Below are 135,000 nucleotides of genomic sequence, written 5' to 3' on the forward strand. Positions count from 1 at the left end.
GTGAATCACTGCAAATCATGGACGCATCATTTGAAACACTGCATTAATAATAGAGGATTTCTCAGTATTTGTGGCACCACTTAAGAAAAGCATTTTTGTTTTTAAAATTACTAATGCATTTTTTTTCAAAGGAATGTGGGGAAACATTAGTTTTATCTTGCCATATTAATTCATTTAGAAATACAAATGGAGCAATAGGTTTTCATCTAAACAGCAGTTATCTGTTGCTATAATTTAAAAACTAAAATGTTCTATAAAAATCTACATTGATTTTAGCACATGACACATTAATCCTGTACATAGCACGTACAATTTTCCAAAACCATGCCCCTTAACAAAGCAGCCCAATATGTTTAGTCGAAGCAGATTTTTATAAACTCTTTTTTCCACCCTACGCCTGGAGTTGCACTTTATGGTCCAGGCATGACTTTGGCTCTGTTTTAAAGACAGTGTTAAACGAGCAGAAGTGGGAGGCAGGCCGGCGCTCATTCAGGGCATCGGCAGGCACAGCATACGGCACGGCATACGGCATCACAACTCACCCGCAAGGCACCGCGGCACAAATGCCAACGAGAGCTCACGCGCCAGGTGATTCGCAACAAGCAATGCATTACAACGACTGGAATGGGTTTGGCACATCTGTACAGTGAGAGAAGGGAATATCGCTGATGCAGACTTAGCACACACACAGCTCTTCATATATGGCCTAGTAAATGGTAAGAGAGGCTATTCCTCAAGCTATCGGAGAGAGCAAAAATATCTACTGTTGACATCCATGACTGACACTTATTGACTCAAATTTTCAATATGCCATCTGAAAGTTGCAATAAAATCCAGACATATTTTTCATGTCGTCCATTGCCCAAAACCCTTTCTGCCACAACCACCTCTCAACTGTTAGAAGACCTGACTGGCATTCTGTTTCGATTTAAAGCAAACTCATGTGGCATCTGGGAATAGGGAACTATTCACGGAGACCAAAGCCATTCCTAAACCTTTCAGAGCTTTATGAGGACATTTCTTTTCCTCTAATATGTTTAAGATGAGGCCTGACTTCTGATAAGATTTGATTGTCAAATCCGTTACAGCAAAAGCAAAGTTAGTCCTAAAACCGAAGGTCACATGTATTCACAAAGGCCCCCTCCATACATAAAGATACCATATTTATTTGTAAAAATACAGTATTGTCATAGTTCTGAGGTATATTTTACAGGTGTCTGAATGTTACTTTAGGTGCTGTTATGTCTTAGTAGTGACCATCTCCACTTCGGAAGGGCTCTTTCACACGCATTCCTCTGCCCGCGCCTCTGTGTGTGTGTGTGATGCCTTGCTCAGAGGTGAGCTCAGATTGCCCCTTTCACACGTGGAAATGCCAGACTGTCCCATCGCCGCTGCTACTGAGCCATCCTTCTCCCTGATGGAGCACCAGAGACGTGGAAGAGGACTCAGGGCCACGCTTGGGCGGCTGTGAAAGGGTCGTGTCGGTGTGTCTTCCCGATGACTCGGCCTGGGTGGAGAAACGGAGACGTCCTCTCAAGCGCCGCAGATCAGGTGAGGTCACCTACTCTTTGATGGGACTAGACTTCAAAAGACATTTGAGAGGAAAGGTTGTGTTTCAGTTGTTGTGCATAACCCTTAAACTAGCTAAATTAAATGTTTTTTGTGTTCATAACATTACACACATTATTATTACACAAGAAGTGCAATGCAATTCTGCCTCAAAACTTTTATATATTTCTCAAATGCTTTTTTAATTACAATTATTAATATATATATATTATATCAGTAATATTGTTCTAAAAGGAATTATGAAATGTATTACTGATTATTTTAGTTGATTACATTATTATGCAAAATCAGTTATTAAAATTGTTCAGATTAACGTAGTACTCTAGTAATGTTAAATTGAGTTTGTCTGGTGTAAGTCTGTCAGGGGTGCCATCGGTACGCCTGCTGTGCGGAATCCGTGTCGGGGTTCTGTGGAGGGTTGGAAGCAACAGCATGTGGTCTGAACACGCCAGGCTTTTGTTTGGCCCGGTGCGTCAATTCTTTTTTCCATTTTTCATGTGGAATTCAAAGGCAGTCGAGCATGTCGCATCTCACTCCATACGAGCGAGATCAGGGCCCTCCCCTCAGCCCCCACCCCCACCCACTGGCCCGCCCGACCACAGCACCCAGCCAACACGGCACACCACGAGGCTCCACCATGTTACAAATGAGGAAACGTGCCACGCATCCAACGGGATTGTATCCCCCTTCAGAGCAAGCTAATGAGCTACAGGCCTTTTCACTGCTCTTAGCGTCCAGTGCTGGGCTTTTTAACACCCTCATACTCAATGACTGTTAAACGAATTCAAGTCCCTTGCGCCCCTAGCAAAAGCACCACAGGCAGGAGGATGAAGACGCATGAGCTCCTTATAGTCGTTTTAAAGGCGTAAGCCATTGGCCACTTCAATGCCTCGTGTTTACCATTTCTGTTTGTATTTCACCGACCTGTGGTAGAAGTAGCGGGACATACTATGAGGCCTACTTGAAACCTGGGCTGTGAAAGCATAAAATATGGGACTGTTATGATTCTTTTTTTTTTCATTTCATTTCTTCATGGAATGTACAATAAACAGCTCTAGGCCATTTCCAGCACAAAATAGGCCTGTTGAACTCTTGGGGTTTTTTTCGCACCACACATAAATCCCTCACAGGACGACGGGGTAAGGTGAGAGAGGATGGCCAGTGTCAACACGGAGCTCCTCTCCTGCTCCGCACAGACACACACAGACAGGCCTGAGCCCCAGGTGCCCATCTCAGCCCATGTGCCCGTGTGTCCTGGGTACACCCACTGCACGCACTCACCTCCAAACACTACAAACAGACCCATGGCCCCATGTGCCCACGCCAAGCACCAAGCACTATCTGCTTACTTTAACAAAGATTTGTCTGTTTGCTTATTAATGTGTGTGTGTGTGTGTATGTGTGTGTGTGTGTGTGTGTGTGTGTGTGTGTGTGTGTGTGTGTGTGTGTGTGTGTGTGTGTGTGTGTGTGTCTGTGTGTCTGTGTGTCTGTCTGTCTGTGTGTCTGTGTGTCTGTCTGTCTGTGTGTCTGTGTGTCTGTGTGTCTGTGTGTCTGTGTCTCTGCATGTGTGTGTGTGTGTGTGTGTGTGTGTGTGTGTGTGTGTGTGTGTGTGTGTGTGTGTGTATCTGTCTTTGACCCAGTCTGACTGCCTGAAAAAACAAAGGTCTTTCTGTTCGCCTGGATCCAAGGTGTTAGGTGTTTATAACCACTGTCTGTCTGTCTTGGCCGTCTGTCTGTTAATCTGTCTCAGTGTATCTCTCTGATTTGTCTATCTGCCTGTATGACCAACGGCCTGTCTGTCTGTATGTCTGCCTGTCTGCCTCTATGTCTGTCTGCACATATGTCAGATGTTTTTCCTGTCTTTCTGCCCAAGAAACCCTTGCTGTCAACTTGTCTACTTTAGCCAAGACTCATCTGTTAGCATTTACGCCTGTCAGTCTGTCTGCAAGTGGCATAATTTCTAAACCTATCAGTGAAACCATACCTACCTACCACTGTGGTGGAAGCACTTTAATGTAAAAATGTTATTGCTGTGTGTTGAGTGTGGTGTTTGCACGGCATAGAAGTGTTTTCACAGCAGCACTGCCACCTACTGACAGAAGCAGGGCAGTGACCTCCCGCTGCGCCTGCCATGTCCATGCCGTTGTGATCACTTGTGTGTGTGTGTTTTCCCTGGCCATGAGATTAATTAGCTGTTATAAGAGGTACAGGTCAGATGAGTAGCATTATTCTCCTTCAGATCATACATCACACATTGTTTTTCATGAACTTCCACCGGCAGGAGCAGGGCTGGAGTGGAGTGGAGGCTAAACGCAAGTGAACACAGTTTATCCACCTCTGACATTTCAGAAATAGAGTTTATCCACCTCTCAAAAAGGTTTATTCACCAATTGCAAAGTTTAACATTCAAAAATCACACTGTATTATCCAAATTCACAATATGTACACTCATCAACACTCTAGGAACCATTTAACACCACTAGTATTATTATAAACATTGGACGATAACCTCCACCATCATCAAACATGGTCTGAATACCTTTTTTAAAAATCTGATACCACATGGCAGTCCACTTTACTGTGATCACAGAATTCTACCCACCTCTTATTTTACCACTACATCCCTGAGCAGGAGGGAGAATGAGGCACATGCCAGATGTCCAGGGTATAGTATGTAATGAATAATGGATCATTTGTGTTTTGTGATGGCATAGCAAAGACCCAGGAGATACTGTTTATCTTCCACAGAAACAGGAAGAAGTCTTTTTAGACGTTATATCAGTGCCCTGATTGTGATCAACCAGTAATGTTAAAAATAGGACTGTTTATCTCTGCAAGTGTTCCAACAAGTCCCTGGGTGGGGACACGCAGTGGACACTGAGTCATTTCTGGTCCAGGCAGGCGCAAAGATGACGACCTCCAATGATGACAGCAGAAGTAGTCTGATGGAACAGCCATCATGAGTGGATGAGGTGTCCCTTGGGTCTGAGGCTATGGCTGCTGTGTGACTCACTCAGAAAAGGGAGGGAAAAAGCCAACCCAGGTAAGCCTCTGGAAAATCACTTAGGCCTTTTTTCCTCCAGAATACTGGCTTGTATGCAAACTGGCTGAACACACACACACACACACACATTCACACAGGCATGCACACACAAACACACACACACACATTCACACAGGTGCAAACACACACACACTCATACACACACACATTCAGAGATGTACACACACACACACATACACATTTACAGATGTATACACACACACACACACACACATGCACAGATGTACACACACACACATACACATACACAAATGTATACACACACACTTAAAAATGATTGATGAGGTGAAGTGCAAAGTGATAAAAACACAGAGTAATTCATTCTCAGATAGGAGCAACAAAGGCCTCAAAAATACAGTGTCCTGTGTGAAATATTAGAAGGTCAGACGCAGGGTGAATGTTTACAGTAACTGTGCCGCTCCTCCTCCTGGGACAGACAGCAACACGACTCTCCATGTTAGATAGCGTTTATGTATCCCATTACACACACGCTACATCCTCATTACCAGCTCTGCTGTGACGGCACCTGCAGGCCAGAACACACACACACACACACAGTCACACACACACAGTCACACACACACACACACACACACACACACACACACACACACACACTCCTCCTCGCTTGTGCTCTTTTTTCCAGGGATCATCTTGTGAGGGCTGGGGTAGCCTTTCTTCACATGCAGGCCAAACGATGGGAGAGGGAGTTGCATGGAAGTTGTAAAAATAGATGGAAAAAAAAGTCCTGTTTGGCTGCTGGCGAGGTTTTCTCTTGTCCCGGGTGTGTAGTCTGCAGCTGAAATCACTGAAGATGTTTGTGTTTAGAGGGAAAATTTCACATCTATCATTCATTTGGGGAGTTAGGGAGGCCGTGCTGTTTCCACATTGGACTGGCCAGGGTGGCCAAGATGGAGGACATCATCAATGCCGTTTGAAGTTACGGGTGTTATATTTTTTTTCCCCCTGACCTGTCCAATTGCATTTCATAACCATTTTCATTTGCCAGTTTATTCACCCCTCTAGGGGAGAGTGTTGTGTATGGTCTTAACACATGACACTTTTGTCCCAGTTTCATTCCTGTTCCAATAATGACATTATGTAATTGCCTGGTGCGTGTGCATGGTGGATGATGAATTAGACAGAACTCAAACTATTTTGGGAATTTCAGGAGCAGCTCTCTCTCTCTCTCTCTCTTTTTCTCTCTCTCGCTCTCTCGCCTTGCCCACTGTAGTGAACCATTAAAGTCATATTCCCAGTGAGTTACGTCCAGGTCTGTAGTGGAGGCTAAAGGCAGTGTATCCACCTCTGACATTTCAGAAACAGAGCTTATCCTTATTATTCACCAATTGCAACTTTTAACATTCAAAAATCACACTGTATTATCCACATTCACAACACTCATCAACACTCAGGAACAATTTAATACCACTGGTATTATTATAAACATTGGACAATCATCAAACATGTTCTGAATGCATTTTTTAAAAATCCAATACCACATGGCGCAGTCCACCTTACCGTGATCACAGAATTCAGTTGAGCCACCTCTTATTTCCCCACGACACCCCTGGTTACATCTGTTTTCTTCCTTTTAAAGTTGGGTTAAAAAATAACTCTGTGATGAATGGCCTCTCACACGTCAAACATCAATATAGCTCCCCCGTTGCCGAGCTGTTGTTGGCATGGCCAGCCAAGAACAGGTCCCCAGTGTACGGATGGTATTTTATTCAACGACAGAAAATGCTTTTACATTTCAGAGGGCAACTGTGGAGTCATTTACGTAAGCCTCCCGGTCGAGACTGAGGCGACTCCCACTGTATATTTTCCTTGGCGGCCCATCGGTGCCTGGAGCCTAATACATTGTGTCTCCTTTAGTACTATTTAATGTACAAACTCCAAAACTCACAAATGCAGTATAACCAAATGGAATGTTCCGCGTACCATACCAACACACGCCAAACATGCAATATATAACCCCAGCCCCACCATGAGACAGTGGACAGACCTTGGCTGGATTGATGGGTATATCCAGGCCTTCGCTGGAGCTCACCAGAGCTCCTACTGTTTTTCTGTCTGTTGGTGGCCCAGGCCTCTAATCACCCAGTGTGCTCCCAGGGAGCCCATAAATTGCTCAGATGAGATGAAGTCCTTGTGTTCCTCCCTGCAACCCTTCACCCAAAAAAAAAAAACGCCAGGCAAAATCTGTCGGACGGTGTTTTGACAGGCCATGACTCTAAATCATTGTTTTATGACGGCAGGGGAAAACGCGGTTCATGTTCCTGCCGCTGATTTATGCTCATTGGGGTCTGGAGAATATGATAATTTGGCCTCCGAGCAGATGGATCGACGGATGCCACAAGGGGCTCTTCTGTCCCACGCGTTCTCACCACCGCGGCACAAATGGAATCCACATGCGCCGCGCTGCTCGGCTTTTCCGAGCCTTTGTGTCCGAGGCGGCTCTGTCCGCTTCGCCCTCATCTAATGGCACGGCACTAAAGGGATTATGACATCAGTGCCTTTTTTTTTCGCATTTGTGGTCATAAATAGTGAGTAAATGACTTTGTGCTACAGGTGCAAACGTGACGATTTTAAACTCTCTTCTCAATGGAGCACGAATGAGCCTGTGGGTTCCTGCTGGGATGGGAGGGAGGGAGAGAAAATGTGTGTGTGTATGTGTGTGTGTGGGTGGGGGGTGGACCTCCAAGCAAGAATTAATGGTTTGAGAAGACAAACAGAGCCAACCACTGCCTATCAGGTTTTTATTAGTGATTGATTTTGCATGAACTAAGGTAGCGTAGGGAAGGTTTTTCCCTGCGAGAAATTAGCGGGTTTGGCCTCAATACCTGAACAGGCTGTGTGTTCCAGTATCTCATGTTGGTCGGCTCACCTCTGCATTGCTGTGCCCCACCGACACATTCACCTGCATCCTCAGCTGCTGTGCATGATGCAAGCTGCAGCTGCGACAACAACGGGGCCACTGGGGTGACATGATGGTCTGATCCGCAGAGTGCTGCAGTGCAGTGTGCCTGCCTAATGATTTATTGGGGCTCTGCGGGATGATCTCAACCCGAGTGTGGTGTGCCGTTGGCGGCCATTTTCTCCCGTCCCTTTCCATCTCTTGCTAAGCGGGTTGAAGAATGTTATGGGGCCATTTTGATTGGACACCATGCAGACTGAAACGTCAGGGAAGAACACCCCCACCCCCACCCACCTACCCCCTCTCTTGCCCCCTGGATGCACTTCACTCCTTTTTTTCTTTTTCATTTCAGCGCCCAGTGGATATTTTCCATTAATGTTCCGACGAGAAAACACACTGAACAGCTTAACAAATTGAATTTTCAAAAAAAAAGCTGTAAATCCTGTTCACCGTCCGTCCGTCTCCATTGCATTTTCCATCTCCGTCCGTGTCTGTTTTCACAAGCAGAGGGGATGTTTCTGTTTTCGTAGCAGACAAGAGGTCGTGACCTGTTTCCCTCCGAGGTCACCAGTGGTCAGGCTCAGACCTCCACCACTCTCCAGCTCCGACTCGTAAACAGGCGAACACGAGAGGGCTTGTAGCAGAGAAGCTGGGCAGGAAGTGGAAGAAATACAGCATTGTTGTGTTTTTTTGACCCAGAGGTCAGGTGAAGACAGCTAAGTGACCTACTGTATCTCTAAATTATTTGTCTGATTGTTGTTTTTCATTTTCTCCAAAAATCCTCAAAACAAAGTTATCAGTGACCTCTGGTGGCGCTGAGTGTAAAAAACCAGACCGACTGATTCAGGACAAGACAAGTTGGCTTTTAACATGACATAATTACATTGACATCCATATGTATATTCAATCCATTTTTGTGTGTGTGTGTGTGTGTGTGTGTGTGTGTGTGTGTGTGTGTGTGTGTGTCTGTGTGTGTGCGCACATACATATGCACATGTTTGTGTGTGTAATTCTCTGTGTGGTTGTTCTTGGAGTTCTTAAATCTTATACGGCACCACAGAAACTGTATTTTAATCCAGCAGGAACAGGATTGGGTTATAGGGATATCCTACCGCATAATGCCTCAGCGCTTCCCACCCATTGCGCAGAACAGGGGAAACCACAAACACATATTTCACAGATCATTTGGCCATAGAGAGAACCACAATATATTGGGGACGTGGACGTCTCAACAAAGTTAATACTTCAATACAAGGAAAGTTCAATGTTGCAGAGTTTATTATGCTTTAGAACATTATTATTTACAGTGGATTGTAAAATGACAAATATATCAGTAAATATCTCTCTGTGGCTACGTTAAACACATCACAATACATGCTTGCGCAGACAAAACAACATAGATGATAGGAGTTTCCAATTTGTTTTGATGGATGACTTGATGGCATATAGAGAAGATCTTGCATGCCACTGTTTTCCACTGTCTAAAATGGGACTATAAACCAGTATACTGGCAAGAGGTGATCCAGGTCTTCTTCTCCAATCTTCCTCTAGACATTTATTGTGTTACCAAACCCAACCTATTCATTACAGTGAGTTTAACCCACTGTCTGTTACCAAACCCAACCTATTCATTACAGTGAGTTTAACCCACTATCTGTTACCAAAACCAACCTATTCATTACAGTGAGTTTAACCCACTATCTGTTACCAAAACCAACCTATTCATTACAGTGAGTTTAACCCACTATCTGTTACCAAAACCAACCTATTCATTACAGTGAGTTTAACCCACTATCTGTTACCAAAACCAACCTATTCATTACAGTGAGTTTAACCCACTATCTGTTACCAAAACCAACCTATTCATTACAGTGAGTTTAACCCACTATCTGTTACCAAAACCAACCTATTCATTACAGTGAGTTTAACCCACTATCTGTTACCAAAACCAACCTATTCATTACAGTGAGTTTAACCCACTATCCGTGGCACAAGAAAAAGAAAACGACCCCAAAAAATGATTTCCAGGCTGGTGGTGATAATAAGCAGGGTTGTCAATGCGGACTCCCTGGTAGCCCATGCTCTTTATCCTGCCTGCAGGGCTCCTTTCAGCACGGCGTTCCCGGCGTTCCCACACTGTTCCCAGGCCAGGCAGCCCGCGGCCAGGCTGCACATCATGTAAAGCCATTTAGTGGCACGGCGGGCCCCGGTGCTGACGGCCACCCATGTGCAGAGCAGGCCCTCTGGCCCACACGCCCGCAGATGAGTTTTCCTCTCAGCCAGCTGGAGGACGGACCGGCACGGAGCACAGGGCAGCATAACAAACACACACACACACACACACATACACACACACACACACACATACACACACACACACACACACACACACACACACACACACACACACACACACACACACACACACACACACAAGAAGACTGTGCACACAGGCATGCACGTGCTCGGACACACACTCTCACAGCACACACACAGCGCACACACAGACATACATACATACACACATACACACACACACACACACACACACACACACACACACACACACACACACGAACACACACATACATATGCATACATACTGTCTTCTTTTCCATGTGAATGGTGCTCCCAATACTGTGTCACTTCACCTTCCATTTCCACACACACACATCTTTCTTTTCTGAGGCAACTACACGAACACACACACACACACACACACACACACACACACACACACAACATACAGAGGTTTACCTTCAACCCTGAGAGAGACACACATCTGTCAGGTGGGGTCAGCAGGGCAGGGAAATGGAGATCCCAGCTGAGGAAAGGGAGGATAATCTATTATCAGCCAGAGACAGCACCAATGAGACCTGGAGAGAGAGAGAGAGAGAGAGAGAGAGAGAATGATGGAGATATAGAGAAGGGGTGAGAAAGAGAGGCAGACATGTGTGTGTGTGTGTGTGTGTGTGTGTGTGTGTGTGTGTGTGTGAGAGAGAGAGAGAGAGAAAGAGATTTTCAGGAACATTAGCTTTCCCTCACATCCACAGGCACTGGTCCCTGTTGTTGTTTCTTAGTAAAGCATCTCAAATGGAGGGCGAGTCTGGGGTCGCAGGTGAGCGAGTTGGGGGGGGGCACGTGGGAGTTGGCTGCTGAATGATTTGTCAAGCCAGATCTCTCCAGTGTAAGGCTGGAGACAGAGAACGCCTTGACATAATGGTTTTCTTTTACAGCTTTATATGATAGCAGAAGAATCAAGCTCAATTTGTCACTGCTTTATTTGTTCAGTTTCTGTTGATCATTTAAACAGAGAAAAGAGAAAATTGAATATGTGTCCATGAAGACAACTCCAGCAGTTACCCAATAAGCAAAAACACGTCCAAACACTTGTGATACAGATGTGTACAGAATGCAGTTTTTAACAGTATAGGCTAATAGTAAATAATAAAACCAACAGTAGGTTTTTTTTGCGTGCGGACCATGTTTCAAATTCGAGTTCCCTGCTTAATATCTGAACTGCATTTCTTCATGCATGGTTCTAATGGTTTTTATGTTTATCTGTGTTTTTTTTGGTAACTGTATGGAAACTCTGGTTCATGACTATGGTTTAATCATGGTTTCACTATGGTTAAACCCTAATATGACCGTAGTCATAAACCTGACAAGAACCATGGTTATTTACCATAGTAAAACCATGGTTAATTTTTCAGGGCAAAAAAACATGTTTTTTTCTCAGGTTTATGATCAAGGTCATACTACTGTAGGGTTTAACGGTAGTGAGATGGTAGTGAGGTAGTAGTGAAGCATGGTGGTAGAGCACTGGGTTGTGGGATCAATTCCTGGCTTCCACTGTTGTGCCCTTGAGCAAGGCACTTAACCAAGAGTTGATGTAGCCTAATTTGCTTTGGATAAAAGTGTCTTCTATATGAATAAATGTAAATGTGAAACCATGATAAGTGATAACAAACTATGATTAACCATTAAAAACATGGTTATTTACCATGTTAATTTTCAGGTTTATGAGGTCATACTAGGGTTTAGGACTGATAGGGGAAGGGGAACCATGATAAAACCATGGTGAACCATGATAGTCATAGTTAGCCCAAAAAACATGGTTAACCATACTGAAAAAACATGCTTATTTGAAGAACCGAGATTACTTACAATAGTAAAACCATGGTTAATTGCTGCATGTGTCAGACCTACTTGGCCTTTTCTTTCATTCGAAAATGCAACCTGTAAACACCCCCCAATTATCACCACTTTTGTTCAGAAATTCTAAAACAACGATGTTTTTTAACACTTCAAAATTTTGCTAAATTAACTTTACAATTTTCAGTAGCCATATGTGTGTAGATTATAACAAAATCTGGTTTGGTTCTTAACGGGAGCATTTAGGCCTACAGCCTGAAATATCCGATTTTGTTTACCACGCTCGGAGTTACAGTGCTGGCCTGATGGGTCGCCTATTTACGCCGTTTCAACGGCACATGAACGGTTAGACCGAATGTCGTCATGAAATTAAAATTCCACTGGAGCTAAGCGGTTGTGTAGGCTACACGCAGCCTTACAACACTGTTTACAGCTCTTCGAGTCACGGTAAAATGTAATTTTTGGTAGGCCTACATAGCTAATTTAGATTCATCTATGGTGTGGGTGGTTGCGTTTCTTTAGGATTCCGCCGTCTTGGTTTGTATAGAATTGGATATTAAGTGACACATAGGCTATACACGCAAGACGGCGGAAATACGGGACCGACGGTAATAGGGGGAGTTCCGATATGTCAGGCGTGTTCGTCTTCATGCAGGTCAGATCTGCACAGATCTGCATGAAGACGAGCACGCCTGAGACTCTTGGCTGTCCCTGTCCAAAATACCTGCCGTTTACATCAGACCAAAAGTGATGCTACAGTGACGCTACATTGTTCCACTGTTCCCACGAAATATTTGTATAGGCCTAGTTGTAGCTTGTCTTTAGCCAATATGCAGCATGGTGATTTGATATGTTAGGCTATTCGTTCCTTTCAAAGTTATTTTGCTCTTCCGTCACCTACGACCAATCAAGGAACACATAGGCTATGGGGCGTGTGGCAACTGGCAGGCAACTGGCAAGCGAGTCAAGTGGAATTGAGAGCCGAGAAATCCAGACGGAGTACGGAGGTGAGCGTATAGAAAACTTGATAGTGGGCCTACGCTATACTCTAACACGTTAGGGACCACATAAATCTCCAAACTACATAAATCTCCGCAAAGCACTCAAATCACTTTACAATGTAATGCCTCACATTCACCAATTCACACACACACCGATGTGTGACGGAGGCTACCACGCAAGGCGCAAACCTGCACATTTTAACTATTACATAGCCTACAGTGCTGCAATACTGAGATCCATAGAGTTGTTGTCATCTTTAACACACACGAAGTATTTTGTTGAGTCGCACCTCTGACTTCCATCACGTGAGCATGATGAGGAAATGCTGCAATTTCACACAAATAATACAATTGGGAGGATTCTTCCACTTGGTGAAAAACTCAATATTTGATGGCTCTATCTTAATGATGAGACTACATTACCCATAATAGGTAGGCCTATGTTGCAGTCAAGTCATCAAGTCATTATATGCACTCATTATGCACACATCAAATTACTCAAAAGGAAAGCATATCACCACATGGATAAAACTATTTGACAAGCCAAGATCCTTCATAGGCCAAAGTAATATTAGTCCAAGAAGGTTCAAAGTAAGAGGAAATTAGAAATTAGACTAGTGAATTAGACTACTTCTCAAAAGTTGAAGACATAAGTGAGCCTGAGCACCCAGGCACTAAAAGTATTTTAACGTTACCATTTTTCCGGGTTGATGGGGTCAGGTGGGGCATGGAAAGTGGGGAATGACAGAAAAAGTTTGAGAACCACTGACTTAGACAGAGGAATCTGTGATCTCACACAAAGAGGACAGGGGGCGTGAAGGAGACAGGTCTTAAAAAACAGAGACAGGTGGGTCGTCAGGATCACATACCTGGCCAACTTTGAAGACCTACCCATATGATAACTAATGACCTACCCATAAAAATAACCAAAGCAACCAGTTGCTAAAATCCTTATGCTTATGTAGACGTAACATCCTCATTAAAGGTATACTTCAATGCGCATTTTGTGAAATTCAGTCATTTTCTCTCCACTCCATTAGATCAGAGGTTCTCAACCTTCAGAGGGTCAAACCAAAACGGCAAAACACACCAACACACCGGTTACTGATAATAAAGTATGTCATACACACTCTAGGCTGACCACAGTGATAGACATTATAGACATAATCTCACATGATTTTGACTGATCTGTGTAGTAAATCTGTAGCTTATTAGGCTACTGTATAACAACCACTTTATGATCACCTAAAACTGGATCAATTAAGAAGCGGTGTGATTGATGCACATTTAAAAATAGCTGTCTTGCCTATTTTATAAGCCTGTAGAAAAATTCATTAAGCTAGTCAAAATTCCATGGCACAGTGTTGAGAACCAAATGTCCGGTCTATTCAGATGTTACTGTCCAGGTGTAATCAATAGGAAATACAATGGCAGAGACATTTCAGTCAGTCAATAATGTTGCTTCAGTAGCACTGAAGGGACATGGTGAACATGTGATTTGCTTTTGAGTTCAAATGGTGACAAGATCAAGGATGTCACCAGGGTGAAATGTTAATTAATCAAGTAAATCCAACCCGAAAACATTCCACTTCAAAGCGTCCCTTTCCCCATCATGTTTGACCATCAGCTGTAGCTCTAGTATAGCGAATGTAGTACATTGTTATAATGTAAATAATCAAAACGATCACAATATTTGAATTTGCATGTTAACATCTTCACCTTACATTCTAGATATAGGCTACTTTTCTTTAAATTCCCATTAGGTTTTTTTCTGTATTGAATGTTCAAAGTCTATTTGGATATAAAACTGTAATAATATTAATAATGTTTACAGCAGGATGTCATTTACTTATTAAATAAATATGAACGAATGACTTCATATTATACTTTAACCTGTAGGCCAGGGGTGTCCAAATTCTTCCACGTCAAGGGCCAAAAATGAATCGGGGTGGAGGGCCGCGAGCCAAAACTAAATGTTCAAGTCGTGGACCATTAAATTAAAATGTATTGCATTATGTGTGCAATAATAATAACATTCTAGTTGGACTAATTTTTAAGAAATAAAACTTACTTAAATTTAAAACTTAAATTACTCTTTACTGCGCTTGTCTTTGGACAGTGTTTTACAGTACTTTTATTACAGTTTTTCTCAGTCGCTTTGGTACATTTCTCGAATCATCCTTGACATTTGCAAAACAGTAAGTGCATTTCTCAAAACAATTCGTACAAATAGCAAAACACCATGCAAAAAAATTACCTGCAAAAGCCACTTTCTTGCTCAAAATCCTTTGTTCAGTGCCATCAGAATGACAAGTCCTTGTGTCATTGGGTACAGATAAGACAGTCAAATTTCTCAGTCATGTTTTCAATATAACAGTGTACTCTGGAGGGATGTTCTGATGTAAAGTTTTGAGGACAATTACAGTTTTTCTCAGTCGCTTTGGTGCTTTTCTCACATCACCATTAAAATTTGCACAGCAGTTAGTGCATTCTTAAAACTATTAGTGCAAACTGCTAAACCTAGTGGATAACCTGCAAAAGCACGTCACTTGCTCAACATGGATAGTCCATTCCTCAAAGGCAAGTATTCATGTCAATGAAACTGCCAGTGTCATCAAAATGAGAAGTCTTGACACCATCGTTTATGAACAAGATAGTCAAATGGCTTTGTCATGTTTTCATTATGACAGTTTATTCTCTCAGTGTTTTCCAATGCAAAAAAAAAGGTCACAACTCGGTGACACTACCTGAACATGCTCAAGACAGCACTATACAGTACTTGTGCAGCCATTTGAAAACTACAGTAACGTTACACATTGCTGTAGTTAGGGGAGTAAGTGAGTACAAGACACTGAATACATACGTTTCACATTTTTACTCTATATGCTCTTTGCAATTCTACAGCATTGTGACAGAATTTGATAACTAGTTCAACAATTTTGTATGTAATGACTCAACCAATGAAATGAAGACTATTAGTTTAATTGGGAATGACTATTCAGCATCCATAAGTATAGTTAATTTTGACTGACATGACATAAGCAAATGATAATGTATAAAACAGCAGAGAATTGTACGAAAGCAACTGATACATGTCCAAAAGTATTTGCAATTCGTTCAGAGGAAGGAGAAATTGCTACTATGATGTGCACAAATGACTAAATGTTGTAGAGGTTGAACTTAGTTATTAGTTATGAGAATTTTCATTCTGATCTGAGAAAAGCACCAAAGCGACTGAGAAAAACTGTATTGTAAATTGTAGGTTACACCTCAGTGTATATGGGAGTTTGATTGCAAGAGAATGGACAAGATTCACATTTACGCTTTTACTGTTTACTGTCATTTGTTGACAGACCATGTCATTGTGATACAGAAAGGAAGACAGCACTGCATAGCTAAAAAAAACAGAAAACTAAAGTAGAAATGTGAACATAGGACAATCGTCAGGGAAAACTGTACATCCAGTGCTAGGAATTACAGTGCAGTGTTCCTACACCTCCTGTTGTTCCTGTCTGTTGGGCCACAAATTCTCATCCACATCACAACGAATATCATCTTTCTTGACATATTATGACAACTTGTTCAACCATTTTGCATGTAAAGACTTATGTTATGAACTAATGCCTAAAGGTTGTGGGGGATGAGACTATTCAACAGAGACCCATTATAATACATTTTGATCAACATGACATAAGCAATTGATAATGTAGGAAACCGCAGAGAATTGTACATAATCATTTGTACGGAGCCCCAAAGGGGACATGAGCAAAACAAAATCTAAAGTTTAGTTTCATGTGCTCACGTGAAACTTTCATGTGCTTACCTGAAACTTTCATGTGCGCACGTGAAACTTTCCGGTTCTCAAACTCCCGGCCCGCGGGCCAAAACCGGCCCGCGTCCGGCCCAATTCCGGCCCGCGACGTATGTCAAAATAATAATGTAATCCGGCCCTTGAGGGTATTTTTAATTGCGACAAATAACGATACTGATTAAAATAGACGATAGATCCAAGTACGGTGACAAATCCCATTTGTACTCTCCTCCACTATTTGCTAGACATCCAGAGCTTGATTCAAACCCAAAATCGCTGCACAAAGTTTTCAGGAAATACTTGTATTACACGCGAGAAACACGAAGATGTGCATTTGTAATGACGCGGAAGCGATGCAGGCCATAGTTTTGCACAAATTGAAGCATAAATAGGCCTACACCAAATGTTGAAAAACGTTCACGTGTGATGAAGTCTTAGGTAGCCTAGGCTATGTTATTCACCTATTCTGATTCTAAAGGAGAATATCCTTTTGGAGATTATGATCGATCGTCTATTGACAGTGATAGTCACGGTGCGTCTGTGAATGGAGGTGCGTCTTTACGGTATACGACAGTGTCCACTAAGCATACCTACCTGAAACTTTCATGTGCTTACCTGAAACTTTCATGTGCTTACCTGAAACTTTCATGTGCTTACCTGAAACTTTCATGTGCTTACCTGAAACTTTCATGTGCTTACCTGAAACTTTCATGTGCTTACCTGAAACTTTCATGTGCTTACCTGAAACTTTCATGTGCTTACCTGAAACTTTCATGTGCTTACCTGAAACTTTCATGTGCTTACCTGAAACTTTCATGTGCTTACCTGAAACTTTCATGTGCTTACCTGAAACTTTCATGTGCTTACCTGAAACTTTCATGTGCTTACCTGAAACTTTCATGTGCTTACCTGAAACTTTCATGTGCTCACGCGAAACTTTCATGTGCTTACCGGAAACTTTCATGTGCTTACCTGAAACTTTCATCCGTTCCGAAACTTCCCGCCCGCGGCCAAAAACCGGCCCGCGCCCCGGGCCAAAAATGGCCCGCTGACGTAAGGCCAAAATCCGCCCGTAACTCGCCCTTGAGGGTATTTTTAATGTAATAAATAACGATAAATAACGATTGATTAAAATAGACGATAGATCCAAGTACGGTGACAAATCCCATTTGTACTCCTCCACCATTTGCTAGACATCCAGAGCTTGATTCAAACCCAAAATCGCTGCACAAAGTTTTCAGGAAATACTTGTATTACACGCGAGAAAACACGAAGATGTGCATTTGTAATGATCGCGAAGCGATGCAGGCCATAGTTTTGCACCAAATTGAAGCATAAATAGGCCTACACCAAATGTTGAAAAACGTTCACGTGTGATGAAGTCTTAGGTAGCCTAGGCTATGTTATTCACCTATTCTGATTCTAAAGGAGAATATCCTTTTGGAGATTATGATCGATCGTCTATTGACAGTGATAGTCACGGTGCGTCTGTGAATGGAGGTGCGTCTTTACGGTATACGACAGTGTCCACTAAGCATACCGTGCTTATTTCGACCCTCTGCCCAACATAGCTTGGAGGTTGCAGTGGTAATCGTGATGATAGTGTCCGTAATGGAAGTGGTACAGACAGCAGAGCTAGTAGAAATAGGGCTCTGAAGAACTACAAAGTCACCCGCGATAGGAACTAATTTGACCAGGATACTTTATTGTAGGCCTTGTGGTTATAGGCTAGGCTAGTAATAATGTACTATTGTTGGTATACATCTTAGGTGTTTTCTTGTTAATGTGTTATGTGGGTAATATGACAAAAAAGAAAGTAAACATGCCCAAATATCTTCATCCAGTATTTACTGAAAGGTGCATAATCTGAGGTTCTTGCCATCCAGTGGCAAATTAGATGGGTAAATTTACCCCCTTCATAAACTTTTGTTTATACTCAAATATTTTTACATTTACAATAGGACTTTATCTCTGACCACTTTCAAGCCCTGGCCTTTTGAAATTTTGATATAACAATCCAATGGTATTGCTTTCTTAAACCTGACGCCTAGTTTGTCAGGTTTTATAATTTGTATTAATATTTACTTTATCATTATTTTATTTATAAGCTAAGGTTGCTAGCACAGGTGTCTAAAATAGATAAAAAGACTGGCACTTTCTGTTTGTAGTTTTGTGTTTGAAAAATACAGTATTTGAAAAAAACATTGCATTTTAGGAAATAGACGTTGTTCTTTTGTATTATTCTTTAACACTGACGTGGCCCTCCAATCAGATGACATTGGCAGAAGTGGCCCCCGCTCATTTGAGTTTGAGACCCCTGGGCTAAACACTGCTTTCATATATCCTGTCATGATTACACCATTTAACCTCTAGGTGGCAGCATCTGCTCACTGCCCCTCAAGTGGAGTAGCAGGAAAAACAGGAATTTTTAGTTATTGATCAATACGGGAAAAACACAACTAAATGTGCCTACTATTTCAACAAACAACTACAACGTTGGGTTGAGTAATGATGTCAAAGTAGGATCATATGTCCAAAAAGCTTAGAAACCAATTATATCTAATCCTACCTTTATGCCACTATGTCTACCTTGATGTCAGATATGGGAATGCATTGTTTTGTGTGTGTGTGTGTGTGTGTCTGTGGGGGGGGGGGGGTATTTTATGCATTGAATATTCTCATTTTTAATTAATGTTGGTCTATTGTATATATATACTCTTTTGATCCCGTGAGGGAAATTTGGTCTCTGCATTTATCCCAATCCGTGAATTAGTGAAACACACTCAGCACACAGTGAGTACACAGTGAGGTGAAGCACACACTAATCCCGGCACAGAGCTGCCTGCAACAACAGCGGTGCTCGGGGAGCAGTGAGGGATACTTTTAGCCTAGTTTCCAACCGGTGTGCTGCGGCGCACTGGAGTGCCATGAGACAAAGTGAGGTGTGCCATGGGGTTTGGTGTGCCATGGGTTTTTGAAGAATCCAGAGTGTATTTGTACCCGCTTGAAATGGCTGTAGGGGCATTTTTACATGCATCAATGACACAGCTTCATAATAAACATTTTAGTCAGGGATTTACCATTTTAGTAGGTTACCATTCTCAGCTTGATTTCATGATATAAAGCTGAGACCTGTCTCGTAACTCCATCTTGGCAAGCTCACCTCAATAATTCACCACTTAAGCATAGTCATAGGATATATAGCAATTGCTAGATTTAGCAACTTTTTCACTTGCTTGCTCTAGTAAGAAAAATAATCAGGTCTAGCAACCAATCTGAGGACTTTCACAACTTTGGCAGCACTGTTTTCCCTTTGCCAAGCAACAGAAAAATAATCACCTTTCTAAATAATGAATTATGAATAATGTCATAATTTGCCTTTTTTTATACTCAACTCATGAGCTCTGTATGTCGAAATAAATATGGGCATATGAGAAAACCTCTGTGGCAATAGCCTATAATAATGTGTGTGACATGCATCATAATCAGTAGGTTGTGTGCCTTGGCGTTTTCGTTTGATGTTTGGTGTGCCTTAGCTCCAAAAAGGTTGTGAACCTCCACCTCTGACACAAACTATATATTCAGGTTCAGTGACTCGACTGACTCCTCTCCTACAGCATCCAGCTACAGTATATACATGCTACCCAGTAGTAAGGTGCATTTGTGCCATAGTCTTCATGGCATCAACATATGGACAGAATTTTGTTCCTATGTGCACTTCTCGGTGTCAGCCTGTAGATGTGCCCACTCTGCTTTCCATCTCATGATGTGAGGTTTTCTGAAGACTCATTTACAGTAATTGCAGAGAATATCTAATAAGGGGAGAACTGCCACTCTCGGAAAACTTCCGGTTTCTGAACTGGTTGCAGTTCCTTCTGTGGTTCCACATGAGGGCGCTCATGTCCAATTTAGCTGTCTAGCTCCATTGACTCCCATTCATTCTGCACTCATGGCGACCGCCCCCAGTGGAACTCTGGTGGAACTGCATCCAAAATTCGGTACAATGGGACTTAATACGGAGTGGCAAGGCTATCCGTAGACGGGCTCTGGTAATTGCATGATTATGGGTCATATTCACTCTCATATTCATATATTTATTGAACATAATAATTTTACTTTACTAGTAATAATTTTACAGCAGGCTAAAGTAACGATGGCCCGATGATTCCACAAAAGATGTGATGTTATTTTTCCCTTCACGGGAACTACATGTTAATGCAAACACTAACTATTGAAATGCCATGATAGACTACTGAGCTCATGGCATTTCAATATTTAGTGTTTGCATTGCAAAAATATATGTTTTATCAATTTCTTGAATTTATAACACTTTGGGGTGCCCAATCAATTCCATAAGAATATTTCATTATTTGATGATAACATGTCACGAGAGCAAATATGCATTTTCTATTACCTATATTAGTGCATGGTCTTTTACGCATGCGAATTTCGGACGAACCACGGTTTTAGCTCCCATAATTTCACTTTAATAGCATACGAAAATAAATAACAGATTCTATAATGCTGGTCATATAACGATTTTTTTTTCCTTTAGGATACTTCACATTTTCCATGAGACTGGATTTGCATTTCATAGAATGTGTCTAACTGTCGTTTAATTTATAATCTTTAGCAATATATAATTTATATTGTGCATGACATATACACCATCAGTAATGGAACCTACAGATTAAATACGGCTTAGATGGCTTAGTGGCGATGTAAAGCTAAATAAATTCCCTGCTCGCGTCAAAACTTGCATGAATGACTTGGGCATCACATCACAGCCTATTTCCTTTAATGCAATAAATGTAGGCCCTATCGAATTTTATTTGCCGAATGACGAGATTTATTGTTGAATTCCTCTGATGCGCATTTAGTGTTACCATCGAAATATTTCTCTCAACTCCTTTTTTCTTCATCTTGGGTTCCGCTTCACATTTGACCGAAAATCATAGCGAGGCACTCAAGATTAACAGAATGTTTGCTCTAGACGTGTGAGCCGAGGCTGATATGGGAATGGTCCCTTATTCTTCAGGCGCATTTGCATTCAGTCAGTTAACCAAACACACCCGGGCCTCCAATTCAAACAACTTGAGTGATGGTCACCTCTTTATGACCGATTGCAGTAGAGAGAAAAAAGGAAGAGCAATTTAGTTTGGGGGTAAAGGGGATGAGCCGCTTGTCTTACAGTAAGAGATAATTGCATGGAGGATTTTTTGGTAATCGCACCGTGATGCGCGCCGATGGTTGGCGCTTAGTAGCAGGTTTTTCCTATATATGATGGTGCTTTTTATCTACCAAAGACAGACCTTGCAGTGTCTGCGTTTCCAGAATGGAAGCTTTGCTGATCAAACAATTAAATAAGACTGGACGTGTTGCCATCTCTGCCGTTTAAAAATATTTTGAAAGCTAAAAATAATTCTTTCAGGTTGACTTGATATTTGAATTATTTTCATTTGAAATACAATTAATTATTATATTGCAATTGTATTGAAATCGAACAGAAATGTTGTAAAATAGCAATAATAAAAAATAATAAAAATCTTATTGGTGCAATATTCTGTGTCCATGCGCATTAAACCATGCAATATGCAATATTTTGAAAACAATATAAATGAATATAATATAGGCTAAATACAATGTATTTTTTATTCATAATAGACATATGCTTAGTTAAATATTTCATCAAATCCTGATAAAATGTTATTGCAGAACTACACTATAAAATACAAATGTGTTAAATTACTTTTAGAGGTCCTGCAACATTTTATTATGTATAATTTGTATTTTATTATGCAGTGTTAATATTGGACTACGCCTGAGTAAGCCTGTTGAAGAACAGTTTAATATTTCTCACTTTGTAACAGGCTATAGCCTACCTATGGACTTGCTTCAATCTATAAGGTCGGAAAGGGTGAATCTAGACTTGATTTGTTTCTTAGAGTGTTTTTGGTTGTAAAAAGCATGTCTGTTTTCTTTTGTTTGCCAATTCTACAGATACATGACTGATGAGTAAAGTTGATGGTCTGATTTTAAAGCTATTCCCATTCTCTAATCCGTGTGCAAGGTAACAGATGGCAAGCAGAATTCAGTGCCGGAAAAAAACAAGTTCTCATCTCCCCCACTGCCTCATCCAGTCTGTTCTGCAGTCACTAAACACACACGACGCTGTAGTCAGACGAGATGAGTTCCAGCCTCATGAATTCTTAATTTCCTGAAAACATGGAAAAAGTCCACCTCACACAGCCCTGCCATCTCCAGGTTAAGCCCAATGGAAATGGACGCTGAATCCAGCCGCAAAGCAGGCATGGCCTTCAGCGCAAACGTAATTTCTTCCTTTCCTCATCTCGTTCTACTACCTCTTTTCCCCCTCTTCCTCCTCCTCCTCCTCCTGTTTCTGGTCTTCCGAAGGAGAGAGAGAGAGGGCTGCCATTCAGGGAGGCTGTGAGATGCCTCACACAGGGTGTTTGCTCTCCGTGAGCAAACAGATTGTAAACTGACTGATAATTTTTGCACTGACAATGTCATTTACGGCTGTCACCTCCTCCTCGCCTGGCCCTGTTTACTTTATTCAAATATGAAAACGCTTGTGGGGGGGATGCATAGGGGGAGACTGGACCGCGCTCTGCATTGAAATCACATCACTGTCCGCACTTCCACTCGGGGGAGCTTATCTCCAATTCACTCCGGGCAATCGCTGGGGATGGCTGCTTCGGAGGGTCGTCATGGAAACCACAAGCCTTGGCTGCAATCTTTGGTGTGGACTTTGGAAGCTCGGTCCTTCTCTGCGTCCACGACTTTTGCAAGGATTTTGTTGTGTTTTATTTGTGGGGGGCTGACACCATAGGGGTCTCTCAGTTATGTTTCAGGGAACCTGGTTGCTTAGGCTGCAGATAGTTTACAAACGTGGAACAGGAGTCTGAGGAAAACAGGGAACAGTTTGTTCATAGTTAAGACTCATCATATTCAGTGGGGCATGTACACACAAGCTGAGAGGAGAGTCGTACCCCATAGATCCCTTTCAGTCACCGAGCCACGGCTAAACCTCAATGAATGTAAAAATGCAGTGTTGTTTTTAGCTTCAGGTGGGCACGGCCTCGCGAACAAGCCTCTTCCATATTCAGCACATTGTGTCATCCCAACATCTCTTAACCTACCCTCCACACAAAGTTCCGTTCCAAATCCAAATGCATCACTGTCAGGACGAGCAGATCTCGTCTGTTTAGTTCATGTGCTGTTCACAGACTGGGCTCGCTTCATTTGGCTGGGATTAGCAGTAGGCAGGGATCCTGTCATAGCAGACTTAGTGCGCTAAATGAAGGCTTTATGCCTTGAAAGAGAGCATGCTTTAAAGAGGCATGACCACCCAAGCTCAAAGGATGCAGTCAAAAGTGGTTGAACTGCTGCTCATTTTAACCCTTGGGTTGCGCTCATTCCCAACTTCCATCTTTGGTGTTCCTGTCCCAAAATAGGAGAACATTTCATTTTAAAAAAATAATACAGTTTTTGTAAATATTATTGTTGAAATTGTCACCCGATCGATCCTTGTGATTATCACAAAATTAAAACAAAGAGTAGCCTAGGCCTATGCTAACAAACAGACATTTCAAATATTCATTTAAAAAGTCTAACATTTAAAAACGTCACAGGAAAAAACAAATATCTATCAACTGCATGTATTAATCGAGTAGATTAAATGCATTCAGTTAGAATAAAAAGTCTATTCAAATATCAACGTTATCAATATTTGAAAAAATCAATGTTAATTACTTCATTTTGGTCTTCCAATGATAATGGTGTTTGAAGAAAAACAAAAGAAATCAAGATGTTCAAGCATTAAGATCGTATCAACCAGAATTATGGATGTCAGCAGTATAGCCTACAACAAAAAGCAATATGAATGACTAGTTTGAGAAAATTGAATTGCCTGTCTGTATAGTTTCAGGTCTTACATATTTAATGGTGAATATAGAGCAAATAATATTTGGCAGTCTGATTTGTGGTACTTCGGAGTTCATATGTTGTTTTTCTTTATTATTCTTTTACTGACCACCTCTCACAGCCCATGGCCTACAGTGTTTTTTTCCCCCTTAATACTAAGTGTTCACATTCACAATATATACTGTACACTCATCAACACTCTAGGAACCATTTAATACAACTGGTATTGTTATAAACATTGTACAATAACCTCCGCCATCATCAAACATGTTCTGAATGCCTTTTTTAAAGATCCGATACCGCATGGCGCAGTCCACCTCACAGAATTCATAGTTTACCCACCTCTTATTTTACCACTACATCCCTTGTGGGAATGGTTTTATAACAACCATACCAAGATGATTTTTAAAAAAATGTATGCAACCATGCAGTTGGTATCATCTGGATTACTAATGTGAAACGTGTAGTCTGTTCATCTTAGATTATATATGCTCTCCCATGTATCAGTCTGTAACTGTCAGCTCATAAATGATCAAACCAAATCAAAGTGTCAGATATTAACAGCTGCTGGCATACAAGTGAGAATTTCCTTACTGTGACCGCTTATCCAGACCTCATACACTGTTCTTAAATGACTATTGTTCCATGAACTTTGAGTCATTTAAGTCACTGATAACTTCCATTCATTGTCTAAATGATGTTAAATGCACTCTTATCAATCTTTCTTATTGGGGCGGCATTCCTGCTGAGAGGGGCTCTTTGTGTTCCCATTGTGCTGGTGAAGAGTGGGAGGGGACTCTCACCGACCGGGACATTTGGAGAGATTTAGTGTGTGTGTGTGCATCTCTGTGTCTGTGTGTGTGTGTGTGTGTGTGTGTGTGTGTGTGTGTGTGTGTGTGTGTGTGTGTGTGTGTGTCTGTGTGTGTGTGTGTGTGTGTGTGTGTGTGTGTGTGTGTGCCAGTACCAGAGGACCTCTTTGTATGCATAGGGGGACTTTATCTCCAACAGTTATGCTGAGCGGCATGTTGGAGGATCAATCCACACACACACACACACACACACACACACACACACACACACACACACACACACACCCTCCAAAGTTTACCCAAGGAGCGTCTGGTGATTTATGAATAATAATACCGGTCTCTGACCACCACTAATGGCCTGGCTGTATGCCTTCCCACTGGCCAGGCGGCTCGGCCCAGCTCTCCTTTCCATTAATGACGCATTGTTTGGGTAAGACGGCAATATCTGTGATTGATCAAGGTTTCTATTACCACAACAAACATGGCAAGCCAGGCAAGAGAAAGAAGGATGGAGAAAATTATCTTTCAAATGTGTGTGATTTTGGTCATACATGTATCATAGAGCTCATTGAGAGGGTGTGAACCCAACATTGTGAACTAAGAACACATTTTATTCTGCAGAGAATTAAGGGAATATATTATATACGTATATATTTTATTATATTACCCTATGCATATGAAGAGCTCCTCTGGCACACGCACACACACACACACACACACACACACACACACACACACTAAATCTCTCCATATTTGTATTGCATTTGCATATTTGCATTTGTGGAAACTTATTTTATTCATGAAGGCAACACTTTTTATTATCACAAAAGAAAGTCTCTGATCCTCCTCTTCCTCAAACTGAGGTCACTGGCACTGTCACCCTCCACTCCACACCTCTCCTCCTCGTCTCAGTGCAATCGCTCCATCTCTGGATGGTGACACAGCCCAGCACGCTCCCCATGTTTTCAGTGCATATATACTCACGGCCGGACTGTGCAAACCTCGACATGTGGATGGCGATCTTCCTCATATTTGCGAAGGGCTTTATCAGCCCCCTGATTGGTTTCCAGGACAAACTTTAGGAAAGGAAAACATTGCGGACAGGGTGTAAGCCAACAGACACGACGCGCTTCCTGACCGAAGGCCTGTTTACATGGACCGCACTCTTGTTTTGCCAGGGCTCTCTTAAAGCAATGTGGGCAGCGAGAGAGTGAGTGAGTGATGAGCGGAATGGACAGACGCTGGAACGGATGGATCGGTGTGGCATCCGATCTTTAAACATCCGTCTCTGTCATCGCTGGAGCCACATTTTGAGGTTGCCACTACAAACTCTCAGCCCACTCCACTGGATGGTGATGGAGCACTTTGTCCTCAGTGCTTAGGAAGAGAAGCCCTTTGCAGGAAGAACCGAAGGAGAATGACAACATTTTATTGTGCTATATGTTCTTTTCTGTATTTTCTGATATGTTGCTGATTAAAATCATAAACGGCCACAGCAATGAAGAGGAATGACTGATAATGACTGACTCTTCTTTATTATTGTTACATGTTCCAAATGTAAAGCACTTTGAGCTGCATTCTGTGTATGAAAGGTGCTATACAAATAAAGCTTATTATTATTATTATTATTATTATTATTATTATTATATTATTAAAATGTCTCTCTCAAAATAGTGATGGTCTATTTTGAAGCAGAAATAGCTGTTTTAAATTTGACTTGTAGATCAGAGTACACTATTTTATTGTCATTAAAAAAATAAATAATCAACCAAAGCACAAACATTCACAGCCATGGGATACTGAGTGCAGACTCAGACTCTCATTTGAACCATAGAAAATGATGTTCAAGTCAAGTGATCATAGCCTATTATTTGCTGTTTGTAGTGGTCCTTGGGTAATCCAGTCTGATAAATTGAGTTGGTTTTACCGTGTTTGTTGATTTATGTATGAATAACAGTCCTAACACCATCCCTATTTGCGATAGACAAATGTTGTCATCAAATGTTTTCAAAGAATAGCGCATTCACCTGCAGTTGATCTGTGTATATGTCTATAGTTAAATACACATGCGCGCGCGCACACACACACAAGCAAACACACATACGCGCGCCCAAACACTTCCAAATACGCAACGCACCTGTTCATTTCCCTCGACCAGACTCCCACACGTATTGCCTAACAATCTCTGTGCCGTGCACAAAAGAGAGTGAAATGGGGCTCAATCTAGCAGCCAGTTACTAAAAGGTGCACACACACACAGTACACACAGGCACACACACACACACACACACATGTACACACAGAAACAAATGAATGTATTACACACTACTATATAAATGATTAATGGGGCTTAAGAACAACAATGAGGTTGGGTGTGTTTTCCATATAGAACATTGTGCTTTGCCATTACTTTCTTCATTGTCATATTAATTTATTCTTGTACAAATTCCATCCACCGCTGACACAGTGCAGAGACAGTATCGCTGCACACGGTGTGCATGGTGGCAGTAGGACCTTCTCCTTTGAGTTCCCTTCACACTGCAGCTCACCATCAGTATCGCTGCACACGGTGTGCATGGTGGCAGTAGGACCTTCTCCTTTGAGTTCCCTTCACACTGCAGCTCACCATCAGTCTTTACTGCCTCTCCCATTGTCCACCCTCTTCACAGAATTGCCCTCAAATGACAGCTGCGTTCAGAATGGAGAAAACATAAAAAAAAACTCTCACTCATCACTCTGCCCTGTTGTAACGGCCACTTCTGTTTTTTTTTTTTGTCCTGCATGCCTGACTTCATGCTCCTTTCTTATCTCTCTCCCATGGATAGCTCCGATCACAACATGGCTGTGTCTCTAACCGCCCACTTGCACACCTCAAACGCTTAGCTTAAGTATACAGTTCAGATATTGGGACGATACTAACCATTGAAAAGTGGGCCCAACGCAAGGAAGCGCTCAGTGCACGCTAGCAGTGTACTGACGGATGTATGCGGTTTGAGACACAGCCCATGATGCTATTCAGTTCTGACAGTGGGCCCTCTGAATCAAACATGCACTGTCTGCTCTGTCTGTCCCTCCCACCTTCTGAAAGACTTGCAGAATGGGAGATCAGGTATGTGTATGGAATATGACTCGTTTTGTATAAAAGCCAATACTAACCCTCAACCTAATTGAATTGTGTGTGTGTGTGTGTAACTGGTACTGAAACACGCGTCCTTGACAGGTGCATCAAAAACCTCTTCTAAAAGCCTGTGACACTTAAAGAGGCTTTCAAAGCTGTGATGAATTTAACAGACTTATTAAGTACTTATTAGTATTATATGATTACAATTTTAGCGCTCTTTCATCCACTACTTACTTACTGTCTGCCCTTAAGCAAGACACTTAACCCTAAGTTCCTCTGGGGACAATGGCCCTTGTAAAATAATTGAGATATTATAAGTCGCTTTGGGTAAAAGTGTCTGGCAAAAGAATACATGTACTTTGCCACTATCACCTGACTATCCTCACTGGACCTGCAAGGTAGGCAGCTGCATCATGTCCAACCTGTTTTATGTCCGCTGGCCTTACCATGCGTGTGTTTTTGTTTTTCTGTTCACTCTGTTGTTGCTTGTTGTTCCTCATTCATCCACCTCCTCAGCTGCTGCCCCAGCGTTCGCTCCGGCGTTTTCCAGGTGCTTGTCTTTCCCCCCCTCCCCTCCCCGACGTCACACATTCACCAGCGGGAGAAACTGGTGGCAGTGCGGCGGAGGGTGTTTTTGCCAAACATCATCAGGAGCTTTTGTGAGGACACAGACGGCCTTTCATGAGGCCGGGGGCAGACTGCCTGGGAGCACTTACCTTTTGTCCGCCGCTGATGCTGTCTGGACCAGTAGAGCACAGCAGCTGTCGGGGGGGGGGGTGTGGAGGAAGTGTGTTTACCTGGAAGACAGGTGAGCTCTGACAGCTGCATAACACATACACACACAATCATACACCTACATACTGTACATACAGACATGCACACATACACACACATACAGACAGACACACACACACACATTCAAACTCACATATTTGCCTACAACAGCTGTTGTAGCGCCTCTTATTCTCCATACATTTGTTTTGTGTGACATTGTCATTCATAAAAGAGGGGGTTCCCCACTATGACAATGCTATGCAAATCTTACTAATCCCCACGTGAGGAAACTGTTATTCAGCCGGGGCAGCCGTGGCCCACTGGTTAGCACTCTGGACTTGTAACCGGAGGGTTGCCGGTTCGAGCCCCGACCAGTGGGCTGCGGCTGAAGTGCCCTTGAGCAAGGCACCTAACCCCTCACTGCTCCCCGAGCGCCGCCATTGTAGCAGGCAGCTCACTGCGCCGGGATTAGTGTGTGCTTCACCTCACTGTGTGTTCACTGTGTGCTGTTTGTGTTTCACTAATTCACCGATTGGGTTAAATGCAGAGACCAAATTTCCCTCACGGGATCAAAAAAGTATATATACTTATACTTATACTTATGTGAATAATTCAGAGATGATGGGAATTATGACTCTTAATGGCCATTCACACCAGGGATTATAACTATAATGCCAACTGTAACTACACAATATGAACATTCACACTGACCAATGATAAGAAAAGTTTCTCCTAGCCGTTATGAATGTGATCCACAAAGATATTGTTCTTCATGTCGTTATTGTTATAGTGTATTTGTGGACGTTGTCATTCATATTAGCTAGAGTGATATTCTGGTAACACTTACTTGAATGTATCTACATAAGAGTGACATGACACTGTCATAACCCTAACCCTAACTTGTCATGACAAAAACCGAATGACACTTGACAGAAGCGTTATGTCATAAACATTTATGACTTGTTTAATGTTTATGACACGCTCATGACAGTGTCATGTCACTCTTATGTAGAAACCTTCAAGTAAAGTGTAACCGATATTCTTTTGCTGTTATGGTTATAGTTGGCATTATTGGTGTGAATGGCCCTTTACAAAAAACATTTCAGCCTAAAATCCTGTAAGATCAGTAGATTCATGAAGGTTGTCCAATTGCATTTGACCATATCAATTTGATATATGAAAAATGAATTCATTTTGAAATGGTGTATTAGTATCTCATTAAATTGATTTTCTGAATGACCTTCTCTTGTATACTTTCTTGCATTCTTTATGAAATGGGATTCTTTATAAAAATTAGTTGTTTTTTTTTAAGTCAGTATAGAGCTCCATGTCTTTTCCATAACATCAAACAGTCCTGTAAATTGATCTGTTGTGCTTTTTACCTGTTGTAACCTTCCTTTGATTCTGCCCTCCCATGGCAAGACAGGCGCCCTCTCCACAGGCGGCACACCGAGTTAATAACAAAGCTCTTATCTCAGAGCCCATTTCTGTTAAGGGAATTGATATAACATGGCCCCTTGTGTATGTTAGTTCCATTTCAAGTTTAGGGCACTCAGAAAAGTCATAGTTTTCTCTCATACGTACACGCACACACAAACATACACACACACACATCTCTCTCTCTCTCTCTCTCTCTCTCTCTCTCTCATTATCTCACTTTCTTCTCTCTCTCTGTCTCCTTCTCTTTTTTTCACTATTTTGAGGGTCCACAGACTGTCTGGTTAAAAGATGTTTTACTTCAATGTGACCCAAGTTTCCAGAAAGAGCTATAGCACCAACCTCAGTGCTTCCACAGAAGAGCTCCATGGTGTTTTGATGGGGGCCCATTCTGGCAGGGGGATGCCAAAGTCCTCTGGTCCAGTTTGGACTCATTTCCTCCCGGGTCTAATTTTACGATCTCACTCTCGGGCTCCTGTTGATTCTGTGTGTTTGCTGCCATCGTCACTGATTATTCTGTCATTCCCAGCCTCTCTGCTTACTGTGAAAGGCCAAACTGGAAGGATGAAGTAGAAACGTTTTTAATGTTTGATAGTGATAAGGAGCGTCCGCTGGACACAGGCACCAGGTGCGTCAGAGCCTACACTAGACCTAAGACAACAGATGTGAACCATAGATTATCCCTACCACATTTGAGTGAATGTAGTTTCAGTTGTGTTTAGTTTGATCATACACAAGTTTGTCTCTGTTGTATTCATTAAAGAGGTTAAGGATTAAAGTAACTTTACACTCTTTATTTATTTATATGCATGTGACGGGTATCTGTGTGCGTGTGTGTGTGTGTGTGTGTGTGTGTGTGTGTGTGTGTGTGTGTGTGTATGTGTGTGTGTGTGTGTGTGTGTGTGTGTGTGTGTGTGTGTGTGTGTGTGTGTTGGTACTCCATCTGACACAAGAGGTCATGAAAATAGTGCCTCTCAAGAAAATACATTTGTTTTGTTTTTGAGAGTGAGGGCTCAGACACCATTAATTAGTTTGCTCTTCCTCTTCAAACTTGGCCATCCGTTTGTTCCAGCTCTGAAAAGACTTAGCATGCCCACGCCTGTTCTGTGACACTCGTTTCCCTTTCTATTCATCCATCCATCCATCCCTCCCCTCTCTTCTTTTTTTCCCTCTCAAATACTCAGTGTGAATAGTTGCAGATAGAGAGGGGTGGGCAAAAACAAAAAAGGGGAAAAAAAGCAGTTGGACTTGAAATGTGGTCTTGCTTTGGTGGCGGAGGCAAACACTGTTGTGTTCCCCTGAGCCATGGCATAACTGGACTTGTTTGCGGTTGGCCCTGACATCGGCCCTGACTCCAAAACACCTGTGTTTGCACTCTGGATTTCCCCAATCTGCAAGGAAAAAGGCCCCGGCGTGTCACATGGTAGCCAGATAGTGGAGACTGGGAATACAAAGGGGCCGGAGGGCTTTTAGAACAGTTAATGATTAATGGTCACCTCCCCTCCGCTTTGTCCTAGGCAGCCGGGGAAACAGCAATATTACACCACTGCATGGCTTGGGGAGAAATATCAGGGTGAAATATTTTTGTTGAGCAGCAACATTAGGATGGCATTGCTTGTTGTCATCATTAAATATTCCTTTTGAAAAGCATAAAGAGCTGTGTTTTTGTTGTTACTTTTTGTGCTATCTCACTGGCTTCTGCTGTGTCTGTCATAGAGTCAATAAAATGGGTCACTGCACCATATTGGCAGAGAACAGTGAGCTGAATAGTGAGCCCCTATAGAAAAACGCTCTTGAGAAGACGGTCAATTCGGACCCCAGAGAATGAAGTTTAATTCCAACTTAAATGAGGGCTTTTCGCTCGATGGGTCCAGCCTCAGTTCCAAGCCCCATGAGGAATAGTCTCCCTCTAGGTCTCCACATAGTGATAGTTAATTAAAAGAGGCCCTCGTTCTCTCCTCTCATCCACGGCCTGAATGAACGCAAGGCTAAAGCTCTGGGAAACACTTTTGCACTTGTCAAGAGCTGCCTTGATAGCCAGGAGGGAATGGGTGTTCTGCACGAAAAGATGGTTTAAGGTCACTTGTTTTGTGCAGGGCTTTTTGTGTGTGTGTGTGTGTGTGTGTGTGTGTGTGTGTGTGTGTGTGTGTGTGTGTGTGTGTGTGTGTGTGTGTGAGTTTCAGTATAGATATAAAACTAAATGTTTTGTACATCAGGCATATCTATTTCCATAGCATGTCGATCCATAGCATTGGCTTTTGCAGCAAGAATTAGATTTTGCTTTGGCCAAAACAAAAAGAAAAGTAAAAAACAAAAACTCCTGTAAAACTTTGGAATACCAGTAAGCAAACAGAAACAGCCCATGCCTGGAGACCTCAAGACCGACGAGACAGTCGGTCAGTCAGTCATTAACCATGCCTACTCCCTGACTCGCAGACCATAGCTTTACATCGAAGGAGACCTCGGACGGCCTGATACTTAAAAGAAAGAGGAGAGGTTGAGCGTGATAAGACTGGGTGGGTCCCAGTGAGTCTACAAGCTTTTAACTGAAACCCTGTCGGACACAGAGGAGCCGAGAGTCTAGATCAATCGCATAGATTTCACAAAGGTCACACAGCCCTGCTTTTACACTGAAGCTGACGAGACTGGTGACATGATGAGATTTTATGCACTATGGACCCCCAAAAACGCCCATGCCTTGAAACGTTGCATAACTTGTGACATGTAAACACATTATATCACTATGGTTATGTGAATGGTTTCAGTCACTAGAAAGCAAGTCGATTTTTATGTACAAATTTAAGTAGTATTTGCACAGACGTGGAGCCACATGTCTGCCAGATTTTATGGCTTTAGGATCTTCTGATTTTTATTGAGCCACGCCCTTCACTATCAAGGACCACCGTTTGTTTTGTTTGTTTCACGTGAAACTGTGTTTCAGGGTTAGATAAACGACAGGGATTCCTCCCCAGTTCTGCTTTAGTGTGCCTTTTACACACCATGGTAACAGTGGTGGCCTACACTGCAGCTGTGGTATTGCTCCACTGATTTTACTACATGTTTTGGAAGACTTGATATGAGCCCTATGAAGAACCAAATTGTTTTTTGAAATGTTAGTTTACACCCATGGGGTAAAATATCTCCCATGGGGTTACCACAAATGACAAATATTTTCAGATATTTTGGGACTACAGTGTTTACTCCTTGAGGACAGAAATGATTGAATGTATAATATGTTTGATGCATTTGAATTCTGACTCTTTGATAGCTTCGATTATAACTCAAAGCAATTTCCTTCACCCCAAACAATAGGAGCCTTTGTGACCCTGCATCAGGTTATCCCAACCAATATTTGACAAAGTCACATCATTTCAACCAAAGGACAGATGCAAAGAAACCCAACTAATAGATCAAAATCTAAATCTTAAAAACAACAAAGTCAGTATCAAAACTGACATCTCAGGTGTGCCAAATGCTCAGAAATAGAACATGCGGCTCAATCAAAGGTTCGTAAAGAACAGGTAGCGATGGATGGCTTGTTAAACATTGGCCACATACCTCTGTGGAGCCATCAGTAGGTCAAACGTGTCTTTCTGTGAGGGCATTGTCTTAGGTGGCCCCCAACAGATAGGCCTTCCATTCTGTATTCAAAGGTTTCTTCCATCAGCTTCATCAGTCCTGTGTCATGTTCATGCAACCAGTTTTGCAGGTGCATTTGTTCAGAGTGAGTTATTGTGCAATATCAGAGTGAGTTATTGTGTAATATATAAAGTGAAGTGCTTAAGTTAAAGCATCTGCTGAACATTACGTGGCAATACTATTTCTTCCTCGAATCCCTTCTTGTGTGTGCATCCGTGTGAATTGTTATTACACATGTCCATGCTCTCCTTGCTCTCTGGGCACCCACAGTATTTATCAGCATGTACCATGTATGCATGCAGTAGAATAGACTGATATTCTACTCAGTCTTTCAGTGTGTGTGTGTGTGTGCTTGTGTGTATGTGTGTGTGTGTGTGTGTGTGTGTGTGTGTGTGTGTGTGTGTGTGTGTATATGAGTGTTACAATGTTATGTATTAATTTGGCCTTGTTCCATCTATCCTTGAATTACCATTTACCATATTATTGTAGCAATACATGTTGGAACTTCCTATTTGAACTTATGTTGCATTTATTGAATATATCTACCCAGCACAAAATCAGTCAATCTTACGTGCATCACACCTTCCCCCTGAAACACACAGGAATGTTTGAGTGAGTCATCGACCTCTCTCGTACACCCAATGCTTTGTGTTCCAGAAGGTGTTTGCTGAAACCTCAAGCTTACAACTCAAATAAAGGAAAATTCCAGTCCAAAGCCATCCAGCTGTGGTCCAGTTCTGGCGGAGTTTTTTCAAGGCCCGTGGCCAGCAGGTGAATAAGGGGACAAGTCCGTTTCACAGTAAGGGCATCATAACACACATAGACAGCATACAACACTCAGAATATCATTATCATATCATTTTATGTTGTGTTGTCTATAGCAACATATCTAAAACTGTGTTACTATTGAACAGCTGTTCATTATATATTATAAATGATATTCAGTTATTTGACATGAGTCTTACTGTTATGTAAAGTATTCATGTCAAGGTGAGCTATGCAAGTTTTAACAGGGAAGTAAAGTAATTTCCAGCCATGTTATTGGTGCGTTTCCAGGAGACAGAAAAAAGCACGCGGTATGCATTCAATAAATACCAGCGGCTCTGTCTTGAGCGTAAGCTGTGCTAAGACTCCCTGTGCGAGGCTGGGGTTGGTGCTGAGCTGTTGAGCTGCTCTCTCTGGCCCCCAGCGGCTCATTTCATGGCCCTGAGAGGAGTGAATAGGTGCTGAAATGGCAGCGGCTCAGCCACGTTTCAGTGGCAGTGGTGCATGGAGCAGGGTGGACTCCCAGAAGCCCACGGTGCACGGCCAGACTCTCTGTCTCTCTCTCTCTCTCTCTCTCTCCATCTCCTAGCTCATGTGCTGTCTGCCCCCCTCTCTGTCTCTCTCTGTCTGTTTGCTGTCCCACAGACTCTCTCTGTCTGTCTCTCTCTCTCTCTCTCTCTCTCTCTCTCTCTCTCTCTCTCTCTCTCTCTCTGTCTCTCTCTCTCTCCCTCTCTCTCTCTCTCTCTCTCATTATCTTGTGTTTCTTTCTGCTCTCCCTATTACCTGTCTCTTTATCATCCTCCTGATCTTTCTCTCTCTCTCTCTCTTTCTCTCACTCTCTCTCTCTTTCTCTGCAGACACTTAAAGAATCATTCTCACTATGCAGGGTTATGCCATGTCAAATGTCAGTCACACCAGTCATCGCTGCCAGATCACCATCCCAAGGTGAAGTGCTGGTTTCTGCCACACCCTACATCTTAAACCAGAGTAGGGAAACAAGAATCACACTTCTATGTCTTTATAAGGTATGTCTGTCATGATATTGTACTGTATATGATACTGTGGAGAAAATGTGTTTAACAAGTTTGATGCATTTGAATTCTGACTCTTTGATAGCTCCGATCATAACTCAAAGCAACTTCCATCACCCCAAACAAACAAGAGCCTTTGTGACCCTGCCTCAGGTTATCCCAACCAATATTTGACAAAGACACATCATTTCAACCAAAGGACAGATGCAAAGAAAATGTGGCAAAAATGTGTTGCCTGTTCATGTTTGATTTCTCAGTTTCAAGTAACATATTGAAATTAGCGCATAAACAGTATATATATATATATATATATATATATATATATATATTGGTTAGAGGTAGCTTATTGTAACATTTTTCCGTTGTTATATCATCCTACACTATATTATGTAGCTAAGATAAACTCTGCGTTAAAATCATATGACATATGCCTAACTGTGGATGTGAGAGATGTGGCTATGATATGGTAACATCCTCACTCCCTCTAGTCTCCATCTGTTCTGAATGTCCCTCTCTGTCCTCTCTGTGTCTGACTCCAGTTTATCAGTCACAAAGTTCTCCTCCAACTGATAAGACTGTCCAGAGCTCCTTTTATGGCACGTTAATCAGTCTGCAGTGTAGCCGCAAACTGGCCCTTATCGGAAAACCTCCCATCGAATTAATTCACATAGGTCAGTTAAGCCTAAGAGGGGGAGACCCTGTGGAGGGTATATGACTAAAGGTCCAATTGGAGGTCAGGTGGACAAGGGAACCTGTTCTAATCCTCTGCTCCTCTTAGAATGTATTTTGTTTTGTTTAAAGTCATATTGTGTTGTATTTTTTGTGTGGTCGTTGGATATTTTATAGTAGCCTACTATTGTATAAATGTAGTTGCTCTTCAAAATTAACTGAATCAAGTTTCAAGTCCTTTAGTGAGTCATATTAATAACAATACTTAATTTCCCAGTCAAATCCATGAAAGCATTTCTTCAAAAGCGTCCTTGTTTTGAAAGGATGTTGGTTGGTGTGACTCACTGTTGTACGACAATTGGCACATTATCAAGTTAGCTGATGATTCAGTTATTGTCAACCTTCTCAGTGCATATGAAAATGACCATGGTGATTGATGATTTTGTTGCCTGGTGTGAAAATGCCTTCCTTCATCTAAACATTACAAAGACTAAGGATATGTCCATTTATTTTGGACGTCTTCCCAATTCACCCTGTACTAATGTTATCAAGGGCCAGGACATAAACATGGTGCCATGTTACAAATATCTAGGCACCTTGATTGATAATCGGCTTAAATTTGACCTGAACACTGCTTCTGTGTGCAAGAGAGGCCAACAACGACTCTTTGCACTCAGGAAACTTGCGAAATTCCAGGTGGACAGAACATTAATGATGTTGTTCTATAAAACTCTGTCCTGACATTTTCTATCAGCTGCTGGTATGGCAACCTCGCTACCAAGGATAAAAATGTGCTTTCAAAAATTGTGAGTGTGACCAGCAAGATAGTGGGTAGGAAGTTCAGTAGCCTTTCTGACATTTTTAATAAACAGATTTTTTAAAAAGCCATGTCTATCTGCAAGGACACAGCTCACCTTCTGTGTGGAGAATGCATGGTATTACCATCTTGCTTATGTTTTAGCACCGCCATGACTCTTAAACAGAGACACAAAAAGTCTTTTATTCCTCTTTCCATACAGGCACTTAACTCAGCTAAGAGGAGGTGACCCCCCCCCCTTTTATCTATTTATTTCATCTTTATTAGTATTTATTGGTTTTTATTTCTTATCATTCTTTATTACTTGTATTTTCACTCCAGCACAACTCTGCAACTATGTATTATTTTACTCAGACTGAAGCTGTTGTTTTCTTAAGTGTTAATTGTGGTGTGGTTTGTGTTTGCCCTTTTTGGGACAAAGAATAAACTGAACGGAACGGAACTGAACTGAACTCAGAGGCGGAGTGCTGGGGATATGGCTGACTGCTGTTTCAGGGAACAATCCTGATTTTCCAGTACATGGAGCATGAGTTAAGCGTGTTAGTGCCAAGTTGGCTTAGATATGTCTCTTTCTCTGTCTCTCTTTTTCTCTGTCTCTCTCTATCTCTCTCTCTTTCTGTCTCTCTCTTTCTCTCTCTCTCTCTCTCTCTCTCTCTCTCTCTCTCTCTCTCTCTCTCTCTATCTCTCTCTCTCTCTCTCTCTTAAACGGCTTTATTGGCATGGCTGTATACAATATTGCCAAGCAATATGATGTGTATAACATCACCAAACTTTGCTTTCTTTCTTTCTTTCTTTCTTTCTTTCTTTCTTTCTTTCTCTCCCTCTCTCACTGTCTATGTGTGTGTGTGTCTGTGTGTGTCACTGTGTGTGCGTATTTCCATATGTGTGTGTTTTCATACGTATTCATGTACTATAGGGATGATTCTTCCTGAGAAGGTTCATCATGCATTTCCACGGTTGGCTGCGTATCATTTTGCAGGCCGGCGTGTGGCTGAAATACAAATGGCTTCCTGCATCGTGGTTTCTCCTGATCAGTACAGATCCCCTCACCTCTCCTCTCCACTCTCACTTGCAGTGGGGATTTGACATTGTCCCCCTCTCATCTACAAACACTCAACATTCAACAAGATCGCAGTCAATAGCCTTTTTCATATCCAAACCCCAGACTCCAGTGGGACTGAGCTCTACCACCAAAGAGGAGTCGCTTGTCCTCTATATCAATACCAGTCTCGGGGCTCTCAGGTGAGCGCAGATGGGACTCCAGAGCACATCTGCAGAAAGAAAGTATTAGAGGTAGAAGCCAGCTGTGCTCCTTATCTGGTATCCCACCCACACACACACACACACACACACACACACCCCAGACAAAAGGCTGCCGAAGACACACTGCACTAAGATTCATGGGAAAAGCCATTGGCCCGCCATTGTTGCTGCCCTTCTGCTGAGCAAATAGTGCAAACTGTTCATTCCCTTTCTCCTGCCTCTCCCATTCTCTCCGTGTCAGCACATTGTTTGTGCCCTTGCATTTCATTCAGACGTGGAGGGGGTGGGGTGAAGATTGCGATTCTCGGGGCCCAGTGAGCAAACAGTCCAGGGAAGAGGAGGCTGCTGCCGCTCGCCTCTTCCTGTTCCCAGGAGAACCAGCCTTTTAATTCGGCCCCCAAGCTGTCAGCGGATCCAGAAGTTGGTGTCAGGATGCTGAATTAATTGCTCTAAACTGATGGGGGCTGGCCATCTTTATCACCAAATGTTCGGCAGGATGTTTCCTCGAGATTAAAGAATGTGTTTCACAGCCCCCCCTCCATCTCCCCCACACAAAGTCAGACTTGGCACAGATCAGCTGTTTATTGACTGAATGCTGTCTGCCTCATACATCAAATCTATAGAAAGGCATGAGAAACTATATTAATGTTTTAAATCACCTGGTTACCTTATTTGAAATTGTATATTATCTCGACAGAACACAAAGAGCAAACTATAGATGTTTTTTTTTATTATTAGAGGATGACTTTATAGATGCCCTTACCATTTAAATTTGAAATGTAGATTGACATTCTTAAAGGAAAATATATAATATACTTAAGACCATCTACACATATGGGAATAGTCAGCATTCTTCCTTAACACTAAAAAAGGTAGTCTCCTCTGTCATGGCCTCCTCTGGGGGTCTTTCAGTTGCTAATAGAGAAACGAGGTCCCTGAAAGGCGTAGATGTGGATTGCGAGGCCACAGATGAGATGAGGGCATAGAGAGCCCCAGTGCTTAATACAGCAGATCATAACAAAGCACTCAACACCCTGCTCCCTGTCACCCCTGACTAAGTGATGGGCGCCAGGGGACTCTGCCTCTACAACCAACACACAGCCTCAGTTTGCACCAAAGTGGGACGTTTCAATAGATTTTTTCCTTCCACAAAAACATAGAGTAATAATATGTCATCCATTTAAATAGTTCTTAAATAAAAGCACTCATTTAACATCTTTATGGACAATTTCAACTGCATAAAGAATCAGGTGCGTTCCTAAGGCATTTCTGGTGGCACAGAAAACAACACTTAGCTAATGGCTAATGGTAACTTGGGTACAAAGAAAATGTAAAAGTTGAGTTGACATTTTGTCGAGCATTAGCCATAAAGACTGATTAATTTTCATTTCAAAGTGATTTTGGACATTTCAATCGGAAACCCTCTAGCAACAGATTTAAACGGTCTATAAATTGTGAGTAGCCTATCGGTTAGGGCCTGGATTGGAAGGTTTATTACCATTTTTGTTCTCTAAATATTGCCCTGTAAATATAATATAATTAAAAAATAGTCCATACCATGTATATTTTCATTCATAATCAGGGTTAATACAGTTGTGTTGTATCACACACAGGGATGTGATTTCATCAGCTTATTCATATAAGTAAACCAGTTTTGAGGGCAACTGGTCCAAAATAAGGGTGTACATTTAACAACAATCCATTGTCCACTGAGGTAGACTGCATGCCAGTTGCAGCCTGTTCTGTCCATTCACTGAGCTCATGGGTGCTGCTGCAGGTCACATTCTTTGCCCGTGCCTTACTGGTGGTTAAAGTGTGAAGCTCCACAGCCCGTTTGATTGCTGTATTGATTGATTTATTGACTGACAGGTTGATTGACTCTTTGCACAGGTCGGTGTCAGCTTGGGAGAGCGTTGCTGTCTCTCCTTCTCGCCCTCTCTCAGGTCAGGGCTGGTTCAGGAGGAACGCCCCCTCTCTCTCTCTCTCTCTCTCTCTCTCTCTCTCTCTCTCTCTCTCTCTCAGGAAACTCAATGGGCACTGTTGACACAGGCCCCATTGAGAGAGGAGTGCACCTCTTCAGTCATGCTTGGCTTGAACATGGTCAAACTGCCCATCTATGAAAGGCCAGTCAAGGGGCAGGAATGTCACACCAACCTGCCAGAGCGGCTGGCCAGACGCACTCTCACCCCTCAGCCACCCACCCCTCAGCCCCTTGCCCACCCCCCCACCACCACCACCACACACACACACACACACACACACACACACACACACACACACACACACACTGTCTCTCACTCACTCCCTCGCTCCAACACATCCCTCACATGGCGTGGCACCTTATTTTTTCTCTTCTCCCCCCTTTGACAAGAAAATATTTTATGGCCTCTCAGATTCTTGAAGAGGCCACTGCGCTTGTGCGTAAGAGCTGAATCAACACTGCAGTCATGGTTCCTGCAGGGCTGCTGATGTTCAAGATGGTGCGTTTGTTGTCACTGTAAGGATGGACATGTTGTGTATTTTGCTCCACCTACTTTCATGATGAATCCATGTAGCCTACATGAGAAAGCTGATTTTTTTGAAAATGCTAAATCATCTAAGCTCGATATATCCTCTATAGATAGAGCCTTGTAGATCTCAATCAAGGTCAAGGTATACAGTTTTTAGTATAATTTTCAGCACTATTTTTCTCAGATAGTTATATGCAAACAGACTTAGTTAATAGTTTTGATGACAACCCATTTATTTGGCCTATATAAAGTGTTTGTGATAAATGGATGTATTGTCAATACTGTGCTCCAACATTCAGGTCTAATATTCCTAATTGTTAAAGTAAAAAAAAATAAAAAAGCATGGTGGCTATTATTGTTGTTATTATGACATTATTATGTTTGTTATCGTATGTGTATTTCTATTTCTGAGAATAGACTATATTTTGTATGTTTCTGCATAGCAGTCAGTCAGACAATTTCCTTTATCAAATCCATCTATAATTTTTGTTAAATCCAGCATGACCTTCAGGATCTTACAACTGTTATTGCTGTGATGCCTCCATCTGACGTACAAATATGTGGTTATAATAGGATTAGATGATGTTTGAAGGCTGCCTGCAAAGAAATGAAGGCATCTGAAAAGGGAACTCAACCATCACCCCGGAGACCACTCCACTTGGGTGTTCCAGGCAAAATCTTCGTTCGTTTTTCAGTAGCTGGACAAGTAGGCCTAGCCTTTGTAGCGTGGCTATCACACTTCACGTTATTCCTAAAAGAACAACAGCCGAATGTTATAGTAATATATGCACCGTATGATAATATTCTCAGTGAGCGCATGAGGTCGACACGAACCGTGCTCTTCTTTTTGGAAACGAACAGCCTCTAGATCCAAGAGACGGGTCATGGGGCAATATGCAAACACTTTGGATCGCAGAAACTGTTGTGAGAGCGAGGTCAGCAAAGTAAAAAGATAAACACACTGACGGAACGAAGGTGGGGGTGTTACTAGTGGTGCACGCCATTATAAAGATTTGCTGCTTGCGTGAGGAAATTGATAAAATGCAATGTTTTGCGTAAGGAAAATTGCATATAGCCTAACAGGTAAACTTCAAGTTCATACAGTGCGGCCGCCAGCATTTAGCCCATGCATAGATAAGAATATTTACTGCATAGGTGGATTGATGTGACATATAGCCTAATGTCAGACTATTTTGGAGTATCTAAAATGACATGGTTTTATAGCCTTGAAAACACCTCAAAGTTGATCTTTGAGGGTCTGAAAATTGCATAATCTTCCCCGGACTGCATAGATAAATGAAACGCGTATACGTTGTTTCCAGTTAATCAGTAGGCCTACCTCTGTTGGACCATTATATCACGGCAAGTTCCAATTTTATGGCCACACACGAATTTCCCATTCTTAATCATAATTATTCAGAATTAATCATTATTATTATTATTAGTAGTAGTAGTAGTAGTAGTAGTAATCGTAGTAGTAGTAGCAATAGTAGCCTATTTGTTACCATTATTATTCATATTATTCATATTAATAGATGTCCAGAGATGTAACTACATAACAGGCTATTACGATTGTTTAACATAGCCTACATTTAAGGGTAGCCTACATTTCCCTTTTCTTCATGTCTGTTAAGGCCTATTTTATTTCTCACAGAGCTCATTAGAAGCATTTACGGTGTGCAATTGCATAATTGTCGCTAAAATACCTCAGGAGCGCATGAGCTTACACCATTTAGTAGTATGTCCGCTGTTGACATCGGCATGTTCCGAGGCAATAACGGGCCTCTCAGCCTATTTTGACACAGGTCAAAGATGTTTAATTCTGGTCCATAAGAAGGCCGCGGCATGAGTTTATCTTATCTTATCTGTTCGCCTCAGCTGGGGCAAGCGTTAAGTGGTTTAGAGCTAACCTCCAGACAATGTCTGTGAGATTCCTAACTTAACAAGTTGAAGCACCACACTTGTGGATCATTCTTGAAAGATATTGGTTCATTTACGTGACCCAGACACACCCTGCACTCCAGACCTGGTTTGCAGGGTGTGTGTGTGTGTGTCTGTGTGTGTGTGTGTGTGTGTGGAGAGAGAGAGAGAGAGGGGGGTTGTTAGAAAATCATTTATTTGATGTTTTTGTTAATCATAATTAGATTTTTGGAATTTGAAGCTAGGATGAACAATAGGCAATACAGTATTGCGTTTAGGAACATAAATGCGCATATTACTGTCTACTGAAGTCTAGTGAACATTGTATTAGCCTATATCTTTCGTGTATTGTTGCGACTTGGCCTAAGTGAACATGTTGCGAAGTCATGCTTTTGCTTTCGTGTTGTTTGGTCTTATCTCATGCCATAGTCACAGCCTTGAAATTATCTATGGGTAGGCAAAACAACAAATAACGACTTCAAGAATGATCTAATTTAATAAAGTCTACTTTCATACAAGTCATAAATAATACATAAAGATGACAGTGTTACCAAATTCATTACACCACTTGAGTTATAAAAACTGATCATATAAAAAGAAACAGCCCTACACATTGTAGGGTAATACACGAAATTACAATGATGTCAACAAAACATGGGGTGAACATCTTCAAATCATTTGGCACAGGGAAATGTCACCAATTTACAAATATACAAATTGTTGCCTAAAAACAGTTCATCATAGGCAGGCGATTTAAGATGAATTCATTATTGGCCTGGAATACACACCTTGGTAGTAGGCAGTGTCCGTGGGTATTGATGACTCTAAGCATGCTTTCGTTGACATTGACCCCATTGACAGCGCACCTGTCATAGGTGAACCATAGCCGGAGTAATGCATCATCTGCTCGTAGGTCTTGAGGTCCATTTTATGGTGCTGCTGTTCCGAAGACATTAGGTTGTTGATGGAAAAGGGGTGGTTGAAAGAGTAGTGGTGTTCCGGCTTCAGGTGGGACTCGTCCACCAGCACGGAGTGATGCTGTGACAGAAGGTGGTGCGTCTGCGGTAATGGGGAGGCCGATTGCTCTGGACTCACCGGCCCTCTTGATTTCAACTCAGCCGTGGCGCTCTTTAAGTCTTTAGTCGATGGGCTGGGAGAATCGTTACCGTTACAGCTTTCAGAACTGCTGTTTGATCCACCCTCCATGCTTTTCCGAGATGACTCTTTGCCACTGCCCCTTTTCTCACATTTGAATCGTTTTTGCCTCCTCAAATAACAACCGTTTTCAAACATATTTCCCGAGTCTGGGTGAAGGGTCCAAAAAGAACCCTTCCCCGGCTTATCCGGAGACCTGGGTACTTTGATAAAACAGTCGTTAAAAGACAATGAGTGACGAATGGAGTTTTGCCATCGTTGCTGGTTTTGTCGATAAAAGGGAAAAAGATCCATGATCCACTGGTAAATCTCGTTCAGGGTTAACATTTTACTAGTCGACTGCTGTATGGCCATTGTTATAAGCGAGATGTAAGAGTAAGGAGGCTTTGCGTGCGTATAACTGCGCCGGTATGTTTTTGGATCTCTGGATCTCACTGTTGACTGTCCATACATGGGGCTCATCACGTTCATGTTTGAGTATGAGGCCAATGCATTCATGGATGGAGGAGGTCCGTTTATGGGGCTCATACTGGGGTTGAGTGTCGCACCCATACCAGCTAACCCGGTTCCCATGGCGTTCATGCCCCCGGCGCCCGGTGACATCCCCGCTACTCCATGGTTCACGCCCGTATTCACGTAAGACATGTTCATTGACCCGGCTGTCATGTTAGCGGTGGAGCTCATGCCGGTCATCCCCATGTAGGTGCCCATGGAGTTCATTCCAAATCCGCTGTTCATGTTTCCCACTGATGTATAACACTGAAAAGGAACAAAATCACATTTAGGAACCAGTTTTAAATGGTATATTAAACCTAGGCTATGAATAATGAGACTCTTCGCCATTTCGGACCACATTTCAATCACAAAGTAGCCTAGTTTCAAAATGTTTGGCAAATAAGCTATATGGCAAAATGGAATAATCAGAATGGTTTGTTTCGTATTCTCTTAAGTAAATACCTTACTTGAGGACTTTGTGAATTTTACTCATAAGAAATTGATTCTGTGGGTATTTTAGATAATAAATATTTGTTGAGAAAATTGTCAGGCATCCGCCTTTCTTCAAGCGTAACATTTCAGAGTATAGTCTCTCGAAATGTTTGGAGAGGTTTTGATGGCCTCTCAAGTCAATATTTGATCGCAAAGTTAATATTATCTCTGGGCTAATACTGTGTAGCCTTCAGAGACACGGAAATATATATATAAACTCTACCAACCTCGGGTTCTGCGTAGTAGGTACTCCAGTCTGAATGGTCGTGTCCTTCCATTTTAACAGCACCGAGCATTGTGCAGGTTTCTAAAATAAATCCCCGACAATCTCTCCAGAGAAAGTTACTTTGTAAAACCGCTGGCAACCTTTGTTCCTTGCTGCGCTCTCTCTAGGGCAGGAATCCGTTCGTATTTTGCGCACAGACCCTTGCGTGGGCTACCACACCGCTGGTGACAGGGATGAGAGTGTGACGTTAGCACCCAGCCGTGTTGTGGTGAGGCACAGGACTTGTGCGCTGCTCTCCAATCCTCACTCCTTCTCAGCCCTATTTGAATAATCTCCTCACACCTAGGCACAAGACCCCTCGCAAAGACTGCCTATTGTGCACCTGCGCTGGCCAAAAAGAACAGCCACTTTGAAAAGATTCATTAGGTCAAATCTGATTGTTTTCTTTCAAGACAAAGGGTGTAAAAGAATTTAGACTAAAAGGACTTTGCATTGAACCATGTAGCCTGTCAGTCATTGTGCTTCTTTTAGTCGAGAGAATGTGGATTTTATTTGTCGATCAGTGTGGTCTTGAATGTTGTGTTTGTAGGCTACCCCTACATTTTTGTAGGCCTAGCCTAACACTTGCGATATGATAGAATAATTTCCATTCGTTGTGTATTAGGTGTACGCAATTATGTAATCACATTGCAGCAACGAATGGGAAATTATTAAAAGGCCTAATTCAAATAAATTAAGGGTCCAATGTTACATTTCGATGCTAAACTCTTTTTCCATTTTCATCGAGGTAGACCTGTTTTTAGCATGACGCATTTGATCTAACGAGTCCACCATTGAAATAAGCTTAAATGTTGATCAATAAACGCTGTTGGAGCAGACAAGCAGACATTTTAGGACACTGACTTCTGTTTCGAAACACAAACAAACTAACAAAAGGCACATTTATTATGATTATAATTAATGGATGCCATACCCATAGCCTAGAAATTGAATTGCTTTTAAATTTGAACGAGAAATAACATTAACATTCGGTAAACGTATTTGTAAAAGTCCTTGAAGTGCAGTGCCTACTACTGCTTGATGGCTTTAAAACCCAAGCAAAAATATTATTGTAGAGTAACAGAGAGCGTGTGAGCCTAAGGCAAATGTAGGGCAATGTCTGCACACATGCGCACCAAACCATTTTATTGACTTGTCTAACTGTTTGTTTGATATTTGGTTTTAAATGAGCAAAGGTTTATCTAATGTGTTTGATCACCCAAGATGAAATGGATATCAGTGGTCCTTGCTGATAACGACAGGCTCGAAAAACAAGCAGATTTTGCTGAGGTGAAAATAATGGTGCCGTTTCACTGCTAATGTATTTGCACGTTACACATTCGCGTGCGCAAACACATACAGTAGGCGATGTGACAGTTGGGCTCCAGACAAATCCCAAATAAAGCAGGGAAAGGTAACTGGCAATGTTGATGATTTAAACAATGTTTGCTTTAACCTTTGTTTATTTATTCTTGTCTAAATCATATATTGGTACTTTAGGCCTTGCGATTTGTGCCAGTGAATAAAGCCGCAAGTTACACTAGTCAGAGTCTATAGGACACTGTTTATATATTTATATTATTTTTCTTCATAGGCTTTTTCTTTTCACACAGTTTTCATCATTGGCACAATGCATTTTCTTCAAAGACACCATTCTCATGTAGAGCAAACAATGTTTAAATGGGTGTGTTACAGCCGAATTGTCAGTGTGCGTGTGTTTTTGGAACAGTTGCTGGCCTATAATAATAACAAACCATTGTTCGTTATTGTTGTAAGTTTTGAGCCATATGACCTGCAACAGTAAACAGACTTGTATTCTAAAAGTAAAGCAGTTTAACTCAAATTAATTGTTTTGCTAAACCCAGCGGTCCCAAAATCAGGTATGCTTCAAGGCTTCTCATTTTATCATAAGTGAATCACGATAATTTCACAGTGAGCTAACCATCTTAAAGGTTCCTCTCATGGCCATTCTAACATTATTATGGACAAAGCTAGTTATAATGGTTGGGAAAATCCCAACTGAATGTTAATGGTCATTCAGGTTATGATTACCAGATACATGTAGAGGAAAGAACCCATATTTGTGCCCCCTTTCCAAATGTTCTTTATACAGCTGCACTCTGTTTTATATCATAAACAATTGGACTATCTTAAGTCTAATGTTAATATTATGATATTGATTTGTTTTGGATGAATATTGCTGAAGATTAATAGCAAGCATCATAGTCCAAGTTGATACTAATATATACCTTAACAGTAAGCCTTATAGTCAAAGTTGTTATATGTTATATAATTGCCCCCTATAGAAGCGGGTTGTACTGTGCTTTTTGTGTAATGTTTAATGTTCCCGGCCTCTCCATATGAGAAATTTCCTGGGGAAATTTTCCATTACAGCAATAAAAGGTACTAACCAGCTTTAATTAGAGGACACGGCTGTCATAGTAACGCAAGAAAAGGCCAAAAGGTTAAGCTGCAATTCATCAAAGGAAAAATTAATCGCAAGCCTTTCTAGTCCGAAACTGAAGTGAAACTGTTTGTTTCCCCCCTACCAATAGTGACAGCAAACATGCCAGCACAGGGCTGGGGTACGGCCGTCACCATCCAACGCAGCTGTGACAACGCCTGTTTGGTCTCAGGTTTGCGGACAGTCCCACTGTGTTTACCTGGAGATGAATCTGAAAGACAGCGTGACTGGGAAGGCACACAAGCCGTATAGGTGAAAGGGATTGTGGGGTCTTGTGTTTTAGGTCTGGAGAGGGTGGAGGGCGGGTGGGGTGGGTTACTGCTTTCTGGACCACCTGTATCATTGTCGTGCCATATATAAGACTAGAAAGGGTTAAGGAACTGGACAAACATAGGCTGTGGCCATACATTCCAAAAGCTTTCTGCGGAATGCAAATCAATGATCAGTTGACAGTGTGTAACATTTGCTTTGTTTCCTGTGATGCTCAGGAAAGAATCTGGTGGCATTCTCTAACGAAACCTTCCAGTTATCATAATGTTTTATTTAAACAGACATAATTACTGTTTAGCCTATTTTATTATGTATATTTTATATTATTATATAATTTGTATACATATTTCCAAGAAAGGGGCCATTATATGCCTTTTAATTTGAACCCAATTTCGTTTCTACGTCAGTGTTTTAATGAACTGCTCTTGAATCCTTCCGAGTCAAGCTCAGACAGGTGGGATATCTAATTGCTTAGTGGTGCTGCTGGTGATCTGCCATGTTATCTGCATTCTGACTTTAATCAGCACACAGATTGAACGCACAGCGGAACAAACAACAGCCAATTACATGAACACTCAGAACAGCATAGCAATTAAAACTAGGCGTCTGCTGGATTCTTGCTCGGCGGTACTGTCAAAAGTAAAATAATGTGTGAGGCGATGTGGAGAATCATTTTAAATTGTGCACTGCCACATTTTTCTCCCCTGTTCAATTCTTCAGTGTCCCCTGTGAAACAGCAGGGCCTAAAGCATGTCAATAGCCCTCACCAAGTGCTCCATTTCACTCCCAGCTTTACAACAAAGCTCCCTGCCAGCAAACAGCATAAGTGTCCAATCTGTGTTTGTCGGGCCTGAGAGTCCCCCTGACCGAGGGCCCCTTATAAATCCTTCCTTTTACAGGCCCTGACAGCGAACAGGCTAACATGCTGTGGGCAGCGTCGGCATGGACAACCCCTTCCGATTAGCACCTCATCAGCCTCCTGCCGCTACAGGCAAACACTAGCCGCTCCCTCACAGGCCACAATAGAGCCCCTGGCCGGGAAACAGCGGTCTGGGGACGGAGCAAAACTTCCTGGGCTTTTCCCCCCGACGACCCCCTTCAGGGCCAGATGTTTGTGTGTATTTCAGGTGAGCAAATATTGTCACTTAGTTAAGAGTTCCGCGGCCCTCGCCTCCCTTCAGGGAGGCTGTATGTGTATTGGGGCAAGCCAGGAGGAAGTGAGAGTGCTCCAGCACTGTGAAATTCCAGGGAGCCTGTGAATGACATGCCCCCCCCCCACACACACACACAGCTGGGGCAATTACACATGTGGACTGGCCTCGCTCTCATGCAATGTCTTTTCAATTCTTAACAAGTCTGACCGCATCGGTTATGTCCCCAAATAGGTGTTTTCTAAATCACTCAATTTATAAAGAGTTTTGTGTTTTACAAATGACGCTCAAGATCCGCATCACTCTGCTGCACTGAAGTTGCAATCAAAGTTTGTCTTAGGTTTGTGTATTATGGAACAGTGGTGTAGTGTACGTGATACATAGGACTACACAGTATACCCACTTAAAAAGCATCACCATCTCAGTATATCCACTTAAAATAGGCAAGGGTACGTATTAACATTTGGGGTTGATCACAGTATACCCACTACAGCTAACTAGACTACATCACAGTACCACTACAGCTAGACTACACCACTTATGGATATGTAAATTATGTTTGGCATAAGCAGTTCCAAAGGGAAGGGTACGCACATCCAAAAAAGATTATACCAGGTGCCAGGTCTGAAGTGTCAGCAGTGAAAGGAGGATAGAGGCCTGCAGTCTGAAGAAGACCCTAACGTCGAAACATTGCTAAAATAAAGTTGCTTGGGAGCTTTTACAACAGTGTGCAGGCCTCTATCCTCCTTTGACAATTATGTTTGGCATGCCAGTGGTAGGACCAAAAGATGTTCAGCAAACAGTTATAGTGTGCACATCCCACCTTCTGGCAGGTGCAGGACAAAATAAAACTATACTCAATTGAAAAAATATAATGTCCGCAACACTGCTTTTGACTCCCAATTATTTAATGCAACGTTTCCACCATGCTGGTGGACCCAGCAGGGTCGAAACGTTGCATTAAATAATTGGGAGTCAAAAGCAGTGTTCGACATTATATTTTTTCAAAGGACCAAAAGATGGCCACAGCATTGTCAGATCATTCTATAGAATAATTAAATGAATGCATCAAAGTCATGCCATAGATGATCCTATCTATAATTGTGATTGTCAGTAGGCCTATAACTTCCAGCAGAGGTAAGTACTTGACTCATATCACTCACTCAATGATGAATGCAGGAATTAGGCATCTGCTATTGGATGATGATGATGATGGTGATGATGATCTATTTCAACTTCTGTAGTGTTGTAATGTAACGGAGTACAAATACTTTGTTACTGTACTTAAGTAGAACTTCGCTATTTGAATTTATGTCAACTTTCACTTTTACTCCACTACATTTCCTAGATAAAATGTATACTTTTACTCCGTTATATTTCCACTAAACATCTTCGTTACTCGTTACTAAAACATAAAATTAGAAGAAATGTGTGCGACTTTTTTGTGAGTGAGTTTTTCTTACTTCCAGTAGCTATATGCATGTGACAATAAACTTCCTTGTATCCTTGTATCCTTGACTGCAATAAGGGAGGTTTGGCGAATCTCCGCTCCTAGATTGCATTACGCACGCTCCGCACGCTGCGCGAGCGCTTGTTTGTTGCTAAAGGAGGAGGACGCACAACTGAAACCGCCATGGAAGCACTGCACGAGCACCTACTGGAGGACCTCCCGTTATCATAGACTACCACCCCGACGATAGTGGTGAACTCGGTGAACAGGGTAGTGGTGAAAATAACGTCATACACCCGTGGCCGTATTTGCAAGAAATGTTTCTGTACATTGGCAGCTTTCTGTGAAGCTGAACACTCCGCTACCTGCCTCAGCGCCGGCCTATGAAAAGCTATTTAGCATGGCAGGAGTAAGATTGAATCAGGCCCGGGGTGGGTAATCGGGACAATTCCGGTGGGCCATTTCATTTTTGGGCTGGTCGAGAAAAAAAATATTGACATTTTTCACGTTAGTCTATCGTTAGTCTTATCTTTTCTTAAAGTAGGACACGTTCAGCATTCTGTGCATGCAGGGACGGATCATAGGGGCATATCGATCCAAATATCGATAGTATCGATACCAACATTGGAATTGGTATCGGATCGATACCAGCGTGATGGGATCGATACTTTAATTTTAGTTCACTTTCAATATCTCTTAATTTCTTCAAAATGTTCCTGTTTCACCAAGGGCTAGCCTACAGTCATGCAAACACCATTCCTTTCACATTTTGCATGCCCGCTTTGCAATGTTATGTTGCTGAAATGTTTGTAAACTATTAACAGTGGAAATCATAAAATCATTAGTCATAGAAATTTATTCAAATTTAGTATATTGATGTTTTAGCACAGCAGACTGCCCACACACACACTACCCCTACATACACAGCACATTGTCTCATCAGGAAGCTTCTCCAACACACATATTGCACACTGCCCTCTCCCCACATACACAGCACACCATCCCATCTCCTCTGTCATCCCCCCAACACACACACCAAGACCCCTGGCAGTTGGGTTAGCCCCTTGAGCCGTGGATCTGCCCAAGGTTTCTTCCTTGGTAAGGGAGTTTTTCCTTGCCCCTGTTGCTCTTGGCTATGAGTAGGCTATGAGTGCTCATTCAATGTGTATGCGTGTTTGCGAAAGTGAAACTGACCCACTTGTGGGTAGGTGAATGAAGTGGATTCCTGCAATGTTCATGAAAACAGCATAGCGATTGGATAGCCTAATAAATCGCGACTTGTTGTAGGCCTAACAGTAGCTTATATCGTAGCAAATAGCCTATGGCGATACCGATGACAGATAGGCCTACACTTATTTCACTCGTCTCGCTGGAGTGAGCGCATAATGTGGACTGTTGCGCAAAGAAATTAATTAGGGAGATGATCTGCATCTCCATTTACCAAACGCTATAGTTTTGCTAACATCTCCACTGTTAACGTGAAATATGTATCCATGCAAGGTAGTGTCAAGCAGCAGTGAAGTGAAAACCTTATCATGCAGGTAGCCAATGTTCACGTCACCTGAGTCAGACAGAAAACGGGCCCTGCTTGTTCTGTTAAAGTTTGTATGCCCCTTCCAAACTGCGTTAAAAGGGTATATTTAACAGCCAGAATTTAGAAAATGTCCAGGGGGAGACACCCCCGAACCCCCCATAATATGATCAGCACCACCTCTCACAAAATACTATCAACGTCCCAGCTACCGGTCCGTCAGATATGACAACTGTGTCCGGTCCGTTTAGTGAAAAATGTTGCTGTAGACTGTTTGGACAGCAAAGGGAGATTACAGCCTAATAATAAAAACAGCTGCTGGAATTCATTTCTGTGTGGGCCTGAGTTATAATATATGACATAATGTACTACATTTTCATTGTGTGCAATTGTGCACCAGCCTGCACAGCGACAGCAAAGAGAGAAGCGCTGGCTGCACGCGCATGCGCAAACACGCCCGCGCGCGTCGCGGTCAGGGGGGGGGGGGCTTTGTTGATATTGTGCACAGGGGCCCATATTTGTTTAATCCGTCCCTGTGTGCATGACACCAATGCAATGCTTCTGCATGAATTGTAGCCTACGTGAGGGAGTTCTCCCCTCCCAAAAAGAGTTGGTAGTGTCCATATAGCCCGTCTTTTCCAAAAGTTTTCAGATACGGATAGCCGAGCCGGCCCTACAGTAGACACAAGCGTCAGGAAGGATGGATGGTAGAAAGAGGCCAGGAGAGACTGAGCAGCAGGTCAACCAGTCGACCACTGAAAATGATGAGCCCGAAATTAGTGATGAGGAGGCCATGACTACAGGGACAAGTAGAGAGGATACATTAAACTTATTTAATGTAAGAAAGATCAATTACCCTACATGATAGGTTAAACATATATGCCTTGTTTGCTCGGAAGAGGGTGTAGTAAAGGAGTAGGCTAAATCACCAAACAACAATACAGCCTACCCATGCAAAAAAACATGTAGCCTAAACATTAGTTCAATATGCCTCTTAGTGGAAGTGTGGGATAGGCTACATTTCAAAGGCTTTCTTTCTTTCTTTCTGTTTTTGTTAACTTGTGGAATAGTGAAATATTTTTTGTTAACTTCTCAGTTGAAGTAAATTATTATAGGCTATAACCTTTACACATTTGTTGAACCATGGTACTAATAAAAACTACCGGATAGTAAGAGCTGAAATGGTGCTTCATTTATCCAATTTCCACCACTATGGAAAACGTGGGCATTCTGGCAACTTTGAAAACCAGCTTCTTTTGAAGATGAACAGACACCTTTTTCAGTTTCAACTAATGACTGGCATATTAGTAGCTGCTGGACATAGGTGGCATATGCGTGTGTGTAAGAGTGAGATGGTGACCTGGGGAGTAAGCCCTAGAAATGCTCATACCACATGACCAAAATGTTCTCCCTACCAGCAGGTCATTTTTTTTTAAAGAAATAAGTTATTTATTTTTCATTTTTACCTGAAGTTCATACAAAAGTGACATTTCTGTTTTGACATATGACATTTTCTGTTTTTTTTCTTTGATGTCAGCTCTAAAAATATGCTGTTTGTTCTTTGAACTTAAGAGAATTGTGCCTGAAAAGTCCTAGAAAAGAATGTGATTTTGACTGAGTGAGATTAAGAAGATATGGGAACCCTGATGCTTTATGCTTTACTATAAGAAAGCCAAAATAAAGTTCACAATAAAAGTTCAAAATAAAACCGCTTGCTTTTTACTTTTTACTTTTACTTCAAATACTTAGGTACATTAAATATCAGAAAATTACTTTTGATACTTAAGTACAGTATATATCAGATACTTTAAGACTTTTACTTAAGTAATATTCTAAAAGGTAACTTTCGCTTCTACCAAAGTCTTTTTCTAGTACGATACTTGTACTTTTACTCAAGTATTGCTTTCTAGTACTTTATACAACTCTGAACTTCTGGAAATTCTATGAAACAAGGATTCGTTCAGAAATGCTGTATGACAGCTGCACGGTTGTGTCGGCATATTCCTTTGCCAGTTAATACAGAGAGCTGCTGATACAGGCAGACAGGCATGTCATGGGAAATCCCTATTACTGTTCCTTAGTATTAGTCATGCCTCTTGAAATCCCTGGGTGGCCCTCCATCACTTGTAGGCCTCCCTTATGATGAACTTAGAGAGACAAGACAGACAAACATCAGCGTTTCACGTGAGAGCTATCCTCTAACTTACTGCTTTACAACATCACTGCTGAGTGTACTTTTAGGAATCTGTGATATACCCCGTTTGCCTGTCCGGCTCCTGTGTTTTTCCAAGGATAAAGGGAGATAAAGTGAAGGCAAACTTGGCAGCATGTGAAGGTGTTTTGGGTGTGGTGAGATTATAGAAGTTCACCTCAAACCTACATGCTTTCAGAAAGTGAAGGGAAACTTTCTTTTAAATAGTGACACCTTGTGGTGAGTAGCCTACAGTGTGGTCTCGCATTATTTGACTGGGTTGCAGAGCAGTCAAAATAACATGTAAAAAACAAAACAAATAAAAGATATTTCCTTAATGCGATCAATTCCTCTACTGACTAAATGACACGTTTGGCATATTGATGAAAATAATAATCAGGAACACTAAGCCTTGGCAAAACAGGTGGTTTTCTTCTGACCTGCCAGGCAGTTAACAGCACAAGCAACTAGACAGCTTTAAAATGCTAATTTCACACATGAAGAAATTTGTGAGCTCTATATAAAACCTTTTTTATTAAGTCATTGCAAGTGAATTTGCAGTGAGTCAGCCAAGTAGTATTCTGGTTTAAGCTTACTGTCAAACTCCATTCCATAAGGTGGCACCATTTTTCCAGAGACCAACTTCACCTACACCAGATGTTTGACCTGCAGAACAAGGATTTTAGCAGGACAGGAATACTCTGCTTAGATAATTGTTAGAAAATGCTTGGATATGCTTAATTAATTCCTCAGTCAGAAACGCATTCTATCTTCTCCCCCTTATTCTATCATTCTATCTTCTCTTTATGGAGAAGAGATATGTGTCCCACCTCAGGTGCTCTTCTCTGGGAAAAACTTTGGGCCACGGTGAAAGGTATGTGATGATGTGGGGCTATTTTAATTCCAAAGGCCAAGGGAACTTAATCTGGGTGCATAGTATCCTGGATCCATGAAATAACTGGCCTTTAAAAAATAAAAATCTGCCTGCCTGATACATTATTCATTCACAAAGAAAATTGGTGTCCTTAAAGGTTGGATATTTCCTTTTTTTTTACTTAAGATCAATTTCCAAAAGATTATTTTATATTCCTCTTTTTAGTAAACTTTAGCATGGGTTCAAAAACTTATCAGCCTAACTGTATACCTCAGAAGCACTTTATCATTACGCCAGTCATGTTTTGCTGGCCATGTCTGATGCACAGGGGCCAGCCTAATACATAATCGGCCCCATACTAGCAGCGGATGAAATCATCCACTCCCCAGGCTTGGGAGAATTTGGGAGAAAAGTTTAACCAACCTGAGGGAAATGAAGATGGCCTGCCTACAAGAAACTCTCTCAAGATGTTCGCAGTTTCATAGCAGTCCAGATTAGGCTATGGCCTGATGCTGTTCATCAGGCCATTTAGCATCACGTCCGCATGATCAAAACTGAACATGGAACGTGGAACATGCCCACATCTGCTCAGCCTATCCAAAAGAGCATTTTCATTGATTTGGCAAATACAATTCAACATGAATGTCAGAAAACACTATTAGCATAGTTGTCAGCAAGTATGTAAATACATGCAATTGCTTACTTGACTCCCGTACTTTGTACATTTCCAGATTGCTCTGCTGGGATAATTAGTACTGGGGCTGAGAACAGATGTTAAGAGTTGTTAGTCAATGATTTTACAGCGCATTTTGTCTGAAAACTCCTTCCCACAGGGTGGCACTGTTGTACTAGTCACCAGCGTGACCTACTACAGATGTACTAGTATGACCTGCAGAAGAAAGATTTTCAACACAAGGACAAGAAGGTATGCATGCCAGTTATTAGTTTTGAATAATGATCGTGTGGATGGATTGACATGAAAAACCTGAACGTGTCAGGTCAGATGTTTGTAGCAGTAGGTTAGGTGATCAGAGCTGCGGGTGCTAATGATAAATAATGATAATGAATCTGGCTCGCCTCGTTAGCTTAGTTAGCAGCAGCTCAGTGGATACTTCGCGTACGTGAAGTGAACTGCTGCAGGTGACCCGCAAACGTGTTCATGCAGGTCATCATTTAAAAATCAGAGTTGATAAAAATCATTTAAATGTTCTTACAGATGGCACCCAAAACAAGAGAACCATTTGCTAGGAAAATCTTCAAGGGAGTTCTATTCCTTGAACTTGCTGCTGTATTTGGGGTGTATGGTTTATTTCATGCAATGAACTCAAGTCGAGGTAAGTATCTCATTTGAAATGGTCTTTAACAAGATCACGGACTCACGAATCAGTAAAATCACATGCAATAGCTCAGATGTCTGAAACATAGTCGCTAATGTAAAAGACTGGAGAATGCCACATCCCGACAAGTTTTGTGAATATTTGCATGCATACGTATGATGCATGATAACACTACAATTGTGAATTCCTTTTACAGATTTCAGGGGTACAATGAACAGAAGATTTCCATCCGTTTTGGACTGTAAGTAACTTCTCACTTTTTATAATATATTCTTCCTTTTATAATAACACATTTGTAACAATTCCTTCTTAATAGTTCAAGAATGTATAAATAATTCCACAAACCTCTTCATAAATAAGCAAAGCCCAGCACACTAAATCTCTAAATAGAAATATTAAAAGTTTATTTTTACAATCATAGAAAACATCAAAAACAGTCATTTTTTTTTCTGTAAAAGGGGAGGGAACACTAACATTAACACGTTTGTTAAATACAGGCTGTATTGAACATGATTTTCTCCGTCTTGCACTCCTTCCTTATCCAGTATATTACAAGTCCAACGAGTGGGCAGGAATCTATGGCCTTCGGGAAACTGATCAAGAGGCCTGGTCCGCCAAGAAGGAATAGACACAACACATGGTTGGCTGTAGAGCAAGAAACGTCCTCTGGAGTTTACAATGTTTTAGATGGACATGATGTGATCCTCACTTCTTCCCACCCATCTTCTTTTTTCCACCCATCTTCTTGCCCATCCAGGGTTTGCTGAATGCTTTCCTCTTCTTGAACATGGCGTTCTTTTTGCGAAGAGTTTTCGTGTCTCGGTCGTGAAGCCAGTCGTCTCGTTTGGCCTCCCATTTGATCTGTTTGACACCTAGTGGACACATAATGGAGAACATGATGAAGTGCAGTTCTAACGAGCTATACCAACAACTCTTAAGAGGCACCACTGAAGTACCATGAAACAACCCTCTTGATTTGCTTCAGGGAAAAGTACCAACATACAGTGAGATTTGGAGAGGGATGAACAAACTGCTATGGACCATGGCAGATATGTGTGGCTAGAATCTAGCCCAGTTAATAAATGAATTCACTCATCTCTGATTTGTGCTTGTGTATGTTTTTCAGGACTCATGAATACACTTAAGTCAGTGTAGGGTTTCCACTAATTTTTTTCAACATCAAATTCAAGGACTAGACAAAAGAGAACTGGAGGGCAGCTGGTGTCCCTTGTATCCCTTGGAAGGGTTAAGTGTTGAATGAATCTTTCTCCTGTTAATGATCAAATTCAAGGACATAGTAGGCAATGTGAATGAGGGACCTAAAATGCAATTACATATTCCCAGGACAATATAAATTACTTCCAGGGTATTTGATACAACCATAGATTCTCCATGGCTGAAAAGATCAGTCTCTAAAATTCCCAGTTTTCTAGGATGTGTGGGAGCCAAGTCAGTGGATGAATAAGAGGCTGAATAAGTGGGGCACTAAAATCCACCGGGAAAATAGACTAGTAGACTTCCAAAAACTCCAAAACGTAGATCACGGAGATTTTCCCGGAGTATTCACGATCAATTCATAATTTCGATGGCCGCGTCCGCCTCACGGCCGCGACTGAGACTGTATGGGCCGGCCCGCACCGCGCACATTCCTCAGCCGGCCCACCGGGAAAACTCCCCATCGTCCCGATTGCCACTCCACCCCTGTGTATGACAGACAGTTATCAGTTACTTACTTGCTTTGTCCTTATTGGCCATGGCATTAATGCCAGTAGTATCAAATCCAGAGTCCACATTTTCATCCAGAAGATCCCCAAACTGAAAAAAAAAATTGAAAGAGTTGAACAACAGAGCGTACTAAAAGTCAAAACACTCATCATAAATACTGCTACCTGGTTGAGAGATGTTCAGCACATTTCTACTCACCTCTTCAGCAGTGGCAAAGGCCACAGAGTCCTTCTTGCCCTTCTTTTTCCCTGGTTTGGAACCTAAAGCAATGAATTGGTACAAGAAGCACATGATCAATACAGAGAATACATACATTTTAACACATGTAGCTGCAAAGATTTTGCATGAGACCCTCCCCATAGTTTCATAAGTACAAAATCTTTTAGTAGGTTTATTTACAGTGTACCTGATGTATTTACCATTAAGAGATATCTGGACCTTTCTTTTCATAAGCAGAACTGCTGAATGAATCCCCTCAGTAAGACAATGCAGTGGTTCTGACATTCTGTTACAAAGACCTACCCAAAGTCTCAGAGAAATCCAAGTCCTCTGAGGATTTCCTCTTGCCTTTCTTGGTTGGTTTGGTGATCTCTAGAGGTTCGTCCTCATCGTCATCTAGGTTTTGGGGCAAAAAAAGATATGTTCGCCTCATTGAGCATTAAGCGGTGTTCACATTGCATGCGCAAACGTCAGCGCTACGCTATGAAACACATTATTTTCAATGGCTTGCGCGTTCAAGAACTGCTGAGCAAAGTGCAGTGCAAGCGACATTTTGCCGCGGTCAAGTCCAAGTTCAATCATGTTTAACTTTGACCGCGGTGCGCTGTAAATCATAGGTCTTTTGCGCCGAGCCCGGCAGCAAGCACAACAAAAATCTTTGGGACATTACCTCAACCAAGAGCAACCTAGCGGCGAGCGCAGCGCATGCCGCGTGCAATGTGATAGCCCCTATAGAACTACAGCAGATTGAACTCAAACAATACAGACCAGTTGAACTCAAACAATAACAACCTACCCTCGAAGTCATCAAAGTCACCCTCCTCCAGTTCTGGCACTGAAAAAGAAAAGTTCCATTATTACACAAATGAATCCTCTAATGATTGTTGCTCGTCTCATTTTGCGTAATAACAATGATCTTTCAAATAAGCTATGAAAAAAAAACCCCACTGTATATCTATTCAAAGTCACTATATAAAGCAATGTAAGGTAGTGAGGAGCAGCACCATCTACCTTCTCCGTCATCATCCTCTCCTTCTACATCCATGAATGCTCCTCCTTCTTCTAATTCTTCACCAAAGTCTTCCTCATCCATGCTACCCAGAGACACCTCCTCATCGTCCAGTTCATCCTCATCATCTGAGTCTATGTCCGATTCCTCCTCACCCTTCTTCTTCTTGGACTTCTTCTTTACGTTCCTGCAAAAATGTCAGTAGATGTAATGTTGAACATTTATTCCTTAACTGGTCTCATAATCACAGATACATGTGTGTAACACGAGTCACATTGAACAAATCTGCTAAACTCGAACTAACTAAACTCGAAGAAACTAGAAATTAACCTACCCAGCAAAGTCAAGGTCATCGTCCTTAAAATCTGCAAAGAAACTGTCCCCTTCATACGCATCTAAAAAGGAGAATGATAAAGTCAGCCCATCGGAACATCTTGAGTATTCATAATTTTCTGTCAGACCGTTAAAAAAATAAAATAAAATAAAAAATAAAACCCGGTGCTTACCAAGTGCCCTCTCGAACTCATCGTCGTCCACATCCTCCACACTGTCATTGTCTCCGATGACCCGCGGCCTCTTCAGCTGTTTCTCCTGTTCACGCTTCTTGAAGAATCTGGAATGAGATGAACAGACAGGCGGACATTCAACTTCACAATAACCTCAAGACAATACTCAGTCAACCTACAATATAGTCTGGGCATGGATGAAGAGGTCAACGATGAATATACATGACAAATGTCATGCTGTCATAATTTCCCATGCACGGCTGTTCAAGAGCAGCCCTTCAGACTGAATTTTTTCAAGCAGTTATGCCAAATTCCACATAGAATTTCCGCAAATAATGTTTTTTTTTTTAAAGGATTACGCTAATGCAGTCCTTACCGATGAAAGAATATCTCATCCACAGGAATTTGAGTCTCATCTTTGGCAAGGAACTCTTCACCATTCACTGAAGATCACAAAAAGAGAATGGTTAGCTCTGAACCCACAAGCTGGTGACGTGACAGCAGTACTGGCATGCCAACCCCTAACATGGGAGAACTCACCTGGGAGAGAGCGGACATTGTTCATGGATTGCCTGTGCTTAGGCTTCATCACTACGGCATCTGTGTTTTCTGTTGAACATTGGGAGACAGGTTGATGCAAGCCATTTTCAGAGCCAATTTTTGCAGTTAAGCATGAATGTGTACTTAACATTTATTCATTCATGTTACATTTATTCACTTGGCAGACAGTTTTATCCAAAGCGACTTACAGCAAGAGAATAGCATTCAAGCTACAGTGCAGAGACCTTATAGCTAGGAAATACTACATCTGTCAATACCATTAAACTTAACTTAACCTTTAAACTTAAATGTTAAAACCTGGAGTTCCAATTTGTGCTATGAAAGATCTGAGTCTAGCGCAGAACCAAATGATGCTGACACTTATGGACCAGTAATAGAGGTGGACACAGCTCAACACTTATGGACCAGTAATAATGATGGACACAGCTCAACACCTATGGACCAGTAATAGAGGTGGACACAGATCAACACCTATGGACCAGTAATAGAGGTGGACACAGATCAACACCTATGGACCAGTAATAGAGGTGGACACAGATCAAGTAATGGAGGTGGACACAACTCAACACTTACGCTTGCCCTTGAGCTGCTTGGGGTTCCTGAACACAAAGCGATCCAAAAACCGCATGAGGGTGAAGTCCTGTAGTGGATCACCTGTATACTGAATGAACTGCCCCTGGAAAAACAATCAAGAGCAAAAGCTTAAATACAGCCCAGTAAATTTCACAGGGGTCTGGGACCCTCTTTAGAACCTACAGCTCATTTTTAAATTGTGCTATATATCGGTAATATGTTTCCCCCAGTATGGGTAAATATATCAATCTCTATATCAAACAGATGCTCCAGCAGGGCTTGATATTTTTTTCCTCACATGTTGGTTGTACCTTAAGATTCCAGCTGTAGAATATAACAGTTATTTACCTGCAGAATGGTATTGGCAAACAGGGCCACTGAGGGGTGGTAGTGCAAAGACAGCTGAGAACAAAAAAACGAGCAATGAAGAAACAGAACGCTACAACAAAAGGCATGTCGATTATCACATTTAATATAAAGCCATCAATGTTCTTCAGGAAGATTTCCCTCTGACTGAGCTCACCAAGGGCCTAACCAGCTACAAATAAATGTGTAAAAAGTGTAAACATCTACTCTTAAATACTCAAGTACTAACTAAATCACTTAATACTAGCTCAATCACACACTTTAATTTCAATTTAAATTAACCGTGGCATGAACTTATTTAGACCAAAAGATAATTTAATCAACAGTGGTTTGGACCATTAAGCATTCAGATATTAGCACATTTCTTCACCTTTTGAAGCTCCCACAGTGTTGTTCGGTCTGCACCACAGTAAAGCGGGTTTCTGTGCATGGGGTCATACATTTCCCTGTTCTTTCCACCTGAACAGTAATAAACATTCACAGATGTAAGTTACTTTCCATCTTCAGACAGTTAATTCATTTTTTACAACAAAATAAATTACTATTCAGCATAGAACGAATAAAAAAAAAAAACTCACCTTCCAAGTTCTTATGGTGTACCCATGATGCAGTTGGCTTTTCTGGCACAGGTGCAATCACCTCTTCCTCCTTATCGCCATCCTTCTCGACAGCATCCACCTTATCAGCATCAACAAACTTTTCCTCTTCATCATCATCTTCCACCAGGTCCTCAAACCTCTCCTCCTCATCATCCTGTCCAAAAACACAAGTTGAAGGATTATCAAACCGGTATTGAAAAGTATTACACATAGTTTTGCCATTTCTGTTCATGTCCATTGTTCATTTAATACTGATTAACACACAATATCAAAAGCCACATTGCCAACACTCTTACACACAAACAAACAGAAAAAGGACTCACCCCTTCTTGCAGGAGTAATTTGAGGCCAGGTTTGGCTTTCATGACCTCTGACACCAGGTAGAGGGCACCACATGCAAATGTGGGGTTCTGGTTACAGCTGACCTGCAGCAGACGCTTCACAAAGGCCTTCACCCGACGCAGGACGATGTCAGCCTTCAGGGATTTGTAGAGAAGGTTAAGAAACATGCTCTGCCTAGAGCTTTTGGACAAATCTGGGTCCAGCAGTTTCCTGAGTAAAAACAAATATATACAGGTTAGCGTTCCGAAGCTGTCCAAGAAGGGTCTTAATTTCTACATGAGGTCACATGGCAAAATGAAAATAAAGATACAAATTATATATTAAAAAAGGTACACATTAAATACCTCAGCCAGCATTGTACCCATGACATACACAGATTATCCAGTGCATGTCAGATCAAAATCCTCTGCGCAAAGTAGCAAAATAATTTTACAGACTGTGATTGTTTTTCCTCAGGTATTTGCTTCTGCTAACCTGAGAGTAAGATTTTTAAAAAATCCCTGACAGATGACGAGGTTCATACCTGTACAACGCTACAAAGTACCGGTCAGAGACAGCCTGCTGCGAGTCCATGACCTGGAAGAGCAGCATGAGGGCCTGGACAGCCGTGTTGAACTTCACCAGGTGCACCACCTTGAAGAGCGTGTCTAACTGTTCCTTGATCTTCTCGTCTCCGGCCTTGGCGTAGGGGTAGGCCCTGTTCACCCCGGTCAGCAGGGCACTGAGCATTTTGGACTCCACGTCCTTCTTTCTGATGCAGGCGCGGAAGAAGGAGAAGTAGATGCTGATGAGCTTGCTGGCCAGCTCGCTCTCGTCGTGGCTGAGGATGACCTGGTTGAGGAAGCATGCGCTGTAGTACTGGGCCTTGGGGTTGATGTTGGGCCGGAACATGAGTCGCTCCACCTCCAGGCACACGATCCCCTTCATGTTGGGATGCTTGTGGAGCAGGGTCTCCAGCAGGTACGATGCCTTGGAGGCCACTTTGAACTCGGGGTCTCCCAGCTTGTTGACCACCTGGATGAGCAGGGCCCGCTCCTGTTCCGGCCGGTTGCACAGGAGCTCGTGGGCCGTGGTCAGCGCGCGGGTCTTGGTGGCCAGCACAGTGTCGTGGGCCACGCCATCCAGGGCCACCACAAACTCAGCCACCATGTTCTTCAGCTGATGCTCGAAGTACCAGAGGAGGAGTCGGCGGTCGCGGACATCCCTGTTGCCACTAGCCCTCTCCTCCAGCTGGTCGAAGGGACGCTGAGAGAATGACCGGAGCTTGCGGTTCTCCGGGAGTAGGTCTGAGATCAGGAGCTCCCGCAGCGTGTCCAGAGCCATCAGGCCCTGCCGGCGACTGCCCTTCTTCTTCACGAACGAGACCAAGCTCTCTATATGCTCAAGGCTGTGAATAGGAGTATCCTGGATGAGAACAGTCATGGCCGCCATCCTGTCGACGAGTGTTCCCGTGGAGACCACCGCTTTCATCCAGGCAGAGTTGGCCCCCTTCTGCATGCTCTTTTTGGTCTTGTAGACCCCAACTTCACCCTCATACAGATTCATAGCCAGGGCTTTGTACTGGGCAACCAGTGAGTCATCCTGTGGCACAGTTTCTGTCTCCGATGTGTACTCCTGGTCATACCACTTCCCACCTGGTTTGACAAGTAACAGAGTCCTGGGGGTAAATTCAAATACATTAACATTCTGTTTAACCTTCTTGCTAGACCCACTGGTGCTAGGGCCATCCTTGAATTTGTTTGTCTGTTTCTTGTTTTCATCTGGCTTTTTAGCTCCTGCCTTTGCATCTTTGGCTTCTGTCTTGGCATCACTCTTCTTTTCTTTGTCACCAGCCTCTGATGTTTCATCCTCGTTTGGTACAAGCTCATCCGGTATGATTTGTAGATCTGCATATTTTTGTAAGCCAAGCTTGTTGATTAATTTTTCCAGCTCTCCTTCTTCCAGATCATCAATTGCACCTTTCTTGCCACCGCCTACTAACTCTTTCGAGTCATCGATACCAGAGAGCATGATGAAGTCCGCCTGGTAAAAAAAAAGCAAGGGTTTACCTGTTTATGTTTAATAACTTGATAATTCAGCCTAAACGTGACGTAGAATGCTAACTAGGTTAGCATTTAATATTGACGTTCGCCCAGTCGGCTATTCAGTATTTTTTTTTCCTGTGACAGTATTACTCGAGATCAGCTGGTATTGCACACATAACACTATTAACATATCTTGATCTAAACGAAACATATTCATACTGTATCGACACAATTAGCTAGCATATCTAGCTAAGGGATAACACGTTTTCTTACTTTAGTGCCCCCCAAGCGTAAAACTTCATCCAAGGTGAACTCCTCCTCATCTTTTTCAACATCCTTATCGGCTTGTTCCTCAACTCCATTGTTGTCATCTTCACATTCCCCTTTCTCTACAAATTTAACTGTTTTAAGTTTCCGACTCTTGCCTTTGGGAGCCATGCTGGAAACAGCATGCGATTTTCTACTGCTTGCTACCAGCAGGAGTAATCATTCACGGTCCTTGAAGATAAACAGGCGATTGTTTTGTGTAAAAAAATAATTTGTCTCAACAAGACATTATAGGATTGTTAAATCTAATTTGTTGTTTTTAGTAGAGCATTTGACCATATTCTATCTTTTTCAGATGAACTAAGAGTAATATATTTCAATATTCTCTAATTTTATTGTTTTACATCGAACAGGAACGGCCTATCTATGATTGGTCCGAAAAGGAAGGGTCAAGGTTCGCAATGGTATCCACGTCCAATCCTATGGTCCAATCTTACAGAGACTTTACAGGAAGCCCAAGAAGTTTAGTCCAATCAGAGATCAGAATTCATTTCTGTCAAGGGCGATGTTGACATGTGCAAGTGTTGTAGAAGGTTTAGATCTTGGCGGATGGAGGTCTTTTTTCATTTACAAAATCAATAATTAATGCATTCAGATATATGCAACAACTGTGTTGTCAAATTTATTTTTTGTATAATCAGCTGTTGAGTCTAGGGCGAACGAAATCATGAGGGTATGCAGAAGAGTATGTGGTTTACATAGCGTTAGGATTTTGTTGTCGCCCTCAGTTGCACCGAGATTGTGTGGTAAGAAGAATTCAGAAGTTACCATATTAGATATAAATATGACTCTGCTTTTTCAGATATGAAGATACATTAACATGTATTGAAACCACTGTTTTCTTAGGTCGATGGATCTCTCAGCTGCACAGGATTTGTTCCTATTCAACGTCACAGGAACAGGCACCCAGGCATTCCATGCTACGGCACCTCACATCCAAAATCAAGGCTACTGGACCCATTTCAGTTGCAGAATACATGAGAGAAGTTCTAACCAACCCCGTTACGGTAGAGCTTGTTTTTTTTTCCTGCTGTGTATACCTGCTGTAGATCCACAGTTAACTGGGGCAAGCCTACTAGTCTACTCACTTTATACATTTTCTTCTAGGGGTATTACGTGAAGAATGACATGTTGGGTGCCGATGGAGACTTCATCACCTCTCCTGAAATCAGTCAGATCTTTGGAGAGGTAGAGCCTTCCTTAAAAATGAACTTCATTCAAACTACAACTAATGTTACTGTGGTTCATCAGCTCATGTGTCTGTCTTCCTCAGCTGTTTGGTATTTGGTGTATCAGTGAGTGGATGGCAGCTGGGAAACCTAAAGACCTCCAGCTGGTGGAGTTTGGACCCGGTAGAGGCTCCTTGGCTAGTGACATTCTCAGAGTGAGTTTTTCTGTGTGAAGCATCAGTTGTGATTTTCTTTGGGCACGTAAGACTGAGGTTAGGACTCATTTTATGTGAATATCATAAAATGTTGACTTTTTAAACCCTGTCAGTGGTGTATCCAATGAAAGCTCGTGCCCACTGTGAGGTTGAATGGTTCTATACACGGAGATCGAATTGTTGCTGTGCTCAGTGGAACACAACCTTTCACACTTAATGACTAAATGACTTTTCCTAATAATTTCATAAAGCATATTCACTAGTTGGTACCCTCATTTTGTTTCTTTCTGTTCACATTGATGCAATAGTTGAAGCAACAACTGTAGAAAACAAAACAGCCCTAAAAACTACAAAGAAAATAAACAATAACAGTAGTACTTCATTCATCCTATCCTAATGTGGATAAAGTGTCATGAATAGCAATAGTGTTTATTATCAATGTATTACTTGCAATTTATTATATGTCCAGAGGATGTCACTGTTTCACTTATTATCGTTTGAATTCAAAGGCGATGTTCTATAAGGCTGTGTGTAGCAAAATTGGAGAAGAAAAGCCCACACTGATATCCTCATGAACATCTGTGTCCTTAAGGTGTTCAGTCAGTTGAAAACAGTGTTGAGTGGGGCGGCAATATCTGTCCACCTGGTGGAGGTCAGCCCTAAACTGAGCCAGGTGCAGGCCCAGTGCCTGACAGGTGACCAGAGCCAGGTGTCCGCCAGTGAGAACGAGCCAGCACACCGCACAGGCACCACCAGCACTGGCCTGCCAATCTCCTGGTACCGCAGGGTCGACGATGTCCCTAAAGGTAAGGTAGTACCACGGGCGGTGGTAGCCTAGTGGCTAAGTAGCTGGGCTAGCATATAGTAGCCTGAAAAGTCGTAGGTTCAATACCTGGCTTCCACCACTGTGCCCTTGAGCAAGGTACTTAACCCTGAGTTGCTCCAGTGGCAATGGCCCTTGTAATATAATTAACAAAAGTCACGTCTGGCAAATGAATACATGTAAAATGTAAAGGTAGTGGACACTGACTGATTGACCCAACTCCATTTGTCTTTTATCGTTTATAAGTAGGAGGGATCTGTATGGAATGGAAGACAGATCTAAATAGAATCAGTTTGTCAGTAATTTCTCAGTAATGAGCTGCCGATGAGTGTTGAGTTTCTGAATTAGTGCTGTTCTATCTTTTAACCAGGTTTCAGCATATTCCTTGCTCATGAGTTTTTTGATGCCCTGCCTGTTCATAAATTCCAGGTAAGCTCCGGGCCGCAAGGCACGATGATGTAGATCTTGCCCAGAGCTGCTGTGCACATGCCCATTTGTGCTCTCTGTTGCCTGTACACACCAGTGCAATATTATGACGACTAATATTGCGTTTTAGACATACACTGTGTAATGACCAACAGAAAACAGAGAAGGGCTGGAGGGAGGTGATGGTGGACATTGACCCAGCTGCCCCGGATGGCGTAGACAAGTTACGCTTCGTCCTGCTGCCCTCCCCGTCTCTGGCATCTGCTGCCCTCACGCAGGTAAATAGCTCTGAACGAAGCTGTGTTTGGGAAGAACGTCAAGACAAAGTGCGCTGTTAATTAAGGTACAAAAATAAATACAATGGAATAGATATGGAGAAGAAAGATTTTCAGTATATTTCTAAAGTTATGGAATCGAGGGAGACTGTTTATTGCTCTCAAGTCAATAGTTTATTGTAGATGTCTGTCAAAAGAGTGTGTATCACTTTCATCTATTCTATGCCACTAATCAAAAGGGGAAGTATTCACACGTCCCATCAATGTGACCACTTTAGTTTACAGTTTCATCATCTCACGGGCATTTTACGTCATTACCAAAGAGGTACTTCCACAGAACTTGGCACACGAGCCGATGTGCTGTGATCCCTCCGTCGTCCCGGGGCGCACAGCTGCACTCAGAAGCGTTTACAACCCGAGGCCTCTTCAGAGCGCCTTCCCCTCTCAATCAGACTCCTTGCCACAGCTGGCTTTTATTAGCCGTGTTTATACGACATATACATTACAAACCTGTTTTATCTGGCCTCGCCGGAGAAGCCAGGGCACTTTGAGTGGGCTGCCAAAGTCTTACATCATGACTGGGGTGCAGTGGGGTGAAGGCCCTACTTTTTAAGGTCTTTTATTCCCCCAACGGCACTGGAGCCAACCCTTGAGTCTCACGTTACCCACATCACTCATATCCAGATCTTTTTTTCTGTCTTTTTTGAATGGAAGTTGTGTGTAATTGTGTCTAATGATGTGGATTTCCAAAGTGAATGGATAGAGATGGTTTATATGAAGGCATGGATGGGTGGATGAACAGATGGGGTTAGATTGATGGCTAGAGATGTAATATAGGCCTCGTTGAACTCTGAGGATGTGATGTTTTTGTTTTCAGATCCCCTTTTGAGAGCCCTTCCCTCCCAAACGCTCTTTCCCTGTTGTCGTCTGGGCTACTTTAGGACTGAAATGGCCTTTGATTGGGAGAGGGCACAGTCTGATGGTTGCTTTCTTGTGCTTGATGAGTTTGAGTTGGCACTCGTTCATCTCCTCTATCCATCTCTCATCTGCCGCCTCCGTAGGTTGATGAAAAGAGGCAGCATGTTGAGGTCTGTCCTGAAGGAGGGATTATGGTCCAGCAGTTGGCCAATCGGATTGTGGAGCAAGGAGGCGCAGCATTGATCGCTGACTATGGCCATGATGGAACAAAGACAGACACGTTTAGAGTAAGAGCCGCCAATGTTTAGCTTTGTTAGCAGGGCACATTTTGCAGATAATGGTATCTTGTGGAAGTCAAATGTAAACAAGTTTCTTCTGATATTAATATTTTATTAATGTAATTGTTTGTCAGACATAACTATCAGTCATTAAGTCTATTTGGTTCTTACACATTACTGATGGCCAAGCAAACAAGTCTCAATACAATATTAGCTGTTCTATATTAATCTCTAGAACTTCTACTCTAAAGTCTTCTAAAGTCAAATAACAGCCAAGATGGGCTCCACCGCAATACACACTACATGCTCTCTGCAGTTTATGGCCATTTGTACAGGCTGAATCTACATCCTCAAATTAACAAACTGCATTGAGATACATTGCTGGTCATTATCATGATCTATCATTTCTTGTATGTGAAATGTGATTGTTTGTCATATAAAGGGGTTTCGAGGGCACAAGCTTCATGATGTCCTAGCTGACCCTGGTGCAGCTGACCTCACGGCGGACGTGGACTTCAGCTACTTGAGACGGATGGCAGGAGACCTCGTGACCTGCATGGGGCCAGTGTCTCAAAGAGTCTTCCTGAAGAACATGGGCATCGACACACGCCTGCAGGTGAGACAGATTCTCATGTGTATACATCCTGCAGTTGTACCTGAAATACTGTGACTGGTCACACCTGCAGGCCTACTGGGCAGCCGTGGCCTACTGGTTAGCACTTCGGACTTGTAACCGGAGGGTTGCCGGTTCGAACCCCAACCAGTAGGCACGGCTGAAGTGCCCTTGAGCAAGTCACCTAGCCCCTCACTGCTCCCCGAGCGCCGCTGTTGCTGGCAAGCTCACTGCACCGGGATTAGTGTGTGCTTCACCTCACTGTGTGTTCACTGTGTACTGAGTGTGTTTCACTAATTCACGGAGTGGGATAAATGCAGAGACCAAATTTCCCTCACGGAATCAAAAGAGTACATATACTTCTATATATATACAGATCACCCAGGTACCAAAGGGATGAGAAGAGGGACCACCTCTTTTTACACTTTGTATATGAAGCAGGGTCGTACTAGCCAATTGGTACTTTAAAAAATAGAGACCATCACCGCACACTGGTCTAATATTAGGAATTGTTTATCAAGAGCAAACTACGCGTTTCACCATTGGCTTCCTCAGGTTGGCTCTCTGATTTGGGATGACACCCACAGGTGAAATAAACAATTGTAGTTCCAATTGGTACTTGTTTTGCAAACTCTCAAAGTGCCAGCAGTGACAAAAAAAAGTAGCCACAGGTATTTAGCCTCTTCAGTTAAGGGAAGATTGTGCCTTTCAGTACCTCAATAAATCTTCATCTCCTCTCCTGTTTAATGCATTCATGTTACCGGTAATTATTAAACATTAGAGGTGCTGCTGGACCTGAATGCTTTGGTTCTCTCTAGGTTCTGCTGAGGAGCTGTGCGGACCAGTCCACCCGGGCCCAGCTCATCCAGGGCTACGACATGCTGATGAATCCCCAAAAGATGGGGGAGAGGTTCCAGTTCTTTGCTCTGCTGAACCACAGACGTCTGGTCAGCCCCGAGGTGGGAGAGGGGATGAAGAAGAGGAGAGGCATGGCGCCTTTACCCGTGGCCGGCTTCAGCGAGCTCGGCCTCAAGTGAAGAGAAAAGAGGACATTAAGGACTTCCCTGCAATGGCTTACCTTTGTGGACGGTGCATATTGAAGTAGCACATGCTACATTGAAGTGCTTATTAAGGAAATCCAATGGATTTTGGTCACCATTACTTTTCGACGATTTCCACAGACACCTTAAACACGTGTATAGACGGGGTTGCCAGTCACCAAAAAGGTAATCAGAAATCTTGAAAAATATTATTGCTTCTAGGGATACAAAAACCTTAAACCATTCATATTCAGAACTGTTGCATCAGGTACGAAATGTCCAGTCAGTGTCGAGCTTTAATGGCAGAAACATGCCTTTGGCAGGGCAACAGCCATGGGAACAGTATAGCACAAAGTGAGACTACGAACTGATGAAGGAAGGGAAGTCTGTGGAGTGACAGTCATTTGTCACCTCAGGACACAACAGTGTCTTTCTTTCCCTCTCTGTTGCTCTCTCTTTCACCCCCCCTCCCCCTTTCTACAAGCAGCAGAAACCATTAATATGCCACGTGGTGTCTCCACATCTGGAAGTGATTTTGTGCGAGCAGGGCAGCAGACCACTTACTGTACTCACTGATGTTTTCTTACACGGGAAGTAGGCGCTTTCCCTACTGCTCCAGTAGCAATTAAAAGATATGATTACTGCCGGCCGATACCGATCGCCAAGGTAATCAGCCGGAGTGGACGGCCGAGGGTTCTGATTTTGGGGCCACAGGACGACTCTGCAGGTGTGCTGTTTAACTGGTTGTGTTGGTAACCCCCCACCAGCACCCATCCAGACAATAAACCAAAGCAAAGATTTCTGAAACATAAATATTTTGTCTGACTTTTGTGTTCTTGAAATACAGTTGTAAAACATTTAAGGCTACAGTAACTGTCATTCAGAATTATTTTTTTATATATATATATACACTGTATATGCTCAAGAGAACGGCTGATCATGTCAACTCTGGACAATGCCTTGCATTTACCGTACATGTGAGTGAGTTCTATGGACAATGCCTTGTATTTACATGTGAGTTATCTGGAGTCATTTTATTCAGTGAACTCTCCTGATGATGCACCCGAGACCCTGGCGTTGCTCTCCCCTGATCTGGAGCAGCGAGAGGAGCTGGAGGAGGCGCAGGCAGCGCTGCCGAGATGTGTCCTCTGGGCTTTTCAAACGGGGTTCAGCGAGTGTGCCATGCAGCAGCTGGAGCTTCAGGCTCCACATGTAGCCCATTAAGCTCACTATCCACCAAAGATTCTAGAACAGAGCTCTGTTCTAGAATCTTTGCTATCCACTCCTCTCTCCCACAAACCAGTGCTGTTCATTTAACATGAGGCCCAAGGCAACCCTGACAAGCTTTAATACAGCTCCACTCCTCCCCCAAATCTAACCGAGAAAAGGTTAAATGACCGGTACGGATCAACTCTAATGATTCATTCATTATTCTCTGAGGTTCTCTGCTAGCAGTCTCCCTCCACATCATATATGGCTAAACGTGTGCTTCTGTGTAATGATATATTGGGGTACAGTAGAATTCACAGTGTATGTGTTGTACCCCTCTGATTAAATCCAACAATAGAAAGAATACCGAGACTAGAATCAGATGTTAGAGGCTGTTTTTATTAAGATATGTGAGTAGTAAAACATACAAAACACTGACATCTGCCAATCCAGTGGCAGCATGAGCTTCATATGATTCTCAGAAAGTTTATCACCCATAGATGTGTGCTTTAGACATATAAATATGGCATCCTTCACAGGGTAGTGGTGGTTGGTCGCATTGACAGAATCCACCCAACTTATTATAATCACAGTTCAAGTTAAAAAGGAATGACTCCAGACGGGCGGCCCTCACAATCCCAAAGTAATCCAATAAACCTCCCCGCTCCCAAATTCAAACTGTCTGCATTTCACAGGAAAAAGTCATTTTTAGGGTCTTTCACTGGTAAACACGGTCTCAAAATTGTCAAAGAATCAAATTTCCACCACATTTATTGCTGATCTCTCCTGACAAAGAGGATGTTTAATTGTGGCTCTGCTGTGACTAAATGGAGTGGGGGCTTGTAAAAGTTAAGACATAACATCACTAGCGGTATTATGCCCACAGCCTCCCTATCAGCAGATGTACAGCCTTACTGTAATGTTTCCGTTCAATTTGGCCGCTTATTGAGGGATCAAATGTCAAATCTGGACAAGCCAGAGCAGATGGATCTGTTCCAAATGCATCAGTGAAGGTAGGCCAAACACACACACACACACACACACACACACATACATACAAAATACAGAAAAATACAGAAATAGACTTACGAAAGGATCTTCACATAGATGCTACACGATTAAAGAATACTACAAAAATAATAGTGAACACAAGCACTTTGGGGAGAAAATGCTTCATACCAACTCAAAATCGACCTGAATCTGTGTGCATTTACACACCAACACAAACGCGCTACTTAAGGCATACCGAGTTCCTGCACACATGCAACCAGCGTATTGCCAATCAACCAACACAAGCCAGAGTGAGTTTTTCTTAGAAGTGATTGCCCACTACAGGAAACTAAAACAAAACATACATATTGAGTACGGAACTAATGAAGACGCACTGTGGTCTTCATAACACAACCAGCATAGTAACGAGGCAAAGTACACATATTGGCGGTAGCATCTCGGCATTAATGGTTCATTCATGTCCACTGTCTAAGCCTGAGTGAAAGCCTATAGTGAACACACAGCAATATGAAGCCTTAGGAGTCTCTTTGTAGGTTCATACAAAAGCACTGTGTCCTTCAAATCAGACCTGGTCACCTCACAATGTGTGTAACCAGGACATTACATAAGACCAATGACAACACTCATAACGTATCCACAGAAACATTTCAACTGGTCACATCACCAAGAATTAAAAACACAACATTTGGTCATAAATGGTAGAAAAAATATATTTGAATTCAAAACCTTTTGTAGATGTAGACCTATAGTGAGAGAATGCATTCATTCAAACTTCCACTGAGTGACTTAAGCCTTCTGCATGTTAAGAAAAAAACAAAACAAAAAAACATTTTAAACCTCCAACGCCATGATGAATAGCCATTAACATGCACTAAAGGCATCTGGACCTGAAATATTTGACCTGTACCAACAACTCTTCAGCCATCTTCATGTGCTTTTTAACCCCTCAGCAGTGTTACACAATACACATTGTGAAATGCTTAAGTTCATCTTCAATTCTCAGGACTATAGGGAACAGGCATTCCTCTGTTCTAGCTCTGTTTCGTGTGCTTTGACTTTGGCGGCCCAGCGGGAGGAAGCTGGCTGATTGTCCATTTTACAGCGCCGACTGTTCCCAACTGTGTCTTTTCTCAGGATTTTGCTGGTAGTCATAGATATAACGAAACAGAGACGGGACTCAAAAAACAGCTCTTGTGCTGATGTTACACACTTGGACAGAGCATACTGTGTGTGTGTGTGTGTGTGTGTGTGTGTGTGTGTGTGTGTGTGTGTGTGTGTGTGTGTGTGTGTACGTGCCTGTGTGTGTGTGTGTGTTTATAATTATTCAAACAACTTCTTCATCTACGTTTGCCTGGGTGAGCTGAACAGCTACCTTCACGTTCCTTCATCCATCAAAGGCTTGAGGGGCTGCTTACAACAGGCGCTACCAGCAGCATGAACACGTTAAAGATGGTCATTAATATGAAATGCTAAACACTCTCAACTTCAGAAAGCAAAACACAAGTGACAGTGACAGTAATTTACCCAGAAGACTCTGAAAAACAGATTTCATTTCAAAGGCATCTGGGGCAAACATGTTCATTTACAACACAAAGATTTTAGGACCACTATGCTTCAGCGAAGAAGAAGGATGTAAAATATCTTTGCACAGTATATATTTCTTGTGTGTTCCAGTTTAAAAGCCTCACATAAAACCATTGCATATACATGTTTCTTTCCAAAATACTCTCAAGCAAGCTCAAATCACTTGTAGTTTTGGGGAACATCTTAAAAACACAAGGCGAGGAGTTTAGAAAAATACGCTGGGTAGAAGCTAAAAATCTCAAGCATCCATCTCTCTTGGATTTGGTCCAGACCATGAGCCCTTCGCTGGTTTTGAATGGCAGTGCAAATGTTTATTAACTAACTCTAATAGAAGGGTTCCCAAACACTCAAAGTTTATCTTTCAGGCTCAAGAGACTCGTGTTATGGCTAGCTGAAAAAGGCAGCAGAGACTAGAGACTGAAAGAGAGAGAGAGAGAGCCCCATCCAATCTCTGGAATGTTCTTTAAGGAAAAAAAAAAGAAACCTGAAAAAATTCCCACCATGCCCTGATTGTGTGTGTCAACAGTGGTAGGGCACTGTTGCATGCACCACAATAGGCACCAAAGCCATACACAGAACTCACTTTTCGTGCGACAGGGCATGGACACGGGTGCAGGACAAGACCCCATGTCTCTTTCCCCCGAAGTTTCTTGCGAAACCGTTTCTAAAGGCAGATGGTTCCATATGACCACAGGGCCTGCGCTGCCTAGAGTCTGAGGAAAATCAACTATCCTCCTCCAACCACTTTTGGAGAAGTTGTAGTTCATCCTCCCAGCAGCTAGGGGTCCTCCACCATGTCGTCCAGGTTTGGAGCCATGATGAAGTGCTTGGGGTACGGCAGGCTCCTCTCGTCTGCATACTCTTCCCAGCGAGCGTCGTCGCTCTCATGGGTGATGTATCGCTCTCCACGGCGCGTCTCAAACTCCCGAAGGTCCAACCAGGTCTGGTAATCCTGATTTAAGACAACAGAAAACATAGTGGTCAGAGATAACAAAATGTGAATTGAAACTTTTCAAAACCAAGAGTATAACATCACAATCAACTCCAATATCACTCAAGATGAGGAAACGAGTTAGTAGATGCACTCATTTCGAAAAGACTAACGATTACACTTAAGAGCAAAGATTCTAGAGCGGAGCTCTGTTCTAGAATCTTTGCTTAAGACTCTTACCTGCAGCCATGGGTGGCTAAGAGATTTATCCACACTGTAACGCTTCCTCATCTTCACTTGAAGTAGGTTGTTTATCAAGTCGATTGCTATGAGAGTAAATAAGATAATAATATAATTATAAATAATAAGAGTAATCAAATCAACAAATAAGTATACAAATGTAAAAGCTCTGTTTAGGATGTTTTCAGACTCAAGGCCAAGCTGTAGAGTGTATCTATATCTTGTGGTAACATCTGTCTCTAAAAAAGTTAAAGTTGAAAACCACACTCACAAGCGATTACTCTTAATAAGTCTTTATTGGACCATGTCTTCAACAAACGTACATATTTCGGCCCTAGGGCATCATCAGCATGTAGATGTACCCGGTCTAAGGCCGAAACGCGTACGTTTGTTGAAGACATGGTCCAATAAAGACTAAGATCAAGAGTAAACGCTTGTGAGTGTGGTTTTCAACTTTATTTTAATAGCCTTTTATAGTCTTCAAACTCACACCCAAAGAGGGATTTATTTTTGGATTTGAGCGTGCCTATTCCTGTGTTGGCATCTCCGTCTCCCCGACAACCATCAGCACCCTGCAGCTCCCCCTCACCTTCCCCAGAGATCTCCTTCCAGGGGTTGGGCGGGTACATGAAGGCAGCGTTCTGGATCTGGTCGTTGATGTCCTCGTCCTCGTTGAAGGGGAACGTTCCACTCAGGCTGACGTAGACGATGACCCCCACCGACCACATGTCCAGGGAGCGGTTGTAGCCTTTGCTGCGGAGGACCTCGGGGGCCAGGTAGGCAGGGGTGCCCACCACAGAGCGGCGGAAAGACTTCTCCCCAATGATGCGGGCAAAGCCAAAGTCACACAGCTTCACCTACATTTCCAAAGTAAATGGGAGTGCTTTTCAGTGCTATGCTTGAAGGGCATCCTAGATCACAGGGAGTCCTGGGTCTCAGGAAACAGTACACACATACACTACATGTCTACATTGTGCTGTTTGTTCACTTAGGTAAAACTCTGTTCTATTTGCTTAACTAAAAGTATATCATAAAGTATATCATGCTGTTGCTGTTCTCCACAGATATTAAATCCAAGATTAAAGGAGAATTCCGGTGTGATATTGACCTAAAGTGCATTGAAACATGATACCGAGTGTGAACGCATGTCTCATAGCCCATCTTGGCTTGTCCCCTGCACTCCAAAATCTGGCGCTAGTTAGCCGATGCTACCAACAGCTTTTTCAGTAGTGGTGCTTCGGCATAGGGCTAGCCATGCAAATAAATCACTGTTTTACACCCATTTACGAGGCTCAATGTATCTCCACACTTCATTGGTAGACTTCCGAGGGCCCTGACATTTAAAACGAGACATTGAGAACTTTGAAAAAGCACTGGTAGTTTACTTACAAGGCGATTTATACAGACAGTATCTTCCACGAAGTTTAGCGTTTGCAGCCATCTTGAATTTAGTCACGATAAATTCGAGCGAACAGTAAGAATGAACAAGTATGATAAGGGATCAGATTCCAAAAATAATTCAGTGGAAATGCATGGATTCCAGTTGCTGCTACTGGAAGAAACTGGAATCCATGCATTTCCACTGAATTATTTTTGGAATCTGATCCCTTATTCTCCCAGATTTTGGAGTGCTGGGGACAAGCTGAGATGGGCTATGAGACATACCTTCACACTCAATATCATGTTTCAATACACTTTAGGTCAATATCACACCGGAATTCTCCTTTAAACTAAATCCATCTCACACGACATGTCTATTCCTGCTCCACTATAACACATTTATTTGAAGCCTTATGTCCAGCCCACGTCCACTATCCTTTCTTGTTATGCTGGAGGCTACGGTCACCCACCTGTGGGAAGGGCTCTGCGGATGCTAACAGCACGTTCTCCGGTTTCAGGTCACAATGGACAATGTTTTTGAAATGGAGGTGTCTCAGAGCCACCAGAATCTGCAAGAAAAGAATCAAGGGGTCGGTACTGAGATTATGACACTGCATGACAAAGATCTAGATTGAAGATCTAGATGAAGGCTTTTCACATGCCTATCTCCATGCCAGGACAGCAGAAAACAAGTGGGTCAATTCTTCACACGTTTATTAAGGTCATTCATTTTATATAGCTAATAACAAGTGATGTTGCGCCAAAGTGCTATTAATTCATGATTTATAGTAAAGAGGTGGCTTAAATGGTTTACATTTGAGTTTCAGAACCCAGGACTGATGGTTGAACTGCCTCGACTGGGAATTCCCCTTAATGTTAGGGACTTCAGCCTAAATGTTCAGGAAGCAGACATTGTTCCAAACTAGTGGAAATCTCTGGCACTATTTTGAATGTTTCCCTGAATTAGCACTCTTCAAAAGAGCCCACTCTGACCTGGGTGACGAGGAACTTGGTGAGGCGCTCGGGAAGGCGACTCTTCTCGCTGGATAAGATCATCTCAAGCATGTCGCCGTGGAGCTTCTCCATGACCACAAAGACCCGCTCCGGAGTCTCGAACATGCACGCCAGGTTGACAATGCCGGGATGGTGCAGGCTCTGAGGAGAATTACCGCCACGAGAGAGAGAGAATGAATATTAAAAAAAAACCTCCTGAGACTACAAAGTAAGGTCACTGCACGGCACCACACAGCTGGCTAACAGATGCCTCCTGCTGTTTTCCAACAACAGAGCTCATCAAAGGGTTAATTCAAATGATTCTTCAACAGGCTCTGCTTTACATGACATTCTAACCACACTCCAATCTTAACTCCTTTCATCCCCGTCTTCAAAAGGGCTAATGCACGCTTGAAACGAATGCCATTCTTTCAACTGCCGTCGTCGTACCTGCAGAATGGCCACCTCGTTTCTCAGCTGGCTCTCCTGCTTGGTGGGGAATCTCATCTTGTCGATAATCTTAATGGCAACGTCTTTTCCGGTCTTCCTGTGCTTGCCTGTAAGAGTTTGAAACAAAAGTCCAGTATGAGATGAGCAGCGCCTAGACAGTGTGTGTTGTTTCAATTGACCAAGACCACAGGCAGTGTGTGTGTGTGTGTGTGTGTGTGTGTGTCTGAGGCTAGACAGAGAGCGCCCGTTCATTGGTTCATTGGAAGGAGCCGCCGCGGAATACCATAAGCCTAGACTGACAAAAGGAATTCTATCGGACTAATAAAAGTTTATTTGCAAAGCAAAGGAAGAAAAACAAGCAGTCTCCCTCGACACTGGAAAGCCACTATAAAGAAAGAAAACTGTGGGCACAGGCCATGACATGGAGGAGCAGGCTTTCTTCTTACCACCATAGACAATCCCAAACTGTCCCGAACCCAGCACCTCGTCTGCAAAGATCTGGTAGACGGAGCTGATATCCTAAAACAGACAAGAAAATATTTATATGTGAATTAGACCACAGAATAGAACTGTTTAGCATGAGACCACATCTGATGATGATGATGATGAGGTTAAAGTGAATACACTGACAAAGCCAAATGAGACCCCACTTCAAACAAGTTAATTAAGTAAAACACTGTGGACAATTAAGCACTATTTCATGATGATTTTTATCATTAAGCCGATGTAATGTGTCACTGTAAACATTCCAGTCATTCTGTGAAAAGAAGTCAACTGAATGATGAAATGCATTAAATGTGTTTTTGTCCCTTACCACATTCTCCTGGATCTGGGAGTTTGACACTGATATACTGACACAGAGCTCATCTGTAGAGGCAATCAAAACAACAAAAGGGTTCTGAGTTTATATGTGACAGACACATTTGTGTTAGTACAGCTTTAAAACTAACCATATGTAGCAATGCATCAACTTCAAATGGTCTGTAGACCAATTGTTCAGCTAAATGCTTCGCTGCCATTTACGATCAATGGCAACATGCCCAGTTCTTACAAAACTGTCTGCACATATACAATCGGAGTTGTAGATGTTTTAGCACATTCAACTGGATAACCGCTCATAATGGGCTCAGACTGCACAGGCATCATAAAGGCTGTGCATTTTATGGGATTCCGCCCAGCCATATTTAGTATGGAATACAATACAACCTTATCACCCTTAATCAGATATCGTTCTACACCAGACCATGCGAAGCCAGCATTCCAGTTCACTGGCTGTGAAGAGCACTGTGGGAACAATTGATTTCGAGCAGCCGGCAAAAAGGTGAAGGTCGGACCACAGCGGGCTGGTCCCTAAAATGGGTCACAACGTGCAGGTCATCTCAGGCAGAACTCTTTTCCATAACACTGACTATCGATCTGCAACCAAAATTGTCAAGCCCACAGCTTGGACAGCCCTTCAGAGGGCCAAATCTGGTCTAGTCTGAGTTAAGGCTGTTACGTCACTTCCTCTTAAAGGACCGGCACTGCTGCATTTCACATCTCAAGGCAAAACATTTGATATTTCTTTTGCCATATTTTCATAGCTATGATCACAATCTGACTCCTTGGGAAAAATACACTCTGTGCCATTTTACATTTCAGCACAAAATTGCATTAATTATATAACTGTTGATGGATAAATGGACATGTTTGCAGATGGAGTGAGACAACATGAAAAGATTGTTCATTTATCTGCTAAAAACCTCAGGCTCGGTGGTTTGTGAATGTTTTCCTTTTTCCAATGCGACTCGCCATCTCAGTCAATCTTTCCACCATACTGGTACGAGCACATGTTGCTACACTAATGCTCAAAGAGTGGACCATGGGCATTCAGGAGATTGGGCATCTGCAAATAACAAGCTCTTTCAACAAATAGGCAGTGTCTTCGTCTATCGAGGCAGCGACAAAAATACAGCCACCTCCAGTGGTTTAAATGCATGAGACTGTGGGTGTGGAGGAGAAGAAGCACTCAGATTACAGGGTACACTTCTGAAGGTGACACCACCTCAGCTAACCTGACAGGATGCGCTCACCTCTCTTGCTTAGAGCAGTCTTATACGCATGGCTAACCGAATTACAGAAGAGGACAAAACAGCATGCACAACTATAGGACTATTATTATATTAGAAAATTAGACTTGTACAGTATGTTTAGTATGTTTTCACTGATGTTTTGAAGGATCTCAGACAGAGGTACTTGCCTAAAGAAAGTTGATTTAAATCAAGGCTATACAGTAACTCTTCTCTCTCTTCACTCTCAATCAGCTGTGTCAGAGTGACAAGATATCTGCAGTCAAGCTTTCAAAAGGGCCCTTTCACGCAACACATCTGGTGAACGGATATGACCCAGAATAACCCCGATTTCTTAAAAATCCAATAATCCAACCAAAAACAACAAATGAAATCTAATTACTGATGGAAGGCCACAGTATCCCTCCTACCTGTGGCATATTGAGATTAATTTGAAGATGACACCAATATTCTTTTTAAGCGCGTGCGCACACGCACACAAGCCTGCTAGCCGGAGTATTGTACTCACTGTGGTCCTTGCCCTGGCCGGGGCCAGTGCAGACGCTGGGCTGGGGCGTGACGGGCATCAGGGCCTGGCGGATGGCCTTCTCCCAGCCCTGGGCCACCTCCAGGCCCACGCCCGAGGCCGCCAGCGCCGGGTTGTGGAAGTGTCCGCCCGTGTTCTCCCCCACGTAGTACACCATGGTGTCGGTGATGATCTCGAAGCAGTGCGAGTTGCCTCCCTGCGCGAGGTTCCGGAAGTCATGGGCCGTTTCCACCTGTAGGATCTCCGACAGCGGGATTTCCTGCGGAGGAGGACGTCAGGTGCAGAGACCGACAGACAGATGGCTGAGTTTGGGTTTGTGTCGTTGATTCCCAATCTCTAATATCCTGTTGACCTGTTGAAGTATCCTGTTCTACATTGGCCCTAGTACATCCTCAGGATCCTTTTTGGTTAGTTAAACTTGTAAACATGGTTTGAAAAGCGGTCGTACTTCACACCACTAGCGCGCCGCTAAGCTCGAGCTCTTACTGGAGTTCCTCACACAACTGCTTCTCAGAGCTGGACTGAGTGCCTTCACAGATTCCACCTCCTCTTTCTTTTAAAGAGTCCCATGAGAGGGAGGGGAAGGAAAGGGGGGGGGGAGAGAAAAGAAAGGAAAAAGCAGGAGAGAAAAGAGGAGAGGGAGGGGAGGGCAGACAGAAAGTGAGACACGGAGAAGACCGACCCATCCCAGAAGGGCAGGCACACTGGCCCGGCCGGCCAGCCAGCCAATCGCGGTCTGGAGGTGGTGAATCAGCACCAGCAGCAGCCGCTGCTACACGGACCCTTCCAGAAGGAACCTCCTCCTCCTCCACCTCCTCCTCCTCCTCCTCCTCCTCCTGCTCCAGGCCTGGGCCCAGGCCCAGACGGGCTGCCTGTGGTTTCGCTGGGCCGAGACCGAGCGCGCCACATCAAAACGCCGGCTCTGGCCTGATTAGAAGGCAGGACGTGCCTCGGTGATCTGGGCACGAGCCACGCTGGCCCTGGGCCAGGGGCTGGAAGTGGGCCAAGGGCACCGGAGGGAAGCCCTCCTCCAATACCCCACCCCCACCACACCTTCAATCAGCCAACAGTCCCCCCTTCCCCCCTTCCCTCCTTCCTTGCCCCCTTAACCCCCCCATCTAGTGTCTTTGTTTCTCTTTCTCTAGGTACTTCAAAGAAGGGTTCAAGTTCAGAGGAGCCTGCCAGGTCAAAGACATGAAGGAAGAGATGAAGGATGGAATAACATGGAGAGAATATATGAGAGACAGAACACAGACAGGGAGGAAGAGACAGAAAGGAGAGAGTAATAGAGAGGGAAGGATAGAAGGAGACAGACAGACACAGGGAAGCCAGCCAACCAGCCAATCATCCGCCCGTTGCCCTGCCTGTCTGTAGGTGGCAGACACAAAATAAATCCTCACAGCCCATAGTCTAATCTCATCTCATTGAAAACACCTATTTTTAACTGAAATACAGAACACTAAATCAATGTTTGGCTTGGGCGTAACATATCATTTCACAAAACTAACCGCTCCTGCTCCTTTTTCACCAAGTCTCCAAAAATGGAACCCTAAATCTACAATGTGTTTTAAAAACGATACGGATGCCTGCATGGCGGACACCTGTCAATGTATAATATGACCTAAAAAGTTCCACAACACAAAATGAATAATGCATGCTTTCCCTTCGGTCACTGTAATACCAGCATATCATTTCACCCACGGTTTCCATTACCAACATTGTACCGTCAGTTTCAATTGAGCGTGATGAGGCTGAATGACGAGGTACCTTGTAATACTTGGCTCCGCCGTCATTCTGGAAGAGGGTGAGACACTTGCTGTCCAGTCTCCAGTAATGTCTCTTCCTCTGAAGGAACGAAATAAAGGAGTGAAAAGTGACATGACACACCGTACAACAATGTTTTTATAAAGTCATACAGTTCCACAAATCATCAAGAAATTAGAGCTGTCAGTACTCCCAGCCTTTCCATTCGTTGAAAACAGGTTACCATTAAACATGTTGAATTCTATCAGATAGGCCTGTTATTATTATATGAGCTCACAATTGTTTTTACATAGTGCTGATATTATGCTTATTATTTATCAACCTTGCGGTTTCTTTCAAAGTAAAAGAACATCTTGGAATCAACATTATATTGGAGCATCAGTAGAATTATTGTAGCAGTTATCCCTTAACATAACTTTGAATAGATTCAACAAGTTGAAAAGGTCTTCTGAAGGCGATCTTTGATCTTCCCAGTACTGAATCTATTTGAATATGCTCCTGTGATCCTACCACATGAGTTAAACCTTTTCTAAGGTCTGATGGAGATTTTAGAAACTTCCTCTTTTATAATGGCCTGCATTTGAGGCTGCATGTAGTTGCCCAGAAGGCTTACTGAAAAAAAAAAACATGCCATACAAATGACATTGACTTCAGAAGCGTTCAAACGGTTGGTGTGTGATCCTACCAGGTTGTCTCTGCTGGTGTAGTGCACCATCCAGCCCTCCCGCACCACAGTGGAGCTACGCCGTTTGGTGTGCTTGATGGACTGGACCACGCGCATGAGCGGGATATTGGTGCTCGTGGATGGACTGCACAGCAGAGACACCAAGACATGTTATATGCACATATTTGCAATAAATGGAAAATATGTCAAGATAATTGTCCTTATAGCTTACATGGGATCTAATGTAACACCAAAGATTCTGATTGACTGATTCTAAAATTAGACAATAATTACAACATGACAGTAACATGAGTCTACAACATATTCAAAATGTATAATAAATAGGTAAAAATAGCAACATTGAGTTTGAGAAAGGCGCTATATAAATGTAACTTAATATTATTATTATTTCTACTACCTTATGGTCTTGATTGTCTCCCCATCGTCCTTGTCTGCATCCATGAAGGGAGAGTCCATGAAGAAGATCTTGTCCTCTGGTGTGGACACCTCTTCGGCGTCGTCCATGCCTCGGCTGCCCTCGCTGTTCACGTCACTGTTGTCCACCTCCATAGTGACCTCAGAGTCAGGCCCAGGGCTGGCAGGCTCTGGGAGTGGGAAGGAAAAGAGAGGGGGGGGGGGGACAGAAAGAAAGAAAGAAAGAAGAAGATGGAGAGGGATAAAACAGTGAGACAGAGGCAGATTTACAACGTCACAACGTAATGATTAAGTGAATAACGAAAACAAAGTGCCGTTCTGACAAACTCACCCCCATTGAAGACTACTTCTCCAAGACAGTCTCTTGGCACTTTGGACGCACATCGCTTGTGGCAGTTGAACTTACAATCTGACATGAAAACACATAGAAATAACATATACTTTGCTTTAGACAGAAACGTATACTTTACTTAAAACAGAAAGTGTGTTGTTCTACAATTGGTCCACAGTGCAATACACATTACCAAAGGTTTTCTACTGTAATAGTAAAGACTTGGTAGTACCAATTAACAGTGTAATAGTTACACACATGTTTACACAAGTGTATGTGTGCCAAAGCTGTATACTGTATATAGATATAGACATGTGTGTGTGTAAGTATGAATATATGTGTGCTGTATATATGCAGCATTCCTGAAGGAAACTATCCATGTTACTGGACATATTGACATTCTGTATATTTCTGTTCTGAGAGCTTATGCTTATGCAGAGGCGTTTGCCACCGTCCTGCCAGCTGACCTTTGCACTGCATGCCCTGGCGGAAGAGGCCCTTGAGCAGGCGCTTGCAGTACTGGCAGATGGTGGGCCGCGTGTAGGTGTGCACGTTGAAGGTGTGCGGCACCTTGACCCGCCCCAGGACCAACTTATCCATCCATATAGGGCGGCCGCTCCAGGACGGGATGCGCTTCCCAGCCTCCAACAGGGGGCGCTGCTGAGGAAGAGGATAATGTGAGGGTCAGCGAAAAAGAAGAGAGAAAGACAAGAGGAGAAGAGAGACTGGCATCAGCTGTGAAGATAAGATAACAGGGCATGGATGAGAGAGATAGAGAGAGAGAGAGAGAGAGCGAGAGCGAGAGAGAGAGAGAGAAGATTGGTTGATCAGATGAAGATTTGTTGACGGAATGCCTCCGTAGAGCCAGAAGCAAGGAACTCTTCTGTTCTGTTTTACTGGGAGAGTGATTATTTGTGTAGGATGATGGAGTGCGCAAAAAGATGACACACGCCTTGGATTATCCCACAACAACAAAGAAACACCACAAATAAAGCACTCATCATCCTGCACCTCAACTGAGAGAGGCCATAAACAGCATCACGTCAAGTAGGGCACATCCTGCTAAAAATGGAGAACCGTGGCCCTGGATAAAAGCTAAATTAATGGTGGATAAATAATAAATAAACGAGGATAAACAAAGAGCATGTTTTGCGCCGTGCATCGTTATGGAGTGAGTGGATGCTTTCATCCAGGGCCTGAAATGAAAGGAGGTATTTGTTGAGTGTCTCTCTGGGGCGGCCTTGGTGGTGCCTGTTGAGCTCGACAGAGGCGCATTCTCTGTCTGACTGTGTAGGTGGACATGAGGTACGCTGCAGGCTATAAAAAGTAAGGACCGATATAGCTGATCTGGAATGCTGTCTTTCATCAACATGAAAACACATTCAGCTGGGTCTAATAGTGTTTGTTCTTTATAGCGTTCTACCCATTTACAGATACATGCCTCACTGAAGTCAATAAAAACACTTTTTTATTATTAAATAAACCTTTCTTTGCCATGCTCACCATTGGCATATATACCAACCCTTGGCATGCTGTAGTGGATGAACTACAAGGGCAAACAGGTCTCTAGCTCATTTGACCTCCTGACCCCCTGGTCCTCTTCCACTGATGTGGTGCATTAGAAGTTGCTTTTGTATGTGCATGCCCAATCTCTCATGATATTAGAGCAGGCTACACTGGCTTAACTTTGACCCAGGCAGCACACTATACTGAGTAATTCAAAAAGAGAATGTGCACCCTTACTCTGCTGCTTCAGAAAATGTAAATGTATTCTACTAGCAAAAAAACAGCATGATAAAACGGAAGTGTACGTTTTCAAAACTCAACCTCGAGGGCCCCAATGGAGAGCTTTCCATTAGGCATTTAGATTATGAAGCGCTGACTGCAGATCCATTCTCCCCTGGCATTGTTGGAATATCATTCATAGGCATTTTAAAAGCCCACCAACATGTTTATGAAGACAAGGCAGTCCATTTTCAGCACCAGGACCGAGTGGAGGTGGGAGTGGAAAGTCCACTTGAGTGCGGTGGGAGCAGCCGTGTAAAGGTTTAGTCAAGGGCAGCACGGCCGCATTCACGGCTTAATTGACTGAATGGAAAAAACATTGATTTGCCCTAGGCTGGAATGCTTATGTGATTAGTGGGTACAGTATGTCTGTCTGTTAAAAGTGTGTGTTTGCGCTGTGTGTTTGAGTGTGCGCTGTGTGTGTGTGTGTGTGTGTGTGTGTGTGTGTGTGTACGTACATATGTGGTTGGGTGGGTCTATCAGAAATAGGAAAGAGAACAAGCGAGAGAATGAGAAAGTTTTTGAATCATAGAGAAAGAAAGAAACCCTGAACAAAGAGAAAGGAAAGAGAGGGAAGGGATGACCGCATAAGACAGACAAATAGACACACACACACACACACACACACACACACACACACACACTCTTAACATGCAACATGAGACACCCTTATGAACCCAGTTACATATAAAAACACACTTGAAAAAGCATAAACGACGTCGCAAACACACCATGCTCACCTCTTCCGGGGACGCGACGACAGTCTCGATGGGCGCGGGACGCGGGATGGAGAGTGAGGAGCCGGGCAGAGAGACATTGGACAGGCGTCGCTTGCGCACACCGCTGCAGTTGTTGGGGATCTTGAAGGCACAGCGCTTGTGGTAGTTAAGTCCACACCCTGCGGAGGAGGCCCAACAGTGTGTCATACTGGACGCCCGGCGCTTACATCATCCTGCCTCCGTTTCAGACAGGCCTGATGGGTTCTCACACTCTTCTCCACAGAGGAACCAACAAAAGGTTCTGAATTATGACCTCCTTGTAAAGGGTTCTCTGGAAAAATTTCCAGTGCCAAAGAACCCTTTACAACCAAGGTTCTCTGATAACAATTCTCAGTTCTTCCACAAATAGTATGCATACCTACTCATCTACAGACACAGTATTTGCCAGTCACTCTGGTCGACCCGTTTGGTCATCGCTATGTCAAGTTAGTGAAGTCACATGCACGGAGTGTTTTGGGTCAGAATGTCCACGAGTGATCTCATGCACTGGCTATGAGTTATGAAATATGCCGTCATGATCACGCTGCACTCATTTTCGACAGCTGTAAACACCCTGACTAACCCTCCACATGCCATCAGCACTCAGACCTACAGAGACAGCAGCAGGTCTGGCCAGCAGGAGAGCTCATTGCGTTTCCTAGTCCCGGACCATTTCCAATTTCTAGAACATTCTGTGGAACGGGGGTGGCACAGATGATTCTTCAGTGTAGGACTGTACGTGCACAAATTTAACATCATTGCACTAACAAAAAAAAAAAAAACTAAACTAGAATTTGGATACTTCAGGCTCTCAGTTCATATTGGTGTGCCAAATCAAAAGCCATCGAGCGGTCTGACATTTTCCTGTCTGACATCAATACAGAGAATTTTGCTACCCGCCTATGAACGGGATACTTGAAAGGTTCGACTTTCAAAAAGCAGGAAGCCACCCAGGGCTTTGATTTGTGGACCACAGACGCAGATCACTGACGGAGGGGTCACTCTGTGTAAACACCTCACGCCTCGGCCTTTGGTGGCGTGGGCCTGGAGGCGGAGGCGGGATGGGGGCTGCAGCTGAGGCAGTGGAGGGCTGTGGAGAACTCTGCCATGAGGGGGAATCAAAGTTCCCTAGCTGTTGACTCTGCTGAGGTAGCATGTTGTGAAGCCCACAGCCTGGTCAAAGGGTCAGTTGGGGAAAAAAACAATAATAAAAACAGACCTCATCTAAATTGAAGCCACTACTTGAGGAAGTGATCTGCATTTCCAAAACCTGACGCTTTACCCATCCAAAAACAGGCCCTGAACATTTCCGTCTCTAGAACATTCTGTGGAACAGACAAGATGATTCTTCAGTGTAGGACTGTACGTGCACAAATTTAACATCATTGCACTAACAAAAAAAAAAAAAAAAACTAAACTAGAATTTGGATACTTCAGGCTCTCAGTTCATATTGGTGTGCCAAATCAAAAGCCATCGAAATGGGTCTGACATTTTCCTGTCTGACATCAATACAGAGAATTTTGCTACCCGGCCTATGAGCGGGATACTTGAAAGGTTCGACCAAAAAAGCAGGAAGCCACCCAGGGCTTTGATTTGTGGACCACAGACGCAGATCACTGACGGAGGGGTCACTCTGTGTAAACACCTCACGCCTCGGCCTTTGGTGGCGTGGGCTGCGGAGGCGGGATGGGGGGCTGCAGCTGAGGCAGTGGAGGGCTGTGGAGAACTCTGCCATGAGGGGGAATCAAAGTTCCCCTAGCTGTTGACTCTGCTGAGGTAGCATGTTGTGAAGCCCACAGCGCCTGGTCAAAGGGTCAGTTGGGGAAAAAAAACAATAATAAAAACAGACCTCATCTAAATTGAACGACTACTTCTGAGGAAGTGATCTGCATTTCCAAAACCTGACGCTTTACCCATCCAAAAAAACAGGCCCTGAACATTTCCCGTCTCTAGAACATTCTGTGGAACAGACAAGATGATTCATCAATGTAGGGCTGCCACAATTAATCATGCAGTTTGCAACTCTGCCCCAATGGCTAATCTCGTCACATCTATGATTTTTATAGGTCATGTGTGACACAGTTAAGCTCACCTAACATGGGTGCTGTGCTTCTCCTGCACTAAGCATGCCCACCAATCAGAAGTGCCGCAACTTAAAGCGAAATCTGTTGAATTGAACTGAGCCTTGACCTTCAAAAATCAAATTGCAAATCAAATCGCAACATTTGTGAGAAAAATCGCAATAAGATATTTCCCCAATATTATTATTCTAAGGCTAACTCTGGTACAATGCATCAAATAGCAACATTTTATCTATGGAAAAATTGCACGTGATCCCTAACATAAAAATGAACAAACAAATCAAATAAAGTTCAGCGTGTGTTCCTCGGTAACTGCCGCAGACCCACCTTCGCATTTGAGTCCCTGGCGCACTAGACCCCACAGCATCTCCCCGCAGTCGTCGCAGAAGGCCGGCGCCTTGTAGGAGTGCACGTAGAGAGTGTGCGGCCGGATCTGGAAGTCCTCAACAGTGGCGAGCGCTGAAGATTGTAAACACAACAGACAGAGTAGTGAAAACAGTAGGCTTGACAATTCATACGTACCACAGACTTATGCCAATAAATTGCTTATCCTGACAATGGAGGTAAGGGACTGCACACAAAATAGGCTTTGGGTGTAGGTGCAGTAATAGACTTCACAAGCAACAATGCATGTATTCTGTTTAAACTGTTCAGAGCTATACAACTACATACCATGGAAACAAATGAAATAGTCCCCACCCTCCAATATATCGAACTCAACAAGACGGAGCTAGAGGTAGGTGCACCTAAAAAAGCATCTATTGATAAGCATCTTTATGCAGCTCATATAGTGCATAAAAAAGGACTTGTACGGTGCTTAACCCCCATTAGCAAGGTCAAAGTAACCTATTGTTTGAAAAGAATAATAGAGATGACTCCTCACATCCAAATTAGACTATTACTGACATCAAGCCAGCTACTGTAAAGTCTTAATAATTTAGCCTTGTCTATAAATCTGTCCATTGTGTGTTAAATGTGGCTGGTCAGTTTGTGTGTTGGGGTATATTCCACCAACAGCAAACAGTGTATTATTATCAGGGCTCTACAGTGCACCCATTTCACTCGCACAAAGGAGCTTCCCGTAATACTCCCATTTTATTCAAAGGTAGAACGCTACTGACAACTCCAGGCTTCCACGCATGCTTGTTTGTTTACACAGAATACAAGCTTAAGTGCAAAACGAAAGTAGGCCTAACGTTTGGCTACTGCCCCCATCAATGCAGATATTTCAAATAAAAAATAAAAGCATAAAAAAAATATATATATCCTTGATTAGACTATGTTGGGTTTTGTGGAAGAAAAAATTGACTGTTTTAGTAGTAGTATTATGCAGTCAGATAGGTCACCATGGGCATATTTGGATTAGCTACAGGTGGATTCACAAATAAATAAATTAGCCTACATCTGGCAGGATACTTGATATACAGGCTAAATGCAAATATGGCAATGTATTATATTATTTTACATTAACAAAATGTAGGGAAATTGAACAGACTGAAAATAAAGTAGGCACTGATCTTTAAAATCCTGTTTCCTGCCTAAATGTTGTCAGTCATTCTTAATATTCACAATTGGTGCACTGGCATGTTTAACTGTTAGCTGCAGTGTAATGTTAGATTATGTGTAAGTTAAGTACAGAACTGACTGCGCTCCCAAATTTTTGTCTGTGCTCCTACATTTTTTAACTTGGGCGCACAAGTGCTCCTGGAAAAAAATGTTAGTGTAGAGCCCTGATTATTATTATCATTTTTATCATTGTATTGCATATTATATAAACCATTTTATTCAATATGAACCTTCTGGCAGTTGGAGTTGATCAGGGGAGCTGATCTTTCAGGTCAACGCTGAGTCACAGCAATGACTAACATACATGACTTGAGAAAACTGGTAACAAAGTCTTCAGTTCCTCTTTTTTGAACTTGGCACTCTGTCAACCATTTATCACGCCTCCTCTCTACTTCTTACTACCGGTAAAATCACCGTTAAAATTAATCAATGAACCAAGCGACCACTCTATCAACCTTTCCATCAATTCTTTCATTGTACTGTACGCACGCACGCACGCACACGCACACACACACACACACACACACACAATCTTTCTACCGATCTCTTTTTCACCTCCCCTCTGCTTCTCGCCTCCACAGGGCTGGACATGAAGGCTGTCTTTGGCATGGCGTCGTAGTAATGAATGAAAAACAGCACCGTGGCAACCACATTCCCAGAGAGCAAACAATCTGGAGTAGATTCAAGAAGAAGGGGATTTTACAGTTTCTCATAAGAACAACCCGGAACAAAGCGTAGAGAGAGCGTCACACATGTTGCGCTGCCGTATCAAAGCTAGTTCGAACCTGTAAACACCACGGGAGCCATTTGAAGCAAGTAACGTCAGTAAGCCGCGTACAGCGCTATGCACTGCTGATGAATGAATCACTGAGCCCAGCCACCCCATTAACATCTCAATCATGGACTCAATTACACAACCACATCAGGAATGCTTGTGTTGCTCACACACACACACACACACACACACACACACACACACACAGTATGTGGAATGCCGCAGGTATGCGTACATGGACCTATTCTGTGAGCGTGAAGTTGTCACAATCAGTGGGAAAGCAGCCTATGAAAATGTTTCACAAAAAAAGAAAAACACACACACACACACACACACACATTATCCGTCAGTGAGCTCTGCTAAAGTGCAGAAATGATTAGCAGTGCCCTTTGAGCGCCGTGCCAAGACAAATCTCTGGCCACCTCCCACCAAGAGGCACTCTGGCAGGCCTACAGCTGCGGGCCCGGAGCCCACAGCAGGCCTCCTAGACAAAGGAGACGCATGTCAGAGACAAAGAGCAGCCGGAGATTGGAGCACAAGATGGGAGCCCCACAGGCCTAGACACTTTCTGTCACTTGTCTCTGTCTGTTTGAATGACTGGTCGACTAACTGATTATCCCTCAATTTAACTGTGCTCACAGTACTTCACAGTACAAGCAAGGCTGGTTAAACACGGCTGTGAAAAAAAATGTAAACGGTCTTGTGAACTGTTGAGAAAATGTTCACACAGGAAAAAAGGAGTCATATAGATGACACAAGAAGTTAAAATTAAAATCACAAATAATTTTCACTTATAAAGTAAAAAAATACAGCCAATGTATGTAAACAGAAAAAAACAGGAATGGTTATGGGGATGTTAGTTATGTAGTTTGTATTTAGAGACGGTGGCCTGTTTGTGGCTTGTATTATGTAGGTATGTCAATAAAACTTTCCAAATGGACAACTGGCAAAATAAATATTGTATTTTAATAGGCAGAGGTTGAATAAAGCTTTAAAAGATCAAGTCTAAAGGTTCAGTAATATCCAAACACTAGCCATTTGAATCTTGCAAAAGATCCTCTTTTTTGTCCTTTGTTTTTCATTTTTTTGAAACTGAAAAAAACCTCCCCGAAACTGTTTGAAACTGAAAAAAAAAAAAAAAAACTGACCAAAAACTGTTTGAAACTGAAAACTGTTTGTCCCAAATCATGAAAATAAGGGTTCCTGTCACAACATGTTGAGTTTTTTTTTACATTTTCTTGTTTTCATTCTGTACAGACATCACTATGACACAGAATAGGCTACTATTTGCTACAAGGAAACTTTACAGCGGAGCACTTTGATACAAGTACAATAGCCTAACATTATGCTGTATTGGCAGCATTTACATTTTCGGGCCATGACGTGGTTTTGCGAGTAATACATCCCGGCTGGTAGTTCTTAAAATTATTTGAAATTTGGCTCACTTGTAGTTAGCTAGTCACTTGTAAGACTGATGCTAGTCACCTTCACCAAAAACTAGAACATTTTAATAATTATTTTCCGGGAACACCCCAAACAGCAAACTGCAATATTGATGACGTCCACTAATCATTGAGATATCCGAGTACCTATTACTCGTCTACGTGTAGGTGTCAGCCTTGGCGCAGTTTATATGTGACCACCTCAGCCTCCCCCTTTCCCATGATGTGCTCACTAACACATCTGCCTACAACTCTACAACAGCTCCCCACATCAGTCTGCTGAGGTCTGCTTGGCCGTGAATCATCACCAATAGAAAGTCTGGCTGTGGAGAAATGAGGCTTTTTCCACGTCAGGTCTGGCCTTTCTTACTCATGAGAGCCGAAAGGGAAACTGGGCGCTCAGTTGACAGGAACCGCCACGCACAAAATGTACACAGAACACCGTACAGAGGGCCTTCTCAGAATGAGAGGAGGAGCAAGCTAAACACCCGTACTTTATGGTTCACACCGGCAAAGAAGAAGTGGTCAGGTCCCAGAAGCCTAAGTGTGGTTGATGCCATGAGAAATACTGTGACTGAGCCTGTGTGTGTGTGTGTGTGTGTGTGTATGTGTGTGTGTGTGTGTGTGTGTGTGTGTGTATGTGTATGTGTGTGTGTCTGTCTGTGTTTGTGCTTTCTTGTATGTGTGTTCGTGTGTGTGTTTCGTGTGTGTTTTTATGCCTGTTGTGTGTGTGTGTGTATGTTTGTAGAATGCTTCGCCGCACCAGCTGCCTGGGTCAAAGCTTGGTCACCGAATCTACCGAAACTCTTCAACATATAACCACACCATGCACATGCAGGGGCCCCTACAAAACCCCACCACACATAAAAGGCCCTTCAGAGATGTGATCCAGTGGTTACTTACTGACCACACAGGGCTCTATATTTGTAGACCTCAGGTGTGCAGACAGGAATTGGACAGGTGATGCCACTTGTGTTCAACTTTAATGTTAAACATACACCCACCCACACACACACACGTCTTGTGCATCTAACTTTGGCTGGTAAAAGTCGTACTTCTGAGATGATGCCGATAGGTAATGCTTTAAAATTTTGCTTTAAAAATGTTGGTATGCAAAATGTCTACTTTCTAAATTGCTGGTTAACCGTCTTGTGAAATTACACATGCTTTATTTATTGTTACACTGTGGCTTATGAACGATAATCTGCAGTACGCCTCTGAAGTATTGTAATAAACTCAAGACATCATTCAGTTATCCTTACTGTGAAAATTGTGAAAAACATACTGCATTAAATTAAGTTTAAAATCATAAACTGAAACCATACATTCAAATCATATTATTTCTTTCAATGATTTTTCAAAATGCAGATATGTCCTAAATATGCTTTTTTGGGGGATGTGAGCTGTGAAGTCATGAGGATTATTGATTACATCCTGGGAGACCAAGAGACAGACAAGCAGACATGCACTCAGGATGGGAGTTGGATATGGACTCCAAAAAAGGTGAAACGGAAATAATTTTCTGTATCATTCTAGGCCAACCATTTGAATCAACAAAACAGTTAAGCCCGGAGATATGTAAAATCTGCAAGCAGTGTTGCAAATTCCAAGGAAAAACTGGCTAGGATTATTGTGTTTACACTGTCTAAGCTAAACTGTTACACATCCTGACACCAGAGCTTCTCTACAGGAAGGGAGGGAGAAAGAGACAAAGTGACACTGATAGTGATGGGTAAAAGCGGGATGTAGGCTGTGCTTTCATTTGGGAGAACTGATCCAAGGACAATCTGCTCGTAAACTTCACTTGAACTTGAGTGTCAGAACTTGTGTCAGACATGGAGAGAAGATGGATTTTCGGCTCATTTAATCCAAGTAAAATGCCTTGATGCCTTGATGTCAAACCCAAATTCTTTAAACCTCCCACTGTGGCAGCGTCTGTGTTCATCCAACTCCCTCATGTCCACTTTCTTTCCCAAGCCATGGTCACCTGAACAAAGATAAGGTGTACACTGAAACCTTTTGTGTTGACACGTACCAGACAGAACAACTTCAATCAGGTCCCCCTCGTGGATGTCTTCAGCTGACGTCAACCTCTGCAGGATGTTGTCGGAGTTGAGGTCGTGGCGGAAGAGCAGGATCTTGTCATACATGCCGAAGAACCCACATTCTGGAAACTGGAACGGAAAAACAGACATGAAGAGAACCGTGATTACAACACAGGTATATGGGCTATCACAGGCAATGCAATTGCGTACCATACTGGGCCAAACTGTACAAACACCAAAACAGAGACGGGCAGGAAATCTAAGACTCGGAACAGCGAGGCGGAAGCTGGATGGACGCTCATTAGATGTGCCGTGGCTAATCTCCACGCTCATGAATAATGGCTGGGGTGCTGTCACCAATACCCGGACAAGGTTACAGGCCAGCAGGCACATGCCAATGCACTCCAATGGCCACTCTAACCACTGGCTCCTCACGCCCTGACAGTTTGAGTCTGTGTGTGGCTCTCATGCACTGGCAAACACGCCCTGACAAGGCCAAATCCAAGTCTGTGTGTGAGCTCAAGTTGCTCTCATGCACTAGCAAACACGGTCACACATCAGATAAAAAAGCATTTGTATTTGTGTAGTAGACATTTCCATTGTGATTTTTCCATAGTGTAAAAAGGGTTTTTTTGCTTTCTTGAAAACACCATACCCAAAATCCGCAATACACATGCTGTAAGGTAGATATACAAGCCTTAACCAAAACAGCTGCTTAGAGCTAAAGGTTTGGACCAGTAGAATCGGTTGTAAATAGCCTGTATCTAAAAAATGAGGAGATCAACAAAATGACAAACAAGAATGTTATTACAGAAACTGGATGTTGTGCCAAATGGCATCTTTGAACAATTTCTGACAAACACAAATATACAGAGAAGGTTAATATTTTCCAGAACAGCTTTCTGCCTTGCGCTTCGAATTAATAAGACCAGCGGTATAACAAAAAAGTCAGTCAGATGTCATCATCTCACTTAATTGCAATTGCAGCCAAAACAATAGACACAAAGCTCTCAGTCTCCCAGACAGACCTTATGCTATGAGGGGACAATGCGTTCCTTCAAATGGAATAATACAAACCGCTCCAGACACACTGTGGTATGTCCCCTTCTCTGTTGAACGGCAATTCAGTCAAAACAATACAACTATAAACACTGTAACTGTCAAAATAATATTCTCCCTTAAACAACACATTATATTTCCCTCATAACAAGCCACAAATGGCACCACCACAGATATACAGAAACAAACCGACAAGGTTTATTCCAACCTCAGTCATTCAAACCAGTGGTCAGGGAAATGACATGAGGTAAGAGTAACCTGAAATGATTTATCTGCAGCCTTGGCCTGACATGCACACTCAGTCACACACATTTATTTAAATCTCCGCTTGCCAGGGGCCCTTCCACATGCAAATGGGCCCACAATAGCGGAGGAAACAGAAGGAAATGACATAGGTTTCCGGACAGTGACTCTCTCTCTCTGCCTTATCAGGACAATACCTGAGGAAGTAACCTGCATGACCTGACCACAAGGCTCTACATCTATAGATCAGATAAAAACAGAGGCTGGTGCTGAATTAAACCAGATTGAATGTAATTTGCTCTCTCTATCATTTGCTCTTCAATCCGCAAGTCGGGTTTCCTTTCCATCTGCCTATCAGACAGTTGTAATCCCGATGTACAGTACAGTCTAGAGGCAGGGATTAACATGCGGGTCTCTCTGAATGGTGGGACATTTGTTCTTACCCAATAAGTGCAATGTCAAATGCTTCAGATGATGTCTGGTGGTGTGTGTGTGTGTGTGTGTGTGTGTGGGGTATTTCAACAGACACAGGTGGCTGAGAGTATTATACTGTGAGAGAAGGAAGTGAGAGCTCACAATGTCACAATCTCCGAGATTTGGTTAGAGGCTGGTCTCAGTGGCAAATCAGATAGATGACAGACAGAGTATCAGATTACTGAAGTGTGAAGACTATACTTGATCCCCCACTGATTTCAGCCAAATGCCATGGAGGACGGAACACCACTTAAGTCAATCTCTGGTCTTTATGTTAAGTCCACCTCTAAGGGCAGCCGCAAACCGACTCCGCTACCAACACAGGCTGTGGAGAGATAGTCTCTAGATGTTTGGTAATCCGCTAGGCCAAATAGGAGCACATCAACCAAAAATAGTTTTCACACAGAAAAAAACAGCAACTTTTAAGCCTCCTCTTTCTGTCTGTCTCTGCTCTTTCTGCAATTCTCTCTCTCTCTCTTTCTCTCTCTCTTTCTTGCTTTTGCTCTTGTTTCTTTTGGAGCTTGCAGTGTTTGCAAATGAACATCTGCGTGCTGCACCTGAGCAAGGAACCACTAACCAACTCATGCACAGGGTGCACCAGCAAAGCTGCACGGGGCTCCACAATAAAAAAAATTAAAAAAAGGAGACGGGAGAAGCCACACAAACATAACATAAGGCTTTCTGCTGAATTCACACGCCTGAGCCGACATACAGACCCGTAAAGGGGAGCCCGTTTAGCTGGCTTGAGTCCCACGCTGGCTTGGATCTTTGTAGCTCAGCATGAGCCAATTAAGCCCAATTTTATGCCCACTCGCAGACCTGACCCCTGCCAGCCACAGGCACAAGGGCCTGAGTAGGTAGCAAGGGATAAAGCACAGGAAATAGGGAAAGGCCAAATTGGCCAGTTGTTTAGTATGTTGCTATGACACCCCATGGGCCTGTCACCTCTCATTAGAGCTTGGTGACAGAAACAACAGGAAGTGAGGACGAGTGGGCCATGTTCGTCATGACGCCCAGAGGCATCATCGGAGAGTGGGCTACCAGCGTGGGGTGGCTATTAGTGATTAAATGAATGAGACTCTCTATCAAAGGACCACTGACTGTAAGTATCATGTCAACAGACATTCTCCACAGTACTTCATTTTTGAGAAAAACATACCGCAAACACCCCCCCCCACCACCACCATCATTACACACACACACACTTTTTCTCAATCAGTATCACACTGACCACAAACGCCTTCTCTTAATCCTGTGCCGCTAGATTTAAGGTCAGTGACTCAGTCTTTAGTCCTCCTCAATACCTTGAAGTGCTGCCGTGCATTCCACCATCAACAGCGGCAGCACTTGCTTACCAGGGACAAGATGTGCTTTGTTTTTTGGTGACTAAGACAACACAAGGCCCCAACAAGAGAGACCAAAAAGGTGACGTCAAATCTATCAGTAACAATGATTCCTGGAGAGAGTCTATATATAGACAAGCACTTCAGCCTTGTCCTTGTCCACACCATGAATACGGAGCGTGTATGGTTTTCAATCACATTATCCACACACAATACACTTAGTTCTCAGAAAATAGTGTTCTACGAATACATGCTCTTGTTTAACTAGTCAGTGGGAGCAGTAATGGTTGAAGTCACTCTGCATCGTGATCACCTCGATCCTTCCAGGCAGTTATGAGGTGACACGGTTTCTGCGAGCCTGGCAAGCCGAACTCACAAGAGTTTTTACAAGGCAGATCGCATCAAATCCTCCCCTGAATGAGGCAATCAAACTCCTTATAGCCGCAGTCAGGAGCGGTCCCTAGCCTAGCAAATCTTCCTCGGGTTGGACGATGACATCAGTCCGATCTTTAGGCCAAGCGCACATAACTCACTTTATAGCTTGTGAGTGAATAAATGTGAAAACCTTTTTTTTTTTTCTTCATTTTTCACATTCCCACTGGAGCTTAGGAGGGTATAAAAATTATTTGACCATGTGCTTGTTTACAGTTCTGGCTAACCACAAAGCCAAAGACATTTTATGCGCTTGTTGGGGTGCAAGTGCAGTACAATAGTCAGATTTGTCATCCTTCCTACAACATGCATGATGAAATGATAAAAAACTTTAAAAGGCCGGCCAGATTGTGTGCACGCAACACAGTTTGCATATCCCCCAGTTCTGGCAAAGGAAGGTCCTGTGATGGTTCTCCTTCACTCTTCAGAGATCTCTCTCAGACCAGAATAGAAATGTTCTTGATGAGCGAATCCAAATGGCTGACTCAAAACACTTCACATCTTCACAATCCAAATCTTCACAGACTAACTAGGCACTGCATTTCTTAAGTTCCTCACTGATGAATCAACAAAGGAGAGGCCTACCAGTTTGTTCTTTCCCCCTCAGGAGACAAAAATTACTAAGAGTTTTAGTTAAACCACAGAACCAAAGCATTTAATTTGCATTTAAAAGCACAAGTTGAATCGCAGGGGTTCTATTTGCCCTAGTTCAGACAGCATCCTGGAACAATAAAATGGCTGAAAAACTCCATATAAAAGCCTGAGCAATACAAGCATTTATTGTGTGTCTACAACCAGGGTGAATGACTGGAGGCCAGCGACTCCCCTGGAAGAGCTGGGCAGCCTTGGGGTGACGATGGTGCTGGGTTAGTGAAACCTCGGGGCTAATCCAGGCCTCCGCTGTGACCCCTGGAGGACCACAGAGCTGCATGCAGTGCTCTTGCATGCTTCACATTCCTTTCAGATGACTACAACACAAAAGGGAGCTGTGTGTGTGTGTGTGTGTGTGTGTGTGTGTGTGTGTGTGTGTGTGTGTGTGTGTTTCCTTTCTAAGGCCTAGTCCACACGTACCAAACCAATCTTTTTTCCCTCCGTCTTCCCTGGAACCGTATCAAAAATATTTGCGTCCAAACGGATCCATCTCAACACGACTCAACACGTTACTTCATATCCTAGGCCTATAGGTGGCACTGTTTCTTTACAGAAATTGACCAAAGCTTGTGCGCTGTAAGCTATACAAACAGACAGAATAGGCTACGACGAAAATGGCTAGTACAAGGAAACCAGAATTGTTTATGTAGACTGATAGTGAAGTGTCAACTGTAGTCAACTGTAAAACTAATAAACTTCATTTTTACGGTTTGTGAAGGGTGCAGTCGCGTCCTTTCTTTGGCTAACGCAGGTACAAATAATCTCCTTTACTTTCTTTGGTTGTAGGATAGTCCGCGATTCACATTAGTTTTGGATATCACCGCAAGTGCATACTCTACTAAACGCTAGGCCTACCCAAGTTCTAGGCTATTCCATCGCCACATTTATAATATTGCTATAATACCTTCGTTAGTAACAGTCGATACTTTTGCCTGCATCAAATCGCGCATTCGCATTTAGTGCGCTACCATCGGCTTAACGTGAGTTCTAAGCGTCTTTGTATGCTCATATCTGACTTCACTAGACTGTGAATGCATTTATTTATGTTGTAAAATAAATGAATGAAACCGGCACTACGCACAAATTAATTTAAACTTACACTTGCACTTCCCTGATAACTTCTGACTAGTTTTCTCGCGTCACTAACAGTAGGTAGAATGCATCAAGAAAACACAGGGAAAACACTGTTCAGTCCACCAAGTCATGATAAGCTATTGGAGCTGCGCAGCACCAGTTGTGATATTTATCCTACTGAGTGTAATCGTAGGTAATGTCATGTATGAAAACTAGTATTTTAGGCAATACTATAAGTGTCAAGTCCAGTGTGTGTGTATGTGTGTGTGTACGTGTGTGTGTGTGTGTGTGTGTGTGTGTGTGTGTGTGTGTACGTGCGTATCTAGTGAGAGTGGGTGCGTATCTAAAGAGTAGATGTGTGTGTATGTGTGCATATCTAAAGAGTAGATGTGTGTGTGTCTGCATATCTAAAGACTAGATGTGTGTGTGTCTGCGTATCTAAAGAGTAGATGAAAGTGTCTGCATATCTAAAGAGTAGGTGTCTGTCTGTCTGTGTGTGTGTGTGTGTGTGTCAGGTAATTTCCCTGTGAACTTCATCTTTGGTATAGCCATGTTTGTAAGTGTGTCACTCTGACACCGCATTATATTAAGGCACTAGACCAACCCCGAAACTTAACTACTGGTATACCAAAACCACATCACACAAATGTTTTACTGCAGTCAAAGTGCATCGCTCGCAAGCCCTCAGTCTGTCCTACCGACACATTAGCCAGGAAACGGTGGTGGAGTCACTAAAGGTCTCAGGACGCATGTTGACTCAGTGGAGATAGAGAGAACAGGCCAGAGGCAGAAATGGAACACTACTGTACATTCACACCAACAAGGACACACACCCAAGCTTTCCGCTAACAGCCTTTGCATGACCAGTTTCTTAGCTAAAATTTTTTTTTTTTTTTTTAAAAAAAGGTCAACATGATGGCATAACAGGCAAAGATCCAAATTACATGATTAACATGATGGTTGTTATATTAATTATATTAATTATATTAAATTACGTTTAATTAAGCTTCTAAGATTTATCCTCACATTCTTAGGGTTCTTATTAGGTTATCCTACCTACATTAAGAAAGACTAAACAGCAACAGTGTTTAAATTTAGAATTCCAAAAGTAAGCCTAATGATCTAAAATGTCATGATATGCAATAACAATGAATGCTTTGATTAATTATACCAAAAACACTGAATGATTAGTGGACAAAACATGCTTTAAAACATGACATTTTCAAAAACAAAGCCTTCAGATCTCAATAAATCAAATGTTTGTTTGCAAGTCTCATGCTTTGTCTCCATGGGCCCAAGGCTGTGTGGTCTGAACGCCCATCCAGAGAAAAACAAAATGTTGAGTGTCAGCAAAATATGCGTTTGTGTGAATACATGGGCTGTTAGCGATTGGTGCTAACGTGAAACAGCCTGTGTAGGCACCAGTTAATTAATCATATGTCATGAGTAAGCATCCTCTCCCCATCCCCAATCACCCTTTCTTACTTTCCTTCTCTCACACACACACACACACACACACACACACACACACACACACACACCATCTGTAGCCTCGCCTATGCCCCTGATCCTAAGTCAGGGATAAGCTTGAACTATCAGTAGGCTAAGCTTGGCCATCATGTTCATATAAGAGGACACACATACACACACACCAAAATAAACTTGGTGACCTCAAAGCGAGCAGTGTGGAAATGCATGAGGTGTCAATATATAGCCTTTATATATTCCAACACACAGACACAGACACACACACACACACACGCACACCCATCTGTTGGCCATGCAATACCCGACATCCACTGAGGAAGATGTCCTTCAACAGACAGTGCTTCCGGTGCTGCTGCTATTTATTCTGCTGCTATTCGTGGTCAGATGTAGGGGTGTCGTGTCGCTGATCGATTCACAGAGACAAGTCATGGACAAGACACGAAGGCCTCTCAGGACGAGCACCACCTAAAAAAAGAAAACACCCACCCTATTCTAACACCATCCTTCCTCCACTTCTTGCTTTTTATCACACTGGTTCTATTACAACTGTCATCTCTCATCTACACACTTAGAACCCAGTCACATCATTTCCCGCTTCTCCTGAAACACCCAACTCTAACGCTGAACAGCCGGATTTCCTGAGTATTTGACAGTGTTGTTGACAGGTCGGTGAGACTGGGCGATGATGAAGACAGTCCCATTTGCGAATTGACAATTACTTACAGTTAATCAAATTGATTGGTGGCGGCACTGGACTATAATGTAATCACTTAAAAGCCACGGTGGGCAGTGGGCAGCGCTGTCTCGGGTGGGGGGGGCGGCCCCTTAACGGCGGGATGCTGACGGGATAATCCCACAGCACTCGAGCAGGCGACCGCGGGCCCAACAGTCACATACCCTGAGCAGAGCCCCATTTGGATGGACACATCCATCTGTATACATTCTGCACAAGTGCACACCAAACATAGCAACTGGCATCATACACACACCTCAATGAAAAAGCAAAGTCCCCTTTTTTTGAGGGGAAAATAGGCAAAGCCTAAACTTTTTTCACAATTGCATATTCACACGCCTACAGATATATTCATATGTGCTTGTATGTCTAATCCTGTATAAATACAAATATAAATGCCATGCTTTGTTGTTAATTAGCACTTAAATGCACTTTGTTTTCATGTTTGGATCGTTTAGTGAGGTATGAGGCAGAAGCCTAAATGATGATGTAAACAATCCATCCACCCTCATTTTAAACCACAAAAGGAGTCAGTCCATGCCGCCATCATAGCTGGGCTAGAACACTTCACTACTACCTGCCTAGCTAGGCTAGAACATTTCACTACTACGCTAGAACACTTCACTACTACCTGCCTAGCTAGGCTAGAACACTTAACTACTACGCTAGAACACTTCACTACTACCTGCCTAGCTACGCTAGAACACTTAACTACTACGCTAGAACACTTCACTACTACCTGCCTAGCTACGCTAGAACACTTCACTACTACGCTAGAACACTTCACTACTACCTGCCTAGCTAGGCTAGAACACTTAACTACTACGCTAGAACACTTCACTACTACCTGCCTAGCTACGCTAGAACACGTCACTACCACCTGTCTGGCCTGCAGCCAGATCCATCATTTGAGACTCCAGAGCCACCTATCTGGGATATAAGCAGCAGAGAGGATGAGGGAGGGAGAGAGAGAGAGATAGATATGGAGAAATGAAGAGACGGAGAGAGTGAGTGGCAGATGGAGGTCTGGCTTCAGATGGACGGGAAGACAGAGTGGTGTAGACGGAGGAGGCTGCTTGCCCCCACAGCGTGCAGATTAGAGACCTGCATGACACAAGATGAAATATGGCATTTCCACATACTGAGGCGCGTGGAAGGTTACCGGTTTTATAGCCGTAATGACTTACAACTGCCGGAAAATGAGAGCAAACACAGCCTTCAGCTTTTTCCTATAGATTCAAAACTTCACAAACAGCCAAGTCTCGAAGTGATGATGCAAGAGTGCAACACTGTTCTGTGTTTTTTTTGTTGATGTTGTTGTTGCTGGGTTTTATTTTGTTTTCCTGGCTTTGGACCAAAGCAGAGAATTTAATAAAATATAACTTCAACCAAAGCGATGCGGGGTCGAGAGCTTGAAGCTCATCTTCAAATGACCAGGGCTGCAGGCAACATTCCATCGCAAAAATTGATTGTAAATACTTCAAACAGTATCAAAGAAACCATAACTCAACACGTCCATTGTGTTTATATTGTTTTTAATGGACTCCAAGGGAATGTCTGACACCTCGCACATGGCATGAAGGGGATGCAGCAGGATTGGAGAAGAAAAAAAGCTGGAAAAGAGAGCAGTAATCCTCACACTGCGCTTCAGATTTAATTACAGTCAGAGCCACGGAGGCCCAGTGCTGCCTGTGGGTTAGTCACTTCACATCCTTCTTTACACACACACACACACACACACACACACACACACACACACACACACACACACACACACACACACACACACACAAATGTGCATTTTTAAGACAGGCACACAACTATGCACCCGCATCGCATGCACTTTTTAGACACACACTCACATACCAATATAAATTTTATAGATACATGCAAGACAAAACCACTTCTTTCAGACAGATCCCTGTGCACATAAAGATAAACCAAGCCACAGCTTTGAAGTGCATAAAGATCAGTTTCCTTATAAACAGATACACACACACACACACACACACACACACACAACCTCTTTCCTTTAAGATGTGCACCCACCCATTCACCAACACACCAACCCACTTCTATGACACACACAGACACGCTTACAAACACGGCTTCATTCTCCATCTCCTGCGCCCTTCAAACGTCCACAAAACCCTCACCCCAACAGCGAGCACAGCTGCACTCAATCAGGGCCTACATCTTAAGTCCCAGGGTGAGGTAAAGAATTTGTAAAAAAATTTTTTTTAAAAATGGCCGCCTGGGGTTTCAAGGACGTTGACCATCCTCCTCCATCCATACTGTAAACCACAAGAACATTGTACTTCTCCTCATCTCATTCAGCCCTCCTCTGACAAAGGATTGGCAGTCAGAGCCACTTGTTTACACTCTGAATTTCCTCCTGCTGAGGCTAAGCAGCATGAGCCTAAACTCACTGTGAAAGCGCTTATTACGGATGGAGAGGCCGAATGAAAGCAAATGAACGCAAGCGAGCAACATCCTGCGCAGTTTCTCAGCGCTCGCTCAGAGTTTTCTGCAGTTTATAGGCAGAGCTGTGATTTAAAATGAGGGCCATTGTTCTCAGGCCAGACACACGGCCCTCAGAATATAGGGTGTGTTATAAAGGCCCCAAAGTACACAGAGAGACAAAGCTAACTTGCCTACTATGTACTACGTAGCAAAAAATCTACTCTACTGGTTAGTAAACACTACGTGATTGAAGTTCTTAGTACATAAGAGGCATAATTGTGTGAGTTTAGCCATTACATTCTGCATTCCAGACTGAGCATACTGAGAGTCAAACTATTTGATCTAAACAGAGGAGTAGTATTCATAGGCTGAGCGGCGCAGCACTGCTCTCTGCTCGGGAGCATTCCCTCCATTTTCTGGTGAGGAGGAGTAGCAGCAGAGAGAGAGAGAGAGAAAAAGTCACGCTGCTGCAGGCAAACATCAGCTGTCTCCCTGTGATGTGAAATCACTTCCAGCAGACTCTGCAGCTGCACGGGGGACGGGCGACGCAGAAAACAGGAAGTCCAGCACAAGCAGACACACTTACTGTCCCGCTCACTCCCCTTGCCTGCTCACACACACACACACACACAGGATCTCTCTTCTCAATAGCATAGCATACATACAAACACATGGACACAAGACATTCATGTCCAGCACAAGCATGCCCGCTCAAGCTGTCTGCCAACACAGAAACTCTCTCGCGCACACACGCACACACACACACACACACACACACACACACACACACACACACACACACACACACACACACACACACACAGGATGAGATCATATATCTGGTTTGGGCTCCAGAGGGTCAGAAAACAAAGGGTCCAGAACTGGACACAGTGACAGGCACCTACAACAACAAACTCCTCATCTCCATTCAGCCTAACAAATAAAACCCTACCGACACGGTGTGTGTGTGTGTGAGAGACCTCTTGGGAAACAGAGAGCTAGCGCGTCGAACGGTCAACTTTGTTCATTATGTTGGCCATACAACACAACACATAATGGAGCATAAAGCAGGAAAGCGCCCCTAAGGACGTGCTCAGTTTAAATCAACAGCGGTCACATGTCTGTGTGCTGCTCTACACTACCCCCGCTGACCATAGTAGCCATCGCTGCCCTGAATACAGCTATTCCTGGCCAATAAAACTGAGAACATCACACAAACACAGACTCCTTTTAGTGTAAATTGAAAGCTCTGCAAGGTCTTATGCATCCTGTGCAAAACGATTGATAAGAAAAACAACATTGTCTCAAAAAAGAAGGTGCGAACAATAGGACCTTTATCGTTGTCCAATGGAGCAGAGTTTGCCCTGACTTCCATTGGATTGCCCTGGCAGTGGTCTCCGCTAACCTGCACACTCGGCTAAAGAAAAGGCCACTGTGATGTGTCCAGCGGTTTATCTCACAAACGATACAATGGCACGAACGACGTACAAAGACAAAAAAGGAAAGAAGGAAAGAAATTCTGAAAAGGTCACCCCCACGAACAGATCCACTATTATCCTACAATCACTCCTTCAGACACAAAAAAGTCTCCTCTTCCTTCTACAGATGGCCTAGTTGTGCTCACTTTTCAAATACAAAACACACTTATCACTCCAATCCCTCATTTGCATCTAAGTTTTCCTTGTGCGTCCAGACAAATGACTGATACATCCTCCTGGAATTAACCCGCCAGCATATTCTGTTGACTTAACACTCAGCTGTCCACTTACCCATTAACAAAACATTTCCCTGACTTTGCAAATCAGGCAAAGTATTCAGTGCTAAAGGCAGTCCGCAGGGTATGACCACAATGCATATATATCATAAAACTTTTAGCACATTTGCATGTGAATGGATATGGGAAGTGAACACATGTGATAAAGGCTATTAACCCAGAGGCATACAAATTAATTGGGTCATCATGACTGTGGTACTGCTAAAAATATGAACGTATGCCCATATGTGCTGATCAGCAGAAATTATCTAGTTTTCCATCATGTGATTACCTGTGCATCATTACCACGCAGTACAACTAATTGATGGAAATGTCTGACTATAGTGGGGAGGGGGAGGGGGGGGGGGGGGTGTCCCTCCCTGTCTGGTTCTGTTGTCTCAGAGAATCACAAGGGCTCAAAAACACATGCTTAATTGAATAACAGGTAAAAATGTGAAGCAAATCTTGTTAAACCTGTAGCAAGTTCATGTTATCTAGCAATAAAGAGAGCTCGGAATCATCAGTCCCCTTAAAGCATTTATATATATGGGAATGAATGGATCTTTTCAAACTCTCATGACAACTCTTATACAACACTCCCGTTCTTGATCGTTCATATCCTCCATTGTGCAATTTATCTGTTCTTTCTTGCTCTAGAAGGTGGGAATCAGGATCATTCTACGAAGGAATAGGCTAATCGTTTTTTTTCAGCGTAAGCTCAGATCACTTGCAGGCGAAAAATGAAGCTCCCACACAGAGGAAGGCAGAGCCTTCGACTTCACTGAGAGAGAAAGGAGAGGAGGGCAGAAGAAAACGAGTAGAGGGGAAATGAGAGGAGGCGTCTGCTGCTGCTGCTGCTGCTGCTACTGCTGCTGCTACTGCTGTGTCTGCTGCTGCTACTGCTGCTACTGCTGTGTCTGCGTCTGCTACTACTGCTGCTGCTGCTACTACTACTGCTGCGTCTGCTGCTGCTGCTGTTGCGTCTGCTGCTGCTGCGTCTGCTCCTGCTGCGTCTGCTACTGCTGCTGCTACTGCTGCGTCTGCTGCTGCTTCTGCTGCTGCTGCTACTGCTGCTGCTACGTCTGCTGCTACTGCCCTCCCTGACAATATTTAGCCATGGAGGAATGCAGGGTGGACGTGAGTCCGCCAGATCACCCAGCCCATGCCTGTCTCTAGTGGTTGGCCAGACCCAGCCCACACTCCATTTAACTGTGCATTTAGGGCTTTTGAGATGGGTGCCAAAAGACCAACTAAGAGCTCCGAGCATATCTATACCTAAAGGGCTTCGGTCATTTTGAGTCATGTGTGTGCCACCCTTTCCACAAGGGAGGGAATGTTTGGAGATGTGTGATGCCGCCACAAAATGGGTGTTCCATATAAGTGAAAGTAAAAAATCAAGACCTTGAACACTACTACCCCTTTTGGCATCCTTGTTCCAAACTTACACAATGTAATGGTTAGCAGTACGAGTCAGGATTGTGTTTTCCTCGTGTTTTATATCGCTGTTTAAAGTCTGAAACAGAGACGACTGGATAGAAGTGTCTGCTAAATAGCAGTCGCTTTACTTTACTTTTATCCAGGCCCCTGAGACATGATGTGTATCGAGGTAAAAACAACACTTGCTAAAGCAAACACCTTTAAAGATCAAGATTGAAGATATATTTTTTTTAAATTAAAAAAAAAAAAACTTTACAACTTTTCAGAACCTGTCTGACACCGATTCTGCAGAGATGCATGAAATGAGAGTTTAATGCCCAATGGCCTCACATTGTAGCCTGGCTAGCGCCACCACTTCTCAATGAGACGTGGTCTGGGAACCAAACGTTCATTTTCTCGTATTTGAAAAAAATGCCCAGATCCGTTTATTGGGTGCCACGGATGTCTATCAAATCGTCTGTGCATAGCTCATCATCGTCTTGCTTTCCCCCTGTTCTGTGATTGGTTCCCTATCTCAGGCGAAAATTTGCTCCATGGTCTCCAGGCTGCCTTAGCAGCGTGAATCAAATCGCGCGCAAGGCAGCATGGGTACACCCAGGCTACTCACATTGTGATTTGAATTTTAATTGCCTGATGGTGTTATCAAAACGTGTGAGTGTGCTTAAATTCTCAAGGATTTCTCTTAACCCCCAAAATGTTCCCTTTACTGTGGCACACAGTGCACTTCACCTCACTCTTCATGCTTCCTCACGTCATGCTATCTGCCGTGCCATTACAGCCCATACACACAAACTGCTGAATCGAAGGAGAAAATCTCAACATAAACTGATCTCCAGAGTAAGAGGAACTGAAAATGTAATTTCCTGTAGAGAAAACAATGGGACCTAAATGAAGATCTCACTTCTGGCTCAGCGCAGGGAGTGGGTGGGTGGGGTGGGTGTATATGTGATGAAAATGCTCCTCACCATCCCTCAAACCATAGAAATATTAATGAGGGGTAGGAAACACACATAAACATACACATGAAATGTGCATTACTAAAATGGAGTCACACAATGGAAGACTGAATCCACCATCCATATTGAATGAAGTCATCTGCTGCAATAGACCAGTCAGGCATCTTGATGTACCAAACATCTGTACTTCTGTTACATACTGTGCAGTCACACACACACACACTTTCTCACTCAAACGCACACACACACACACACACACACACACACACACACAGACACGTTAAAGCATATACCACAAGCCCCGCACGAAAGGGAAATGAACCTTAGATAATGCACAACACTAACTGACTAAGGAAGCCATCACAGCTTATCACCATCACAATTAACTGACATTTACGGACTTTTTGACCCAGCATGGCCGGCTTGGCAATGCCCCGCGCCCAATCAGACCCGACCAGACACACCGCTGGCATCCCGCTCTCCACATAGCTGGGATTTCAGGCGCGTTGCGGGCCCCTTCCGCGGCCTGCTTTATCCATTAGGACAGGGTCACAGAGACATTAGGCACAGCGGAGGCTCCCGACCAGGATGCCGGAGCGCTCGCAGCTTACCATATCCTACTGGAATGTGATAATGACCCTCCACTGTCTAATAAAGAGCAGTCGAGAGACGAGTCGGGGATCTGAACGCAGCCACTTAGGGCTCCGCAGACCGACTTCGGGGATTTCAACCCTCGTTCTGTTCCAGCGCTGTCAGGACTACCACCTGTCCCAACAGCATGGGAAATGTTCCCGCATTTCTGTCATCGTCTAAAGCTTGTAAAAAAAAAAAAAAAAACTTGCCTCCCCTGTTTTATAGCTTTTGTTTATCCACTTAGCAACCAGGATACAAAATAATGAAGTGTAGAAACAGTTGGACATGACGCTGCAAAAGTATGTCACCAGGATAGAGTCTGTGCACTGTTTTCTAGACAGCTCTGCAGCTCTAATGATACATCTTAAATCCAGGTTAAGCCATTCCAAGAGTGAAAATTACAAGCTGACATTTAGTTTAAACAAGCCACAGTTTACGCTACATGACGTAAAGATGCCCATAAACAGATATACCACATATGAGCAACTCCCATTGCCCATGTAAAGTGCTGAATACAATGAAATTAAAGGCCACACCAGAGCTTCATAAGATCAGAAACACGCTTCTATCTCTCCAAGATTTCTCACGCAAGGGCTCCATAGCCTTGAAATATCCAAACAATAGCAAAATGTGAGTCTCAAGTTATGGCCAGGAAATAAAAAAGTGATTTTAATCAAATATCTCAGTCCTGTTACTACACCATGCTGCTGACCTGCAGGAAAACCTGCATCATGAACCTTCACCATCATCACGTCATGAAACCGAAAACAGCAGTGAAAGTTTAAACCGTGCTCTGTGAGAAAGGTCGTGGTAATGGAGGATCGTGTAGGCTATTGAGTCTGGCATTAAAGACAACGTCAGCCATTTCAAAATCAGGTTTTTCTGCTTGAATGACTTTTTGGCCGATGCACTCCGGGCCTGGCCCTTCACCGTGTTCCCTCTGGAGAAATCACGACAGAAAACCGCCAGGAGAACTTGAACTGCCGAGTGGGATTTTGATTACATTGTTCATTCAGACAGCTTATATAAAGAGTTTCTGCCTTTTCTCAACTTGTCCGTACACAGAGGTGTCGACTAAAGTGTTTATTTTAATCATGCAGCAGTACACCTCCAAGTGCACCTTCATCTCGAGAGACAAAAAAAACTACCCGACTTCTTCCACAAAGACTCTTAGCTCATATAATATATTATTTTCGATGACTGCAACTCGAGTCAAGCACTGTGGCTTCTAGTCTGTGAATGCTAAAACACGTGCACTTCCAAAACATACAGTCCTCAGTCATCGTTGCATACAAATTACTCTCCATCCCATGCGTGTGGCCACGGTTGCGGCGAAACAGAAATGCTTTGAGCGGAATCGGTTTTTGGCACCGTGGTGACACCCAAGGCACCACCCCAGCAAAGTCAGACATTCCCGGCCCTGGCCTCGCACTCCCACCCCAGTGCAGAGCGAAATGTCGAGCCCTTACGCAGGGCACCAAGCCCTGCTCCTTGTTTGCTTTCACAAGTCACCATTGTTTCTAGTTCTTGTAACCAGCAATTATCATCGACTCACGCTGTGTTAAGCTATTGGAGGTCAAGCACTTAGCATTTGTATGTGTGTGTAAAACGGGGTTTTCACTGTTTGTTGGTTTTTAATTGTGTGCGGCGTCTCGCTCGTAAGTCACTTTCATAAGACAGCACGTTCCACATGAATAAATGCAAGGGTAAGTTCACCGGCCCCAGCGCTTCCTCCAGCTGGGACTCCAGCACCCTACGGGGCGGAGGAGGTTTTGACGGAGCAGCGCAGGACAGTATGGCGGCGACCAGGGGAGGGGGACTTCCCTACTGGCTTCCTGGAGACCCAAGGGACCGTCCCCCTCCCCACTCCTATATGCATGGAAACACACCGGGATTACATCAAGATTCAGCAGTGTGTTCAACAGAACGCGTAGGTGCTTCACCACACTGTATCCGACCACTGCCTATACTCCCACAGTATGAACTAAGATTTTACATACACATGACCACAGATTCAACAAGGGCCACTGTGTTTCTACAAGGTGAAACTTGTACACCATGCTAACTTTCACTCCGGTTCCAAGTGTTTGGTCTTGCACTGTGGGCTAAATGTGAAAGCGATTGCATTACACCCTCTCAATTTGAGGAAGGCGGAAGGGCTGACTGTGCAGTAATTTATATGTGCCCTTACCCACCCACCTAGTTCATTATTACAGCAGAGTTGGTGTTGAGTGTTTAGATTATGGTGAAATCAACCATGGAGGAAATATAACTCAGCTTTGGCACTCAAATGCGAGTAGGCTAAAAATCTGTACAGTTTTGCCTTACAACTGCAAAACATATACACAAGCTCAACAGTAATAAAATCAATTAAAATTCTAGGAAGGCTCCAGTACTAAAGTTCTGCAGTTCAACAAAGCCACTAACATTTTCACTATGGAATAATTCAATGGAATTTATCTGCAATAATGTAGTACAATGCATCTCCATATAAGCTTTTTCCACAAACACCAATTTGACCCAGTGAGTCTCAGGACTACAGCCACCAGTATCACTTGTTTCTAGAATGCAACTTTGCAGGGGGAGAGGGGGGGGTCATGACCAGCACCGACTGATCTAATGGTTACATCACTCCCTCGGCCGGGTGGCCTCCTCTGTCTCCACACTTTCCTGTCCTCTGTCCAGCCCATAAACACGCGGGTGTGGCACGGGTGCTGAGCTTAGTCTGGGTGCCTCGTTCTCCAAAGAACTTCTCAATTATTCTACAGAAATGTAGCATATTAAGTGATTTTGTCAAAAAGTAGGGATTTCTCAACTATTATCCCCTAAAACTCCCATCATCACTGATCTTTTAACTGTGCAAATGCAGCATATTTCAGATAATAATAGCAATTCAAATTGGGCTTACATTGTATGATAAAAACATCTAACTTCAAAAATAGTAGCGTTTCTTTCATTGCAGCTAAGGGATTCAAAGTCCCCCTTCCTATTATTCATGCTTACAGTGCTGTTGCTTGCAATTGCTGAACCTCATATCAGTCCCAGTGATCACAGTAGGCCAATCTAGACGGGGGAAACTAGGGCAAAATGGCTTTCAGCCTCCACCAACGCCCCCACTGCTCCACCTGTGCCTGCTGCTGAAGAGGGAGTTGTACATGAAACACAGGTGCCACCCTCTCTATGCAAGGACGAGAGACAGGAGATAACGCAGAACTGCAAAGATGCAAACGCAAACCACAGCCGACTGCTTGTCTGTCTTGTGTCGTTTCCAAACCTGCTTTTCTCTGCAAAGGCGCAGCTCTTGTTGTTTTCAGACAGACTGTTTTTTCAAACAGGATGCTCATGCAAATGTGTGTACAGCAAAAAATCATGAGGTTACAGTACACCATGAGGTGAATAACTTGGAGAGATATTGGAATGGTGGTAACTGATTAAGCAGAAAGTAAAGTGGTATTTCAAATGTAGTTGATGAGCAAAAACAATAGCGTTAGTGCACATTTATGGAACTTTGACATAGGCTACAAATAACTTATTAAACACTTCCAAAGGGGCTCATTTATCTAGGATCTCTCCCTCATTAAGTGCAGAATATTACCTTCTGGTCCACTATCGAGCACACCAGGTCTTTCACAGCGTTGAGGGACATGTCATGAGCCTCCAGGTTCACAGTTTCTCTGGTGAGTCCAATCTGGAGCAGGAAAGAGACTCCATGAAACGAGCCTCTGGAGTTTGTGGGGCTCGGGGCGCTGACACTCCCGTTCGACAGGCGGTTGTAGAGGGTCGCCGGTGGACTCGGGGATGGTGAGGGAGTCGGTGGGGCAGCGACATGTTGAGCCACAGGATAGAGTCTTGGAAAAGGCTGAGGAGAGGAGCTACTACAGGCGGACATTTGTTCAAACTACCCTTTTCTACACAGGGATCACTTCAACAGCGTAGGCTAAAATGTATCATTATGATATGCACCCCCGTAGTTCCAACTTTACTTGATTTGAAAAGTTCGAAAAGTTCAGTGAGTATGGGGGGTCCAGCGTGTGTTAGGATTATATTGGCGATGTTGCAAGTAGCCTACCGCTGCTTGGTCCAGTTTTACACAATAGCCTACTGGAAACACGCTTGGATTTTTGTGTTCTAACTATTCAAACGCCTGTTGTCTCGTGCATACCCTCACACTTTCAAGTAGTTTGTAAGATCTCACTCCTTTTCTTCCTTTCCTCCTCGAATAACCGTAGTTTTCCCCCTCATTATCGTTTATGCTCACAATTCTCCACGTTTCGGAATCTTGTAGTATGAACAAAACTCTTCCGTTGTCTGTTCACTGACCTAACACTGGTTTATCACAACAACCAGCGATGTCAGATGTTTTCCAATGTTGTTCAGTGTGATCAGCCCTCAGGTCCGCAGGAAATCTGGCAACAAATATGAAAACAGAATATTTTACTCCCGAGCAAAAGGCACCAGTGCACTCACTCCTACAATGTAGGCTATAAACCAATATTCTGTTGGCCTGTTTCTTCCCTATTGAAATGTAATTTATATGACGCTATGAAAAATGTAAAACATATCAAGGCCAATACACGTTGACACAGAATAGCCTACACATCTGGATGCTCTGAATCGATGTAGCCTACCAGGGTTCAATTGTTCGCATTAGTGAGTTTTGCGTGACATCCTAATTTAAGAAAAGCTACCAACATCAAACTTATGATAGCCTACCAGTGTAACCACTGTGTTTGACGGATACGTTACCTATTATCTCCAAAGGGCGTTCTTGGCGGAGGATGTAAAAAAAGCAACCGTTATTTTTAAATCCAGTCGAAATGTAGTGTAGCCTAAACTACGACTCGGGCGAACTATTTCGAACACTAAACTATCCTTTGCAGTTTCGACAGACTTTTTCGGTGCCTCCTGCAGCTTCACCCTCTGTTAAACGTTTCAATAGCCTGCGGCGAAAGGTTAGGCTGCATTTTCCAACTTCTCCTTCCCTTGAAAAGTTCTTACCGCTGCGCTCACGTATCCAGTTCATGCATTTCACATTATCGCCGAGATGATACTCCCTCCCTCAGTCTCTCAACCAACACAGAGCAACTAGGGGATTCTGGGATAACGAGTTCGTGCTGCGTTTAAAAGTTACATGGTTGGTGAAAGTGCAAGGAAACTACATTACCCTAATCGTGATAGAACCGGATAGCACATGGAATGTGTCGCGCATGCTCTAGAGTCTGAACTTCATTGTTCTAAGCTGCCAGATAAGCTATGGCCGTAGTGTCTGCGACATCTAACGGCACAGTTGAAAATGATAGAAAGGGGTGGTTGTTGAAGCGTACTCATTTCACATATCGTTGGAAACTCGCTTGGTTTGAACTCAAAGACAGCTTGCTTGTATATGGTGATAATGAAAAGGTAAGGTGGCTGATTAGATGTGGTCAGGTTGTTATTTTCAATTAGATACTGTTCTATAGGCTAATGATTGAGAACTGTACATTCATGATTTATGTTCATGAATAGCCCAATAGAACTGTGGCAGAACTCCGAAACTAATTATTTCCACATCCATGAAAAATGTTACCTTTTTCTCAGTTGTTCTCAAGATTCTAGAGCGCTGGTTGATACATTGTTGTCATGTTGCTATGGCAGCCAGCCTGTCATGGCTGTCCAAAGAACGCTTCAGAAAGCAGCAATCCTAGCCTAATAGTAAACAACAAATGTATTGGAGTATAATGGGCTAGGCTAAACATATCCCAATAGGCCGAACAATGAAAAAAGTAGCGTCATTAATAGGCTTACCATACGAAAAATAGTAGACCAGAATTAAGGTGCAAAATAGACTATTGTTTCTGCCACTCTACTGTCCCAGCCTATCCAGCACTAACTAGATGGAATAGATCTAGAATAAACTATGACTTAAATGTTCTTTTACCCCCAGTTCAAATGTAACCAAGCAAACTAATCATCAGATGTATTTCAGAGGCTTCATAAAGCAATCAACCTTGTTGGTGCAGAAATGGAGCCATTGGAGGGAAACACATCCTTTGGCTGGACCATTACGCCAGGAGACAGCAGTCATCGCACATTTTTCCTCCGTGCAAGCACAGAGGAGGAGCAGCAGCAGTGGATGGAGGCGATCTGTGAGGCACAGCTGAGGTCTGGAGAGCAGGGGCCAAATGCCTGTGTGCTGCAGTGACAGTCCAGTTGTGTGTACTGTCTTTTGTTTACACATTATAGGAGTTCTGGTGACACAATTAAGCAATTACGGCAAGCCATACTGTATATATGATCATATATGACCATCCACTCTATTTATATAAGCATTTATTTATTCATGCTTATCTGTAGATTCAAAGGAAAGAGTTTAAATATGTTTACGATACAGCCTAAAACATTTGTTACCCTCTATTTATTAAAAAATAGTGCTTTGTTTTATACCATGACTTTGATGCCTTATCATTCAAAGTAACTAGAAAAACTGTACTGGGCCTACACAGATGTCTGCTGTAGTCTAGGGCTAAGAAGGTAGTCTTCATAAAACGTTCAGTTTCGCCCTCAATGTTCTGGTCTGAGGAAATGGATTTGCAGAGCCATTTCCTGTGTTAAATGTATAATACCCATTGTGCTGACCTCACCTTCAGCGTACAACTGAACAGAGGCTCCCTGGGCATTGAGAGGTTTTTCTAAATATTGACAGTTGCCATGGTGCCAGTGCCATACTGCTTTTTAAAAAAGAATAGCCTTAATTGCTCCAGGATAGAAAATATTTCAGATTTCTTTTTTCTTTTTTTCAATTCTTTATTCTCACTATACCGGTCAAAAGTTTTGGGTCACTTAGAAGTTTCCATTCCACTCCATTATAGACAGAATACCAGCTGAGATCAGTTGCATTGTTTTTTTAATAAGGGCAGCAAAAGGGTTCTTGACTATTGTAGAAAGAAATGGCTGATCTTTAATGCAACATTGCCCATTATCAGCAACCATTCATCCAATATTCCAAAGGCACATTCTGTTTACTAATCTGATATCATTTCAAAAGGCTAACAGAAAACATTGAGAACCGTTTTGCAATTATGTAAGCACATAATGTAATCTGAAAACTGCTGCCCTGATTAAAAAAACAATGTAACTGATCTCAGCTGGGATTCTGTCTATAATGGAGTGGAATGGAAATTTCGAAGTGACCCCAAACTTCTGACCGGTAATGTATATATTTGCATACATAAAAACTAAAATGATGTTTCTCCCATTACAAATATTTTGTGAAAAACAAAATGAAGAAGCATTTTTTACAGTAAATATGTGACTTGAGACCAAGTGAAGGATAATAGGACTGTTATGATAGATCTACAGTAATGTATAGCACTTAGAAACATGGGTCATTTAGAACAACAGCTGAGAAGTTTATTTCATGGGCATATGTTGATAAACAGTCTTGACTTGCATCCCCGTTGGTATAACGGAGGGATTAGTTAAAATGACCAGCAATGCAACTTTGCTTATATAAGCCTTAATCAAGCCCTTGTCATCAGAGAAATAGTTAAAGCCTCTCTTTGGCTTTGTTGATGAACAGTTATTATTTTTAGATGATGAGTACTACACTGTGTCCACTTAACAGAGTACAAAGTGATGGGGCGATGTTTTGATTAAAGTTTCACGACTGCAAGACATTGAATAAATATTTGAGTGTTTCTGCTAACTCCTCAAATTACACAAGCACATACAATTATAGGTAGGAGCTGTTGAGAGTATGAATATTTACATTTTATTTGTGCAAAAATGCTAAAGCTATTGGTCTAACAGTCCTTTATTAATGAGACTGAACTAAATTCGCCTGGGACAACCCCAACCAAATAACCTGTTCTGTTCCTCTGCACCATAAACATACAGATGTGCAGAAGTGAGTTTATGTGTTCACATGTTTAGTCTCCCTATTAGAACTTTGGCCAGCAGGTGGAACTATTTCATACTTGTTGTTATGTTCATTGCACAGACCACTGTTGCTGAGTTCTTTGTGGGTATTGAGTAGTCTCAAGATACATGATGCATGTTCATCATGGATTTTAACATTAACCAACAAAATATCTTAACTAAGAACTTTAAACTGCAGGGTTAGTATAAGTATATAAGTATATATACTTTTTGGATCCCGTGAGGGAAATTTGGTCTCTGCATTTTAACCCAATCGGTGAATTAGTGAAACACAAACAGCACACAGTGAACACACAGTGAGGTGAAGCACACACTAATCCCGACACAGTCAGCTGCCTGCTTCAATGGCGGCGCTCGGGGAGCAGTGAGGGGTTAGGTGCCTTGCTCAAGGGCACTTCAGCCACGGCCCACTGGTCGGGGCTCGAACCGGCAACCCTCCGGTTACAAGTCCAGAGTGCTAACCAGTGGGCCACGGCTCCCACGGGCCATGGAATTTCTAGAATATCATGGAATTATGGACAGTCTATCTCAGACATGGAAAGTCAAGGAATTTTATTATTTTTTGGTGCAAAGTCATGGAATATCATGGAATTTTGTTGCAGCAGTTTAAAACTTACTTGCCAAAACAATACAAATATATTTCCACTCAAAATTGGTGTATATCTGGTTATTAGCTTTACTGCTTGCTTGAGTAGGTCATCTTCTGCTCTAAAAAAGTAAAAGATTCTTCAACGCTATGTGGCTGCTCTGAAATCATTTGTCGGTATATTGTACCATTCATTATACAGTAAGTCATGGAAATTCAGCTTTTGTTGTCAGGGAAAGTCAGGGAAAAGTCATGGAACTTTACGTTTGATTTAGAGTGGGAACCCTGAAGCTGTAAACATGCTGCCCAGTCATCAAATGACTCCGGGGTGCATCCTGCCATTGTCAGGGTGATGATGCCAACAAGGGATGCATAGCTAGACGATCAGTGCAAAGTAAATGCTGTGTAGCATTATGACCACAAGAGGGAGGTATTGCCATTTAACACACTTGTAACAATTAAAGTCAGGGTCCAAGCATGTATTCCTTCCAAATCCTCAATTTTAAATTCATTTATTTTTATTTATTTATATTGAATAATAAGGTTCTGTCTGCGTTCTGAGAAGTTTTGAGATATTGAGCTTCAAAGTTTAGGAATTCCATAGAGTTAGATATATGTCCAAATATGCATACAACTCCAAGAAATACTTCACCTGCACTTTATCATAGATTAAGAATATGTCAATAACAAAATAAAAATAACACAAATGTCAGATATAACCTTATAATTCTTAAGGGGGTAGATTATTTTTCCTAAATCATTCTAGGCTTACTGTATAGTCACTGATCAGAGAGGTTGGTACATTGGAGCAAATAACTGAGAGGTTTGATAGCATTACTATCAAACACTGAAACATATGCTGTGGAAAATATATTAAATGGATGGAACAGCTAACATTTACATACACCTTTATTAATTTAGCAGACGTTTTTTTTATCCAAAGTGACATACAGAAGGAGAATAGCATTCAAGCTACAGTGCAGAGGAGACCTAGGAATTATTTCTGCATCTGTCAATGTTATTGCTAGAGGATAAGAGTGCCTTGGTGCTTGCTTAAAACTTGAGAAAGTTTGAGAGCTAGTAAGATAGCTTATATTAAATGTGTCTACACTGGTACAGGTGGTAAATATAGCCACTTATAATTAAGATAAATAATCAAATTTAATCATCCAAACGTTGTACCTTAAACAGATATATAGAAGCCCATAGGCCAAGGACTACACATTAGGCCAGATCTCTCTGCTTCACCTACCTGGCCTTATGCCTAAATGAAGCTACTGCCCTGCTATCTACCCTCAGAAAATACCTTAAAATAATAGGTCATATGTGCCATTATAAATTAATCTCAAACTAGGGCTTTGCCTGATTAGTTCCTTAAATAATTTTGGCTCTGATCTGAATCTGTCCCATGGTTTCTAAGTTCCCATGAGAAAACCAAACACAGGCAGCACCACAGAGGCTGTTGACTGTGGTTATGTAAAGGCTTTCATTTGGGAAACGAAGCCACTTTCCCATCGGAATACCACTGGAATTATAGAGTGGTACCGTGGTAGCCTACTTGAGACATTTATCCGTAAATGTAGGGGTTGGTGGCTTTCTTCATTAAGATATTTTAATTTTTCAAATATTTTCCTTGCAGGTTTGATGGTGCTAGTTACATTTCTTGAATTGCTTTAATATAAAGATTAGCTGCCATATGGAGGCTACTACTAGGCTACTCTGTCTAAAAGAGACGGCCTCAGTTTTTTGCCTTGTTTTGGGTGCACATAGCGGCCAGATAGCGGCTCTGGCAACATACACGAGTGGGAGGCTGACCCAAAACTGTAATCTGATCCGCCCGCCCCCTCCACTGTTTGCTCTCTAAACTCATCGTAGCAAATCATGCGTACAGTCTGAATCTAGGCATCAACGCCAGAGCGTGTTTCAGGTTGTCAGTGGCACCAGACCACTGTTCGGTAGCAATGAGATAACCTACGGTAGATCTGAACTCCAGACTCTCTTTTAAAACTTCTTAGTTATAATACTGCACAGTCAAAAGCGATGGAACCTGTAACAAAGTGGTCTCCAACACAAGTTGTCGACTGGATGAGAGGTAAGAAACGACTCACAGTAGCCCAACGCTATACAAACTAAACGTTGAGGAAAGTTTTGTTTATTCTATCATGGTAATATTAAGATAAAAAAATTGACTTGTTGTGATGCCATCCTAACATGTGTGATCTATTTAGTTTTCGTGTCTGGTTGGTAACATTATTTTTGTACCCTATATCCTACTGCTAGCTGATAATTCAAATAGGCCTATGCGTTTTCACTGTGGCATTTCAAAAGGCTAAACATTAAACAACAGCAAAGCTAAACTTAATTTTAGTTGAGCTGATTAGTGACTGAAATATGAGCTCAAAATCGTGTTTTATTTATTTCGGATTTACTTACTGTGAATATAGTGTTTACAAACGCCACTGCTTAATGTCACGCTAATGCTTCAAAAGGGTACGATGGATGGATTTGTGTTTACTGTGGGAAGTTTGCACGTGCGCTAGGCCAGTAACTCATTAGTAGTAGTACTGCGCTCATAAATGCTGGTGTTTAGTTAAATAATTGAATGCCTTTGGAAAATGTTCAATATTTGTGTTTTTTGTATTTTGTTTAAAAAAGGCGTTGTTTTCATGATTAAGACTATGCAATATCAGTGTTTTATAGTGCTGGTGGATTTACTGTAGTCCCCAAAGCAGTTTAAAATTCAGCTTTTAATGCCAAGCATTACTTGATGCATAGATAATCTCCTAAACCGCTTCATTCCGCTCATATGTTTTTATAAATTAATCTCCACACTTCTCTTTTTTTGGTGACCATGGCAATGGATTTGTAAGACCCCCCTTAACCTTGTTCCTGTCACCCACACAAAAGAAATTCCACAAATTCCCCCAGTATTCAATGGCCAAAGGGACTTCTTTCGGACTGTTAAAAATCCCCTTACATAGTCAAGGAAATGAGATCATAAGCCAAAGCTAAAAATGAGTTGTGGTCAGAGTTGTGATGAATATGATGGAATCAATGCATGCAGTAGGCTAATAATGGTTATTTATCCTATCTTATCTGATGGACATGGAGGAATATGTCACGGTCTAAAAAAAGGTTCCAACTTTGATCTTGCAAATTGAATACAGATTTTGTTTAAAAACAAAAAAAAGTCATCACCCGTGACAGTTTAGCCTTCTGTCAAACAGAGAAGCACAGAGAAACTGGAAGATTTGTAAGTTATCTCACAGCAGCTGTAGCCTGCAACTGCAACTTATGGGACTTCCTTGCATTACTAATATACCATGACTACTGCTTCTTGGACCTACATCTTCCCCGCCAAGGGTCATCTGTCCACATAATGGCAATGAGACATGACCTATTAATGGTTCAATGCATTAATGCAAGTTGAATGTTGGACTACCAGTGAAACCCTGGACAATGGAGATTACTGAGAGGTTATTGTGCTTTTTTGATTGGGAATTGTCTAGGAAAGGGTTAGTGTTGGGGGGGGGGGGGCAGTAATCATACAACCACAGACTTAAAGAGTGATTTGTTGTACAAGCTTAAACCAAACTATTGGCAGCAGTGACCATCACACCCAGTAAGTTTTGTTCCTGCTATAGGTCAGTTCCCATTTTCTCTAATGAAGTAAATGGATAACAGATAGGCTGCGCAGATTCCCTTGTGTCATCAGGCCTCCCAAATGAAATGGTTTGAATGGTTGCTTAAGGTCTCGAAGGCCAGTAAGGCCGATGGATGCTGTCTGCCGAGTTGCCACTGTGCCATAATCCTCTGCTTTTGTAAACGAGACAATGAGTCATGAAGCCGCGGCACCAGACAATAGAGGGGTTAGCAGAACTGCAGCCAGAAGGGTGTGCAGAATGCTGGCTAAGAGCTCCACGGGTCGTGCACATTGATGGTCTTTTTAAAAAAGACCAGGCTCACTCTTTATCTCTGATGTAGGTGATAAGTAATTAATCAATAAGTAGCCTAATCGAGTTCTAATGGGTTGAATTGAGCAACTTTACGATGTAGCATGTGATCAATTTTATAGGTATATATGTAGATATCAGCCTTTGTGATTGTTGTGTTTGGAGCGCAAAATATTATTGCTAGTTTCAGATGAGTGCTAGTTTCAGATGAGCAGCTCTGTGTTTACACTGTTCTAACAGTGGGGAATAAAGTTGTTTATGGTGTTTAGCATTATGGGCTTCCGTATCTAAAAAGCTTTCATTAAGCTTGTATCACTCTCTCCCTGCCACCAAGCATGGGGCCGAGCATTACACCATTGGTTCTCTAAGTGCATTTGTAGCCACATTAAGTGGATTAGAAACTTCTCTTCGCTGACCTTTGTTGTAAGCTATGTAAATGGCATCATAAATAAATTCCTGTTGCACATTCGCGCCTATCCCCCACTGCATTATAAACACAAGGGGAGTGGTTCCTGCAAATGTGAACCACATGCTTTGTTTGGAAACAGTCCGTTTTAACTGTCTCTCTCTCTCTCTCTCTCTCTCTGGGCAGTTAATGTGTAAACCTGAGTTATCAGAGATGTAGTTGAGAACCAGAAAGGTTGATGCTGAGGACTGTGGCAGAGCAGCTATGGAGCTCCTGTCAGGGCAATTCTGCATTTTTCAAATGACCGGTGCTGTTATGCCGTCCTGCAGCCATGCAGCTCAGATCCAAAGCGCTGTATGCGTGGAAGTATGCAACTTTGATCGGGTGCTTTGAACACTACATGGGCTGTTGGATTGAGAATTTGTTACAGTTAGCTGAAACTGTTTGAGTTAGTGTTGGGGTTTTTTCCCCATAAAGTAATTGAAGCTGCTGTGTTCCGGCCTTCCTAGACATGTGTGAACAGCCTTTTGAATAGGCTAAACATTACCACTTTTATTAGGAAAGAAGTGAACACTTAATCAGTGAAGGTAGAGAAGCAATGTGTTCTTTCCCCAGCCCTCAGTGCAGTCATTGTTCTGCGGTTATCAGAGGGACTGAAGTCTCGGTCAGTCAGCTCTCAGTGTTGTCTTCTGTGGCTCCCCGTCTTTCTGAGTCACCAGGTGTCCCGGCTCACTCAGTCAGCTTATCAGCGGCAGGCTATCTGTCTGTCCCCTCTTCCCGTCACACACACACACACACACACACACACACACACACACACACTTCCACTCCCTCCGCCTCTCCCAACACACAGCACCTGTTCCAAACATCACCTGCCTTTTGTCACAACAGCCTTGAGTTATGACAGGTCTTCCACGCTTGCATGGTTCCCTTGCATGGCTGGAAAATGATCAAGCCGCCACCAACTGATGTTTTGGAAGATTTTTTTTATTAAGGAGGTTTCTGGGCTTGGTACACAGCTGTTTTCTGAGAAGACATTAAATGTTAGTGAAAGAGGAGATAAACCAGGCAATACTGCTGTCGGCAGTTCAGAGGAGAGAAGTCCCCCTCCGGTGTTTTTGTTCCTGTTACCTGGGCTAGGAAATGTATGTAACACCCAGGAGCAGGAACCAAACTAATCGGGGGAATCAGCTGGTTCCCAGTACAGGGCGAAACCAAGTCAAATACCGGCTGCTAGAGAAGTGCTGTTAGCTTGGACCAGGCATGTCTCTCTCTCTCTCCCTCTCTCTCTCTCTCTCTCTCCAGTTCAGAGATGTGAGAAGCTGTACAGGAGCCAAAAAAAGTTTGTTCGTTTCATCTTTGGATCATTTCGATCATACGTAATATCTACCCATGGTGGGACTGATGGTTTGCTGTGTTATTGTTTCAGAGATATTTATTTTATTATGAACTTTTCTCATGAATTAACTTTTTAGAAGGTTATGAAACTGGACACAACTTCATTGGGAAGAGAGGATGTTACAGAGGTGTTATGTCACTTCTGGATTTATCCCAGAATACACACACATGTAGAGCTAGTGAAAACTGCCCAGTAGCTGATTGCGGAGAAGGTTTGTTTGGAAATACCGACTGAAAGAATTGTTCATTTTTGGTCGAGGAAATCCTCTTTCCCCACCAAGCTGTTCCTGTGTGATAATGCCTCTCTCTCTCTCTCTCTCTCTCTCTCTCTCTCTCTCTCTCTCTCTCTCTCTCTCTCTCTCTCTCTCCCTCCCTCCCGCTGTCTCTCTCGGTTCCTCAGTTCCTCGGTTCCTCCGGGCCAGCCCTGTGAAATAAGATTGATGGGTTGCCAAGAAAAGAATAAGAGAAAGGGTGGGAAGTGAATGCTTTGAATGCTTTTCAATCGACCCTTCCTCTCCAGTCCACTGTCCCTGGCTGGGTTTGTGTTCAACAGGGTGGAGTAAACATTCCCTTTGTTGACCCCCTTATCCCCACCTCTAGCCACCCCCGCAGCTCTGGAATGCCGGTCCAGGCCAAACTCCACTCATTCTTGGCCCTGGACAAGCGGGGCACGTGCCTGTTTGACGGACAGAGCCGGCCTGCTCAACTTTAAGCTCAGGCTGTTTGCTTTGCGCTCGAGCTGTCTGCCTGGGGGGACACCGCGTCAGCGCTTTCTCTTCTTGCACACAGCCCACGCGCGGCCCAGCCCGCAGGCAACTGCTGCCAACGCCGCTAACGCTACCGCTGCTGTTGCTGTCGCACCATCAGATGTCTGTGTAGTGATCAGAGACTATCTGGGAGGTCTGGGATGGTGGTGGCACATGGCAGCATAACTCACTTGTGCTTTAAAAGCAGACTTGACTGTCATTGTTGCCAAACATTGAGTAATGCTCCAAGTGGAATTAAAGGTGACTTTATAAACACCTCTTGCCTATTTATAGCCTATTTTATATACTGCACACAGTCAATTTTCTTATTGACATGAGATCTACAGTAAACCACTGTCCTGGGTGGAGTCATCAGAAGCAGTCTAACGACATTGCTAATTGAGAAAAAACATTATCTCAATCATGGAGCATCAGGTTCTCATTTGTCCACAGGACTATGGTAGTACGGATTTGGCACATGTTTGCTTTTCCAGTATATTATTTCAGTTTGTATAGTTTTAGGGAAGACTGGCAATAACAGCTGACATCATTAATCTTCTAAAAAGAGTTTTCACAGGCAGAGAAGAACCGATTTAGATCACTGCAGCCCATGCAAGGAAGCGGTCCATGGGTGGCCAGCAGTTAAAATAAGCAAGGTCTACATCAGTGAGGATATGTACATTTATTTGTGTGGGGATTAGTAGTGAGGATATTTTGAATGTTGCTTGTTTTTGTGCCTCTGACCAATGATTAACTGAGCTTAGTGGGTGTGGGTGGGGTGGGGTTGGACTGTGGTAATTCCCATAGTTCACTGACTGCACCGAAACTCTTGTGGTAGTTTATGAAACTTACCTTGGCAATATAAGAGTGAGAGAGAGAAGAGCCTGTGAAAGTTTACTGTGAAGTGCAGCATATATCAGTATTCTTATTCCATGTCTGCTATGCTTTACCCCACCAGTTTTGTTTTTTAGTGTCATGTAAAGAAAAGTAGATAGTATTTTTTGATGCATCATGTTCAGTTATTTAGGTTGTAGAACACCATGTAATGTTTTTGGTGTTCTTAAGTTTCCTTTTTACAGTTCAGATTTGAAGGCCGTGTTAACTCATTCTTTTTACAGCTGTCATGCAGAGCCCATCCGTGTCCATTGGCAAAATCAACGGAATGTAAGAAAAGTCAGGGGGAGCGCTCACTGTAGACTGGCAGTGGAGAATCAGGTCTCAGCTGTAGGAGGAGTCTTGAAAGACTCTAAATTGAATGGCGAGAAAAGGACTGTATTGTCGTACCCCTTTTCCCCCCAAGGTTCATCTGGTGTTAATGCTAAAGGCAGATCCAGTGCAATTGCCCTTTTGTGTGATGTGACTTCCAGGCAGTGAAGGAGAAAGAGACTGTGTGTATGTGGAGTGTGGGAGAGAGAGAGAGAGAGAAGTAAGAGTGGCTGAGAGACAGAGAGTGAGTGATTGAGGGAAACAACAACAGTACTCTTTAATTTAGTGACAAAACTTCAGTGAAGCAGGGCCCCTCTAATGGAACGCCTTTTGAGCACGTGAGAGGCCGCGGTGGCATTAGTGGGAGACTGTGGGAGCCATTTGGAGTCTGATCAACAGGCTTTTGGTGGATTTACTCCTTGTTGTAACGTGTGAAACATGATGTTCAGCAATACTCCGCTTCAAGAAATACTCAAGAGAGTTAAGAGACTGTAGGCATGAGTTAAGGTCATTAGCATGTGAGGTATATTTCTTGATGTAAATCAAGTGTTTATAGTTTAATACCGCCAATGAAGCGCTCACGTGGCTACTAATCTTTAGCCTGCTTCAATGCTTGCATGCTCTCTTTTGAATTCTAAATGGAGGAAGTAACAACTTGCACCAATATAGCTGTCTTTTTAATAGGTGAAACTGATAGCTTCTCTCTTCTGGGCCTTCTGTGTAAATATTTAATGGGTGTGGACAGGTGTGTTTTGCAACGGGGTTAACTCGCGTAAAACCTCATGCCTCTGTTGCGAGGTTTCTCTCACGGCTATTTTTCTTGCTCCTCGTTACTGTCCCGAGGAGTGAAGATGTGACACCTTGAGAAGTTTTGCTTCACTTTCTTCACTTGACACACTTTGAAGTCAAAGCCAAATGTCAGTGTGTGCCAGACCAGAGGTACTGTAGGAGCCATTCAAAACTTGTAGCATTAAGCTAACTAACACAAACATACTTGTAATAACCTCTAACATGTGTAGTTTAGGAAAACAGATGTAGGTATTTGTCTTAAGCTGATTGGTTGGTCTGTGACATCGTCCATCTTCAGTGCAGTGCATAGATGGAGACAAGCACCCAGATCAGGTGTCAGAAACCGGAGCCCTGTACGCTAGTTAGCCATTCATGACCCTCACACCAACACAGCCGCCGTTTGAACCGCAATGGCCCAGCAAATGTGAACATCAATCAAGTGTCCAGAGCACTAATTACCTTGCTCACACTTATTACCAACCTATTGATATATGTGTTTTTTTCACAGCTTAAAAGCAGCACGGTCATTGTATTTTTATAGGTGTCTATAAGGTACTCAGTTGCATAGACATAAGTCATTTTATTGTGACAAGGCTGTTATCGTTTACTGATGGTATCTCCATACCCTGCATGCAATTGCTTGTGAATGTGGTGCTGCTGTTGCTCCTGGCAGCTGTTGTCACATAGAGGGCCTTGACGGGGCACAGTTGACCTTTGACCCCATTTCAGCAGAAAGCCTTTGATTTTTAGGGGCTGTGTCTGCCCCCCACAAAGTCAGTCCTTTTCAGACTGTTGTCGCTGCAACAGTGGTCAAAGAGGCTATGTGGCCCCATCCTCCGACCACAAACACAAGCATAGTTTCTAGAAGCAATGTCTGTGGGTTGCGTTGACAATGAAAAAGGGTGGGGAGGGTGTTTGTGTTTTTTAGACTTTTATGTTTAGTCTCACTTGTACTGTAATTACTGATGAAATATAACAGATTTCATTGGGGTAGATAGGCTACTGGAGCTTTGTCTCATTACAGGGTTGGTGCGTTAATCCTTTAACACATCACAGCAAGAACAACAGTTTGTTAGTAGCTTTTGTTTGTTTTCGTTCGAACTGATCAAACAGAAAAGAGGCAGCGGCAGCAGCAGTGTAGCGGTGATTTGCCTCAGCAAACATGTCGCGCAGGCGGCTCTCTCATTATCCACCGCTCCAGAGCGACTGACCCCCGCGGCAAACGAGCGGGCCATCTGTCACCTCGCTCGCCGAATAAACACAGGCCTGACCGGTGCCTGGTGTGACAACGGCGGCAGTTGTTTTCTTTCTCGGTCCTTCCCAAGCTCTTTATTTCACCGCTTTTGCAAACGGCAGTGCCAGTTGCTCAGCCGCTCTGTTCTCCAGGCTGGAATTGCCACCAACTGTTTTAGAAACCCACAAGTGGCCTCAAACTTGACATACCCACAAGATTGACTGAGCTAATATACACTTCCCTGGGCTATATTTGCCCTATTTGTCATAACATTATTAACCAAAAATAATTGAGAATTTGCAGTGCAGTGATGTCCAGCCTTCTCATGTGCGGACGATCTGAGCCCATCCCATGCGGCCATTGCTCTCTCTGTTCTTCTCCAGTGCGGCCGCTGGAGCCTTCAGCAGCGGTGTCCTGCTCAGCTGACTCCCACAGGAGGCGCAGTGCTGTCCTGACGCATGCTGTTGAGTCTGACATTTTCAGGCCAAAGCAAACAAAAGTGTTCTGTTGACTCAGTTCCTCAGTGCCCGACTGCAATTGGCCCCCGTCGGTTTGAAAGATCCGGCAGCCTGGTGGACTCGCCCTCAAGTGAAGCGCTGAGGCATGACAGCTCTGCGTACCTTGACTTGTTCTGAGGATCTGCCCTGGGCCGGCGCTGCAGTCCGAAAGGTGCTGTGCTATCTTGAGAAAAGGCCGTGGAGCTGGACGCACTCGTGGCCAGAGCAAACAGAGCGTGTTGACTCAGACCCTGTGTTTACACCAACACTCGCATAGGGTGTGAGGAGCCCAAACCCACACTCTCTTGTAGCCTCTGAAAGAAACCCTTTGTCTAACCCCATATATATATATATCCTATATATATATCTATATATCTATATCTCTCTCTCTCTCTATATCTATATCTCTTCTCTATTTTATTCTCATATATCTCCCTGTCTGTCTCTCTATATATATATATATATTGCTCCTTCTCTATCTCTCTTTCTTCTCTTTTTCCTGTTCCTCTCTCTCTCTCTCTCTCTCTCTCTCTCTCTCTCTCTGTCTTCTCTTTTCCTATTCCCTCTTTCTCTCTCTCTCTCTCTCTCTCTTTCTTCTCTTCCCTGTTCCTGTCTCTCTCTATCTCTTGCTCCTTATCTCTCTCTCTTTCTTCTCTTTCCTTTTCCTGTTCCTATATATATATATATATATATATCCTTCCTCTCTCTCTATTTCTTCTGTTTTCCTATTCCTATCCTATATATATTCTCTCTCTCTCGCTCCTTCTCTCTCTCTCTTTCTTCTATTTTCCCTATTCCCTCTCTCTCTCTCTCTCTCTCTCTCTCTCTCTCTCTCTCTCTCTGTCTCTGTCTCAGGGTTGGATGACGGTCTTCAGCAGTACGTGCAGAACTTTGAGCGAGAGAAGATGGACGGCGAGCAACTGCTGAAGGTGTCCCATCAGGACCTGGAGGAGCTGGGCGTGACGCGCATCGGCCACCAGGAGCTCTTTCTGGAGGCCGTGGACCTGCTCTGTGCCTTAGTGAGTGATGCCCTCTCATTGGCTGTCAACAAGTACCTGAAGATGAGTGCTTTAGTTGTACCAAAACGTAAGAAATACAATGTGTGTGAGTCTAAATGTCTGTGGGCGGCTCTAAGGCTTCAAGTCGTTATAAAAGTGATTATAGTATCCACCTTTTTCCTAAAAACACCAGCCTACATGCACTGGCTGCACAAAATAAGGAGGTAAGAATTTTCGGTGAGCACACATTTTGGTACAACTGAACCAATCCTCTTCAGGTGCTTGTTAACAGCGATGTCAACAAACAGGAAACTGGTTTGCCGATTTCAAGTAAGCTAGTGCAGAGCCCATAGTATGGAATCATGACAAAGGTTTTTAACACAGTATGCCAGTAGCGTTGCCACGGTCCTTTTTAAGTTAAATCCATTCAAATTCAGCTACAGTTACAACAGATTTGAAACAAAACATTGCTAACCGTCGAAAACCAGTGACTGTTGAGTTGACATTCCTTGTTAACTTGTTGTATCAGTTCACGAGTATCAGTCAAATATTGACAATGAAGTGTTTATGTCTGGAGTTTCAGTTAGGGAAGTGGAGGGAAGTCGTATGTGTGTTTTCAATTAACATTAGGAAAAATGGTAGCTCAACTGAACTTCTTAACCTAACCATCAGGCCTTGGGTGCTGGAGAATTGGAGAATCTAGAAGCAAGATTTTATTTTCAAAAGGAAATTTTTCATTATTCACTATTTTCAGAAAGTATGTAGGTCAGTTGCTAAATACACATTCTGTTAGTCCTCGACCAGATTTGTTATTTTCACCCCAAACAGGAGTTTGAACCCTACTACCTTCTTCTCCTGGGTGAATCATGCCCCTTTGGAATTGCTCCAGTGTTTCAGGGCAAGCTCTCACAAGGTCGTCATGTTCCACAGCACTAAATCATCAAATAGCCGATAACAGTCTTAGGTCTGGGGGACCATGCCAGCTGATTTTTGTAAGCTTGTGGAGGGGAAACTTCCAAGAGTTGCTAACACTTGAGGATGGATCTGGTAGGCTAGCTTACATACAAAGTGTAACTAATTTAAAGAATTTAGTCAGTGTCATTAGAAAAATCTTGAATGATGTGTAAAATCTACAGTCGATCTTAAAAAGGCCTTGTAATGATGAGGATAATTCCTCTCTCCACCGGGACATGTGCTGACTACTGATGCTATCGTCGAATGAAAATAACCAAACTCAGATCTCCGTCTGATGGTCGGACATCACACATAAATCTGCCTTTTCATTGCAACTGTGCTGACTTTCATCACTCACCGTGTTATCGGGCAAGATCTTTGGAAATGGCCATGTAATGGCGCTGGGGAGAGCCTGTCTCCGGAGGCCTGGAATGATGATTGCGGTGGATGTAATCGGGAGCGAGGAGCGAGACCGACCTGCGTGGCCCCAAGGAGCGTGCTCGGGACACGAGAGGAAGCTGGCAGAGAACAGGAAGGCAGGGATTATGGAGGAATGTCCGCTCAGCTGTCTCTCTCTCTCTCTCTCTCTCTCTCTCCTTGTCCCGGAATCCATTCAGTTCTGGTTGCTCTGCAGATGGCCTTTGAGCAGGAAGTCCGCATCATACATTTCCTTGACCGGATCTTTCACTGTGGCGGATCTGTTCCGTAACATTAAGTGCAGCGCTCTCTCTCTCTCTCTCTCTCTCTGTCTCTGTATCTGTCTCTCACACACCGTCTCCTTCACAGTTTCACACTTCCACTCACTGTCTTTGTGCTGCTGCTCTATAGAAACCACATGGCTCTCAGTGGAATTGTCTGGATCATCACATAGCGGTGCACATACTGCTGCCTCTCATTAATCCCAGGCCTGAAGGGCGGCCTTGTTGTTGTTTTGCCATGCACTGTGTGCTGCTGTGCTGTTCTGTGTTTTTCCTCACAGAATAGGGCTGCAGTCTGCCCATTTTTATATGAGAGCGTTAATGAGTATAATAAGTGCCTTCCTCCCACATTCTGAAGCCTCTTTCGGTGTAAAAGGTTGGGGGGGGCCTGACGGGCCTGACGGGCCTGACACAGCACAGTGTGTGAGTGGACAAACAGTGGCCGTCCGCGACTGGGCTCTGACTCTCTGACATGTGAAAACAACTGAGCCCACGCTGCTGCCACGTTGGGAGCTTGGACACCGAATGTCCCGCGGCGATGTGTGGTCCCTGACGACGAGGGGGCCCCAGGGTCCTCTGGTGACACGGCACACTGCACATGTCCCTCGTTTACAGCCCACATTCCGCCCGTGGCTATCTGACGTCTGCGGTTGCAGAGAGAGAGAGAGACAGAGAGAGAGAGAGCGGGAGAGAGGGAGGGGGGAGGGAGGGGGAGAGGGAGGGTGGGAGGAATGTTTCCCCCTGGAGTGTTTGCTCTCGGAGGAGCCACAAAGTGCTGTGTTAGCGCTGGAACCTGTTGTGTTCACACCCACTGCGCACTCGGTAGCGTAATCCTGACCTGGGATCAGCGGTGCACTCACTGTGGGTTCCTGTGCAGATTGTTGGCGATGAGAGGTGGACACGCAGAGGAAACTGGCAGGAGGGAGTGGGAGGAAGGACCAAGGTGGTGCACCCTGAAACAGGCATCATGTGAGGCCATAGAGGAAGGCAGTATGGGGTTTTTTGTGTTGGACTGGGGTTTCTCTCTCTCACACACTTTTCTCTCTCTCTCTCTCTCTCTCTCTCTCTCTTCCTTGCTCGTGCTCTCACTCACTCTCTCTGGGTAGAACATTCTGGAAGATATCGCCTGGAGAGCAGGAAACAGATGTGACCCACCCACCTGTCCGAGAACACCCACCCATTCTTTCCCCCACTGTTCACCACACACACACACAAAATGGATACATACTTCGGCACGCACATATGCATTTTCACACACAGAGACAAATAGATACATGTCCGCACACACACAATAACCATACAATGTACACACAGCCCCAGACACGCTGCATTCACACAGACTGACACAAATCCTTCGAAACACATATATGCACACACACACATATGCACACACATACAGGCAAACATACACACACACACACACACACACACACAAACACACACAAACACACGTAAACACACAACCGGGGAAAGCACAGGAAAGCTGGTACCAGCATTGTTCAAGCTGTTTCCGTCTGCTCATGTGAGATGATTCACTCCAGGCTCTTCCCTGAAGTCCACTTTATTATTAATTTACCCCAGCCTCAATCAGTGGGCATGTGCAATGACGGCCTTTCTCTGTGTTGTTTGTTGGTGTGTATCTATGTTCTGTCTGTGTGTATGGAAATTGATGTGACTTTGTATGCATTAACACACATCTCTGTCCTATCTCTGTCCTGGTGTTGTCTCTTGGTTCTGTTCTGAGCTGGTAGATATAGATGAGGTCATGGGTTCATTTCCCAGGGTGCATGTACTGAGAAATGAAGACCTTAATGATACCGTAGAATTGCCTTGGGGAAAAGCATTTTCCTAAATGAGTAGTGTAGGTACTGTGTGTGTTTTGTGTGTGTGTGTGTGTGTGTGTGTGTGTGTGTGTGTCTGTCTGTATGTATGTCTGTCATTACAGCCGTCATGGTGGAATATTTGTCAATCCATCATCCCACCCGTCTCGTCACCAGCTCTCCACTCAGCCCCGCGCGGCCCGGAATCGACTGCAGATGTCATACGCCCAGAGGCTCGATGCAATAACACACACAACATCTGTTGCTGAAGTGTGTGTGTGTGTGTGTGTGTGTGTGTGTGTGTGTGTGTGTGTGTGTGTATACTTGGCACAGTGTGTGTTTTGTGTTTATATGTGCATACTTGTTGGTATCTAGGGGTGTTTTTTTGGATTTAATGTATGTACCCGTGCGTGCGTGCGTGCGTACGTGCGCTTGTGACAGTACAGAGGTCCTCATCACCAGTGCTTTGTTGTCGCCAGAGGCCATGTCTCCCCAGCAGAGGGGCGGTGTGTTTGTGTGTGTGTGTGTGTGTCGTTTGTCTAATCCCCTGCTGACAGGCCTGTGGTACCAGAACGCATTCCCTCATATCGCTGCACTGTCAGAGGGGCTTTCGCCTGACACGCGTAAATAACACGATCGCTCCAAAACCATCCCACGCAGAGCCACTCATGGCACACGCGTTGGCCTCACACCGCGTGGAAAAGACCATCACAAACTAGCACACACACACACACACACACACATACACACATACACACATATACAAACACATACACCACAGGCATGCGGTATAATACAACCACAACAACATTTTAATTAACGCCACCACCACTCCTGCCTTACACACATTCTCTCTCTCAGAGACACACACACACACACACACATACACACACACACACACACATATTGTGTCTGGGCAGCACATGGGAGTGTTGAGTGGGATCAGGTGATGACTTTGCGCATTCGCCGTCCTCCACAGTGACTGGCCCAGAGGAATGCGATGCGTAGCCCGGACTTTCAGCAGAAGAGGTCATGAGAATGACCCCACCTCTTTATCCGCTGTCATACCACATTATAACCCCAGCAGCCAAGTTTACTTTATACACACTAATGGCCTCTGGACTAGCTCCCATTGCAGATAAGAGGCTAGTGAAGAAAAGGATCTGTGATTGTTGTTGATAGGTGCGGAATGTGCTTATCAGAAAGCGTGGATCGCCGTGGAGATCGGAGAGCCGGTTCCTTCGCCGTGTCTGTGAGTCGGTTGTCTGTTTGTTCGCACCTTGTTTGAAGGAGGATTGGAATGATGGAGATGTGACCTGGGGAATATGAACGTGAACTCAATCTGTGGTGATGCTTCATTGTGTATCGTGTGTGTTTTCTGGGTTAATGCTCTGTGAAGCTTAACCAGAGTCAGACGGAGTTGACTCGTGTTCACATTAGGGATTGGGTTCCTTCCCTTCCGCATAGTTGTGTTCAACTGTCTGTGAGATACAGCCTTGTTGCTTGTAAAACATGGCCCTTGGGTCACACTAGCTATGGATTGCATTCCCCAGCGGGTGCAAGCAGAGAGAGTGTGTATGAGTCTAAATCTGCAAATCTGACCTCTGAGTGACCCCCTCAACGATTAAACGAAATGTAAACATGTTGGGGAACATAATATAACCTGAGTTGTCGTGTTCTTGTTTGTCGCCGTGCAGAATTATGGGGTGGAGACGGATAATCTGAAGATGCTGGTGGGGAGGATGCGTGCGGCGTCCAACAACCTGCACAACCTGGCGTCCGAGCGGAGGAGGAGCCCGGCGTACGATGGCAGCACGGCGCGCAAGCCGCCCAACGAGTTCCTCACTGCTGTCGTGGAGCTCATCGGCGCTGCCAAAAACCTGCTGGCGTGGCTCGACCGGTAGGAGCCTGCACACATTTGCAACCCACACACACTTGCACACACACACACACACACACACACACACACACATATACCAAACTTACATTTATGTGGTGGAGCTTCTCAGGGCCACAAGGAATCAGTTGACATGGCTCTATGGATAAACATGGACTAAAACACTACAGCAAATGGCTTTTACACACACTTATTCTTAAGTGTCTATCAAAACACTATA

The 135,000-nt window shown here is 43.2% G+C and overlaps 7 protein-coding genes across 10 annotated transcripts in view; 4 read left to right on the plus strand and 3 right to left on the minus strand.

Annotated features, from left to right (window-relative positions):
- Positions 1-43,398: 43,398 nt before the first annotated feature.
- On the minus strand, positions 43,399-45,869 carry LOC125299402 (hepatocyte nuclear factor 3-beta-like). The gene is made up of 2 exons (XM_048250668.1): positions 45,589-45,869; positions 43,399-45,133 (listed from the first exon to the last, which is right to left on the minus strand). Exons 1-2 carry the CDS (start codon positions 45,655-45,657, stop codon positions 43,973-43,975), a joined length of 1,230 nt encoding a protein of 409 aa, XP_048106625.1. The 5' UTR covers positions 45,658-45,869; the 3' UTR covers positions 43,399-43,972.
- Positions 45,870-56,395: 10,526 nt separating this feature from the next.
- On the plus strand, positions 56,396-57,991 carry LOC125299692 (protein CEBPZOS-like). The gene is made up of 4 exons (XM_048251077.1): positions 56,396-56,482; positions 56,774-56,891; positions 57,091-57,135; positions 57,440-57,991. The coding sequence occupies exons 2-4, from the start codon at positions 56,774-56,776 to the stop codon at positions 57,520-57,522; spliced, it is 246 nt and encodes an 81-aa protein (XP_048107034.1). The 5' UTR covers positions 56,396-56,482; the 3' UTR covers positions 57,523-57,991.
- On the minus strand, positions 57,276-65,393 carry cebpz (CCAAT enhancer binding protein zeta). Its single transcript, XM_048251076.1, has 17 exons — positions 65,092-65,393; positions 63,318-64,816; positions 62,776-63,004; positions 62,432-62,606; positions 62,224-62,312; positions 61,836-61,889; positions 61,488-61,590; positions 60,894-60,962; positions 60,730-60,796; positions 60,354-60,460; positions 60,182-60,242; positions 59,850-60,034; positions 59,635-59,673; positions 59,142-59,234; positions 58,818-58,879; positions 58,628-58,709; positions 57,276-57,766 (listed from the first exon to the last, which is right to left on the minus strand). Exons 1-17 carry the CDS (start codon positions 65,254-65,256, stop codon positions 57,600-57,602), a joined length of 3,246 nt encoding a protein of 1,081 aa, XP_048107033.1. The 5' UTR covers positions 65,257-65,393; the 3' UTR covers positions 57,276-57,599.
- Positions 65,394-65,575: 182 nt separating this feature from the next.
- Positions 65,576-71,703, plus strand: ndufaf7 (NADH:ubiquinone oxidoreductase complex assembly factor 7). Its single transcript, XM_048251430.1, has 10 exons — positions 65,576-65,891; positions 65,992-66,152; positions 66,253-66,333; positions 66,419-66,529; positions 67,122-67,335; positions 67,723-67,781; positions 67,934-68,056; positions 69,115-69,258; positions 69,692-69,865; positions 70,681-71,703. Exons 1-10 carry the CDS (start codon positions 65,813-65,815, stop codon positions 70,897-70,899), a joined length of 1,365 nt encoding a protein of 454 aa, XP_048107387.1. The 5' UTR covers positions 65,576-65,812; the 3' UTR covers positions 70,900-71,703.
- Positions 71,704-72,489: 786 nt separating this feature from the next.
- Positions 72,490-114,797, minus strand: LOC125299393 (serine/threonine-protein kinase D3-like). Of its 4 annotated transcripts, none has more exons than XM_048250652.1 (19): positions 114,428-114,797; positions 113,277-114,087; positions 94,933-95,071; positions 89,442-89,573; positions 87,015-87,172; positions 84,957-85,149; positions 84,490-84,567; positions 84,142-84,328; positions 83,745-83,868; positions 83,063-83,140; positions 81,278-81,554; positions 79,515-79,567; positions 79,147-79,219; positions 78,701-78,807; positions 78,251-78,412; positions 77,728-77,826; positions 76,467-76,734; positions 75,878-75,963; positions 72,490-75,658 (listed from the first exon to the last, which is right to left on the minus strand). In XM_048250652.1, the coding sequence occupies exons 2-19, from the start codon at positions 113,568-113,570 to the stop codon at positions 75,485-75,487; spliced, it is 2,682 nt and encodes an 893-aa protein (XP_048106609.1). In that variant the 5' UTR covers positions 113,571-114,087; positions 114,428-114,797; the 3' UTR covers positions 72,490-75,484. The 4 variants fall into 4 exon arrangements, with proteins under 4 accessions (XP_048106609.1, XP_048106608.1, XP_048106607.1 ...); XM_048250651.1 differs by having other exon boundaries at positions 84,957-85,146; positions 87,006-87,172; XM_048250650.1 differs by having other exon boundaries at positions 87,006-87,172.
- A 129-nt stretch (positions 114,798-114,926) lies between these two features.
- Positions 114,927-116,326, plus strand: si:ch73-111k22.3 (pleckstrin homology-like domain-containing protein). The gene is made up of 2 exons (XM_048251094.1): positions 114,927-115,081; positions 115,647-116,326. Exons 1-2 carry the CDS (start codon positions 114,935-114,937, stop codon positions 115,860-115,862), a joined length of 363 nt encoding a protein of 120 aa, XP_048107051.1. The 5' UTR covers positions 114,927-114,934; the 3' UTR covers positions 115,863-116,326.
- Positions 116,327-119,982: 3,656 nt separating this feature from the next.
- cnksr3 (cnksr family member 3) overlaps positions 119,983-135,000 on the plus strand; it is a 28,289-nt gene continuing 13,271 nt past the window's right edge. Inside the window, exons 1-3 of the mRNA XM_048250561.1 lie at positions 119,983-120,276; positions 129,269-129,432; positions 134,581-134,783. Of these exons, the coding sequence (XP_048106518.1) occupies positions 120,225-120,276; positions 129,269-129,432; positions 134,581-134,783 (419 nt within the window). The 5' untranslated portion in view covers positions 119,983-120,224. The remainder of the gene's footprint in view (positions 120,277-129,268; positions 129,433-134,580; positions 134,784-135,000) is intronic.

This window comes from Alosa alosa, chromosome 8 (assembly GCF_017589495.1).
Source record: "Alosa alosa isolate M-15738 ecotype Scorff River chromosome 8, AALO_Geno_1.1, whole genome shotgun sequence".
In the NCBI taxonomy this organism is placed as follows: domain Eukaryota; kingdom Metazoa; phylum Chordata; class Actinopteri; order Clupeiformes; family Clupeidae; genus Alosa; species Alosa alosa.

Excerpts from the sequence above, each read along its gene's own strand:
- LOC125299393 (XM_048250650.1), bottom strand. The coding sequence starts at position 113,570 with ATGTCCGCCTGTAGTAGCTCCTCTCCTCAGCCTTTTCCAAGACTCTAT. Across the intron at positions 81,555-83,062 it reads GCGGAGCCAAGTATTACAAG|GAAATCCCGCTGTCGGAGAT; the intron begins GTACCTCGTCAT and ends CCTCCTCCGCAG. Across the intron at positions 78,808-79,146 it reads GTTTGGGATTGTCTATGGTG|GCAAGCACAGGAAGACCGGA; the intron begins GTAAGAAGAAAG and ends AAACTCTTACAG.
- si:ch73-111k22.3 (XM_048251094.1), top strand. The coding sequence starts at position 114,935 with ATGGCCGTAGTGTCTGCGACATCTAACGGCACAGTTGAAAATGATAGA. Across the intron at positions 115,082-115,646 it reads TATATGGTGATAATGAAAAG|AGGCTTCATAAAGCAATCAA; the intron begins GTAAGGTGGCTG and ends GATGTATTTCAG.
- LOC125299402 (XM_048250668.1), bottom strand. The coding sequence starts at position 45,657 with ATGCTCGGTGCTGTTAAAATGGAAGGACACGACCATTCAGACTGGAGT. Across the intron at positions 45,134-45,588 it reads CCTACTACGCAGAACCCGAG|TGTTATACATCAGTGGGAAA; the intron begins GTTGGTAGAGTT and ends GTTCCTTTTCAG.
- ndufaf7 (XM_048251430.1), top strand. The coding sequence starts at position 65,813 with ATGAGGGTATGCAGAAGAGTATGTGGTTTACATAGCGTTAGGATTTTG. Across the intron at positions 65,892-65,991 it reads AGTTGCACCGAGATTGTGTG|GTCGATGGATCTCTCAGCTG; the intron begins GTAAGAAGAATT and ends CTGTTTTCTTAG. Across the intron at positions 69,866-70,680 it reads GCATCGACACACGCCTGCAG|GTTCTGCTGAGGAGCTGTGC; the intron begins GTGAGACAGATT and ends GGTTCTCTCTAG.
- LOC125299692 (XM_048251077.1), top strand. The coding sequence starts at position 56,774 with ATGGCACCCAAAACAAGAGAACCATTTGCTAGGAAAATCTTCAAGGGA. Across the intron at positions 56,892-57,090 it reads TGCAATGAACTCAAGTCGAG|ATTTCAGGGGTACAATGAAC; the intron begins GTAAGTATCTCA and ends TTCCTTTTACAG. Across the intron at positions 57,136-57,439 it reads ATTTCCATCCGTTTTGGACT|TATATTACAAGTCCAACGAG; the intron begins GTAAGTAACTTC and ends TTCCTTATCCAG.
- cebpz (XM_048251076.1), bottom strand. The coding sequence starts at position 65,256 with ATGGCTCCCAAAGGCAAGAGTCGGAAACTTAAAACAGTTAAATTTGTA. Across the intron at positions 62,607-62,775 it reads AATTACTCCTGCAAGAAGGG|GATGATGAGGAGGAGAGGTT; the intron begins GTGAGTCCTTTT and ends GTTTTTGGACAG. Across the intron at positions 60,461-60,729 it reads GATGAGATATTCTTTCATCG|ATTCTTCAAGAAGCGTGAAC; the intron begins GTAAGGACTGCA and ends ATCTCATTCCAG.